At 50.7% G+C, this 143,422-nt stretch overlaps 3 protein-coding genes across 5 annotated transcripts; 1 reads left to right on the top strand and 2 right to left on the bottom strand.

Annotated features, from left to right (window-relative positions):
• Window positions 1–11,747: 11,747 nt before the first annotated feature.
• Window positions 11,748–21,495, bottom strand: LOC140404045 (ATP-sensitive inward rectifier potassium channel 11-like). The gene is made up of 2 exons (XM_072492399.1): window positions 20,890–21,495; window positions 11,748–13,878 (listed from the first exon to the last, which is right to left on the bottom strand). Exon 2 carries the CDS (start codon window positions 13,851–13,853, stop codon window positions 12,609–12,611), a length of 1,245 nt encoding a protein of 414 aa, XP_072348500.1. The 5' UTR covers window positions 13,854–13,878; window positions 20,890–21,495; the 3' UTR covers window positions 11,748–12,608.
• Window positions 21,496–27,471: 5,976 nt separating this feature from the next.
• Window positions 27,472–67,738, top strand: scaf1 (SR-related CTD-associated factor 1). 3 transcript variants are annotated; one of them, XM_072492397.1, is made up of 12 exons: window positions 27,472–27,628; window positions 37,644–37,758; window positions 44,898–45,022; window positions 46,490–46,565; window positions 48,118–48,245; window positions 48,659–48,795; window positions 50,714–50,847; window positions 52,226–56,320; window positions 58,263–58,336; window positions 61,019–61,282; window positions 62,285–62,413; window positions 64,785–67,738. In XM_072492397.1, the coding sequence occupies exons 2-12, from the start codon at window positions 37,665–37,667 to the stop codon at window positions 64,965–64,967; spliced, it is 5,439 nt and encodes a 1,812-aa protein (XP_072348498.1). In that variant the 5' UTR covers window positions 27,472–27,628; window positions 37,644–37,664; the 3' UTR covers window positions 64,968–67,738. The 3 variants fall into 3 exon arrangements, with proteins under 3 accessions (XP_072348498.1, XP_072348497.1, XP_072348499.1); XM_072492396.1 differs by having other exon boundaries at window positions 50,711–50,847; XM_072492398.1 differs by lacking the exon at window positions 44,898–45,022 and having other exon boundaries at window positions 50,711–50,847.
• A 4,301-nt stretch (window positions 67,739–72,039) lies between these two features.
• Window positions 72,040–99,440, bottom strand: LOC140404042 (interferon regulatory factor 3-like). Its single transcript, XM_072492395.1, has 9 exons — window positions 99,278–99,440; window positions 89,675–89,840; window positions 84,245–84,416; window positions 81,755–81,849; window positions 80,574–80,625; window positions 76,194–76,430; window positions 74,869–75,237; window positions 73,277–73,398; window positions 72,040–72,443 (listed from the first exon to the last, which is right to left on the bottom strand). The coding sequence occupies exons 2-9, from the start codon at window positions 89,837–89,839 to the stop codon at window positions 72,291–72,293; spliced, it is 1,365 nt and encodes a 454-aa protein (XP_072348496.1). The 5' UTR covers window position 89,840; window positions 99,278–99,440; the 3' UTR covers window positions 72,040–72,290.
• Between the last annotated feature and the right edge of the window lie 43,982 nt (window positions 99,441–143,422).

Genomic DNA, 143,422 nt, shown 5'->3' with positions numbered 1-143,422 from the left:
GGTTCCCCATGGTCCAGGGCGCGATCGATGGGATGCACGTCGCCGTGCGGCCACCTGCAGATAACAGGACCGTGTTCACTAATAGGAAGGGGACCTATTCGATGAACGTACAGGTGGTCTGCGACCACCGCATGATGATCCTGCACGTCTGCGCCCGTCACCCAGGCAGTGTACACGACTCATTCGTGTTGTCGCGGTCATCCATCCCCGGCATGTACGAGGGACGCCATCCCCGGCTGAGGGGCTGGTTGCTGGGCGACAGGGGCTACCCATTGCGATCGTGGCTGATGACGCCTATACGGAGGCCACGCAATGAGGCGGAGAACCGCTACAATGATGCCCATGTAGCGACAAGGGGAGTGATCGAGAGGTGCTTTGGCGTGCTGAAGATGCGTTTCAGGTGCCTGGACCTCTCTGGGGGCGCCCTCCAGTATCGGTCAGATAGGGTCGGCCGCATCATTGTGGTGTGCTGCGTCCTGCACAACATAGCCCAGCAGAGGGGCGATGTGCCGCAGGCAGAGGAGGGCGGAGTGGAGGAGCAGCAGGAAGAGGCCCAGTCCTCCCCAGATGAGGGGGATGGGGGCAATGGTCAGGGCAGACGGGGTAGACACAGGCGGGTGGCTGTCCACCGTTACCGGCTGGCCCAGCGGGCACGGGACAGACTGATAGACGCCCGCTTCACTGACTAGATGGGCGTGGGAATCGGGTAGTATGGCCACAGACCGCACACCATGGCAACAGCCGACCACCCACACCCCCCACCCATCCACCCCCCCAGCACCCTCCCCCCCCCCCAACCCCATCCATCCCACCCGCATGCACACCACCCCCCCCCCTTCCCCATTGCCGATCCACCTGCGGCACAACGGGCCGGGCTCACACAGTTGCGGGTGGACGCGTGTCTATTGCAGGCCATGGAGGATGATGACAACCCGCCCTGCGATGAGCTCCTGGCTCTACATCGTTGGACTATGTCTGACCCATGGCCACAGTACCACCATCCACCCGGACCATCCCTGCATGCGGCTGTGACACTGCAGCGCACGGTCCCGTCCTCTGCCCGGGGGATGTTGATGGCGGCCCAGGGGGAAGGGGGCAGACTCACCTGGGGCTGAGGTAAGACCACCCCTCACACACACACTTGCGCTCAACGTACATGACACGCCCGCACACTTTGGACAGAGCACAAAGGCAGCTTCGGTAGGTGTAACATTGACTTTAATAACCAAAGGAGTTCATGCACGTGCCCTAGCCCCTAAAACTCATCTGTGCCCTGCACCCGTGCCAACTTACTCAGTGTCTAATTGTTTGGCCTTACGGGCCCTTTGACTACGTCTACGTGGTTCCCCAGACGGTACAGCAGAACTGGAGGTGGACTCCTGTGATTCCTGCCCTCTGACACTGGATCTCTTTGGCGGCCGTTTCCTGGGGAGTCCTGGCCTAGATGGGCCAGGCTGCGGCCCGGGCGACTGGGATGGCGAGCTGCCAGCCTGTCCTGCCCGTTGCCCACCCGATGCACCTGGGACGGAAGGGGGGGGAGTCCGAGGTGTCGCGGTGTACCGGGACCTCCCCTACAGAGGGAGCCGGGATGGACCACACCACCTGCTCCTCCCTCGGGGTGCCCGATGGCCCCCAGGCCTCTACATGGGTGGGGATGCGAACGGACTGGCCATCCGACGCCCCCCCCCCGACATCTGGCGCTGCCAGTCCTGGAGGCCCGTGCTGGTATCGACAGGGGTCTGCAGGTTTGCAGCCATGGAGCCCAGGGGGTTGGCAAACCCTGTCTGTGACAGTGCGACGCCGGCTCGCACATGGCCACTGGCGCCAATGCCCTCAGCGATGGCCTGCAGACACTGGGCCATGGCCTGCAGAGACTGGGCTATGGCCTGCAGAGACTGGGCTATGGCGTTGAGCGCCTCTGCCATCTGGCGCTGGCACTGGCTCATGGCCTCCTGTGAGAGGGCAGCCATTTCCTGTGCCACAGACGCCGCCTGCACGGAAGGCCCCAGGCCTCGCAAACCGTTCCCCATGTCTGACACCGTCGCACCCATTGCCTCCACCGCGGACGCCACCCGTGCGGTGTCAGCCTGGGTGGCACGCATGACCGGCACCACTCCCAGCTCCTGGACGCGGGTGGACTCCTCCACCTGCGACCGCAGCCGCCGCAAGCCGCCCGTCACCCTCTTCGCTCCTCTCCGGGTCGGTGGTTGCATCGGATCTATGTGTGGGTGTGGTAACTGCAGGAACCCGGGATCCATCTGGGCGGCAGATGTTCGCTTGGCCTGGGCTGCCCTCCGACCGCCCGGTCCCTCAGCTGCTCCTACCTCCACCTGCTGTACCGGGACGGCTGTGTTGTGCGCACCAGTGAGTGTACCAGACGCCTCATCACTAAAGTGCCCAACCGTGGTGAGTGTTTCTGCGATGGTGGAGGGTGTTGGTGACAGCAGTGGCGTTGTGTCGTGCTCTTCGTCCCACTCTGAGTCCATGGCACTTTGGGGTGGGGGTTCGTCTCCACCCATCCACTCTGAGTCACTGTCCGGTATTTCGTCTTCCTGGGTAGTGCTGTCCCGGGTAGGGGTGTCCTGGGTAGTGCTGTCCTGGGTAGGGGTGTCCCGGGTAGTGGTGTCCTGGGTAGTGGTGTCCTGGGTAGTGGTGTCCTGGGTAGTGGTGTCCTGGGTAGTGGTGTCCTGGCTCGGATGTGACGGGGGCCTGTGGCTGCCCCCCTCGTCGCTGGGTGGTCGCTCCCGCACGTGACGGGGGTGGCGTCTCCCTGTTGCTCCAGGTCTCTCCGTCTCCCGTGGTGTGCGAGGGGCATCCTGCGGGCGTCGCATGCTGGAGGGTCCGGGTCTCTCCGTCTCCCGTGGTGTGCGAGGGGCATCCTGCGGGCATCGCATGCTGGAGGGTCCGGGTCTCTCAGTCTCCTGTGGTCTCCGAGGGGCATCCTGCGGGCGTCGCATGCTGGAGGGTCCGGGTCTCTCCGTCTCCCATGGTCTCCGAGGGGCATCCTGCGGGCGGTCTGCATCTGCGGGGATGGGTGCCTGGACGTTTGGTCCTGCGATACACAATGAAGCATGCATGGGGGATATGGGGATGGGGGAGGGGGGATATGGGGGAGGGGGGATATGGGAGAGGGGGGATATGGGGGAGGGGGGATATGGGGTATATGGGGGTGGGGGGATATGGGGGAGGGGGGATATGGGGGAGGGGGGATATGGGGGAGGGGGGATATGGGGGAGGGGGGATATGGGGGAGGGGGGGATATGGGGGTGGGGGGATATGGGGAGGGGGGATATGGGGGAGGGGGGGATATGGGGGAGGGGGGGATAGGGGGGAGGGGGGATATGGGGGAGGGGGGATATGGGGGAGGGGGGATATGGGGGAGGGGGGGATATGGGGGAGGGGGGATATGGGGAGGGGGGGATATGGGGGAGGGGGGGATATGGGGGAGGGGGGATATGGGGGAGGGGGGATATGGGGAGGGGGAGATATGGGGAGGCTCACCCTGCCTGCTCTGACGAGGTCGTTCACCTTCTTGTGGCACTGGGTGCCTGTCCGTGGTGTCAGGGCCACAGCGGTGACGGCCTCTGCCACTTCCCTCCACAGACGCCGGCTGTGGCGTGGGGCAACTCTGCGGCCGTGCCCGGGATACAGGGCGTCCCTCCTCTGCTCCACCGCGTCCAGGAGCGCCTCAATGTCGCGTGACTCGAACCTCGGGGCTGAGCGACGGCCAGCCATCCAGTCGGGTGTTGCGGTCGGGTGTTGCGGTCGGGTGGGGGGGGAGCAGCGCGGCCTTATGAGCTGTCACGCCGTGCAGCGCGTATGACGCTGCACGGCGTGAACCACTGCGCAAGCGCGGATCCTGTTACGTCGCTGCTAGCCCATTTCGGGCCGGAGACTATCGACCCATTTTTCCGACGTGACGCAAGTCAGATTTGCGCCGTTTTTTGCGCCGATCGGCGGACTTTCCGCCGATAACGGAGAATTTCACCCCTGATGTTAGGTGAATTGGACATTCTGAATTCTCCCTCCGTGTACCCGAACAGGCGCCGGAATGTGGTGACGAGGGAATTTTCACAGTAACTTCATTGCAGTGTTAATGTAAGCCTACTTATGACAATAAAGATTATTAAACTAGTTTAGGTTTCATTCACCAATCCTACTCTACATTGAATGAATTGGGTACTCTAATTTTTAAAAAATGATTCGCGTGGTTTACGTGCTCTGGCGCACGGCCGATCCGGGGGGCCGGGGGTCTAATGCTTGTGTCTGGCTCCGCGGTCCGAGTCCGCTATGGAGCTCGGAGGCCGCCACCGTGCGCGTGCGCGGACCCCGAACCGGATGTGCGGGGGCCCGTATCCACAGCTAAAGCTGTGAGATTCACTCCAGGTCCCTGCCAGCTCCTTGCAGGGCGGTGAATTAGCTGATCTTTTTTCCAGGAATCTCTGGAGTAAAACTCCAGCATTTTTACAATGGCGGGGGGGGGACATAGTTCCATTTTGGGAAAACCCAGTCCTTTGTTTCGGAGACGAAGGCCGGGATTCTCCAGTATATGGCGGGGCGGCAAAGAGTGGAGTGAACCAGTCCGGCGTCGGGCCGCCCGGATGGTGCGGAATCCTCCGCCGGCCGGCGCGTGTTGGCGCATGTGCGGGAGGGCCGGCATGTTCTGGCGTGATCGCAGCGCACGCGCAGGAGGATTCTCCTCCGCGCCGGCCATGGCGGACCGTATTCACTCCGCCCCCTGCCGATTCGCCGGCCCAGCCGGAGGTCGGAGAATCCCGCCCTGAAGTGTTGATGCCAGTATTGAATCGGTGGGCTTCCACGACAGCAATATTGGTGCCGTTCCCGGAGCAATTCAGGATCCATTAATGGGCGAGGACGGCGTCGCGTTGGACACGGCCGTTTCCAATGAAAAACGGTGTCGGATTCCCTGGGATCGGGATTGGCACTCGAGAGGCTGACAAGCTGCAGCCACACATTAGCTCTCCACTCCCCCCACACACACTCCCCCCAGTCAACAAGACGCCACTGGTTGCGGAGGAGCGCGCCCATCCCATTGATGGGTCAGCTGGGGCCAGAGGGCACCTAGGGGTGAGTGGCCTGGGGGGGGGGGGGGGGACACCCATACGACCTGTGGCCGTATGGTCGCAGTGGGCAGTCAGCGGCATGCACAGCTGCATGGCTGCATTGCCGGCTGCGGCAATGGTGCTCCATGCCTGTCCACCACGACCCCACAGCCCACCTTCTGGCCACCCCCGCTACTCCCCCGTCCCTGGCAGGAGACCCCCCCCCCCGCCTTGGCCAGCAGCACAACTGTCAGCAAACGATGGCGATGTTGGTCACTTTCCATACCCCCTCCCTCCCCCTCAGCAGGTGCCTGTTTCCCGGATTCCTCCTGGCGGATGCGGAGCATGCGCCGCCAGTGGGAACAGAGAATCCCGGCGGCTGGAGAATCACCTTGAGAGTAATTGGTTACATTTGTCAGTGTTGTGTTCAACACGTAAAAGTGAGGAGAAAACGATTACACGCTATCGGAGAGTTGCTTTGTCTTACAGGCTTAAGCGTTGTGCCCCAGACAGCTTGTGCATGTCTTTTGTAACTTAAATGTAATTGACAGCCTTATTCGATTGTGAAAATTCGCCCTTTGCACTTGCTTCGCTCACTTTGATATAAAGAAGGCGTTGCCCCTTTAGCAGGTTTGCACTTCACCGTTGTTGGCTATTAATGGAACACGTTTTGAACATCTGAATTCACATATACCAATTACTTCCGACACCCAAGTAAATGTTTAACAGAACAGAACACAGTACAAACAACACAAGGCTTTATTGTCCTGAAACACGGAATCCACATTGGAGCAAGGTTCAGTTCAAAGCTTCTGTTTAATTTTATATCTGAATAAACCCAACTCATAGTTGTAGCCTGAGAATTACACCATGTCGGCGTAGCGTGTGTCCTTCAGTCAGGGAAGGTTGGAGTTGCTGCTTCCGACGAACATATCAATTGGTAGATGGGTTTATTATTTACCCAGGTTACTTTGTGCATCAGGTTATGTTTTGGTTCATAGCAATGGTCCACCTGTGCTGGTGGTCCTTTATAAAAGGCATGGTAAAATGTAATTGTAGCGCATTAAATTGTAACACTTAACACGGACAAAACATATTGCAGTGTGCCCGTTCCATCAATAGTGGTCAACAGGGTTTAACAGAGTATAAAACCGGAAAATGGAAGCTAAAGAAATTCGGCCTGTCTGCATCGACTCTCACAAACCTCTACAGATGTGCGATAGAGAGCATCCTATCCGGCTGCATCACAGCTCGGTATGGCAACTGCTCGGCCCTAGATCGCAAGAAACTGCAGAGTGTGGTGAACTCAGCCCAACCCATCACACAAGCTTGCCACCCCCACATTGATTCTGTCTACACCTCCCGCTGCCTCAGGAAGGCAGATAGCATTATCAGAGACCCCTCCCACCCAGGCATTGCCTTCTTCCAGACCCTTCCATCAGGCAGAAGGTACAGAAGTCTAAAGACCCGCACATCCAGACATAGGAACAGCTTCTTCCCCACAGCTACTAGACTCCTCGACGACTCCCCCTCGGACTGATCTGTTCCCTGTAAGAACACTATTCACGACGCCCTATGCTGCTCTTGCTCATGTATTTGCTTTGTTTGGCCCTTGTTCCGCACTGTAACCAATCACTGTTGTCGATGTACCATTTGTCAATGTCCTCTGTCGATTATTCTTTTATCTACTGTGTACGTAACTGTGTACGTTTCCTTGGCCGCAGAAAAATGCTTTTCACTGTACTTCGGTACATGTGACAATAAATCAGTCAATGAAGTCCTGTATGTGCTTCGTAGCCTATCACAGCTCTCAACCTTTCCACACACAGGGTGAATTACGCAGTGACAGTCACGTTGGTGAAAAGCAGTTACACTTTAACGGTTGAAGACACATCAAGAAAGGTGGAACTATTGTGCCGTTCTGGAATGTCAGCTTCAATCACACCTTCATGGCCCGGAATAAGACTTGAACCCAGAATTCCTCGGCTCAGAGAGATGTGATTGGTGCCCACCGAGAGTACCCATAAGACCACAAGACATAGGAGCAGAATTAGGCCACTCGGCCCATCGGGTCTGCTCCGCCATTCAATCATGGCTGATATTTTTCTCACCCCCATTCTCCTGCCTTCTCCCCATAACCCCTGATTCCCTTATTAATCAAGAACCTATCTATCTCTGTCTTAAAGACACTCAGTGATTTGGCCTCCACAGCCTTCTGCGGCAAAGAGTTCCACAGATTCACCACCTTCTGGCTGAAGACATTCTTCCTCATCTCTGTTTTAAAGGATCATCCCTTTCGTCAGAGATTGTTTCTTTTTCCAATGGTGGAAAGGGTGGAAGATACCACAGCTACTATATTTTTCCCTCCCAATTAAGGGGCAATTTAACGTGGCCAATCAACCTACCCTGCGTGTCTTTGGCTTGTGGGGGTGAAACCCACGCAGACACGGGAAAAATGTGCAAACTGCCACCACAGAAATAAGGCAGAGAGGATTAAACATAAACCTGCATGGGCGTCGTGCTTTTCTCGACTACCAAACACTTGGAAGTGTAGTCACTGTTGCGACGTAGCCAATTTGTGCACAGCAAGCTCCCACAAACAGCAACATGATCATGGCCAGATTGTCTGTTTCAGCGCTGTTGAGTGAGGGAATGGTACTGGCCAGGCACCAGGATATGTCCCCTGCTCTTCTTCGAGACAGGGTCATGGGATCTTTTTACTTCCACTTGAGCAGGCAGCCTAACACCTCACCCGAAGGACTCCCACCTAATCGCAATGTAGTCTCAGCCCAGATTTTCTTTTGTGCCCAAGTCCAGGAACCACACGCTTCTGATTCAGGAGGCGAGCGTGCGACCAAATGAGTCACAGCTGACACAGAAATCAGGCCCTCATGAATGCTCTGGACCACTCCTCACGTTCTTCTCCCAAAGGGGAGGAGGTTAGTGGGCATGATGTGTGGAGACCACTGACCACAGGTTCGCCTTTGCTCTGAATACATTTTATGCTCAAGAGATCTTGGCCTAAAGCAAGGTAACGGTGAATGTGGCCCAAAACCTGTGTTTTAATCCCTATTTCTTTTTTTAAAATAAATTTAAGAGTACCCAATTTTTTCTTTTCCCCCAAATAAGTGGAAATTTAGCGCGGCCAATCCACCTAACCTACGCACCTTTGCGTTGTGGGGGTGAAACCCACGCTGACACGGGGGACACGTGCAAACTCCACATGGACAGTGACCCGGGGCCGGGATCGAACCGGGCATTCAGCGCGGTCGGCAGCAGTGCTAACCACTGTGCCACCGTGACACCCATTTTATTCCCTATTTCTGAAAGGATGTTGCCCTCATGTTCAATAACAAGGTTGTAGCACATGCTCCCCACTCAAATCCCCTGGATCCAGAAACAAATTGGAGGAAGCACCACGCACAATCCACATCTATTTTCCCAGCTTTTCTTTAAACCGTGGGATTATTTTCAGAAAACGTCAGTGTCCAGATGCAGCAAGACCTGGATAACATCCAGGCCTGGGCTGACAAGTGGCAAGTTACTTTTGCTTCACACAAGTGCCAGGCAGTGACCATCTCTGACAAGAGCGGGCCTAACCATCGCCCCCTCGACAGACACTGGCATTACCATTGTTCAATCCCCCACCATCAACATCCTGGGGGTTACCACTGACCTTAACCTGAACTGAAACAGCTGGATAAATACCCTGGCTCCAAGAACGGGTCCAAGCCTGGTCCTCGCTAAAAGATGACACATTGTTAACTGTAACTTAACAGATACGTTGGAATATCACAGGAGGTTCTGTAACCTGGAATCAAAGTTTTTTTTCCTAAATTTAGAGTTGCCGATTCATTTTTTCCAATTAAGGGGCAATTTAGCGTGGGGCCAATCCACCTAGCCTGCGCACCTTTGGGTTGTGGGGGAGAAACCCATGCAAACACGGGGAGAATGTGCAAACTCCACACGGACAGTGACCCAGAGCCGGGATCGAACCTGGGACCTCGGCGCCGTGAGGCTGCAGTGCTAACCACTGCGCCACCGTGCTGCCCGGAATCAAAGTTAACGGAACAATCATAAATTGTGAAGAGTTCAGTCTGGAGACATAGGAGAGGAAATTGCTTAAAGAATATTCCAGCACAACAAACAGGCCCCCTCCAGTCCACTCCGATCAAAATTGTATTGAAGTAACCCAGAGTGCAACATGATGTGAGGAGAAAATTTGAATATCATTGTACTTTCTGTGACGGCAATTTGTTTTAAAATAAATTTAGCGTACCCAATTCCTCTTTTTCCACTTAAGGGGCAATTTAGCGTGGCCAATCCATCTATGCCCACACCTTTGGGTTGTGGGGGTGAGGCCTATGCAGACACGGGGAGAATATGCAAACTCCACGCGGACATGCTGGCTAATGTTAAATGTTTCGCAATGCTCTTTCAGATGTTTTATGAATAAAGTATATTTTTGCAAAAGAAATCTAGCCTGTCCGTGGTGCCTTCCATATGGATCGTCTCATCCAAATCTACGTCATATTTTTTTCAAAGAACTATTTTCTCCCCTATTGAAAAAAAAATAATGGATTCACCTTCAACAAGAGCTTGCGTGAGAAAATATTTTTATCGGCCTTTGGATTCTTTTCCTTTTTAACATTTTTTTTTTTAAAAAAAAGAGTACCCAATTCATTTTTCCAATTAAGGGGCAATTTATCGTGGCCAATCCACCTACCCTGCACATCTTTGGGTTGTGGGGGCAAAATCCACACAAACACGGGAAGAATGTGCAAACTCCACACGGACAGTGACCCGGGGCCGGGATCGAACCTGGGACCTCGGCGCTGTGAGGCTGCAGTGCTAACCACTGCACCACCGTGCTGCCATCTTTGGATTCCTTTCCTGATCTTCTCCATTTAGGGTTCTTATAATCATCTTAAATTTGCGTCCACTTGTTAAGGTCTTGCTACACTGTGGAAGCAACATATTGGGGGGGGGGGGGGGGCAGGAACGGCGAGAGGGGCGGAGAGAATCCTGCGGGGGTCTCAAAAAGGCTTTTATGCCAGCTGGAGTTTACAGAATTATAGAATCATAGAATCCGTACAGTGCAGACGGAAGCCATTCAGCCCATCGGGTCTACGCCGACCCTCTGAATGAACACCCCACCCCCAGGCCCACTCCCCCGCCCTATCACCGTAACCCAATCTAACCTTTGGGCACTAAGGGGCAATTTTAGCGCAGCCAATCCGCCTAACCTGCACATCTTTGGACTTGTGGAGGAAACCGGAGCGCCCGGAGGAAACCCCACGCAGACACGGGGAGGACGTGCAGACTCCGCACAGACAGTGACCCGAGGCCGGAATTGAGGTAGTGCCAGGGAACCATACCTGGGAAGTGCTAGGGGGCAGTGCCCAGGCTGTTCCAGAGGACATTACCAAGGGGCAGTGCCATGGGACAGATCTTGGGAAGTCCAGGGGACCGCGCCATGGGGCCATTCCTTGTGGGGCAGTGTTGCCTAGGCGGGGGGGGGGGGGGGGGGGTTCTATTTTTATTCTCTTCCATTGGGTGGCGTGTCTTTTTAAAACGGAACTTGCTGGCAGGCTGGGCTCGATCAGAGTCTGCTGCGCCAACGTTACATCGGGGGGCCCACCCCTTTCCATTTTCATAGTTCATCAGATTAAAAAATACAGTGAGAAGATCCGCCCGCAAGCTACCCTCCGCTGTTCCAGCCCGACATGACACTTTGCCAGAAAAGCCGTGAATTACGTTGGTGCCCAAAAATCTATCTATATCTGTCTTGAATAGACTCAGTGACTGAGAGTCGCAGCTCCCTCCAGTGGTGATATGCATCATTGTAAATACACAAGGGGTTAATGTGCATACACTACAACTGAGTAAACACTAGAGGGAGCACCAGAGACATCATGGCATGCAGGCATACAGCTAATGAACACATAAGATAGGAAGCGACCAATGGGCAGTCAAGACACCCAGAGGCGACACTACCACAAGGGGGCTACCCATATAAAAGGACAGGGCCCACGTGCTCTTTCTCCTTTCCACAGGCAACACTTAGAGAGTAGGACAGGGGCAGATCAGAAGCATCACACCCACCACGTGGCTTAGAGCAGACTGGTTAGTTAGACTGAGTTACTATAGCAAGATTAGCAGGAGAGTCGAACTCAAGTAGGAGAATTGTTAACTGTTCAATAAACGTGTTAAAGCTATCTCCGAGTCTGAACCTTCCTTTGTCAGAGTATACATCAAGGAAGCAGCTTAAGTTTCATGAAGAAGCAGAACACAACACCTCCGGGGAGGGGGGGTGGCTGCAGTTTCCAAAGATCCACAACTTTCTAAGTGAAGAATTTCCCCCTCACCTCAGCCCTAAATGGTTGTCCTCTTACCCTGAGGTCATGACCCCTTGTTCTAGACTTCCAACCAGGGGGGAAAATAGTCTCTCAGCATCTATCCTGACAAGCCCTCCCTAAGCACCACATATGTCTCAATGGGATCATCTTTGAAGGAATCAAAGCTCCATGAGCTGTGACTCCCCATTCTCCTCCTCCTCCAGCTCGACCCGTCTTCCACCCTTTCCCCAGGTTTACTGCAAGGAGTTAGACCATCCTCTGTTGGGTCAAGGGTGATATTAATGGGTCTCGCCCCTGCCCCCCACATCCCACGCGCCTCCCCCAAACAAACACCGTGATTAGTTACACAGGCAAGAGTTGACCAAGGTCACATTGGGACATTCTGCTTGACATTTGTTGCCCATGTGCTTTGAAACCTGGCGCTGTGCTTCATTTTCAAAGTCAAAACGCTTTGGAATTTTGTTCCCGAACTGTCCTTTTGAACCACGTGCTTTGATTGAGGAAGGTGGGGAATGGAAGATCGCAACAACTCATACACATCTTGGCTCGGTGCAGAGAAACCTCCGACGTGCTTCAGCTCGGCCCACTTCTGCCATTTTCCACTCCCCACCCGGTTCCTTTTTTTATTTTTTGATCGTCCTATGTGAGATTTTTCATCCCCCGTGACCGATGAGAAGTGGACTGAGGCCGCCCGTCACCTCATTTCGCGGAGAGCTCTCGCCCGACAGGACGCGGGAGTCAGGCATTTTAACCAGTGCCCGCGTCCCCCATCATCTCCTTCCTCCGCCATTTTTAAAAACGCAAGGTGGAAGGTCAAGGCCTCTGGCGGACGTTGCCCAGAGTGGCAGCAAAGATATTGGGAAGTAATGGCTGCAATAGATAATATTTTTTGAAAAAAGGAAAGAGTGAGGGTAGTGAGCATTTTCACAATTTTAAAAGGCCTGGGGAAGGATCGGCACTGGGAGCAGAACTAGGCCATAAAGCCCTTGCGAACATCATCCACCATTCATCAAAGATCACGGTTGGATTTTTTAGCTGAACTCTGTTAGGCCCACATATCTTGATCCCTTTAATGTCCAAATGAGTTCGAGCCGACGAAGGGGCTGATGATTCATGGTTTAAACACAATAGGAAAGTAGAAGAGGAACAGCAGATTTTCAGCCAAGGCGATCCAGGGGAAGAAAGTTCAGAGAAGCAATGACCGTGACTCTATCATTTCTTGTGACTCCTGATCTGATAAACAATCTAAGGACTGAAAACGTACAGATGATTTTGTGTGCCCTCCAGGGGTATCGATGGTCTTGGAGACTTTCCTTTCACGTAGGGCGCTCACCTGCAGATTTGGGCCATTGTTGGTTTGGTTTTGGATTCTCTCCTGTGCCTCAAGTTCTCTGGCGCTGCAAAGCGGGGTTTTGGACCTTACCGTGTTGCCAAACTTGGAATAATCAACCGAGTACCTTCCCTCCTCCTCGGTCACAATGGGCACAAACCTGTGGCCCCAAAAGATCTCATCTGGCAAATAAGATGTCCTTGCCTGGGTGGTGATGCCGGTGGTCTCTACCACGCCTTCAAGGATGACCACCACCTCGAGGTCTTCCTGTTGCAGCCCAGCGGCTGACAGGTTGTAGAGCGGGCTCTTTTTACTGATGGTGTGGCTAATGATGAGGGGAGAAACCAGGAAGATCGCATTGACCCCGACTGGGTTCTCCACCTGGATGTCAATCTGCGAGATGGGGACTACCTCCCCTTCCTGGGTGGTGGTCTTCTTGACCAGTTGCATTTGGATGGTGGCGCTAATTATCATGCTTTTTCTCAGGTCCCCTACCCGGAACATGAAGCACAATTTCCCGTTCCTCTGAGCAATGACGGCATGCTTGCTGAAAATGATGGTCTCCGCCCTCCGGTTCGCCTGGGCGGTCTTCATGAAGATGCAGCCCAGCATGACCGCATTGACGATGAGGCCCGAGATGTTCTGGATGATCAGGACAGTGATGGCTAAGGGGCACTCCTCGGTCACCATTCTGCTCCCAAACCCGATCGTCACCTGGACCTCAATGGAGAAGAGGAAAGCAGATGTGAAAGAGGTGATGCTGGTGATGCAGGGAACGACACTGTCCTGCCGGGAGTCCAGGTCACCGTGAGCAAAGGCTATGAGCCACCAAAGTATCGCAAAGAGCATCCAGCTGCACAGGAATGACATGGTGAAGATCACAAGCATGTAAGGCCACTTGAGGTCCACCAAGGTGGTGAAGACATCTTGAAGGAAGCGTCCTTGCTCTCGAATGTTCTTGTGGGCCACGTTGCAGCCTCCATTTTTGGTTACAAAGCGAGCTTTCCTAGTCTTGGCGTGGTAGCGAGGATGTGAGAGGTCGTTCTCCACCAGCCTGGTCACCAAGTACTCCTCTGGAATGATCCCCTTCCTTGCCAACATTGTTCTTGCGCCTGGAGCCGACTGCCTGTGGGGCCAGAATGAAAATGGACAACATGAATGTGGTTAATCTCTTTGCTGCCCGACTGTGCATCAAGACCTGTTATTGGGCCGTCAGCTTGGGGTGTTGCTATGGGCAACGTCTCACCCAAATGAACCAAGACAATGGGCAGTGTCAAGCTGATCAGCTGTGTGCTCCATCACAACAAGTTCGATTCCGGCCAGCTGGTCATCAGGGAGAGCGACCCAGGTCACCTCGGACCCCTCAGGGTAAAGCAAAGCTGCACCACCGTCCAGGGTGGGGGGTCGACTCATTCAGAACACAGGGTGGGACCCGAGACACATCTCACCTGTACCACTCGGCAATACTCGGCTATGGGGACTCACTGACCCAAACATCAACGCAAACAATACAGCGTCTCTCTGATATGGGAGGTAACGTTTCAGCAGAGGAAGGGAGAGAAAGAAACTTTCATTTATAGAGTGCCTATCACAACCTCGGGATGCTCCCAAAGTGCTTCAGTGCCAATTAATTTCATTTTCGGGACGTGGGCGTCGCAGGCTGGGCCAGCATTTATTGCCCATCGCTAATTGCCCTCGAGAAGGCGGGGGGGGAGTTACCTCCTTGAACCACTGCAGTTCCTGGGGTGTAGGTACACCCACAGTGCTGTTAGGGAGGGGGGTTTCCAGGATTTTAAGGGCGATGGGGCCGAGTTAGCCACTCTTGTTTCCGGTATCCTGTTTCTGTACGTAGAGGTTGGATATAACTGAGCGTCTCATTCGACCCATTTAATAACCTTTTATTGTCACACGTATGAATTACTGTGAAAAGTCCCTAGACGCCACATTCTGGCGCATGTTCGGGTAAGCTGGTACGGGAATTGAACCCGCGCTGCTGGCCTTGTTCTGCATCACAAACCAGCTGTGTAGCCCACTGAGCTAAACCATTTCAGAGTGGTTTAGCACGGGGCTAAATCGCTGGCTTTTAAAGCAGACCAAGGCAGTCCAGCAGCACAGTTCAATTCCCGTACCAGCCTCCCCGAACAGGCGCCGGAATGTGGCGACTAGGGGCTTTTCACAGTAACTTCATTTGAAGCCTACTTGTGACAATAAGCGATTTTCATTTCATTTTTCAGAGGGCATTTAAGAGTCGACCACATTGCTGTGGGTCTGGAGTCACATGTTGGCTAGACTGGGTAAGGACGGCAGACTTCCTTCCTGTTAGTGAGGCTGATGGTCTTCTCCGACAATCGACAATGGTTTCGCGGTCATCGTTAGACTTTCAATCCCGGCTGTTTTATTGAATTCATCATTCCGCCGTGTGGGATTTGAACCCCAGGTCGCCAGGACCTTATCCCGGCTCTCTGGATTACTAGTCCAGTGGTAATACCACTACCCCACCGCCTCCCACCCACCCCCACCACCCTGATGTAATGCATCAAACACGGAAGCCAATTAGTGCACAGGAAGATCCCACAAGCAGAGACGAGGTAAACGATCAGTTAATCGTGCTATTGGCTGATGACCTAGATGTCAGTGAGCTGGGCACAATTTCAGAATTCGCAGGTGACCCAAGACCTGGAAGGGTTGTGCACTGTGAGGCGGCTGGTGATTAAACCTCATGAGGACTTGGTCAGATGGTGGAATGGGCAGGCATGCGGCCGATTCAATCTATCGGCAAGAAGTGTATAGTGTCCCGCTTTACGGGCAGCACGGTAGCGCAGTGGCTAGCACTGCTGACTCAGGCCGCCGAGGACCCGGGTTTGATCCTGGCCCCGAGTCACTGTCTGTGCGGAGTCAGCACGTTCTCCCCGTGTCTGCGTGGGTTTCCTCCGGGTGCTCCGGTTTCCTCCCACAAGTCCCGAAAGTTGTGCTTGTTAGGTGAATTGGACATTCTGAATTCTCGCCCTCCATGTACCCGAACAGGCACCGGAATGTGGCGACGAGGGGATTTTCACAGTAACTTCCTTGCAGTGTTAATGTAAGCCTACTTGTGACACTATTAAAGATTAATATTATTAAATTGCCATTTCATTGGGGAAAAAAAAAAAAAAAAAATCGGGTACTTTAAATTTTTTTTTTTTTTTAAAAAGTGTCCCACTTTGGTTGGAAGAACAGGGAGAGGCAATATAAAATAAAGGGTAAAATTCGAAACTGGGTGCAGAAAAAAAATCATGAGACAGATTCCGGGGATGAGAAACCCCCAATACCTGGTTAGGTTGGAGAAGCTGGGACTGCTCACCGCGGAGAAGAGACGATTAATAGACGATTTGACTGCGTTCTTCAAAATGATCGGTGTCGAAGGACAGCACGGTGGCGCAGTGGTTAGCACTGCTGCCTCACAGCGATGAGGTCCCGGGTTCAATCCCGGCTCTGGGTCACTGTCCGTGTGGAGTTTGCACATTCTCCCCGTGTCTGCGTGGGTCTCGCCCCCACATCCCAAAGATGTGCAGGGGAGGTGGATTGGCCGCGCTAAATTGCCCCTTAATTGGGAAAAATGAACTGACTACTCTAAATATATATATTTTTTTTAAATCATCGGGGTCTGGGAGGGTGCTGGACAGAGCAGATAAAGAGACACTGTCCCCATTGGTGGACGGATCGGGAACTAGAGGACACAGGTTTGTGGCGATGGGGTGAAGGAGCGATGGCGACACGGGGAGTAGGGTTTTCAGGCAGCGAGTAGTTAGGATCCAGACTGCGCAGCCTGAGTGCGGAGGAGCGGGCGGGGGGGGGGGGGTATCCAGAGGGATAAGAGCTTCGACAAAGGGTCATCTGGACTCGAAACGTCAGCTCTTTTCTCTCCCTACAGATGCTGCCAGACCTGCTGTGATCTTCCAGCATTTTCTTTCTGGAGACCTCGAGGGGATTGTAGGAAATGCTTTTTCACCCAGAGGGGGGGGGGGGCGGGAGTCTGGAACTTGCTGCCTGAGAGGGTGGTCGAGGCAGGAACCCTCACAACATTTAAGAAAAATTTAGATGAGCACTTGAAACGCCGGTAGCGTACCAGGCTACGGACCGAGTGCTGGAGAATGGAATAGATGGGCAGGACAAACATGGGCTGAAGGGACTCTTTCTGTCCTGTGAAACACTCGAACTCCCCCCACCATGCACATCTCCCGAATTATGGTCATTGGACCTTTTACATCCACTTGTGAGGGCAGATGGTTTCAGGTCTCAAAAGATGGCGCCTCTGGCAATGCAGCACACCCTCAGTACTTGGGCTGAGTCAATATATTGGGTTCTAGTCTCTGAAGTGGGACCTGACGCCATAAGCTTCTGATTCAGAGGCAGGGGCGAGCTATTACCAGTGGTGCCATGAGAGTCAGGGGCACAAATACGCATGGTAACAGTTTGAGCTTTCAGCCAGGTTTTTGGACAAATACTATTCTAATGCTCTGCATTGCGCGTCTGAAAATAATGCTAATTGAGCAACCTGGAGCAGTGTCAAACATGCCAGGAGGGCGATTTGAGCAATCCCTTCATTCCGGTCAATCCTTCAATGTAGATTTTGACATGTGCCTGACACACTCCAGGTGTGAGAGCCACATCTGGAATTTGATATTTTGTCCAAAGAAAACTGAACGACAGTGAACGAACGGCAGTCGTCCAAACAACAGTAAAGGAAGTGAGTGAGAAGGAAAGTTAGGTTTAACGGCATGGAGTTTAGCACTGCTGCCTCACAGCTCCAGGGTCCCAGGTTCGATTCCACCTTCGGGTCACTGTCTGTGCGGAGTTTGCACTTTCTCCCCGCATCTGCGTGGGTTTCCTCCGGGTGCTCCGGTTTCCTCCCACAGTCCGAAGATGTGCAGGTTAGGTGGGATTATGGGGATAGGGTGGGGGAGTGGGCCTAGATAGGGTGCTCTTTCAGAGGGCCGGTGCAGACCGATGGGCTGAATGGCTTCCTTCTGCACTGTAGGGATTCTACGTCGAACCGCTGAAGTACGGTCGCCTGAGGCACACTTGACATAAGGAGGGACACAACATCCACTCATGGTCGCAAAGAGGCAACGCTAAATTATACATACCTCCATCTGGCAGGGGAACAATAATGCTTTGTGTGTCACATGCCATAATGTCTCTGTTCTTTGAAACAAAAGATGACTCCTTTGATCCCTTGTGACCAGAGCCACGGGACTTGTGATTAATGCATGAGAAAGAGAGAGAGAGATGAATTTATATTTTCACATTGCTGTTCATGATCTCATGCCCTCCAATGAAGTGCTTTATTTTTACATGTGGTTGTTTTTGGTAACAAAGGAAATACCAAGATTCCAAAGACCAATTAAATTGATTTTTTTAAAAAAGAAGCTTACCTAATGGTGTTTATTTTTATTCGTCATGAGACATGGGTGTTGCTGAAAAGGCCGGCATTTATTGCTCATCCCTAATGGCCCCTCCAGAATCATGGAATTTAGAATCATGGAATTTACAGGGCAGAAGGAGGCCATTCGGCCCATCGAGTCTGCACCGGTTTCTTGGAAAGAGCACCCTACCCAAGGTCAACACCTCCACCCTATCCCCATAACCCAGTAACCCCACCCAACACTAAGGGCAATTTTGGACACTAAGGGCAATTTATCACTGCCAATCCACCTAACCTGCACATCTTTGGACTGTGGGAGGAAACCGGAGCACCCGGAGGAAACCCACGCAGACACGGGGAGAACGTGCAGACTCCGCACAGACAGTCACCCGAGGCCGGAATCGGTGGTGGTGGTGAGCTGCCTTCTTGAGCCGCTGAGGTGTACGAGACATATTCAAGAGCTGGACGTGGCCCTTGCGGCGAAAGGGATCAAGGGGTATGGAGAGAAAGCGGGAGTGGGATACTAAATTTGCATGATCAGCCATGATCATATAGAATGGTGGTGCAGGCTCGAGGGGCCGAATGTCCTACTCCTGCACCTATTTTCTATGTTTCTATGTAGGTACACCCGCAGTGCTGTTAGGGAGGGAGTTCCAGGATTTTGACCCAGCGACAGTGAAGGAACGGCCGATATATTTCCAAGTCAGGGTGGTGAGTGACTGAGAGTGGAACCTCCAGGCGGTGGTGTCCTCCACGTGTCGGTTGCCCTTGTGGAGGTGGTAGAGGCCGTGGGTTTGGAAGGCGCTGTCTGAGGAGCCTTGGTGAGTTCCTGCAGTGCATGGTGTAGATGGTACACACGGCTGCCACTGTGCGTCGGTGGTGGAGGGAGTGAATGTTTAAGGTGGTGGATGGGGGCTACTTTGTTTTGGATGGAGTTGAGATTCCTGAACTTTTTGGATGGTCATAGAATTTGCAGTGCAGAAGGAGGCCATTTGGCCCATGGAGTCTGTGCCAGCCCTTGGAAAGAGCACCCTACTTAAGCCCACGCCTCCACCCTATCCCCATAAGCCCATTGGGTGAATGCTCAGTGTGATGCGGTACGGAGATCGAAGACTCCCCAGTGTGCAGTCAGCTTCTTGCTGTCGCTAGGGGCCGTGGTTTGAGGGCCCTGATATCCCAAGAGGGTAACGTCCCCTCGTAAAGCCACTGCTGATCATCTTCCAGCCACCCCTACCGAGGAAGCACACCTGGCCATCAGGTAATAACAGGATCAGGACACGCAGCGATGCCCTACAGAGTTGAATAGCCTGAACAAACACTGATTGGAGTTCATATCGAAAGATGGACATTTGGGAGAGAGAGACCAGAAAGGGTCAATACCCCATACCTGGACTCCAGGAAGGACTCATTGCTGCAAGGAGAGAAATAGAAGAAGGGAGTATAGATCTTTAAACCGCTGTCGCATTACAGTGCAAAATATTACACTCAGGGCACACACACGGCAATAGTTTGTCCCTCCAAATAGCGAGCTTTAAACCTCGGTATACCACAGCAAGATTAGAGACAAGAAACTTTCTGACGAAGCGACGGAGAGAGCAAATTTGGCATTTGCTGCCTTTGCCTAGAAACTGTGAGCAGGTGAAGGACAAAAGAATGGGCCGATGATTCCTTAGGGTTTAGAAACTATCCGGGATGAGATGATTGGGCAAGGGTGGAAACAGGGGAAAACACCCGAAGTGCTGTCAGCCTTGGCTCAGCTGCTAACAGCGCTCTCCCCTCGAACTCAGCAAGTTGTCAATTCAATACCCACTCCAGGGGCTCGAGCACGAAAACCTTGGCTTCCAGTCCTGCACGGCACTGAAGGAGCGCTGCAGCGTCGGAGGTGTCAGTCTCTCAGAGGAGGCCCCGCATGCCTGATGTAAATAAGAACCCGTGGCATCAATTTGAAGGATGTGGGGAGGAGTGAGTGAGTCCTCTCTGGTGTCCTGCTCAGTATTTATCGCACATTACGCAGCAGTCAATGCTCCTGCCTCACGGCACCGAGTATCCGGGTTCGATCCCGGCCCCGGGTCACTGTCCGTGCGGAGTTTGCACATTCTCCCCACGTCTGCCTGGGTTTCACTCCCCTCAACCCCGGGCCTGTTCCTGTGCTGTACTATTCTTTGTTCATCCAAAAAGATGTGCAGGTTAGTTGGACTGGCCACGCTAAATTAATGATCTTTATTAGTGCCACAAGTAGGCTGACATTAACACTGCAATGAAGTTACTGTGAAAATCCCCTTAATTGGAAAAAAGAATTGGATCCTCTAAAAAATGTTTTAAAGTATTTATTGTTCATTTAACATCAAAATGATTTGGTCTTCTAACATTGCTGTTTGTGTGAACTGGCTGCCATACTCCCTGCATTACAACAGTGTCTCCACCTCGAACGTACCTCATTGACCATGAAGCACTTTGGGATGTCGGGAGAGGCGCTATATAAATGCAAGCCTTTCTTTCTTGCACGGAATCAAAGTTGGGTGACGTTTGAAAGTTAAAGCATGCGTTTTAATGCAGGGTGACATCCAATTCTGCGTTGGTATGAGCCACATACTTTATTCAGTCAGCGCTCCATCCACTCAATCTCACCTCAGTAAACAGGGGACGCGCTGAGTCCAAAACCGGCAGGATTGCAATTCCTTGCCACCTATTTCTGTGAACGGAAAAGGTCCGGGGAGCAGAACATTTACTGACCTTGGGTGCCAGAGGAGTCGGATTAAACAACGGAATCCTCCCTGTATCTTTGTTGTCCGTCTGCTCTGTTTAATTTGCTCAGTCGGAGTCTGGGAGTGTCGGATTCAGCATCCCTCTCATTCAAAGCCTCCTCCGTTGGCCTCACCTGATGGAGGAGGTTATTGTTCTACCGGCTTACGAAAGGTACGAGGAGCATAGGGCTGGAGAGAAGTGTCACAAAATAAATCAGCTGATCCATCAATTCCCATGGAAACAAGTAATGGGATACGACCCTTAAAGCGATGGCTTAAGGACAGGCGGAGGGTTTTATTTTTGCCTAATGTCCACGGATTCTTCTTAAAGGGGAAGCACCTCACCAAAATTTTAGGTGAAGGGTTTCCTTATGGTTTGTCGTCGCACACGATTTGCTTTGGAATTAATAATTAGGGGCTGTGAGGAGCTTCAGAATCGCCTGGGGAGTCACTTCTTCACAGCATTGCAGGAATGCTGGGCATCACTGTGTAATATGTGTCCAGCGACTCATTCGAGGAGGAGGAGGTGATGGAGAGTGTCACAACTTGGGTTTCTGTCTCCTATGTTTTAAAAAATCAAAGGACAATGCAGACATGAGTCAACCAGGTGGGTTTTTACGACAACCAATTTCACGGTCATCGTCAGACTTTTAATTCCAGATTTTTGTGGAATTCAGATCCCACCTTCCGACGTGGTGGGATTCGAACCGGGGTTCCCAGAGCATTGCGTTGGGTCTTGTCATGATATGCAGGCACACACATAATGATATACAGACAGGCATAGACAAGCAGCTAATGGACACGGAGAACAGGACATGACCAATAAGCAGGCAGGACACTCAGGGGTGGGATCTGACTATAAAAGGCACGAGGCACTCACACTCCACCTCTTTCCACTGATGAACATCTGGAGAGTCAGTCAAGGGTGTTGTTACAATCTCATACCTCCACCACGTGGCTAAGAGCTAGTTTGGTTCAGTCAAACAGAGTAACCACACAAAGGTTAGCAGAGAGTCGAACTCACAGAGAACTGTGCTAACTGTGCTATTAGTTCAATAAACCTGATTGAACTAACTTCAAGGTCTGGAGTATCTTTTTGATCTAAGCTGCATCCAGTTGCAGCCAGTGTTATACCAGTGTGCCTAACACGACAGGTCTCTGAGTTACCAATCCAGGGACATTACCACAGCACCACCGTCTCCCCTACCTGCTACCACCCGCCTTTCAGACAGCGCATTCCAGGTTATAACAACTGGCTGTGTTAAAAAAAAATTCTCCTCACATCCCCTCTGATTTACTAGCCTTAAAGCCTGATGGCAAGTTCTGGATAAGCTCAGAAGGGCTGGAAGCCACTGTGGAGAGAGAAAAACAGGTTTCGCTTTTCAAGTGCGGGTTAGGTGGATTGGCCGTGCTAAATTGCCCCTTAGTGTCCAAAAGATTGGGTGGGTTGTGGGGATAGGGCGAGGGGGTGGGCCGAGGTGGGCTGATCTTTCGTGGGGCCGGTGCAGACCCGATGGGCCGAATGGCCTCCTTCTAGCGATTCTAGGATTGAGTCCGACAAGACTCTTGGAAGAGTCACGCGGAACCGAAACGTCAACTCCGTTTCTCCCTCCACACACGCTGCCGGGCCTGCTGGGAGTTTCCAGCACTTTCTGTTTTCATTTCAGATTTCCAGCATCTGCATTACTTTGCCTTTGTTTTACCTCGAAACCACCTTTCTCCCTCTACTCTCTGATGGTCACATGTTTGCTCTTGGTGGCGGAGGAGGGCCGTGACGGGACCATGAACAACTGTGGCTGATTGTGATCCAGGTTCGGTCCCGGCTCTGGGTCACTGTCCGTGTGGAGTTTGCACACTCTCCCCGTGTTTGTGTGGGCTTTGCCCCCACAACCCAAAGATGTGCAGGCTAGGTGGATTGGCCACGCTAAATTGAATTGGGTACTCTAAATTTAAAAAGAATAAGAACTGTATGTATAATTCAGGGTGTTGCCAATAAAATCACCAACATTAGGGAGATTCTACCAGACTAATAACATTCTTGTGCGATTAGCAAGAAAGGCTTAAGATTTATACAATCTGGGGGCAGCACGGTGGCGCAGTGCTTAGCCCTGCTGCCTCACGGCGCCGAAGTCCCAGTTCAATCCCGGCTCTGGGTCACTGTCCGTGTGGAGTTTGCACATTCTCCCCGTGTCCGCGTGGGTTTCACCTCCACAACCCAAAAGATGTGCAGGGTAGGTGGACTGGCCACGCTAAATTGCCCCTTAATTGGAAAGAAAATTGAATTGGGTACTCTAAATTTATTTTAAAAAGATTTATACGATCTGAAGAGAAACCAGAGTGTACTGTACGATTAGCAGGAAGACTGTGCAGTTCGGTCCTTGACGAACACTTGGGGAATGTGGAGACGTGATGGACAACCCAGCGGCGAGTGAGTGGACCAGGCGAGCGGTCCTCCTTCATCTCAGTGGGCCGCAAGATTGAAACCGGGGCTTGTTCATCAACCATGAATTTTGAATAAGATTAAATACATTTAATACACGCTGACCATTCCATAATGGGATATAGAAAATGCTTAAATCATTTATATATTAATAGAACTGTTATCGATTTCAAATGGCGAAGACATATTGACACTTTGGACGCACGGCTCTCACAGTCAATGTTGTGAGCAATCAGCAAGCTCCTCACTTAAAAAAAAAAATTTAGAGTACCCAATTATTTTTTTCCCAATTATGGGACAATTTAACATGGCCAATCCAGCTAACCTGCACATCTTTGGTGTGTGGGGGTGAGATCCGCGCAGACATAGGGAGAATGTGCAAACTCCACACAGACAGTGACCCAGGGCCAGGTATTCGAACCTGGGACCTCAGTGCCGCAGTCCCAGTGCTAACCACTGCGCCACATGCCGCCCTCCCCATTGCAAGTTATTTTTTAAGTTTGTGCTGGCGTGCACGCTCCTCACTTCACTCGCCCTCAGTTTACGGGCGAATCATTTTCAGCCATACCGGTAGGGAAAAAAACCCGACATGGACGGAAATCAGCGGAATGCGGCGACCCTGCGCGCGGTCAACGGAATGTCTCAATGTCCCCACTCAGGTGGGCCGCAATTGGGCCGTCGACGGCCGCCACTGGAGTCTCTTCCTTCACCCTGCTCCCTCTAACTTCCACAGCTGATTCATTCCAGACACAGCCTACGTTAACTCTTTAACAAGTTTAGCGATTGACTGTGAAGCAATTTCCACATCGCGCCAACGTTGAAGACTCCTGCCATGTAAGTCCTGGGTTCAGGTGCAGCCCAAGAACGGACGGTTTTAAAGTGACAATTCCTCCCCCCAGGCAGCTTCCCGGTCCCCGGTGCTGGGTACACAACAACAACTTACATTTATACAGCGCCGTTGTGCCCCAAGGTGATGGGGCATCGCAAGCTCAGGCGAAACCTGACACCGAGACACACCAAAGGGACGTGAGGACACCTGGTCAAAGGGGTAGGTTTTAACGAGCGCCCTAAAGCAGAGAGAGAGGCCGAGAGGTTTAGAGAGGGAGTTGCGACGCCTGGGGACTCGACAACCGAAGACTCGGCCCCCGACCGTGGGGGCGATCCACACTGACTCACACTGGTAGGATGGTTTGGGGGTTAAATCCACCCTCCCTATTGGCTTCTGTACCTGCAATACCATTTGAGACCCGGAGGGGGTGATAATGGGCTCCACTGCACCAGGCGCCACCTGCAAGAACAATGAGGTATTGCACCCCTGGACAGGCTGCACCCCAGGCAACATTTGCAACACCCCCAGACAAGAACAATTTGCAAATAAAAGTGTATTTTTAGGAGAATTTCCTACAGCAGTCAATGCGTAATAATATAGTTAAAAGGGAAATTTTCCCTTTCAATTTCTCCATTTATGGCATAATGGGAGATACATATGCTTACTTAAAACTTTCAGTCAAGAGAGACCCATAGGAGCAGGAGGTGTTACACCATTTAATTGATCTGCCTTCTAACTCCATATGTCCACCATTCCCTATATCCTTTGGTGAACAAAAATCTTTCAATCTCAGATCAAAAATTAATCCAGAATCAATCTGCAGAAGAGAATTCCAAATTTCTGCCACCATTTTTGTGTATATGCATTTCCTCATTTCACTCTGAAAAGATCGAGCCCAAACTTTTAGTTTCTCCCCCGGTCCAAGACCCTCCAACCAGCGGGAAGAATTTCCTTCCATCAGCCCCATCTGATCCCCCTGATCCCCTGAGAACTGCTGTGACAAGGGCAGCACGATAGCATTGCGGTTAGCACAATTGCTTCACAGCTCCAGGGTCCCAGGTTCGATTCCTGGCTTGGGTCACTGCCTGTGCGGAGTCTGCACGTTGTCTGCGTGGGTTTCCTGCGGGTGCTCTGGTTTCCTCCCACAGTCCAAAGATGTGCAGGTTAGGTGGACTGGCCATGATAAATTGCCCTTAGGGTCCAAAATTGCCCTTAGTGTCGGGTGGGGTTACTGGGTTATGGGGATAGGGTGGATGTGTGGGCTTGCATAGGGTGCTCTTTCCAAGAGCCGGTGCAGACTCAATGGGCCGAATAGCCTCCTTCTGCACTGTAAATTATATGATATGACACCACCTCTTTAAGCCCCAGGGAATACAACCTTAGCCGTGAGTCTTCATAATCTAACCCTTGGAGTCCAGGTATCATCCTGGTGAACCCATGCTGCACGCCCTCCAACACATCCTTCCTAAGGCGTGATGCCCTGAACCGCTTCCAGTAATTCAGGCATGATCAAGCAGGGGATCTGGACGGCTGAAACATGACTTTTGCCCCTTTGTAGTCCCAGACGACCAGAGGCTGCTCTCCCCTGAGAGAGAAAGAGAGAGGTTGAGAAGGTTGGGCCTTCATAGATAACTTTGGCCTGTCGGGGGATTAAACCCACGCTGTTGGCCTTGCTCTGCATCACGAATCACCTGTTTAGGCTAGCCCTCTGGATATAGAGTAAAGTATTCCCTCAAACTATTTGTTCATGTCTTTGAATTTTAAGTCATGAAAGTTGTAATGATTCATGTACCTGGAACCGCCCCCCCCCCCCCCCCCCCAAGTTTATTTGTTTTGTAAGGGCAATGAAGAGTACGTTGAAACAAAAACTTACTTTATTTTACAATTACCATTATGTACAGCTCCAGCAGTTCCCCACTGGGTCTCCTCCAGTCGGTGCCTTACTGCCCGCCTCTATTTATACGAAGCCAAGTATTGTTAAGGGCCCCCCCCCCCCCCTCCCCGCCCCCTCATTGCAAGATCCCCACAGGACAGTTAATCGTCCCTCCCCGTAAGACCCGTGCAGGTTATCTGAAATAAGAGCAGAAGATGTTGAAAGGCTCAGCTGGTCTAGTAGCGTCTGTGGAGAACGTTTTAGAACCGCACTGTTTCCACTTTCCTTTGTGCCATTGATGAAGACGGATTTTGGTGGCAATCTGAGCCCAGAACTAACCAGCCCGCTTCTGGCCACCAAAGTGGCAACAGGGGAAGAATAAATAAAAATAATAATAAATGATCTATTTTTTAAAAAAAAAGAATTTAGTGCACGGCAATTAATTTTTTTCCAATTAAGGGGCAATCTAGCATGGCCAATCCACCTACCCTGCACATCTTTGGGTTGTGGGGGCGAAACCCACGCAAACACGGGGAGAATGTGCAAACTCCACACAGACAGAGCCGGGATCGAACCTGGGACCTCAGCGCCGTGAGATTGCAGGGCTAAGTCACTGGGCCACCGTGCTGCATAAATAACCTTTCCTGTCACAAGTAGGCTTACATTAACACTGCAATGAAGTTACTATGAAAAGCCCCTAGTCGCCACATTCCGGCGCCTGTTTGGGTACACTGAGGGAGAATTCAGAATTCTCAACTGCTACGGGAATTGAACCCGCGCTGCTGGCCTTGTTCTCCATCACAAACCAGCTGTCTAGCCCACTGAACTAAACCAGCCCATATGGGCGCCTGTGCCAGGGGGCGGCACGGCGGCACAGGGGTTGGCACCGCCACCTCAGGCCGCCGAGGGGGTTCGATCCCGGCCCCGGGTCACTGTCCATGTGGAGTTTGCCCATTCTTCCCGTGTCTGCGTGGGTTTCACCCCCACAACCTAAAGATGTGCAGGGTAGGTTAATTGGCCACGTTAAATTGCCCCTTAATTCGAAAAAAAAAGAATTGGGTACTCTAAATTTATTTTAAAAATATTTTAAAGAACAAAATGTAAATTAAAAAATGCCTGTGCCTGCCCCTTTAAGAGGCAGGCGCCCGGGGGGCTTCGTGTGTTTCCGCCAGTGCTCGGCCGACCCCTCTCCTCTCCGTACTTCGGCCTTCCCCCCCCCCCCCCCGCCGCCGCCGCCGGCGATCGGCCATTTCCGGCGCTCGCCGCCCTCCGCTCGCCCTTCCCCACTTCCGCTCGTCCTCCCCTCTCACCCCCCCCCCCGCCGCGCCATGCACCCTGGCCCTTGTAGTCTCAGCGCTCGCCCGCCCGGCTGGGCGGCGGCGTCCGGCGGACTACAGCTCCCGGCGTGCCCGGGGGCAGGCGGCGGCCGCGCCTGCGCGCTGCGCGGAGTTGGGGGGGGGAGGGACGGGGACAGTGCATTGTGGTAAGATGGTGGCCGCTCCATTGTTCAGCTGTGTGTTTGCAAGAGGAAAAAATCCCCTGAAGGCGGCTGGCGCAGGAAACAAGGCCTGAAACCCCGGCCTGAGGTAACACTGGAGCCGCCTGTGCAAAAAATAATCAGGATGTCTTGGTTTTTTTTTAGGGGGTTTTGCCTTTTGACTGCAGTGGATTGGGGGATATATTAATCTCTCTGGGGGCACAGCACCAGGACATCTTTGGGGCATCTTCAGGCAGGAGGAGCAGGCTGCTGGAGCCCCCACCCACAGGAGCTGCTGATGCCAATCTCACCCCCCCCCCCCCCCCCAAGGCTTCCCCACCGGTTGATCCGCGATCCACAGTCGCTGAGACCCAACTTTAGAAAATTGTGCACCGTTCCCCATCCCTAGAGGGGCGGTGGGTGGGGGTGGGGGGGAGAAACCCGCAGTGCTCTCCTCCCCACCGTCACGCCGATCCGGGGTGAGCGGAGCGACCCGGGAGAGTGCCCCCCCCCCCTTCCACCCACCCCAGTGACCCCCTCCACCACCCGTACCCGCCGCCCCTCTCCGCAGAAATGTCGACTCAACCTTTTTATTTTCGAGCGGCGATCAGTGCCACGGCGTGAGCTTTTTTTATTGCTGGGGGGGGGGGGGAGGAAATCATTGTCGCGTTTTCCTTTGGGGAAAATTGCGAATAGTCAGATGTCCTGAGTCGCCACGGTATCGAAAATGTTGAAGGGGGTGGGCATACGGGGGTGGGGGGCTTGAACTTTGTGCCTCGATTTGTAAAGTGCACTTGGAAGTGTGGGATGCCGGCGACGGGTCTGAGCTGCCATTTTGGGCTTTTTCCATTCGCGGTTGCTTTTTGTGCATTTTTCACCGGATGTCAGAGGCTGGGGAAACGGGGCGTTTTTGTCTTTCAGGTACCCAGGCGCAAGCATCAAGCATGCCCCGCGTAGTTGGGTACAGAGTAAATAATCCCTCAGCCAAAGCACAACAAGAGTATTCTTCACTGTGCAGCATTCCTTAACGCAGCTATATTGCGGCCTTATTGAGTGACAGGACCATTCGGCAGGTAGCATCATTGTGCTCTGGTACCATGTTCATTAGGGAGTGGTTTAAACTCTCCAAAACTCATTTAAAGTATTTTGGCAGCCATCACCTTGTCATGGTGCTGGTCTGGGCTTGATTGGAACTCTGGATCCACAGACGCAGGCCAGTGAACTGGACTTCCAGAAGTGGTGTCTTTTAAAAAAAAAAAGTGATTTAAAGAAATGTAGATGGCAATTTACTGCAGGTTCTCTACCACACTAGGTGTTTGACTATTGCAGGTGTTGTTTGGGTGATTTTCGACTCCCTCCTGTTGCACTTTGCAATCGGATTATATCCACACTCCCCTCCCTCCTTGCTGTGCTGTTTCATGTCCACAGGTTAAGCTGTGGTGGTATTCACAGAGGGAGCAGTGGGAATGTTCTTTCTCCATCTTGCAGATCAACTCCCCCCATCCCCTTCACTGCTTGCTTGCTACAGGTATTCTTCAAGCGTGAAGTTGCACCATAAATATCAGAAGGCTAGCCCGGCCCTGTCAGTTTCACGAGATAGTGATTGGAAAGTGTGCGTGCGTCTTAACATTACTGTAACAGTTATGACACCAGACTAGCCACCTCAAAGTTCTTGAGTCCTGACCCCATCCTGGCAAATTGTGAAATCGAAATCAATAAATCTTTGTGGGCTGGTAGAGAGAGAATAATGAGATTGAAAGTTGGTGGATTGTCTTAAAGCTGTTACATTCTCTAATATTCAAAGTAGTAAGAAGAATTGATGAGATAAATAGGGAGAATCTATTTCTGATGGTTGATACATTGTGTAGCACTAATGCTTTTACGATTTCAGGCGTGAAGTTGGGAGACACTTCCACATACAGGATGATGGCAATGTGCAACGTTCTTTCCACGAAAGGCAATTGATGCTAGATCAGTGGTAAATTATTAGTGTGAGATTGATAGATTTTTGTTATTCAAAGACATATGGAGCAGCGACCAGTATATGGGGTTAGGGCACAGATCTGCCTTGATCTTATTGAATGGCAGAACAGGCTTGAGGGGCTGAATGGCCTCCTCCTGTTCCCCTGTTCAGGGATGGAAACCTGTCACGCCCAACCTCATCGCCCAGCTTGTGGGAGGGGAGAAACTTAGGTGATCTGCAGCTCTGAGTCACTCTGACCAATAGCCCGTTTGAAAATGACCCAAACTCTCAGAACAGTGGCTGATGTTACCCAGCCAGAGAAGCCGAGGCGGTATCTCTCTCATTAACCAGGAATGACCAGTTTTGCCAGCACACAGAACCCGAACGACATGATGCAGAACTTGAATAAAAGTGCCTTAGGCTTTAACCAGGAGATTCAGCAATTTGATCCCCCCCAATGCCGAGTTAATCAACATCAGCTGGAGTTAAATGTTGATGTGAGCTGACATTACAAACGTGACTACACTCCGGTACTTCATTGACTGTGAAGCGCTTTGGGACACCCTGAGGTCGCCAGAGGCGCGATAGAAATGCAAGTCTCCCATTGTTTTTTCTGCAGAAGTTTGTCCCTTTCTTCCCTGTAATCTTCAGTGATACTAACTGTACTTGATGTTTTGATTTAGGATTTGCCCACTGGTTGAATAGCCCTTTCCAAACACCCAGTCTCATCAAATGTACAGAGCAGCGAGTCAGAAATCTAAGCGCAAATAGGACTAGGTTGCTTCAGCGTTGAGGGCCGGATTGGAGACGGAACCCCATGTGGGAGTGCAATCCAGAGAGCCCCTGTGTCTTGGCCCATTTGTAAATAAAAGACCACTTGCGCTAGATGACCAGTGGATGCGTGACGGCTATTAAACTATACCCTGCAACTACTTTAAGGAGAGGAGGGAAGAAGGTTGACCTGGTGCTGAGCTGTTGTGGTCAAGAAGCTGATCAAGTCTGCTGGTCTGCTGAATCAGGAATGTTTAAAGAGCAGCTTGTGTGTAAAAGAAAGAAGCTTTCTTCCTTGGAGTTTAATTTGGATAAATGTATTTTGGTAGATCAAATCAGGGCAAGACATACTCAGTTAATGTTGGCGAAAGTTACAGAACAAAGAGACCTAGGGGTACAGGTTCATAGATCCTTGAAGGTGGAGTCGCAGGTGGACAGGGTGGTGAAGAAGGCATTCAGCATGCTAGGTTTTATTGGTCAGAATATTGAATACAGGAGTTGGGACGTCTTGTTGAAGTTGTACAAGACATTGGTACGGCCACACTTGGAATACTGTGTTCAGTTCTGGTCACTCTATTATTGGAAGAATATTGTTAAACTAGAAAGAGTGCAGAAGAGATTTACCAGGACTTGATGGTCTGAGCTACAAGGAGAGGCTGGATAGGCTGGGACTTTTTTCCATGGAGCGTAGGAGGCTTAGGGGTGATCTTATAGAGGTCTATAAAATAATGAGGAGCATAGATCAGGTAGATAGTCAACATCTTTTCCCAAAGGTAGAGGAGTCTAGAACTAGAGGACATAGGTTTAAGGTGAGAGGGGGGAGATACAAAAGAGACCAGAGGGGAAATTTCTTCACACAGAGGGTGGTGAGCATCTGGAACGGGCTGCCAGAGGCAGTGGTAGAGGCTGGCACGATTTTGTCTATTAAAAAGCAGTTAGACAGTTACATGGGCAGGGTGGGTATAGAGGGATGTGGGCCAAATGCGGGCAAGTGGAACTAGCTTAGAGATAGAAACTGAGCGGCGTGGACCAGCTGGGCCGATGGCCTGTTTCCATGCTGTAAACATCTATGACTCTATGGGCATCGCAAAGATTGGAATTTGAAATGGACATGAATCTGACTCACTCATTCCTCCAGAACCCTGGAGTCCTTTTTTTAAACTAAGCAGAGGTTGGGGTGGATGCTGAATTCGTTGCCAGGCAACTGAATTGAATATCTCTATCCTACCCGAGTGATATTTGACACCTCACCATCCAGATTGTTATAGTTTCTTAAAGTGTGCAGAGGTCTGGAGCCCCTTCAAATTGATATGGCGTTGCAAGTTCCTGGGTCTTGGCCTGTAATCAGAGGTGGCCCTTCAGCATCTCATCCAAATGGCCATTCTAGTCTGTGTGAACCTAGATAATGAGTTTTGACAGGTCACCCCACTGCCAACAGCATCAGAAGGTGTGCCCCAATCTTGTTCTTGCCCAACCTCATGTGTGAATGCTTTTTTCAGACAGGCAGTCTAAGAGTGGGTTCTCTGACCTTCAATGTCACACCGTTGCTCATCCCTCTCTGATGCATAGGATCTACAACTTTTTCCCATTTCAAATTGATCAGAATCTTTCCTCTGGTTTTTTTTAAGGTGCCTGGGTTTGCATAAAATCCTTCCCCACGAACATCTTATCCTTTTCAGTGCATTTATCTTGCCATCGTATTGACCGTTGCTGCACTTCTCTCCCTGAGATCAACGAGATATGATGTCAGGTTGTAGTTGAAAAAAGTTGGGGTGGATGGAATCTATCAGTTCGTAACCGGGAGTTGCTGAGGATAACTAACACACTTTGGAAATCACGCAAGCACTGTGACAGGGATCTGTGTCACCGGGGTATTTGTACTGCAGATGAGAGAGTTGTTTCTGCCCCCTTCATTTCCTCCCTCCTCTCTGGAAACTGTCATTGCTGGAAGCACTTGAATATCTTTCTCCAGTGTCTATTGAGATCCCAGACCCAAGAGCATCTGCTGACCATAGAACCGAAGGCTGTGGAGGCCAAATCGGCAGCACGGTAGCACATTGGTTAGCACAATTGCTTCACAGCTCCAGGTCCCAGGTTCAAATCCCGGCTTGGGTCACTGTGTGTGCGGAGTCTGCATGTCCTCCCCGTGTGTGTGTGGGTTTCCTCCGGGTGCTCCGGTTTCCTCCCACAGTCCAAAGATGTGCAGGTTAGGTGGATTGGCCATGATAAATTGCCCTTAGTGTCCAAAATTGCCCTTAGTGTTGGGTGGGGTTACTGGGTTATGGGGATAGGGTGGGGGTGTGGGCTTGGGTAGGGTGCTCTTTCCAAGAGCCGGTGCAGACTCGATGGGCCGAGTGGCCTCCTGCACTGTAAATTCTATGATATGAAATCACTCAGTGTCTTTAAGACAGAGATCGATAGGTTTTGATTAATAAGGGGATCAGGAGTTATGGGGAGAAGGCAGGAGAATCGGGATGAGAAAAGTCTCAGCCAGTCAGCCATGATTGAATGTGGAGCAGACCCATGGGCCGAGTGGCCTAATTCTGCTCCTATGTCTTATGGTCGTAACCGTCACATTGGAGAATAATGGGTTCCCACTCAGCCTACATCCAGTAGCCCTTCCAGCCAGTGTTGTTAGAAAGCAGGTAGAAGTCTGCCTGATTCTCCCCTGTACCCTCCCCTGATTTGGCTGACTAGTCCGCCCAAGTAAGGTTAGCTAACTTGTGTCTCTCCTGATCTGCGTTGATCAGTAAAACAGCAGGAGGGTGGAAGCTGGTGACGAGCTCTCATAGCTGCACTGATTGGCGGTGAAGTTGCTGTTTACTTTGAGTTGCATTCACCATTGATGGTTTTTTTTACCCCAACAGAGCCTGGCCTATTCTGAGTTAGCCAGAGCATCGCTGCGCCGTGCCAAAGAGTGGTACCACCATTGCCCCTCACTCTCGGTTCCCAATGTGAACTGCATCGGACACTTGCTGACCTCAGGGCGAACTTGGAGGCAAATGTGGCTGCAGGTACCTCCCTGTGCCAGGTGGAGTTTTTCACATGCCTTGGAGTGGGTTCCCCACAGGCCATATCCTCCCTTTTCTCCCCACTCCCTGGAGTAATGTATGAATTCTGTGAAGTGCGTATAGGAGCAATTGCAATCAGCACACCAGGGTTTGTACTCAACAGGAGAAGTCTGAGCCGTTCCGACATAGTCCAGTTTCAGAATCTTGGTGAGAGGCTGCCCTGTTAAGGTGGGCATATTGACAAAGCAATGGACATGTGAGTAAAGACTGTGGTACAAGGATAGTAACTAAGTAGCGAGATTTGATTGTGGATGTCTCTGGCTCCACTTGCAAGGGCAACCTGAACCAGGTGGCAATAAATGTACGGTAGTCACGGATAAATTCAGTTAGGTATTCAGGAGCAACGTCTTTACCAAGAGAGTGGTGAGAATGTGGAACTCAACAAATGCTGGCCCAGTAAGTGACGCCCACATCCCAAGAATAAAACAAAAATTTAAGGGGGATCCAAATTTATGCCGACCCCCCCCCCCCCCCCCCCGATAATCTTTTACCTCCTTGTTAATCAAGAATCTATCCAGCTCTGCCTTAAATAGTAAAAACTTTGTTTCCACCGCCTTTTGAGGAAGAGGGCGGCAGAGACACCTCTGAGAGAAAAGATATCTCCTCATCTCTGTCTTAACTGAGTGCCCCCTTCTTATTGATCAGCCACCCCTAGTTTTAGATTCTCTCACAAGAGGAAACATCCTCTCCACATCCACCCTGTCAATACCCCTCAGGATCTTATGTTGTTTCAATCAAGACGCCGATTTCTGTGCTCTTAAGTACGTGTAATTCTCTGTTCCATTATTTGTAATTGTTTATGAGGTTTCTTTGAAATTCTTTTTTTCCAATTAAGGGGCAATTTAGCGTGGCCAATCCCACCTAACCTGCACATCTTTGGGTTGTGGGGGTGAAACAAATGTGAAATAAATAATTGTCGAGGATATTAGGGGGCTGATGAAATCTGGCTGTGTAGTCAAATGTCACCGACGAGGAAGGCTTGACCATGTGTAACAGTCCCGGTGGTGGTGTCATGTGGACCTTCTGGTGGCTGGTTGTGTATCATGTGGTGTGTGGGGGTGGGGGGGGTGCAGATCTGATGTGAATTTTTCTTTAAAAAATCCAGTGGTGCCGTTGTAATTTAAATTCCACAAAAGCTACAAAGAAGATTAAAAAAAAGACTTGCATTTCTGTAACATCTTTCACATCCTCAGGACGTGCCAAAGCACTTTCCGATGTGTTGTGACACCGTGATACCAATATAGTGCAAAATAACCACATTTGAAAATTTGCAGGAAATTCTTGGGACACCTTAGCTGTACCAGCTTTGTTCAGGCCACACGTCAAGTACTGTGATCAAGTTCTGGTCACTAAGGGCAGCACAGTGGTTAGCACTGCTGCCCACGGCGCTGAGGACCCAGGTTCGATCCCAGCCCCGGGTCACTGTCCGTGTGGCGTTTACATATTCACCCCGTGTCTGCGTGGGTTTCACCCCCACAACCCAAAGATGTGCAGGTTAGGTGGGTTGGCCACGCTAAATTGCCCCTTAATTGGGGAAAAAAAACATTGGGTACTCTAAGTTTATTTTTAAAAAGTTCTGGGAACTGAGACGCTCAAGAAAGTATTCAGAGGCTAGCGGTGATGGTGGTGGGGAGAGATTTATAGATCTAAGTGCTTTGATTTGGGATTAATTTACCAACCATTCAATCCCTTTCAAAACCTACAACACTTTTTAACAGAAATGCAAGTGCAGAAGTCAGATGCTTAAACTCCTGGGAACGGGCAGCATGGTGGCACAGTGGTTAGCACTGCTGCCCCACGGTGCCGAGGTCCCAGGTTCGATCTGGGTCACTGTCCATGTGGAGTTTGCACATTCTCCCCGTGTTTGCGTGGGTTTCACCCCCACAACATAAAGATGTGCAGGCTAGGTGGATTGGCCACGCTTAATTGCCCCTTAATTGGAAAAAAAAGAATTGGGCACTCTAAATTTATAAAAAGATAAATTCTGGGGAATGGCTAGAGAAATATGGTTACGGAGGTATAAGATCTGCAAATTATTAAGTCTGCACGTCCTCCCCGTGTCTGCGTGGGTTTCCTCCGGGAGCTCTGGTTTCCTCCCACAAGTCCCGAAAGATGTGCTGTCAGTTGAATTGGACATTCTGAATTCTCCCTCAGTGTACCCGAACAGGCGCCGAAATGTGGCGACTAGGGGATTTTCACAGTAACTTCACTGCAGTGTTAATATAAGCCTACTTGTGACAATGAAATGAAATGAAATGAAAATTGCTTATTGTCACAAGTAGGCTTCAATGAAGTTACTGTGAAAAGCCCCTAGTCGCCACATTCCGGCACCTGTTCGGGGAGGCTGTTACAGGAATTGAACCGTGCTGCTGGCCTGCCTTGGTCTGCTTTCAAAGCCAGCGATTTAGCCCAGTGCTAAATAAAGATTATTATTATAAAGAATGGTAAATTGAGGACTGGAATCAGGGAGTTCTTCACATTAATTATGATTGGGTTTCCCATGGTATGGAAGCAGAGTCATGAAAGTTACAATAAAGGGGCAGTGAGCTTTTTCTACATGGCCATATGGCTTTCCGTACTGGCCTCGTAGGTTAATGACACTGAACACAGGTTACTGGTGTGGCTCTTATTAAGTAAATGCTGTCCATTGGTCTCCAGACTGATAGAAGGATGAGCATTTGTCTTTTTTTTATTTCGCTCTCACTAAGCTAAATTAACCAGTTGGTGCAGGACTTACCAAATGGCTACCCTCTTTAAGTCCAGGCAACTCAGAACAGAAAAGTCTGCACCTCTGTAGCAACCCTTTCTTTGACATTTGTCAAAGTACTTTGCAACTAGGGGCAGCATGGCGGCACAGTGGTTAGCACTGCTGCCTCATGGCACCGAAGTCCCAGGTTCGACCCTGGCTCTGGGTCACTGTCCGTGCGGAGTTTGCACATTCTCTCTGTGTTGGCATGGGTCTCGCCCCCACAACCCTAAAGATGTGCAGGATAGGTCACGCTAAATTGTCCCTTAATTGGAAAAAATGAATTGGGTACTCTAAATTTATTTTAAAAAGAAGGACTTTGCTACTAATAAAATGCAATTTGAAGCAGAGTCACAGTTACGGTGTACGGAAACACCAATTTGCACATAAAGATGAGATACGTCACAATTTGCGGAAGATAAATATTGTCCAGAACATTGGAGAGAGAGCTATCCTGCTATCCTTGGAATAGCGCCAAGGGGTCGTTTGCATCCACTTGAGAGAGCGCAAGGGACATCAGTTTAATATCTCATCTAAAAGCCACGCCTCTGGCAATGCAGCACGCCCTCAGTACCACCCTGGAGTACTGAATCCCAATTGTCCTTCTATTTCAGTGACGGCACGTCAAAGGTATGTAATTAATCGGCTGTTTAGCACATTGAGACACCTGGTAGTTGTGAAAAGTGCTCTGTAAATACAAGTCTTTTTAAAAATAATGTTTAGGTTTGTCCCTGTCTGAATTTTGTCGCTCTGGAGGTTTGGAAAGGGCTCAGTAGAAGATAAATCCTAAATCAGAGCACCAAGACCTGTTGGCGTTGGCAGCTTGGATCAATACATATCACTGTGAATGTGGACTTGAACTTTATATGTGGCCTGCGCAAACAAAAAACAGGAGCCCCCCCCGGAAGGGGTTTTAATGTACACTGTTTTCTGGGAATCGCCAGTGGCTGGAGTCTCAACGCAGTGAAGTTATGCAATCGTACATGCCGTTTATCTATGCTTCAACAATGTCTGCAAGATTTCAATGAAGAGCAATGACTGCTGTGTGAAAATTTTACTTTGAGAGGACCAGCAGTACAGCTTTTGATTTTGTTCAACTAAAATTCAGCAGTTTGTGAAGAGAACAATTCGAATAGGTTTACTAACCAGCTTGAAGTACAGGTGGTGGTAATGTAGCGCAGGGTGGTAGCAGTTTTGGGGCAAGCAATTCTTGAGTAACCCACAAGAAGCAAATTAGTGCATCATTAACAGTTTATTAGATTAACTTTTTCTTCCCTGTAAATTACAAGATATTGATGATGTATCGGAATCCTTTAAAAGTGTGGGGATACCTGTTGTAGTTTGTCACACTTCAGATATCATGTTTGGTGTATCCTCTGACTTGGAGATCAATGCCAATGAGATCTGATAACTCAAACTGAGCCTGTGTTTACACAACAACAACTTTGCTGCCTTAAAGTCCTTGAGCAGCCCATTAATACCGTTACGTTTCATTCAACACTCTTATTCTCATCGACCAGCATAACGTCCTTGCAACACCTTGCTTATCAATTGTGTCTCATTTCTGTCGCAGTTCCTCTCCTGATCCGGAATTATGGAAGATGATGAAAACCAGGATCCACAGCAGAACGAGACTTCAGGGGATGAATCGGGATTGGATCAGTGCACTGAATCACACAGGGAGAGAGGTATCATAAACAATCTCTGCATTTATTCCTGCTAATTCCACCAACGCCAGTATCACTCTGGTAACTTATCCAGATGGGAATACTGCATTTCTCAGTTAAGATGGTTGTTGCTGAATGAACTTGTGTTCCATGGATATAAAAATAACAATTGCTTATTGTCACATGTAGGCCCTAGTCGCCATGTTCCGGCGCCTGTTCGGGGAGGCCGGTACTGGCCAGCCGGGTGGAGAGATGGTGGCGTGACGTGGAGGCTGGCGTTAGGAACGGGTGTAGTCTATTGAACCCTCAAGTATGTTCAGCTATGGGCGGCATGGTGGCGCAGTGGTTAGCCCTGCTGCCTCACGGCGCCGAGGTCCCAGGTTCAATCCCACCCCTGGGTCACTGTCCGTGTGGAGTTTGCACATTCTCCCCGTGTTTGCGTGGGTTTCGCCCCCACAACACAAAGATGTTCAGGGTAGGTGGATTGGCCACACTAAATTGCCCCTTAATTGGAAAAAACAAATTGGGTACTCTATTTTTTAAAAAAGCTATTCAATTCGATCATGGCTGATCTTTATCTTATCTCCAAATTGCAAATGCACTAGTGATAATTTACCAAAATTCACTAGACTCTGGGGTGGTCCCGGCGGATTGGAAATTAGCAAACATGACATCACTGTTTAAAAAAGGAGGTAGGCAGAAAGCGGGTAATTATAGGCCAGTGAACTTACCTTCGGTAGTAGGGAAGATGCTGGAATCTATCATCAAGGAAGACATAGCGAGGCATCTGGATGGAAATTGTCCCATTGGGCAGACGCAGCATGGGTTCATAAAGGGCAGGTCGTGCCTAACTAATTTAGTGGAATTCTTTGAGGACATTACCAGTGCAGTAGATAATGGGGTGCCAATGGATGTGGTATATCTGGATTTCCAGAAAGCCTTTGACAAGGTGCCACACAAAAGGTTGCTGCATAAGATAAAGATGCATGGCATTAAGGGGAAAGTAGTAGCATGGATAGAGGATTGGTTAATTAATAGAACGCAAAGAGTGGGGATTAATGGGTGTTTCTCTGGTTGGCAATCAGTAGCGAGTGGTGTCCCTCCGGGATCAGTGTTGGGCCCACAATTGTTCACAATTTACATAGATGATTTGGAGTTGGGGACCAAGGGCAATGTGTCCAAGTTTGCAGACAACACTAAAGTGAGTGGTAAAGCAAAAAGTGCAGAGGATACTGGAAGTCTGCCGAGGGATTTGGATAGGCTAAGTGAATGGGCTAGGGTCTGGCAGATGGAATACAATGTTGACAAATGTGAGGTTATCCATTTTGGTACGAATAACAGCAAAAGGGATTATTATTTAAATTATAAAATATTAAAACATGCTGCTGTGCAGAGAGACCTGGGTGTGCTAGTGCATGAGTCGCAAAAAGTTGGTTTACAGGTGCAACAGGTGATTAAGAAGGCAAATGGAATTTTGTCTTTCATTGCTAGAGGGATGGAGTTTAAGACTAGGGAGGTTATGCTGCAATTGTATAAGGTGTTAGTGAGGCCACACCTGGAGTATTGTGTTCAGTTTTGGTCTCCTTACTTGAGAAAGGACGTACTGGCACTGGAGGGTGTGCAGAGGAGATTCACTAGGTTAATCCCAGAGCTGAAGGGGTTGGATTACGAGGAGAGGTTGAGTAGACTGGGACAGTACTCGTTGGAATTTAGAAGGATGAGGGGCGATCTTATAGAAACATATAAGATTATGAAGGGAATAGACAGGATAGATGCGGGCAGGTTGTTTCCACTGGCGGGTGAAAGCAGAACTAGGGGGCATAGCCTCAGAATAAGGGGAAGTAGATTTAGGACTGAGTTTAGGAGGAACTTCTTCACCCAAAGGGTTGTGAATCTATGGAATTCCTTGCCCAGTGGAGCAGTAGAGGCTCCTTCATTAAATGTTTTTAAGATAAAGATAGATAGTTTTTTGAAGAATAAAGGGATTAAGGGTTACGGTGTTCGGGCCGGAAAGTGGAGCTGAGTCCACAAAAGATTAGCCATGATCTCACTGAATGGTGGAGCAGGCTTGAGGGGCCAGGTGGCCTACTCCTGCTCCTAGTTCTTATGTTCTTATGAACCCACCTTTGTTTCGCAACCCTATAATACCCTTACTGAACAACAATCACAGTTGTTACACTTTCAACTGCAGCCCCACCCCTCCTGGCCCTTAAAGCCGTACAACTCTTTGGGTAAGAGAGCATCAGATTTCCACAACCCTTTGTGCGAAGAACTGCTTCTTAACTTAAATAATGTAAGCTGGCTTCCCTGCTCCCAGTTTAAAAAGAAAATATTTTTTTCTATTTCACTTTGGACAGGCTCCAGTGGGGATATTGGGGATATTCTCTGAGGGAGGGTGTGCAGTAGTGATTCAGAACCACAAGGTGTCAGTGTTTGGTCACAGGGCCATCCGTGTGAGCCTTAGTGGATTTTCCGCGCTGTTGCAGGGTTCTATAGTAAGTTAGATGCTTGTTGGACCTGGTTTCAAATTTAGCCGAGAGCCATGGGATGGAATGAGTTACCTCCGTACCTTGGCTGCAAAGTCAGGTGCTCGAGACCCCGTTTCAGGAAGCATTTTGCCCAGAGCGCCCAACTCAGCTGGCTCACACCTGCCCCTCACCAGCCTAGCCACCTGTTTCCTCCGGTTCCAGTATTGGCCCACCTTGACCTCCCTAACCAGACTGGAAGATTCACCCCCTCTTCGGTTTTGCTTTCTTGAAGATCGCGATTTATATATTTTAAAAATTACTCTTTTTTTTAAACCCTCAAAAATCAGCAGAGTCCAAATCCATCCTGGACATGATTTTTAAATGATTTTTTATTCATTTACGGGATGTGGGCGTTGCTGGTTAGGCCCAGCGTTTATTGCCCACCCCCGGTTGCCCTTCAGAAGGTGGTGGTGAGCTGCCTTCTTGAATCGCTGTAGTCCTTGAGGTGTAGGTGCACCCTCGGTGCTGTTAGGGAGGGAGTTCCAGGATGTTGCCCCAGCGACAGTGAAGGAGCGGCCGATATATTTCCAAGTCAGGATGGTGAGTGACTTGGAGGGGAACCTCCAGGTGGTGTTGTTCCCAGGTATCTGCTGCCCTTGTCCTTCTAGGTGGTAGAGGTCGTGGGTTTGGTTGGTGCTGTCTGAGGAACCTTGGTGAGTTACTGCAGTGCATCTTGTAGATGGTACACACGGCTGCCACTGTTGGGCGGTGGTGGAGGGTTTGAATGTTTGTGGAAGGAGGAGCAATCAAGCGGGGCTGCTTTGTCCTGGATGGTGTTGGGCTTCTGGAGTGTTGGAGCTGCGCTCATCCAGGCAAGTGGAGAGTATTTCATTACACTCCTGACTTGTGCCTTGAATATGGTGGACAGGCTTTTTTGGGGGGGGGGGTCAGGAGAGATGAGTTACTCGCTGTAGGATTCCTAGCCTTTGACCTGCCCTGGTAGCCACAATATTAATACGGCTAATCCAGTTCAGTTTCTGATCAATGGCCCCCCCAAGATGTTTATTGTGGGGGATTCGGCGATGGTAAGTCCATTGAATATTATGGGGCAATGGTTAGATCCTCTCTTATTGGGGATGGTCGTTGCCTGACACTTGTGTGGACCTTGAGAGGATTGTTATCACCAAGGAGGTAGTGATGGGCAAGCTAATGGGGCTAAAGGTAGACAAGTCTCCTGGCCCTGATGGAATGCATCCTAACGTGCTAAAAGAGATGGCTAGGGAAATTGCAAATGCACTAGTAATAATTTGCCAAAATTCACTAGACTCTGGGGTGGTCCCGGCGGATTGGAAATTAGCAAACGTGACACCACTGTTTAAAAAAGGAGGTAGGCAGAAAGCGGGTGATAAAAGGCCAGTGAGCTTAACTTCGGTACTAGGGAAGATGCTGGAATCTATCATCAAGGAAGAAATAACGATGCATCTGGATGGAAATTGCCCCATTGGACAGACGCAGCATGGGTTCATAAAGGGCAGGTCGTGCCTAACTAATTTAGTGGAATTTTTTGAGGACATTAACAGTGCGGTAGATAATGAGGAGCCAATGGATGTATATCGGGATTTCCAAGGTGCCACACAAAAGGTTGTTGCATAAGATAAAGATGCATGGCATTAAGGGGAAAGTAGTAGCATGGATAGAGGATTGGTTAATTAATAGAAAGCAAAGAGTGGGGATTAATGGGTGTTTCTCTGGTTGGCAACCAGTAGCTAGTGGTGTCCCTCAGGGATCAGTGTTGGGCCCACAATTGTTCACAATTTACATAGATGATTTGGAGTTGGGGACCAAGGGCAATGTGTCCAAGTTTGCAGACGACACTAAGATAAGTGGTAAAGCAAAAAGTGCAGAGGATACTGGAAGTCTGCCGAGGGATTTGGATAGGCTAAGTGAATGGGCTAGGGTCTGGCAGATGGAATACAATGTTGACAAATGTGAGGTTATCCATTTTGGTAGGAATAACAGCAAAAGGGATTATTATTTAAATGATAAAATATTAAAACATGCTGCTGTGCAGAGAGACCTGGGTGTGCTAGTGCATGAGTCGCAAAAAGTTGGTTTTGAGGTGCAACAGGTGATTAAGAAGGCAAATGGAATTTTGTCCTTCATTGCTAGAGGGATGGAGTTTAAGACTAGGGAGGTTCTGCTGCAATTGTATAAGGTGTTAGTGAGGCCACACCTGGAGTATTGTGTTCAGTTTTGGTCTCCTTATTTGAGAAAGGACGTGCTGGCACTGGACGGCGTGCAGAGGAGATTCACTAGGTTAATCCCAGAGCTGAAGGGGTTGGATTACGAGGAGAGGTTGAGTAGACTGGGACTGTACTCGTTGGAATTTAGAAGGATGAGGGGGGATCTTATAGAAACATATAAGATTATGAAGGGAATAGATAGGATAGATGCGGGCAGGTTGTTTCCACTGGCGGGTGAAAGCAGAACTAGGGGGCATAGCCTCAAAATAAGGGGAAGTAGATTTAGGACTGAGTTTAGGAGGAACTTCTTCACCCAAAGGGTTGTGAATCTATGGAATTCCTTGCCCAGTGAAGCAGTAGAGGCTCCTTCATTAAATGTTTTAAAGATAAAGATAGATAGTTTTTTGAAGAATAAAGGGATTAAGGGTTATGGTGTTCGGGCCGGAAAGTGGAGCTGAGTCCACAAAAGATCAGCCATGATCTCATTGAATGGCGGAGCAGGCTCGAGGGGCCAGATGGCCGACTCCTGCTCCTAGTCCTTATGTTCTTATGAATGTAACTTGCCACTAGTCAGCACAAGCTTGGATATTGCATTTGGACATGGACTGCTGGACTGTAGAAGTCTGATGAAAGGGTATTGACCTGAAACATTAACTCTTTATTTCTGTCTCTCTGCCTGATAGGCTGAGTGCTTCCAGCATTGTCTGTTCCTCTTTCAGATTTTTAACATTCCCAACGTCTTTCTTTTGTTTTATTAAATGCCCGAGAGGCTCTTTTAGCATCTTTTGGATTGTCTGGGGGTACCTAATCATAGAATCACTCCAGTGCAAAAGGAGGCCATTCGGCCCATCGAATCTGCACCGTCCCTCTGAAAGAACACCCCACCTCGGCCCAGCTCCCTGACGGGTGATTCCTGTTTCAACTCTACCTGCTCCTCGATTCCTTGTTCTCTTTTACCCCGTCTCATCTTTCTACTTTGTTAATAGTGGGTTGGTCACTCTGCGTTTGAACTTTCCGCTCCAGGTTCGAGTTGTCTCACTCCAAATGCGCTTCCTCCTGTATCCTCTGCATTGAAATGAAGACTTACACAGTCCTCGATGTTCTTCTTTCCCAGAACAAAGTGGAGCTCCGCTTCTATTGGTCTCCCAATCATTCCGCAGTTTTCTTAAATCTTTAGTGCTTTTTACATTAGATCTGACCAGTTTCCCGGTTTGCCTCATCTCTTCTGCCCATTTGCAACATTGATGCTGCCCTGTCCTATCAAACGTGGTCCTTCAGCTCAGCTTTTCAATTGAAAGGGACAAAATGAGCAGCCTGTCTCGGAGGAACCACGTTTATTTAGCGGCGTTAACGAATGGAAACACTCCCAGGCTGCCTCACAGCAAGACTAGTGAGAGAAAAGGTGTACAGTATTGGACATTCCTCAGGTTCGGGCAGGGTTAGTGGGAGTTTTCCCAGCGCATCGAGCCATGCTATCACTGACCTGGGTAATGCCGAAAGTGTTTACTTGGCTAACACTAACGTATCTTGTCTTGCTCAGAACACTAAACGACTTTTTAAAAAACTTTGACTATGGCAAGAACGCTCTTGCTGTGTAATTTCATGTGAACTGTAATTACTTTCTTTCCGTTTTCCCATGAAACGTATTGCGAGATTGAGAGGACAGAGGAGGGACCCTGCTCAGAGGCATCTATTAATGCTGTTTGTGAGAGAGAGTGCCTGTGTGAACTAGCGCACAGTCACAGTTCTATCGTCTTGCTCCCTGCTGAAGCACATAGACCATACACAGTTCATGTGGAGCCATATATTAGCAGACCATGGGATGCTGCACCACTGGGCACTGCCTACTTGTGACACTATTATTATAATAATCTTTATTGTCACAAGTATTACATTAACGCTGCAATGACGTTACTGTGAAAATCCCCTAGTCGCCGCATTCCACCGCCTGTTCGGGTACACAGAGGGAGAATTCAGAATGTCCAATTCACCGAACAAGCACGTCTTTCGGCACTTGTGGGAGGAAACCGGAGCACCCGGAGGAAACTCACGCAGACACGGGGAGAACGTGCAGACTCCGCACAGACAGTGACCCAAGCAGCGAATCGAGCCACCGTGCCGCCCTGATAAAATAAATAAAGATTATTATTGTTAATAATCTTTTAAATTTGAAGTTTGAACAACGGGGTTCAGCTATCGTTCTAGTAAACCCAGGCTGTATTCCCCCCAGAGTAATATGTCCTTCCTAAGGTGTGGTACCAGAACTGCCCACAGTACCTTTTGCTTCCCTATTTTCCTCTATGTACCAGAAATGTGTTCTTCGACCTGTTTTGAACAGAATCGAGAAAGCTGGACCATCTCTTTAGTAGTTGTTGCAAGGTAATCATTGCCGCGCTTCCGTTCTGCTGAATGTTATTTACAAATGCGGCCTTGTTCCCGTGTGCTGCAGGTGCTGAGCCGGTACGGCTGATCCTACAGCCACTGCGGCGGAGCCCGCGCAATAAATGGGCCGAGTGCAACACTTCAACGCAGGCTAACTGCAGCAGCACCTCGCCGTGTGCACAGCAAGTCAAGGTAACGTTTATCTCTGCCAGTGTTGTGCAGCAGGCCGAGGACAGAGACCCTCCTGCTATCTCGGTTGGCCAGTTTAGGTCTGATCGGTTGAACCGTTCTCCGCTCAGGAGGTTAAATTGGGTCCCCTGTGGCACGACTTCAAAGAAATGTTGGAGATGTGCGTCCCAGGGTTCCAGCCAATGCTTTAACCTCAACTAACATCAGGGAAACAACTTATCTCAATGCTGTTTGTGGGATCTGCTTTGTCTTTCACAACCTCAATGTGCCAAGCACTTTGCAGCCAGTGCAGTGACTTAGCGGTGCAGGAAACACATTAGCCAATTTGCACATGGCAAACTCCTTCAAATAGCAGTGTGACAGTGACCAGGTGATCTGTTTTGGGGGTTAATTGAAGGATGAATATCAAAATACCATGGGGTCTTTTAAATCCACTTGATAGGGCAGATGGAGGTCTCGTTTTCAAATCTCCTCTGAAAGACAGTACCTCTGACAGTGCAGCACTCCCTCAGTACTGAGCCACTGACAGTGCAGCACTCCCTCAGCACTGACCCTCTGACAGTGCGGCACTCCCTCAGTACTGACCCTCTGACAGTGCAGCACTCCCTCAGTACTGACCCTCTGACAGTGCAGCACTCACTCAGTACTGACCCTCTGACAGTGCGGCACTCCCTCAGTACTGACCCTCTGACAGTGCGGCACTCCCTCAGTACTGACCCTCTGACAGTGCGGCACTCCCTCAGTACTGACCCTCTGACAGTGCGGCACTCCCTCAGTACTGACCCTCTGACAGTGCGGCACTCCCTCAGTACTGACCCTCTGACAGTGCGGCACTCCCTCAGTACTGACCCTCTGACAGTGCGGCACTCCCTCAGTACTGACGCTCTGACAGTGCGGCACTCCCTCAGTACTGACCTGTCCGCCCACTAGACTTTGAGCACCGCAACTTTGTGGCTCAGGTGAGAGTGGGACTCTGAGCTACTGACGCCTGACATTGTAACCCAGTAACTAACATAACATCTTGTGTTGCCAGCAATGGTAACATAGCTGTATTTAAAGTAGCTATTATATTGTGAAGTGGTGTTGGGATGGAGGTGAGAGGGACGGCAGAGCACTGTCACAGAGTGTGGAATGTCACCTACTGAGTTCTCGTCAACCTCAAAACAGCTGATTGTTTTTAAAATAAATTTAGAGTACCCAATTATTATTTTTTTTCCAATTAAGGGGAAATTTAGCGTGGCCAATCCACCTACCCTGCACATCTTTGGGTTGTGGGGGGTGAGACCCACGCAGACACGGGGAGAATGTGCAAACTGCACACGGACAGTGATCCGGGGCCGGGATCGAACCCGGGTCCTCGGCGTTGTGTGGCAGCAGTGCTAACCGCTGTGCCACCGTGTGCCATAAAGCAGCTTATTCTATAACACCCTCCTGCATTGAACAAAAACTCTTGATTTGTTTGTTTCACAGAACACCCTGCAGCACTTAAAAGGTTTGAATGCGTCCACCCGAAAACCGAACGACTGTGTGAAGACTTGTCAGCGAGGTACGTTTCATTTTTCATGAGCGCGCGCGAGTGCGTGCGAAGGCAATTAACATCCACACCTGTGACCAGATCTAGCGGGTTACCAGTATTTTAGTTATTTGAGCTAAGCCCTTCGGAGTGAAAACAGTCAGAGGGTGGCCGAAAGCTGGTACTCTGCCGCACAGAAAACTCTGGATGATGGATCAATCGACATTTTCAAATACTGGGATTTTTGTTACATGGGAACACAAAAGGAAACGGAATTGACGTAGGGATCAGCCATGATCTGTTAAAATGGTGGGACGGGCTTGAGAGGCTGAACGGCCACTTCTTGCTCCTCTGTGAAGTTAGATTCCTGCAGTGTGTGTGTGAGTGAGGCGGCAGAATAAGTCGGGGATCTGCAATTTACAAAGTTTTGTCTGGTGGGAGACACAGCTGACAGGTAAGTGAAGCAGCAATAACAAAACTAATGTAATTCATTATCGATTGAGGTGGATGTCGGCACCTGTGTGACGTCGGGGAAACCTGTACGTTTTAATTTATCGTCCACATTATGTGTAAATACTTACTCGTCATCTCAGTTTGCACCTGCTGCTTTTCTCTTATTTGATAGATAGCGAGACGTGACTGTCGCTAGCACGGCCAGCATTTATTATCTATCCCTAATTGCTCTGCCCTTACCAATGTCTGGTTTGTGCTCACTCCCACCATGTTGGTATGAGAGGGCAATGTCTGCATTTGTACTGCTGGGTGCTGGCAAGTCAACATTGTGTGAATATGTCCCACTCCGACCATTATTCTCCAATGAAGTCCAGGTAACAGCAAAGCAGTGGTGTTGGTTCCCTAAAGGTTGACAGTGTCCACACTTGCATAGAAGCGCGGGATATATGCACACGCGGTCAAGCTCCACCACGCAGGCCCACAGTATACAGCAAAACTTGTGTCCTGCAGCTGGAATAAAACCAGACGTCCAATTGATGTTACAGACCGAAATGTGAATCTTTATTGAGCAGTGCGGAGGTCATTTGAGAGATTGCCCTTGTGTATTTCATTGGTGGGGTATGATGACCTGAAAGGGTGGCGGAAGCGGATTTATTAATAACTTTCAAAAGAAGATTTCTGCCTGCAGAGGAACAATGTGTTGGGCTACGGCAAAAGAGCAGCTCTTGCCAGCACAGACTAAATGGGCCGAATGCCCTCCTACCTTGATTTTATGTGTGGCTCTTATTTGGGGCAGCATGGTGGTTAGCACAGTTGCTTCACAGCTCCAGGGTCCCAGGTTTGATTCCCGGCTTGGGTCACTGTCTGTGCGGAATCTGCGCGTTCTCCCCGTGTCTGCGTGGGTTTCCTCCGGGTGCTCCGGTTTGCTCCCACAGTCCAAAGATGTGCAGGTTAGATGGATTGGCCATGCTAAATTGCCTTTAGTGTCCAAAAAGGTAAAGTGGGGTTATGGGGATGGGGTGGAGGTGTGGGCTTGGGTAGGGTGCTCTTTCCAAGGGCCGGTGCAGATTCGATGGGCTGAATGGCCTCCTTCAGCACTGTAAATTCTATGATTCTATTCCTCTTTCCCTAGACTCTAGAAAGCAGAAACAGATCAGGAGGAGGAAGGCGTGCGCGCCAGCGGGATCAAATGCCATCACCAGGAACTCACCAGACATAGCAGTGGCCAGTCTTCACGGTACAGCTGGAAGTGGGAATCCGGTAAGGTTTCTGAACAGACCGCTCGGTGATGAATCTCGCGTCACGTCCTAGAAACATAGGAATTGCTCAACCGAGTTCCGTCCCTTTCGCCTTCGCTCAATCTGATAGTCACTTGTTACGGTGATAATGGAGTTATTGATTAATCACAGTGATTATCAATGAGTCTAACAACAGACCCAGACATGAGGTGGGGAGCTTTGCTAACCACAGATCCAAAGTCACCTGTTCCTCCTGAGCTCCACTCCCTGTGCATTATTCACGCAGTTATTCACAAGCAGGATCCCCCAAAAATGTAGTTTCTAGGGATTGTTATTTAATGCGTTTGAATGAATCATCGTCTCTGTTCCGCCATCGCCTGAGCCTGTTCCATAGATTGACCTCCTGTGCTCTTTATTGTTCTTGTTCCTTTGAAGGAGAAGGAAGTGGTGTCTGTTTTACTATCCCATCTCACCAGCGTGCTGCAGCATATCGGATCCACGTATGGAGCCACTTTCCGAACACGATTAAATCCAGAGCCTGAGCCGGTTGCGCATCTTGGGGCCTCTTACTTGTAAGGATAACTTTTCTTCTCTCTTTATTGCTGAGTTACATGCTGCTGCCCTCCCCGCCCCCTTCACTTGCACATAAATATATTTTAGGCTTAAATAAAAGCAAAGTACCACTGATACTGGAAACCTGAAATAAAAACAGAAAATGCTGGATAAACTCAGCGGGCCTGGCAGCGTCTGTGGAGAGTGAAACAGAGTTAACGCTTCGAGTTCGTATGGCTGAAGAGTCATACTGACTCACAACATTAACTCTGTTCTTCTCGCCACAGAAGCTGCCAGACCTGCTTGACTTTTTCCAGCGTTTTCTGTGTCTTGGGTTTGTTCAACTAAGGAAGGAAGAACTTGCGTTTGCCGAGTGCCTTTCAGAACTTCCAAGATGTTCCAAAGTATTTCACGGTCACAAAAGCACTTGTCGAGTGTGGTCATTGTAATGAAGGGGGGGGGGGGGGGGGGTTAAAGGTAGACAGTTCATACAGTGCAAGGTCCCACAAACAGCGGTGAGGTAACGACCCGGCCATTCCTTCTGAATTTTCAGTTGGGAGGAATAATTGGCAGCTGTACCTTTAGGTGGCCGGTGGGCCTGGGGTCATTTTGTCCACCTGGGAGAACAATTTAATGTCCCTTGTGAAAACGGCAGTGCAGTACTCACTCGGGAATGGGCTGGGAGAGTTGGCGTTGGTTTTGTGCTGAGGTCTCTCTCTCGAGCGAGGTCTTGAACCCACAATCTTGCGACTCGGACGCGAGCAAGCTACCCAGTGCGCTGCAGCTGCCTGCATTTGCATACAGCACCTTCAACATAGTAAAATGTCCCACTACGGCAGATGGAAGAGGTAGGTTTAAGATGCACCTTGGAGGAGGAGGAAGGGTAAGCAAAATGCTGTAAAAAGGCAGCTGAAGGTACGGCTGCCAAATTGAGGGCGCGTCAGAGGCCAGAATTAGAGGAGCACGGTTACCTCAAGGGTTGTTGTGCTGGAAAAAGATAATAAAGATCGTGAGGGGGAACAATCCATGGAGGAATTGAACACAAAACATGCCCCTACTTCATGACAGGGACCCGTACTTTGGATTAGCTAGTGAGAGAAATGAAAATCTGTCACTTCAGTGTGTGCGACGGTTAGACCGTCGAGAGGTTTAGATAGAGAGAAATTATTTCCTCTGGTGGGAGAACCCAGAACTAACTTTTAGAACTTTCAAATCAGTGCCATGCCGTTTCGGAAGGCTATCAGGAAGCACCTCTTCATGCAAAAGGGCGGGGTAGGGGGGGAGGAATCTGCCCCTCAAAGAGCTGTCGATGCCGTCAGTTGAAAATGTCAAAACTGGAATCGATCAATTTTTAGGCCAGTGTGTTGAGCTTTTTGGAACCTCGCTTGGTAGGTAGCATTAAAGTACAGATCAGTGGGCAGCAGGGTGGCGCAGCGGTTAGCATTACAGCGTCACGGCGCTGAGGTCCCAGGTTCGATCCCGGCTCTGGGTCACTGTCCGTGTGGAGGTTGCACATTCTCCCCGTGTTAGCGTGGGTTTCGCCCCCACAGCCCAAAGATGTGCAGGGTAGGTGGATTGGCCACGCTAAATTGCCCCTTAATTGGAAAAAAATGAATTGGGTACTCTAAATTTAGAAAAAAGTACAGATCAGCGACGACCTGGTGTGGCAGAGTATAGCTGCGGGACGGAATGGCATTCTCCCATCTCTATTCAAGTGCCCGGAACCTCTGTCCTATTCTGCACTGGATATTGCCTAATCCACTCCACCGTTAAGGAAATTACATCCATTGTTTTTCAGCAGACAACATGATGCTAGATTGGAGCTCGTCCACTGCGGATGTATTTGTCAGATAAGTTGATGGTATTTGTTACTGTTTGGCTGCGGTAGTTCAGCGAGTTCCGTTTCTTTAACCTCTGCGTCGGTGTCTTTCCAAGTAGCAGGTTGGAGCCAGAAAACTCCGAGGCCGCAAGCGACTTGCAAGAAGACGGCATCTCCAGTCTTGGCATCCGTGTTGTACGTCACCAGGGGTTTACTTTGAAGAAAGATCGAGCCTGGCGATACAAAAAGTCAGGTGGGGAAATACTTTGTTCCCTTCCTCACCCCTGAAGGCGCCAACTCTGGAGGAGTGACGCCTGCCGTTTTTTTGGGTCACTCTTGAGTTGCCGCACTGTGTTACCTTTCCGGTAGATCTGCCAGGCGTGCTGCGCCAGTCATGCGTTACTGTCAAGTTATGAATGTGGCTGTTAAGCATTTGGTGAATGAATTGCTGCACTGTAATACCGGCATGGGAGGTGTTCAGAATTACAATACGTGGAACTAACAGCACACACCGTACGGCCCAACTGGTCCAGGCTGGTGGTAATGTTCCTCGCAGACCTCTTCCCCCAGTCTATTTCATCTCAGACTAGCATGTCTTCTAATCCTTTCTCCCTTATGTATTTGTCTAGCTTCCCCTTGAGGGCATCTGTGCTATTCGCCTCAGCCATGCCATGGTTCTCTACGTCATTCCTCGCCTCTCACCACACACAGTATCGTCTTGTCAATTTTGAGTTTATATGCTGAAGACTACCCTCAGTAAATAAAAGGCTCCACAGAACCATTATTGTCAGTGTATGTAAAGGCTAGTTTCTGTGCAGGAGCATTCGAGTGAAGCATATGGTTGTTGTGGGAATGTACATAAAAAGCAATATATTCAATATTATTCCCCTTTTTAATAATATACCAGAAGTAGTAATAATCTTTATTAGCGTCAAAAGTAGGCTTACACTAACACTGCAATTAAGGTACTGTGACAATTCCCTAGTCGCCACACTCCGGTGCCTGTTCCAGGGAGAATCCAGAATGTCCAATTCACCTAACAAGCACGTCTTTCGGAACTTGTGGGAGGAAACCGGAGCACCCGGAGGAAACCCCGCAGACACTGGGAGAATAACAGACTCTGCACTGACAGTGACCCAAGCCGATAATCAAGCCTGGGTCCCTGGCGCTGTAAAGCAACAGTGCTAACCACTATGCTACCACGCCGCCCATAAGTCGGATCACCTCTGATGTTAAGCTGTACTCCTCCGGAAAGACCTCGTTCAATTCCCGGTCTCCACAGAGTTGGCTGTTTTTAAGCTAAGGTGCGCAATCAGTGTTTCAATTGGCTTCAGAGTCCCTGTGTTAGATAGGTTACTCCCTCGTGAATCCAGGAGTATCTCGTGAGGATAGAATTACGCACGGCTCGAGTGTTCTCCATGGTCCAAAAGCTTTGTTCACTGCGACGGTTCATGTATGAAGTCTAGCCACTTGGTTAAGGGACTGGACAGTAAATATGCAGTTGTAAACAAGTAGAAATCAGACTCTTCAGAAGAGAATTAGAGGGGGGCGGGATTGCGCGTAAGTAATGATCTGACTTAAAGTGAGCCATTTGTGATTTGGTATTACATTTTCTCTGTTTCCCCTTGCAGTGTCTGCTGGTCTTCCACCTTCACCACCGAGGGTACCATTTGGCAGCATCTTGGGAGAAGCTTTACCTTACAGAGATCGCTTATGCAGTGGTGGACTGTCCAGCATAAGAGATAATGGAAACCAATCTGCAGCGTCCCATGGCGTTAAAAAGACAAACCGTGGATTGGGTTTATTGGATCCATACCTGTTGTCACCAGTAACCTTGGACTGTTTGAGACGAGGCTTGCTGAGGAACATGGGCAATCTGGAGGGCACTGAAACACTGGGGGCCTCTAGAACGAGAAACACAGAGCTAAGGACAGAGATGGGTGGTAAGCCAGTGACTAAAGACTTCGGAGCACCAGTTTTCTCCCCAGACAGAGACTTGGCATTGAAGAGAAAACTGGATCCATTGGACGTGGAGCTCAGGCGTCTCTCTCAGAGAGGCAACGGGCTTGGTGTAATTGTGAATCCACACACCGATCAGAGAGAGTCAGCAGATTCGCCCTTAAAAAGGCTAGTGGGCGATACACGGGGCTTGCATCCCACTGAAGGAGCCAATTGGGGCGTGGTCCTGGGGAACGGTAGCGGTATCTCAAATGGTCAACAAAGACCATTGAACGGGGGTGGGTGCTCCAACTCAGGGAACCAGCCAAGTTCATCAAGCGTGTCTCAGACGTGCCCAGAAAAGGCTGAATCCAGCTCTGTCTCCTGCCAGCAGAATGTTACAAATCGGATTACTTGTTCTGGCGGTCGATTGGGACCTGATACCTATGACCCATTCAGTCCCACCGACGAGGAGAACATCAATGGAGAGTTCATGGGTGGTGACCTTTCTCCAAAAGACAGGACTGAATTGGATGACGGTGAGGAGGAACCCGAGGAGGAGGACGAGGAGGAGAAATATGATCCTTTTGATCCCACTGGTTCTATTGCCAGCTCTAACAATTTGAGTTTATTGGGAGATGATTCAGAAGGGGAGCTGAAGATTGTTAGTGACGCGGGACTGACTGAGGAAGAGGATTGTATGAGCCCTGAGTACGAGGAAGATCAGTCACCGGAACCAACAGCCTGTGTGTTGTCAGACATGGAATTGCAGATTGACTGTGCCAACATGGTCAAATCCAGCCTAGAACCCGACCTCTACAGCTCTCCAGAATACAGAGATTTGGAACCTGAATCTCAGACAGGCTTTGCACAAGGGTTGAGCTCCGCAATCGAAAATGAATTTGAAAGTGACTCTAAACTGCAGATCGATGTTCAGCTTGACTCAATCTCTCAACAGGAGACTGAATCCGTTGACTCGGAAACTGATAATCAATCCCAAAATGAACTGGCTAGAGAGGGAACTGCCGATGCAATACTCGAAGAGGAGGAGGAACCGGTATTATCACCAGCTGGGATCGATTATGGCTTAATGCCCAGCCCTGATCGTAAGGTCCATATAGAGAGGGAGGCATTGAAACTGTCATTGAAGTCTACTCAGAAAGAAGTCTTGGTCTGCTCCTTGCAGGAGGGAGACCGTTGGAAAAGTGAACAAGCAAAAGATCCTGGTCTGGGTGCAAAGGTCATCTCCGGGCCCGCGGAAACAAGTAAACCAGAGACGGGTGCAAATTTGAAAAGTGTAGCCCGGCATCAGAAGAACTCTGAAAGAACCATCTCTGAGCCCGTGGAAGCTCTGGAATCCCAAAGTCGGCTAAAGGCAAAGGCTAGTTCAAGTAGCCGCATCATATCGAAGTCGACATCAAGGCAGCGGTCGAGAGCTGAAGTGGTTCGGAAAGACAAATCCGAAGCCAAAGTTCACTCCAAGGCAGAGCACAAAAGCAAGCCAGCTTCAGCCTCCAGGTACCATCACAAATCGCACCGTACCGTGGAGAGAAAAGACAACCTCGTTTTCACGGTGAATGTTTCCAAGTGGCCCGAGGACGGGCGTAAATACGAAGATTCTGAAATTGAGGAAGGCGAGATCGTGCAGCAAGACGAAGAGAACTTCAGCCCCGCTCGGACCTTTCGCAGTCGGGGCAGAATTTTCGAGCGTCTGAGAGGAATCGAGGGGGACGATTTTATCTCCCTCCACGCTGATTCCGACGAAGGAACGCTGCAGATCGACTTGGGCGAGAACCCGACGGACGGGGGGCGGAAGAAAGTGGATCTCAGAAGAAAGGTGCCAAACCAGCAGAGGGATAAGTATGTGAAGCACTCCAGGTCACCCGCAGAGTCCAAGACCCAGTCTGGGTCACATTCAGAGTCCAGTTCCCGCAGCCGGAAAAAACGCAAGAGGGAGCACAAAAAGGCCCGGTCGAAAGAGCGAAAACGATCCAGGTCCCAGTCACGGGAGCATAAAAGATCCACGTCCAGAAGCCGATTGCGAATCCATCGCAAAAAGTCCAGATCCAGGAGCAGATCCTGGGAGCGAAGGAGGTCGAGTTCCAGATCGCGCCATAAGGTATCTCGGTCCCGTACTCACTCCAGAGAGCACCGAAGATCTAGGTCGTGGTCGCCATCCAACAGCACCAGCATATCTGCCATGGGGTCCATGAGAGCCTCTGCTGAGATGTGGAAAAACCGGGCTCCCCAGGCAAAAGAGAGCGGGTCATTCCGGCGTTCCCGGTCGAGCAGCAAGTCGAGGAAGGAAAGGCGCAAGAAGGAAAAACATCGGGAACTGGAAGCAGCGAAACGGCGAAGGCACTCGAGGTCGAGATCTAAAGAGCGGTCACAGAGGGAGAAGCGGCCACTCAGCCCGTCTCCTAGAAGGTCAAAGGAAGGTAATGAGAAAGAGAAGGACAAGAGTAGAGAGAGGAACCCTGTGAGCGAAAAGAAACATGAGAAGACTGTAAAAGGGAGACGGGACAGCAGGATAGTGGTCCCCCCTTCGATTCAAGACCTGAATGATGACGATATCTTAATTAAAGCTCGCTCAATTACAAGAACCATTACTGTGAATCCAGGTGAGTCCTTAGAAGACCACGAAGATTCCATGGAGGTGGCCGCCCTGTCTCCAAACCAGGAAGCCTTATACGACTCCGACGAGTTGGGTTTTGAGAACAGTTTCTCTGACGTAGAGCCTGGGGACCACATGCAGGAGGGCAGGGTTCCTGGGAAGGGCCAAGTGAGCAAGAACGAGAGGCGAAGCGGCCACGAGAAAAGCCACCGAGCAGGAGACCCTGGCTCGAAGCTGGTCAAAGTCAAGGACCGAAAGAGAGCTCACCCAGATGAGAAGTCCGGCAAGGAGAAACGAAGGAAAAAGCTGGCCGAGGGACCGAAGGGGGCGACGGGAGTGGATAGCTTGAAGGCAGAGAAGAAGGGAAAAGAGCATTTGATCAGTGGCCAATCTGATAAAAAGGTAAAGTCGGTGCCCAAGGAGAGCAAGCAACAGGTGCCGAGGAAAGTCAAACTTCAGTCCAAGGTAGCAGTTCTAATCCGTGACGGGGTGAGCTGTGCTGCCTCCATGAAGGACGATCGCGGGAAAGGGGGAGGTCTGATTGGCGTGAAATTCAGTCGCGATAGAGAGAGCAGGTCCCCATTCATGAAAACAGAGGACAAGATCCACGACTTAAAACCCAGCCGGCATCGAGCCGACAGCTCGGACACCAAAGCCATCCCACCGCGGGCACCGAAGGGGAAGACCCTGCCGAAACCCCGCTCGGCAGCCAAGAAAGCTAAAGTGGTCGGCGGCAAGGCGAAGGCCTCCGGGAAGAAGAAGAAGGAAGCCAAGCCTAAACTGGCTCTAAAGAAAGTGGAGACCGACAGTGACAGCAGTAGCAGCAGCAGCAGCAGCAGCAGCAGCAAAGATTCCAGTCCGTTCAGGATCAAGGAAGAGCTTTCATGGTCTTCGTCGGAGAAGTCCGACGACAAGGGCAACCTCCCGAGCCCAGTAAAGGACGCGGTGGAGCTGGGGCTGTCCCCGCTCTCCCAGATCTCCGAGAGCGCCCCTCAGGCTCTGGAGGCTGCCTTCGTGCCAAAGGAGCCCCCACAACACCAGCCCCCGCCCCCTCCGCAGCAACAGAAGGACTATCACGAGCACAGCGACACTTCGAAGGTCAACGGAGACAAACCAAGAGCGGCGAGCAAACCATTGGCATGGGACCTCCAAACCGGGGGAGGAATGTTAGCACGTAAGTCGCGTCCTGGCACCGTCTTGGTGGGGAGGCCCAATTAAGTTCTGTCTTTTGCCATGTATCACACAATACTGAGCTAAACAGTGGTTGGGAAATATCCCGCTGATTAGATCGGTTATGCAACTCTTCCTGGCTACATTCTACATTTCATTGTCCAAGTCAGTCCAGTGTTAGGAATGGAAGTGTGTTTATGGTCAGAGTTTCTCCCCCCCCCCCCCCCCCCCCCCCCCAAGATATTATTTCAGGGTTGGATGAGATTTGACTGCTAAAGGCAGCAGCAAATGCCTCCACCCGAGTGGCATTCCTTACGTAAAGTTTCATTGCGCTACTCGAGCTGAATCCCGATCATTGCCTGCAGGGAATAAGGAGTGATTTCCTTATTCCCTGTAATAAAGAGCAGGGAGGTCAGTCCGCCCACTCCTGTCTGTCCCTCCTACCAAGATTTAGTTGAGTGGGTACGGTGAAGTCTCCACAGTCCCAGATGACCATGGGCTGCTTTCCCCTTTGAGAGGGGGAGAGCCGACTGGTGGTGATTTAACCCGAGGGTCACCGCACCTCAGGCGAGGAACCTGGTTGAGAGGGCGGGGACAGAATCCCTGTCCCCCTTGTTCTACATCACTAACGAGCTGTCTAGCCAAGTGAGCTAAACTGCTCCGCTGGTTGAATATCAGAGCTGTGATTACTCACAGCCATTGCAGGGACTTTGAACAACATATAACATGTTAGTTACTCCTGGCAGTGAGGAGGGAAACGCCATCATTTGCACCTTGCCAACTATTGCACACATGTTGTCATCTGAATGTCTGATTTCAATGGCAGTGCAAAACATTGAAAGCCGTACGTGAAAGGGCTCAAACAGTATACGTGGCCAAGAGGCCATCGAGGTGGGCCCTGTGGCCTTGGCCAATACCTGTTGAGTGTTCTTGCCTATGCTGAATGACTCCCACCTCTCCCTGGTCAGGTAGAGCTCTGGGCAGGAGCAGTCTTCCCTTAATTGAAAGCCTGTTGACCTCAAGAGTTTGAAGTGGGCTCTTGTCAATGGGGTGCCTCACAACTGGGTAATTTCACTCCCCAAAACCAGCTCATTCTGCCAATAGCTCATGACACATCACTTCTGGGTCATTGATGCCTATCTTTGTGTTTGCAGGTCACCTGACGTTACCCATGACGAGGGCGAAACAATTCCATTGAATGTTCAAATTTTTTTTTTTTTTTTTAAAAGATTGCCCTTCCTATTTCAAGATCCTATAGCTGGGGAGAGGGCCAAATGAGGATAGGTCTTTCAACAAGACGACAGACACGATGGACCGAATGGTCCATCATTCAATGTCACAAATTCAAGATTGAGTCTAGAGGAGAAAGCCCCCCTTTTGTTGGGGGGGGGGGGGGGGGTGTGAAGTGTGCGGCAATAAACCTCCTGATTTTGAAAAGTCAAGGTGCGTTGGGCAAATCTGGAACGCCCGCGGACGCGTGTCCAGTTTGCGAGGCCCCATCCAACGCCCGCCGCTGCAGCATCTCGTCCTTCCAGCTGCCCGTCTCCCTAAACACCGGAAAAGTGTGGGCAACCTCTTCCTTATTTTTCAGAATAATAGAACGATACAGCTCTGGAGGCCATTCCACCCATCGTGTTTGTGCTGGCTGTTGGGTAGAATCATCCACTTGGTCCCGCTTCCCCTGCACTTTCCTCTAATTCATTTTTCAAAGTATTTATCCGAACACCCTTTGAGCCAAGGATATCCTACCTGCTCTTTGCTCAGTGCCACCCCAATGGGAACTCGAGGATAGGGGGGGGGAGGGGAAAGGAAAAGGTGCGCTACAGTTGCATATTGGCTCTTGCCTCTGTACATATCAGGGCACCTGCTGGTTACGGAGCCCTGAGACTTGTGTTTGTGCTTTGCGAATATAATTTTGAACATGTCCTTTATGTTTCGATTTGAAGTTACTGCACTGCTGTTCAAGATGGAGGAAGCCAACCGAGCAAAGGCCCAAGATTCTATTCAAGCGATCACTCAGGTATTGTCGCCAACGTCGACTCATGGCTAAAATGATATTTGGCTCCGAATTCTTATTGTCCGCCACCCAGTATAGTAGCGGCCAGTTCTTTTTAAAAAATAAATTTAGAGTATCCAATTCGTTTTTTCCAATTAAGGGACAATTTTAGTGTGGCCAACCTACCTACACAGCACACCTTTGGGTTGTGGGGGCGAAACCCACGCAAACACGGGGAGAATGTGCAAACTCCACACGGACAGTGACCCAGAGCCGGGATTGAACCTGGGACCCCGGCGCAGTGAGACAGCAGTGCTAACCCACTGCGCCACCGTGCTGCCCTGTAGCAGTTAGTTCTGTTTGCCCTTCCAGGTAGTCAGACGCCATACAATTGTACAGTGCAGAAAAGCCCCTTCGACCCATCGAGTCTGCACTGACAATAACTACCCCATATCTAACGCCAATCCCACTTTTCCATATCCGTGAATGTGTTGGTGTTTCAAGAGTTCATCCAAGTGCTTTTTAAAGGTTGTGAGGTCTCCAGCCTCCACTACCTTCCCCGGCCGCGCATTCCAGATTCTCAACACCCTCTGAGTGAAAAGATTTTTTTCTCAAATCCCCTCAGAAACTCCCATCCCTCACCCTAAAACTATGCCCCCTTGTGATTGACTCCTCAACCAAGGGAAACAGCTGCTTTCTATTTACCCTGCTCTAGGCCCTCATAATCTTATACACCTCAATCATATCCCCCCATCAGCCTTCTCTGCTCTAAGGAAAACAATCCAAGCCTATCCAGTCTCTCCTTGTAGCTCAGATGTTCCACCCCAGGCAACATCCTGGTGAATCTCCTCTGCCCCCCCCTCCAGTGCAATCACTTCCTCTCGTGAGGTGACCAGAACTGCGCACAGTCCTCCAGCTGTGGCCTAACCAACGTTCTGTGCAGTTCCAACATAACCTCCCTGCTCTTATATTCTATGCCTTCTTAACTACCCTATTCACCGTCCTCCGGGATCTGTGAACAAGTACCCCAAGATCCATCTGTTCCTTGAGCTTCCTAATGTCCAGCCATTCATTACATCCTCCCTTGTCCTGTTTCTTCTTCTAGTTCTTGCACTTGTTGGGGTTAAACAACATCTGCCACTGCTCTGCCCATCTGACCAACCCATCTCTATCTTCCTGTAACCTACCACCGTCTTCTTCAATATATATATTATATATGTATATAAAATATATATCTGCGTTATGCCACTGGGCACTGGCATCCAGTTACACAAACAGCCTTCTACAACCACCCTTCGTGTCCTATTACTGAGCCAGTTTGGGATCCTTCTCGGCACGTTTCCTTGACTTCCACGTGCTTCAGCCTTTTCAGTCTCCCATGTTGGACCTTGTCAAAGACTTTGTTAAAATCCATATAAACTGCACTTCCTTCATCCACCCACTCGGCCACTTTATGAAAAAAGTCTATCAGACTGGTTAGGCATGACCTCCCTCTGACAAAGCCATATGCTGACTGTCCCTGATCAACCCATGCCTTTCCAAGTGGAAGTGAATTCTCTCCTTCAAAATCTTCTCCAATAGTTTCCCTACCACTGACGTGAGACTCACCTGCCTGTAATTCCCTGGTTTATCTCTACCACCATTCTCGACAAGTGGAACAATATTAGCTGTTCACCAGTCCTCTGGTACTTCCCCCGTCCTCTGGTACTTCCCCCGTGACCAGAGAGGAATTAAGAACTTGCGTCAGAGCCCCTGCAATCTGCCTTGCTCCAATCCCAAAAAACGCCATTTGCAGGTCATCTTTTCCCTTGTCCATCTCAAACGTCAACTGTACCGTGCTGCGGGTATTCTGGGTGTTGGTGTCTGACTTTCTGTATGTGTCCCTGCATTTCAGTGCATCTAATGCTGCAGAGCGACACCAGAGGGGGCAGCACAGTTGCGTCACAGCTCCAGGGTCCCAGGTTCGATTCCCGGCTTGGGTGACTGTCTGTGCGGAGTCTGCACGTTCTCCCCGTGTCGGCGTGGGTTTCCTCCGGGTGCGCCGGTTTCCTTCTGCAGTCCAAAGATGTGCAGGTTTGGTAGATTGGATATGCTAAATTGCCCTTAGTATCCAAAAAATGTTAGGGGGGTTGCTGGGATTAGGGTGGAGGTGTGGGCTTAGGTGGGGTGCTCTTTCCAAGGGCCGGTGCAGATTCAATGGGCCGATTGGCCTCTTCTGCCCTGTAAATTCTATGATGTATTAAGAGCGTCACGCAAGCGGTATAGTTACACGACTTTGAAACACATTGATGTGAAATTTTAGTTTCTGTATTGATGTTAAATTTATGGGGAAAGAGCACGGCTGGATGGAACTAATTAGATAGAACATACAGTGCAGAAGGAGGCCATTCAGCCCATCAAGTCTGCACTGAAGTAAGCCCTCACTTCAACCTTATCCCCTTAACCCAATAATCCCTCTTAAACTTTTTTTTTGGACACTAAGGGCAATTTAGCATGGCCAATCCACCTAACCGGCACGTCTTTGGATACTACGTTGAAAGCCAGCACAAACTGGGTTCAATGGCCTCCTGTGCTGTGTGATTCTATAACCTGTCTTGTGAAGGCACCGAATGTTGTGATATTGCAATCTGATTTCTCACGTTGAAGAAACGTTAATAAAATACAAAGCACACGCCAATGCTTGATAACTGATCTGTTACTCTACAGATTCTCAGCCAGACTAAGCCCCCAGCACCGTCCATGACGGCCCGTCTCTCTGCCCACCTCCCTGCCAGCCAGCCCACACCCAAGTTTCTACGCCAGGGCTCCTTGTCGATGTTGGGCTGCTCAGCAGGACCGCCCGCACTGTCAGGATCCACCGTCCAGCCCCCAGCCACCAGCTCCGGGAAGCTGTACAGCATGTTGGAGAACACGGAGACTGCCAAGATGGAAGGGGCCACCAGCACCGATGGCAATATGGACAGCGACAGGGTAAGCCTCTCGAATGACCTCCCAGCTAAATGCCCCAGGTTCATCGCTCACTGGGAGAATCCTATCTAATCCCTTCTTTTGATCCACACGTACAAAAAGAAGGGAGAGGGGAGATGGTCGATGCTCATCCCATCTTCTAGACAACCCCGTACATTCAACTCCAGGTACTTCTCACGCCCAAAGAGATTTGGGAGTACAACAAAAATGATTTGTGCACAATTTCACGAGAAGCCGCGTGACCTTCACCAGACGCACTGAATTACCCCCTACATATGTGCGCAATTACCAGCACCGCATGAGCCAACGGTTCATAAGAGCATATGAAATAGCAAGAGGGGTAGGTTGTGTCCCTCGAGCTACTCCACTATTAAATATAATTGGCTGATTATCAACTTCAACTCTTTTATCACACCCCATCCCGATATCTCTTGATTTCCAGTCTTGAGTATTTTCGAGTACTGAGCATCCTCACCGTCCTTGGGGTAGAGAACTCCAACCATTCATAACCTCCCAAGTGAAGAGATTTCTTTTGGCTAGGTCCTCAATGGCTGCCACCTTACCCTGGGACTGTGACCCTGAGATTTAGGCCCTCCAGCCAGGGGAAACAGCCCCACGTCGTCCATCCTGGCAAACCCCCGTAAGAACTTCATACATTTCAATGTGATCACCTCTCGTTCTCCTAACCTCCACAGAATACAAGCCCAATTTGCTTTTTTTTCCCCCTCGTTCTCTCTCCCCCACCTCGCTCTTGCTTTCTTTATTCCCTATTCTCTCCCACTCTCTATCCCGCCCCCCTTTTTCCCTCCCAACAATGACTCTTTAAACCGATCTGGGGCTGAAGAGTGTAGAAATATATATATTATAGTCGTCAAATGCTTAACCAGCCTGTGCTCAAGCCCAAAGGGTTTCCCAATTTGGGCCGAGCTCTTTGGGGGGACCAGGCAGGGTGTTCCATTGCGAGAGGGTGTACACTGATCCTGTTGGTTGGCCCTTTGCTCGCAGTACTTGAAGAAGCTGCACACACAGGAGCGGGCAGTGGAGGAGGTGAAACTGGCCATCAAACCCTTCTATCAGAGAAAGGAGATCAACAAGGACGATTACAAAGATATTCTCCGCAAAGCTGTGCATAAGGTAATCGCCTCCCACCTTTCACAAGTTAACCGTTTTGCGGAGCAATGCAAAGTTGTGTGAGATATGACATCCTTCCCCGGCTGAATCCAAAATGTGTCATTTGCGTTCATTCTCATCCTCGCGGTTGAAGTGATGGAATTGAAGTTGTCATTTGGCCGTGCAAAACTTGGGTGTTGCTGAAAGAAGAAACATGCGTTTTGTCTTGCAGCCATTAAGACATATCGCGAGAATGCACACTCTTCTCATACAGTATGAATTGTTCTCCCTTTATACTGGTATTGTTGCAAAGTGTCCTGATGGGTGCAAGACAAAAGCTTTTCTTGAAATTAAAGTAGTTGGTTTGTCGGACTCTAGTTTTATTTTTAAGGGGCAATTTATCGTGGCCAATCCACCTACCCTGCACATTGATTGATTGATATTTATTGTCACATGTACTGAAGCACAGTGAAAAGTATTTTTCTGCGGCCAAGGAAACGTACACAGTCCGAACATAGAACATACTGTGCAGAAGGAGGCCATTCGGCCCATCGGGTCTGCACCGACCCACTTAAACCCTCACTTCCACCCTATCCCCGTAACCCAATAACCCCTCCTAACCTTTTTTGGTCACTAAGGGCAATTTATCATGGCCAATCCACCTAACCTGCACATCTTTGGACTGTGGGAGGAAACCGGAGCACCTGGCGGAAACCCACACAGACACGGGGAGAACGTGCAGACTCCGCACAGACAGTGACCCAAGCCGGGAATCGAACCTGGGACCCTGGCGCTGTGAAGCCACAGTGCTATCCACTTGTGCTACATAGTAGACAAAAGAATAATTGACAGAGTACATCGACAAATAGTGATTGGTTACAGTGCGGAACAAGGCCAAACAAACAATACAGGAGCAAGAGCAGTGTCGGGCGTCGTGAATAGTGTTCTTACAGGGAACAGATCAGTCCGAGGGAGAGTCGTTGAGGAGTCTAGTAGCTGTGGGGAAGAAGCTGTTCCTATGTCTGGATATGTGGGTCTTCAGACTTCTGTATCTTCTGCCTGATGGAAGGGTCTGGAAGAGGGCAATGCCTGGGAGGAACAGGTCTCTGATAATGCTGTCTGCCTTCCTGAGGCAGCGGGAGATGTAGTCAGAATCAATGGGAGGATGGCAAGCTTGTGTGATGCATTAGGCTGAGTTCACCACACTCCGCATCTTTGGTTTGTGGGAGTGAGACCCTCGCAGACACTGGGAGAATGCAAACTGGGAGAATGGGATCGAAACCCGGGTCCTCGACGCCGTGAGACAGCAGTGCTACCCGCTGCCCCACCGTGCCACAGTCGGACTCTAGTTTCTAATGGGCCACTTGTCTTGCTGTCTGTTTACTCGGGTCAAGAAAGGGGCTGCCTGTTGCTGGGGTTCAGTTCCCCGGACTCCAGGATCTCTTCAATACACAAAATCCACCTTTGGCTGCAAGTGGCCGTTGAGTGAGGGTCACAAGGCCTCTTCCACTCCTTCAAGCATCACAGAGTCACATGTATGGTAGTACAGTGGGTAACACTGCATCTTCACAACTCCAGGGTCCCAGGTTAGATTCCTGGCTTGGGCCACTGTCTGTGGGGAGTTTGCACCCTCTCCCCGTGTCTGCGTGGGTTTCCTCCGGGTGCTCCGGTTTCCTCCCACTGTCCAAAGACGTGCAGGTTAGGTAGATTAGCCATTCTCAATTGCCCTTGGTGTCCAAAAAGGTTAGGTGGGGTTACGGGGATAGGGTGGAGGTGTGGGCTTAAGCAGGGTGCTCTTTCCAAGAGGGCCGGTGCAGACTCGATGGGCCGAATGGCCTCCTTCTGCACTGTAAAAATTCTATGATTCACATCCAGTGCTTGTCAAATGTGCAGTTTCTCAAAAGATCCAGTAGGAGTCCAAGCTGACTTTTCTCTCCTTTGCTTAACCCCAGGGACCAAAACCACTTGCGATCACTTACAACTGTCCCAGCTAACATAACACTGGCTGCAAATCAAGCCGAGAGATTCTTGCTCTTTGTGACTCAGTTGTGCAACTGGGAGCACTTGGCGTGATGGATTGAGAAGAATACACAAGTGCCTTGATACAAATTTGAAACCTTTTACCCCGAGTGTAATTTTCCACTTAATCTCCACAGTGCTTTGATCCTAATGTACTGGTGATACCATTTTATGTGGAACAGTGTAGCTGATTTATTTACCATCACTGAATCCCTCTCTATCAGACGTCCTGGGGGGGTTACCACTGACCAGATACTGAGCTGGACACTGGCGGGTGGCCTGAATGTTACTTGCCACCTATCAGCCCAAGTCTTGAGTGTTGGCCAGGTCTGGCTGCATACCTGATCCAAACTCTTGTCACCTCTCTCCTCCACAGATCTGCCACAGCAAAAGTGGCGAAATCAACCCTGTCAAAGTTGCCAACCTGGTGAAAGCTTACGTGGAGAAATACAAGTACGCGCGGCGGCACGGCAAGAAACCGGAGGAAGGCGGCCGCCAGAGCAACGGGAAGGAGGCCGGGAAGTTAGAAAAACACGGAAAAGCGTCGGCACAGACGTAAACGGGAAATGAGAGACAGTTTTTATCATTTACCAGAGTTCAATAATTTTGCGCACCTCTCCTTTTATTTTCATTTTAATAAGTGTGAAGACTTTTTTTTTTAAGAAAAGAAAACTTGAGACAGTCATTCTGACGTTCCTGGGGTTTATCTCACTGTGGCAGGGCCTGATGATCCTGAATTGGATGCAAGAAATCTGGGACACTTTTAATGAAATGCTGAGAGGGGGGGGGAGTTGGGGGAACAGAATATTCTTGGAAAGTAATGGGGGGGGGGGGGGGGGGGGGGAAGAACCTTTTAAACTCTGTTTACTGTATCTCCTGATCGCTGTATATAAGATAGGAGCCACTGGCAAAGCTTTCTCATTTCCTCTTGTGTCCTGTTGATTTTTTTGTTTTTTTTTTCTCTTTCTCCTTCCCTCCCTCCCTCCCATTTTCTTCATGCATGGAGTTTTTATTTTGTAGGTCCGTGAATTCCGTACAGCCGCACTGTCTTTTAAATGGTAATAAACGATATTACACGGTCGCCTGTTCTGAGAGAAGGCAATGTGTCAGAGAGAGGAATGATTTTTCCTGTCAATGTCTATGCTGTTCTTTACTCTTTTTAAAAAAAAAAATATATATATATATATATGTGTGTATAGTTTAACATTGGGGGGAAAAAACGGCAGAGGAGAGTCGATTTAAAGTATTTTAATTTGCGCATTTTAATTAGGGACGGGATAGGGATTGTACTGATGGCCTGTGTCCCAAGATTTCCGCCACTGGGCACGTTCTCCTTTTTATATCAATGTTTCACCATCCACCTGATGGCTCTCGATGCCAAACACCCATCCACTGCAAATCAATGTTGTAAAGTTAGTGCTGGTTCCTCAGAGAAGGGAAGGACTGTTTTATTCTATATTGCGGGCTGGGACCTCCTAATCACACGTGTCTACTTTGTTATAGCACCCCACCCCACCCTTTTCCCCTCCACGCCACCCATCTCTCTGCAACCCCTGCCTCACGCTCGTTTTTCGTCTCCCCCCCCCCCCACTCTCGCAGAACCATTTATGAGCGTTAAGTGCACAAGGCCTCGGAAGGGACTGCTGAGACTTGCTTAGAGACTCTGTCGAGTTCTGTGCCCCAAAGCAACCACAATGGTATTGGGGATCACTATTGAAAATCGTCCTGAAAGAATGCCTTCGATTTTCTCTGTTCCTGGAACCTGTTTTTCCAACAAAACTTTATTTTTCAAGTTTGCCCCCCCTCCCCCCCCCCCAAAGATGTTTTATTGTAAGTTCAGGCAGTCGGTTGCGGGTAAACGCCTCCTCTCTTATTTTTTTTTGGGGGGTGGTAGGGAGGAATCAGACAATGTTTTCTGCTGTTTTAATTTTGTGCTTTTTAGTCAGTAACCACGTACCATCGGCTGCCCAGTCCCACCTCCCAGTCCCCTCAATCCGCTGCCAATCATGTTATAGAATGCTTGACTAACTCGGGCAACTTGCCTGTTGTGCCCCCCAATCAGTTGCGCTCCCCCCCCATAGCCGAATTGCCACACGTGACTCCCGTTTGTTGCTGTAATTTGCTTCTGTTTGTACACAGGAAGAGTCTCTAGCTCAATGGTACAAAGAAGTCCAGTTGGCTTGTATGTGTGACCTGCTTTATGCCAATACTGGCGTCGTGATAGGGGGATGGGTTTAAGATTTAAGTTGGGGGGGGGGGGGGGGATGTGTCTTGTATGTACTGTCAATTCAAGGAGGGGAGGGGGGGATGGATTTGGGGAGGGCGGTATGAGAGTCTCGGTGTGATGAGAGCACTGTGTTCCCAGCCTCGTGACAATTGTTTGATGTTGTCTATATTTCCGGATGGATTTGCCAGTGTGTATGCATTGAAAGGTGTTTGTTTGATGGATGCGAGTGTGTGTGGAGCCAAGGTAGGTTTCACTGACCCAAGAAGTATATATATATTGATATTTGGGGTTTTGCTGGCCTTTTTAAAAACTAGATAATAAAGAATGCACATTTTAAAGGAGGCGATAGGGTCCCTCTTGTCAAATTACAGTATCTCATTAAAAACAATTTTTAAGTTTGAAAAAAAAAGAAAATGAGCTCACTGCCTCAAGAAAATTGGACAACTGTTTTGTAAAACAACTAATTTATCTGGGCTGTTTATATTCGCAGTTGAGGTCCCCGCCCTAGTGTTTCTGCACCTCCCACCCTGAATAAAAAGCAAACTGTTAACAGTATTAGCACAGCTGAGATGAGGAACACACCCGCTGTTAGGATTTGCTGAGCGAGAGGAGATAGATTTGTATGCTGAGTTTTAAACTGTTGCTCTTCCTGTGTGTCCCGCTGCCTCCTCCCGCCAACGTGACCGACAACCTCAGAAAATCGCAACATCCTTGCCGAAGTTCACTCACCGGGGGACGGGGCTGGGGGAAAGCAGCGATGGTGCTGAGTTGGGTCGACCGGGTACCGAAACAGTGGTCAGGTGCCAAGGAAAGGAAACCAAAGTTTTGAAAAGAGCGACGCCCTTCGAGGGGCATGGCTCTGTCTGAAATCAAAATGAAATCATTGTGGTAGTTTGCATCCCTGTCCGAAAGCAAAGTGAATCCCAATTGTACAGCCCTGCCCACCCAGAACGGAAATGCTAACGGGCCTGTTATCACTGGGTTGTGGGGGGGGGGGGTCAGTTTATGTGACTAGCCCCTGTGCTCCATCAGCCGTGCTAATATTGTATTTATCTGCCTGTTATTGAGAATATTGTACAAATAAAAATCCGATTGTTACAGAGCGCAAGTTCTCGTCTCTTTCGAAGAAAAACGGGACAGGAGGCAGGTGACGGCATCCATCTTGTTTTTGGTTCCCTGTGAGGGCGAGGGGGCTGGCGGGGGATGTGAACACGGGGGTTTCCTACTTTCATCCAGTGGCCACCTGCTGAAAGGTGTGTGTGCGATGCAGGAAGGGCTGCCCCCCCCCCCCACCATTCATGTAGCCTCACCCTGCGACTACCTGGTGCCACGTGAAGAGGTGCCGCTGTCTGGGGAGTCAGCTGAAGGAGACGGGCTCATGGGCTTTCAGGTGAGTCACTCCAGCGCACGAGAAGGACATTAGGCTCATCAGGTGCATGCTAGCTCTCTGAGGGGGCAGGCCAGTAAGTCCCATGTTCTCCCCCCCCCCCCCCCCCCCCCCCACCCCCCCCACCCCCCCCCCCCCCCCCCCCCCCCCCCCCCCCTGTTCTATCCCCGAAACCCTGCAGCGTTACCTCATCCAATCTCCGTTCCAAATCATCGACCCTCGCTTCTTCCACCGCCCTCGTGAGCAACGTGTTCCGGGTCATTCCACTTTGGTGTGTAAAAGCTGGTTTTCTTCTTGTCTCTCTTTTCCCCAAAACCTTAAATATGTGTCCCTGAGTCCATGCACCAGCCTTTAATGTGGCACATTGACAAAGAGGGCGGGAGAGAGAGCTTCATACCTCGTCATTGTGTGTGTAGCACTTGGTCTGTGGCGGAAAGGATTCCTCCGCGTCATCTAGGAACTTTAAAACTTGGATTTCCCCCATATCTTCTTTAGTGCCACCCGTCTACCTCGAGCATTCCTATAGCTGTGCGTGCACACAATCTGGGGGGATGTCAGTGTCGCTGGCTAGGCCAGCATTTATTGCCCATCCCTAATTGCCCCTTGCGACGGTGGTGGTGGTGAGCTGACTCCTTGACCCGCTGCAGTCCATGTGGTGTAGGTGCATCCACAGGGTGAAGAGAGTTCTGCTGTAGGGAATGGCTTCTATCAGCTGACTGACTACCTGGTAATTCGCCTTTGAAAAGAACCAGATGGGGAAAAAAACACCTGGTTTGCAAACAAAGAAACCAAAGCAGCCTCCGAGCACGAGGTGGGGACAGCTGCCCAGGTCACTTCTCACAGAGGAGTAACTACAGCCACATCCACATGAACAGCCAGGACCTCAGGAGCCTTAGCAACGAGAATGAAACTGGGTTTTATTTCATAAATTGAGAGCAATGGCTTTGACCTCTTGCCCAGCACGAGTTAATGCTCCGTCCACATACTGTTACCGGGGGCAGCGGGATAGGGTTAGCACTGCTGCCAAGGGCAACACAGTGGTTAGCACTGCTGCCTATGGCGCTGAGGGCACGGGTTCGATCCTGGCCCTGGGTCACTGTCCGTGTGGCGTTTGCACATTCTCCCCCTGTCTACGTGGGTCTCACCCCCACAACCCAAAGATTTGCAGGGCAGGTGGATTGGCCACGCCAAACTGTCCCTTAATTGGAAAAAACTTAAAACGCAGTGCTGCCTCAGTGCCAGGAACCGGGGTTCAATCCTGGCCTTGGGTGATTGCGGAGCCTGCACGTTCTCCCCTGTGGCGTGGGTTTCCTCCGGGTGCTCCGGTTTCCTCCCACAGTCCAAAAATGTGCAGGTTAGGTGGATTGTCCATGATAAATTGCTCCTTAGTGTTCAACAGTTGAGCGTGATAGGGCTGGGGAGTAGGCCTAGGTAGGGTACTCTTTCGGAGGGTCTTTGCAGACTCGATGGGCCGAATGACCACCTTCTGCACTGTCGGGATTCTATTGGGTCGATGGATCCTGGTGGGCGATTGAGTTGACGGCCTGTGGAACAAATCCACCCTTGTGGGTGGAAGTGGCAATGTCGGAGGTGAGAAAAGCAAGGCTGATTGCTCACTATGGTGTGAAAGATTCGAAGAAAGGCCCAGAGACAGACAGGTAGGCACAGCCTTAGATGACCTTCGATACGGCTGCTATGTGACCTGTCGGTGTTCGAGTGACACAGATTTGTATTGTCTTGCCTCACCACTTGCCACCCCCACCCAAACCTCTTGAGAGAAATGTACTCTACAAAGCTACAGTTCCAATCTGTTTACAAAGCTACAGTTCCAATCTGTTTCGTAGAATCCTGGAAACCTACAGCACTGAAGGAGGCCAATCAGCCCATTATACTTGGTGTTGGCTCTTTGGAAGAGCTGCTCAGCTTCGTCCCACACTCCAGCTTTTAGTCTGTAACCCTTGTTAACTCCTCATCCTCCGCCTGCTGTCTTCACTCCCTTTGAAAATTAGAGCATCACCTTTTCAGGTGGAAGATTCCAGATCTCCTCATTTCTCGATCTTTTAAAAAAATCTACGTTTATTTATTGACTCACTGGCCGGACGGCAGCGATCAAACCCCCCCCCCCCCCACCCCCATCATCAACCACTCTGGTCCAAGGAGAACATTTCTAACATTTCCAACCTCTCCTAGTTTCAAACGACTTTGCAATTTAAAATAAAATTTAAAGAAAAGGCGATCGGGCATTTCTAGCGGAATGAAATTGCACTTGAAGCACCGTCACATTCAAAGGTATGGGACAAGTGCTGGTAATTGGATTGGTTCGATGGTTTTGCTTGGCAAAGTACTGCAGTGGTTCGCCGTTACCTGGCTGGCCAGGAAACTCTTCCACTCTTGCCAAATCAGAAGGATATACAGGTTGATATTCAACCTGTTGGCCACGTTATGAATTCCATGATCATCGAGTCCTGAAGTGGGATTCGAACCCAGAGCTTCTGGCCCAGTGGTAGGGATGCTACCGACCTTGCCACAAGACCCCTCTCGTAGTCCAAAGTTAGTAAACCTGAAAGTCACTCATAAATCGGGGAGGCGGCGGCATAGTGGTATTGTGACTGGACTAGTAAACCAGAGACCCAGAGTAATGTTCTGGGGGCCCAGGTTCGAATCCCACCACTGCCAATGGTGAAAATTGAATTCAATAAAACAAATGTGGAATTAAAAGTCTAATGATCACCACTGTCGTAGAAACCCATCTGGCTCACTTAGGGAAGGAAATCTGCCGCCCTTACCTGGTCTGGCCTACACGTGACTCCAGATCCAGATCCACAGCAATGTGGTTGACTCTTATCTGCCCTCACAAGGGCATTTAGGGCTGGGCAATAAAACGGTGGCACACAACAAATTTTTTTTAAAAATCAATTTGGAACTCAAGTCGCTTGTTTACCGAGAGAGTGGCGAGGATATGGAACTCTACTGCAGGGAGTGGTTGGAAGTAAATAGTGAAACAAGTGGGGGAGGAAGGAACGGAAGAATCTGCTGAAACGGGAAGGTGACTCGGAACAAACCAAGTTATCAGTCGGAGGACCTGTCTGCAGACCACAGTGAAATTTAGCCGTGTTTAAACCAACATCCAGTGCGATCCAATGGCTCACCATGGGGTCGGGGGGTGATCAAATTGTTGGAAGCGATGCAGAGAGATCAATTGGGCAGCACGGGAGCATAGTGGTTGGCACAGTTGCTTCACAGCTCCAGGGTCCCAGGTTCGATTCCCGGCTTGGGTCACTGCCTGTGCGGAGTCTGCACGTTCTCCCCGTGTGTGCGTGGGTTTCCTCCGGGTGCTCCGGTTTCCTCCCACAGTCTAAAGATGTGCAGGTTAGGTGGATTGGCCACGCTAAATTGCCCTTAGTGTCCAAAAAAGGCTAGGTGGGGTGACTGGGTTACGAGGATAGGGTGGAGGCCTGGGCTTGAGTGGGGTGTTCTTTTGGAGGGTTGGTGCAGACTCGATGGGCCGAATGGCCTCCTGCAGCACTGTAGATTCTATGACCGTATAACCTGTGGGGGTGTCCCCAGTGCAGGGCGGCCCTTCATCATGACACCAACAGTGGGAGCAGGCTAGCTTCAAAACTTTCATCGTGGATTATGTTTGCACGGCAATGCAACATGTGAAAAAACTTTTCGTGCGGTTAATTTTCCAAGTTGAAACAACACCCGCAGAACAAAAGATAAAAGCAAATTGCTGCAGATGCTGGAATCTGAGACAAAAACAGAAAATGCCGGACGATATCAGCAGGTCTGACAGCGCCAGTGGAGAGAGAGACGGCGCTAAGGTTTCGAGCCTGTGAACCACTTAACAGTTCAACGGTGTATCATGGAATTACCCTAAATGCAGCATCCCACCGCAGTCAGAATCAAAAGCTACCTGGCCCGGCAGGTTCGCACCTTGATGCGTGTCTCCAGGCAACGAGCCAAACCCGATTCCGAGCAGGGTCCCCCCCCCACCCCCGTCCAAAAAGGCAGGCATAATAATAATAATCTTTATTATTGTCACAAGTAGGCTTACGTTAACAGCTCTCTGGATTACATTGATTGCCCAAAGTCAATGGGTTTTTCCACTGTCGGTGTCACGCCTGGAGCGGTTTTACTGCGGGAGAGGGGAGAATCCAGCCCATTGTCCACTCCCGTCAGCGGTCAGTATCGGTCACCAATCGGTATCTGTCACCGGTCAGTATCGGTCACCGTTAGCAGGCTGCTGGAGAGTGGTGGTGCTTTGCCTAATCAACATCCATGTACTGCTCCAAAATGGAGAGGAAGCTGGAGGAGGAGAGAGTGTCGGAGACCTGGAGATCGACATTCTCACTCTGCAGCGAGGACGCTCCCACCCCAAGCGCCAGTTCGTGTAACAATTTGAAGATCACGGGTGTCACCTAAACAAGGGGGGGGGGGAGAAAACCCATCAGTACAGAAGCTGGAAACGGGGGGAATTATACGTACAAGAACTTAAAGACAGCAGGTCTCAGTAATCACTGCATTTACAAAGCACCTTGTCGCACCTTTCAAACATTCCACATCACTTCAAATACCCTTCTCAAACAAAACTAGATAGCGAGCGATATTTATAAATCTAATTTTAGAGAATCCAATTCTTTATTTCCAATGAAGGGGCAATTTAGCGTCGCCTAACCTGCACATCTTTGGGTTGTGTGGGTGAAACCCACGCAGACACGGGGAGAATGTACAAACTCCACACGGCCAGTGACCCGGGACCGAACACGGGTCCTCGCCGCCATGACTGCAGCAGTGCTAACCACCATGACCACCCTCCAGCGAGGGATATGGAGGCAAGGTAGGAAAGTGGATTTGAGGAACAGATCAGCCATGATCTAATTGACAGAACAGGCTAGAGGGGCTGAATGGCCTCCTGTTGCTAATCCCATACAAATAATCTCAATTATGTAGCCAGACCGAGAAAGGAAATGAATATTCTGTGGAGGTTTTCAGTGGTGATAATAATAACAATAATCTTTATTAGTGTCACAAGTAGGCTTACATGAACTCTGCAATGAAGTTACTGTGAAAAGCCCCTCGTCGACACATTCCGGCGCCTGTTGGGGTGTGTACCATGGAAGACTCTGAGATTGGAGTTAAGAAGAGGAGAGAGTGCACCAGGGCGGGTGCATTTGTGGGGACGGTGGGGCGAGGATGAAGTCAAAAGGTGAGTTATTTGCCTCACTGTGATATTACCACAAGTTGGCCTTACCTGGACCATGATCATCTTTTTGCTCCAGGGTTTATGGTCAGGGTCGGGCCAGAGTTCCCCGAAGCAAAGCCAAATGGAGTGGTTCGGAGAGCAAGCCGAGGTTTCCAGAAATGCCTGTATTTCTGTGGAGGAAGGTTTAGAATATTTACTGTACTCTTGTCAGCTCAGCCATCTCAGTGGGAATGTGGGCGATCTGCAACATCCGTTAAACAGCCTCTAACAATCAGCACTTAAGCAAACAGGAGTTATACCAGCGGCCGGCTCCAGGACTCGATGTGGTTCCTCAGGACTTCCCCTTGCACATTGTATGTGCGCTCTGGTCTCCCCATGGCCCTGGGAACTGGGGGTGGGATTCTCGCAGCCCGGGGCCGGGCCGGAGAATCCCCGCGACCGGCGCGAATCGTGCCATGCTGCCCCGACGCCTGCGGAGAATCGGCGCCGCCGTGGTTGGCGCGGGGTCGGTCGGGGGCCGCTCTGCGCAGCGCCCCCCCCCCCCCCACCCGCCAATTCTTGGCCCGGGATGGGCCGAGCGGCCGTCGTAAAAAACCTGAGTCCCGCCGGCGCTGTTCACACCTGCCCTCAGCCGGCGGGACCTCGGGGTGGAAGGATCCGAGGGGCGACCCGTGGAGGGGGAGGGGGGGGGCCTCCGTTGTGGCCTGGCCCGGGGTCGGGGCCAACCGAGAGGCGGGCCGGCCTCTCTTGCTGGGGGCCTCCTTTCTTCCGCGCCGGCCCCTGTAGCCCTGCGCCATGTTGCGTCGGGCCCGGCACGGAGAAGGCGGCCACTGTGCATGCGCGGATCCGGCGGCGCCCAGTTCACGCCGGGATCAGCAGCTGGAGCGGCGTGGATCGCTCCAGTGCCGTGCTGGCCCCCTGCAGGGGCCAGAATACTGGTCCTGAGGCCGTGTTGCCGCCGTCGAGAAACGCGACGGCGTTTCCGACGTCAACACTTAGCCTCAGGATCACAGAATCCCGTCCTGGATTCTTTCAAACTAAGGCAACTTTGAAAGGATTATTTCATGAGAAGTGGGCGTCGCCGGCTGGGACAACATTTGTTGCCCATCCCTAATTGCTCTTGAACTGAGTGTCTCGCTCGGCCATTTCAGAGGGGGGCAGTTACGGGTCACCCACATGTCTGTGGGTGCAGAGTAATGTGTCGGCCAGACCGGGTAAGGAGGGCAGATTTCCCTCCCTGAAGGGACATTAGTGACCCAGGTGGGTCTTTCCGATAATTGATGATTACTGAGACTAGCTTTTATATTCTTGAGTTTAAAAAAATTTGATAAAACTGATCCCAATTGTGTCCGTTCCTGACTTGACAAACGCGACTCTTTGAATCACAGGGGTGGGATTCTCCGTTTTCTGGTGCGACGCTCCCCCGCCGGCAGAGGGATTCTCCGTCCCGGCGGGGGATTCCCATTGTGGGCACCCCCCCCCCCCCCCACGCCGTCGGGAAATCCGCGGGGTGAGCGCACTTCCGGCAAAGCGGAGGATCCCGCCCCAGGATGTCGAAAGTGTGACTTGGACGATGACCTGTCATCCAGCAGATGTCTCAACGTAACTACGAGCTGCGTTTTATCATCCCCAGCACTCACCTTTAACAAATGTCTGCAGATCGTACAGGACTGTGAAGTCCCTGTTGGAAATCTGCTGAGGTTCAATACTGTCGGGATATTCCGTCATTGACCAGAAGCCTCTGCAGCCCCCAAGCCTCCGCGCGCAGATCTGAGTGTTCTGCACCTCCACTATCAGCCCTTGGTCCATGCGATCCAGCAGTCTGTCCGTGTATTTGATTTGTTGCTGGTCGCTAACCGGGATGGCGGCGGGCGCCGGGAACTGGACATCCTGCAGGTGGGGGAAGGTAGGCGGCGAGCTATAGAAAAGGCGGAAGCCGTTGGTGTTTTTCACAACTTGCTCCTGGACCTTCTTCCCGCGATAGAAGACTTTCACCTCAAATTCGGTAACTGTGGGGACACAAGTTTGCGTGAATACTTAGTTCAAGATAGTTTCAAGAACAGTCAGGGTCGATAGAGAGACACGACGTTGGGAAATCTGGAACTAGGGAGAAGAGTCTAAAGATTAGACCTTACAGGAGTGAAATTAGGAAACATTTTTACACATAGAAGGTTGAAATTCAGTTCGTCAAATGGACATTTGATCAAATGTTAATTTGAAATCTGAGATTTCTAGATGTTTGTTAACTAAAGGCAAAAAGGGCAATGGGGTGAAAGGTGCTCGATGGAGTTAGGTCGAAGGCCAGCCCTGTTCTCACTGAATGGTGAAAGGGGCAGAATGGCCTCCTGTTGTATTGCTAAGCTGTGTTTGTGTTAGAACATAGAACATACAGTGCAGAAGGAGGCCATTTGGCCCATCGAGTTTGCACCGACCCACTTAAGCCCTCACTTCCACCCTATCCCGGTAACCCAACAACACCTCCTAAACTTTTTGGACACGAAGAGGCAATTTAGCGCGGCCAATCCACCTAACCTGGACGTCTTTGGACCGTGGGTGGAAACCGGGGCACCCGGAGGAAACCCACGCACACACGGGGAGAACGTGCAGACTCCGCACAGACAGTGACCCAAGCCGGGTTATCGAACCTGGGACCCTGGCGCTGTGAAGCCACAGTGCTAGCCACTTGTGCTGCCGGGATGTTACTCTTTCCCCCTGTAGAGCAAAATTTTTTAAATGTTTAGCTAGCGCCTATTCAGTTTACAGGCTGTAGCGAAGTTCATTACACAGTCAGCCAGTTACTTCTGAAATGTTCCCATTGCCTTAGAGCTGCCAGTGAGCACGCAGTGAGATCGGCGAACAGCAGCGAGATGGCACGGGCTGTTTTTGACGACATTGGCCAGGGATTTAACAGACCCCCCCCCCCCCCCCTCCCCACCACCAAAAGATCAGACAAGTTAAAACTAACCAAGTGCGCCATTTGAAATGAATCCCTTCATCTGTGTTTCGAAGGCGCCAACATTTGGGATCATGGTGTTGGGATATCCGACTGGAGACGGCATCGCACATGCGGCACCTTCACCTGCACCAGGGTAGGGGAGATCTGTTTGACTCATATTGCTTGGCGGCGCAGTGTAGTCCGGAGAATAGTGGAGGGGACTGAAAGACATGTCTACCTCCATCACGGAACCTTGTCCATCATACTCTAAAATGAGAGACAGATGACGTTAGATAGAACATTACCGCGCAGTACAGGCCCTTCGGCCCTCAATGTTGCGCCGACCTGTGAAACCACTCTAAAGCCCATCTACACTATTCCCTTATCGTCCATATGTCGATCCAATGACCATTTGAATGCCCTTAGTGTTGGCGAGTCCACTACTGTTGCAGGCAGGGCATTCCACACCCTTACTGCTCTCTGAGTAAACATAAGAACATAAGAACTAGGAGCAGGAGTAGGCCATCTGGCCCCTCGAGCCTGCTCCGCCATTCAATGAGATCATGGCTGATCTTTTGTGGACTCAGCTCCACTTTCCGGCCCGAACACCATAACCCTTAATCCCTTTATTCTTCAAAAAAACTATCTATCTTTATCTTTAAAACATTTAATGAAGGAGCCTCTACTGCTTCACTGGGCAAGGAATTCCATAGATTCACAACCCTTTGGGTGAAGAAGTTTCTCCTAAACTCAGTCCTAAATCTACTTCCCCTTATTTTGAGGCTATGCCCCCTAGTTCTGCTTTCACCCGCCAGTAGAAACAACCTGCCCACATCTATCCTGTCTATTCCCTTCATAATCTTATATGTTTCTATAAGATCCCCCTCATCCTTCTAAATTCCAACGAGTACAGTCCCAGTCTACTCAACCTCTCCTCGTAATCCAACCCCTTCAGCTCTGGGATTAACCTAGTGAATCTCCTCTGCACACCGTCCAGTGCCAGTACGTCCTTTCTCAAGTAAGGAGACCAAAACTGAACACAATTCTCCAGGTGTGGCCTCACTAACACCTTATACAATTGCAGCAGAACCTCCCTAGTCTTAAACTCCATCCCTCTAGCAATGAAGGACAAAATTCCATTTGCCTTCTTAATCACCTGCTGCACCTGTAAACCAACTTTTTGCGACTCATGCACTAGCACACCCAGGTCTCTCTGCACAGCAGCATGTTTTAATATTTTATCATTTAAATAATAATCCCTTTTGCTGTTATTCCTACCAAAATGGATAACCTCACATTTGTCAACATTGTATTCCATCTGCCAGACCCTAGCCCATTCACTTAGCCTATCCAAATCCCTCTGCAGACTTCCAGTATCCTCTGCACTTTTTGCTTTACCACTTATCTTAGTGTCGTCTGCAAACTTGGACACATTGCCCTTGGTCCCCAACTCCAAATCATCTATGTAAATTGTGAACAGTTGTGGGCCCAACACTGATCCCTGAGGGACACCACCAGCTACTGATTGCCAACCAGAGAAACACCCATTAATCCCCACTCTTTGCTTTCTATTAATTAACCAATCCTCTATCCATGCTACTACTTTCCCCTTAATGCCATGCATCTTTATCTTATGCAGCAACCTTTTGTGTGGCACCTTGTCAAAGGCTTTCTGGAAATCCAGATATACCACATCCATTGGCTCCCCGTTATCTACCGCACTGTTAATGTCCTCAAAAAATTCCACTAAATTAGTTAGGCATGACCTGCCCTTTATGAACCCATGCTGCGTCTGCCCAATGGGACAATTTCCATCCAGATGCCTCGCTATTTCTTCCTTGATGATAGATTCCAGCATCTTCCCTACTACCGAAGTTAAGCTCACTGGCCTATAATTACCCGCTTTCTGCCTACCTCCTTTTTTAAACAGTGGTGTCACGTTTGCTAATTTCCAATCCGCCGGGACCACCCCAGAGTCTAGTGAATTTTGGTAAATTATTACTAGTGCATTTGCAATTTCCCTAGCCATCTCTTTTAGCACTCTGGGATGCATTCCATCTGGTCCAGGAGACTTGTCTGCCTTTAGCCCCATTAGCTTGCCCATCACTACCTCCTTGGTGATAACAATCCTCTCAAGGTCCTCACCTGTCATAGCCTCATTTCCATCAGTCACTGGCATGTTATTTGTGTCTTCCACTGTGAAGACCGACCCAAAAAACCTGTTCAGTTCCTCAGCCATTTCCTCATCTCCCATTATTAAATCTCCCCTCTCATCCTCTAAAGGACCAATATTTACCTTAGCCACTCTTTTTTGTTTTATATATTTGTAGAAACTTTTACTATCTGTTTTTATATTCTGAGCAAGTTTACTCTCATAATCTATCTTACTCTTCTTTATAGCTTTTTTAGTAGCTTTCTGTTGCCCCCTAAAGATTTCCCAGTCCTCTAGTCTCCCACTGATCTTTGCTACTTTGTATGTTTTTTCCTTCAATTTGATACTCTCCCTTATTTCCTTAGATATCCACGGTCAATTTTCCCTCTTTCTACCGTCCTTCCTTTTTGTTGGTATAAACCTTTGCTGAGCACTGTGAAAAATCACTTGGAAGGTGCTCCACTGTTCCTCAACTGTTTCACCATAAAGTCTTTGCTCCCAGTCTACCTTAGCTAGTTCTTCTCTCATCCCATTGTAATCTCCTTTGTTTAAGCACAAAACACTAGTGCTTGATTTTACCTTCTCACCCTCCATCTGTATTTTAAATTCCACCATATTGTGATCGCTCCTTCCGAGAAAGAACCTACCTCTGACATCTGTCTTATATCTATCTCCCCTCAATTTAAAGCTATGTCCCCTCATGCTAGACATCACCATCCGAGGAAAAAGTCTCTCACTGTCCACCCTATCCAATCCTCTGATCATCTTCTATGCCTCAATTAAGTCACCTCTTAACCTTCTTCTCTCTAACGAAAACAGCCTCAAGTCCCTCAGCCTTTCCTCATAAGATCTTCCCTCCATACCAGGCAACATTCTGGTAAATCTCCTCTGCACCCTTTCCAATGCTTCCACATCCTTCCTATAATGCGGCGACCAGAATTGCACGCAATACTCCAAATGCGGCCGCACCAGAGTTTTGTACAGCTGCAACATGACCTCATGGCTCCGAAACTCAATCCCTCTACCAATAAAAGCTAACACACCGTACGCCTTCTTAACAACCCTCTCAATCTGGGTGGCAACCTTCAGGGATCTATGTACATGGACACCGAGATCTCTCTGCTCATCCACACTGCCAAGAATCTTACCATTAGCCCAGTACTCTGTCTTCCTGTTATTCCTTCCAAAATTAATCACCTCACACTTTTCTGCATTAAACTCCATTTGCCACCTCTCAGCCCAGCGCTGCAGCTTATCTATGTCAATTTACAGGATTTACCCCTGCTTGTCACTCCCTCACCCGGTGTGAGGCTATTGGGGGAAGAGTTCAACAGCTGTGCCAAAATCCAGAGGACCCCCCTCTCTGTGGTAGAACTACAATGCGCCAATTGGGCACCATGATAGGTCCATTTCCAAATTCACTGGCTCCTGAGAAACTCAGTCAGACTGGAGCGGGGGTCAGACTAACTCAGTCACCCTAATCTGTTGGAGGCAGAACGTGCAGTGCTGCAGTTTTCAAACGGAAGAGTGCATCTCCGCAGATGCTCTTCATCCCACCCTCACCTAAACCCTGGGCGGGATGTCCCGTTTCTCTGGCCGGTCAATGGGGTTTCCCAGTGTGGGGCAGCCCCACGCCGTCGGGAAACCCCCGGGCAGCCGGCAAAACGGGGAATCCCGACGGCAGAGAATCCAGACCCCTGTATTTCACCTCCGCCCTCCTCAGGCACTGCATTGGGTGGAAGGCAACAGTTTAAAATCCCACGCACGCACCCTCCTCACTCACGATCCTCCGGATTGACCAATCGTACTGTCCCTGGATCGTGCTCAAGCAACTGGAGTAGGAACTGACCCCCGACCTTCTGAGTCCGAGTCAGGAGGGTTACCCACTGAGTGAGAACGGGCAAAGGGACATCCGTAACCAATAGGGGAAAGGCAGACCAATTGTTCCTGATGGGTGGGGCCAATCTGCTCAACTCCCTTGTGGCCTATCGTGACTTGCCAAGTGCACTGTCTGGTAGGCCTCGAGTAAGATTCTGGCATTTCTGGCCTGGGACTTAGCTCTTGAGGTGTGGGGAAATGATGGGGAGGGGTGTTCTAATTGACCGCAGTCCCCTTAAAGTGCGACAGTAATAATCCATGGGTGAGCCACCCTTTTATCGGGGGTGCGTTTTGCGAAGAGAGGCCTGAGCCAGGCTTCGGTGCCCTCACGGAATAAAAGCCTGAAATAGGAAGGGAGCAAAGAAAACACCATCATGTACCTGATGGTTGGTCAAATATCGTCATGTCGTTCAAGCTACTTTCCAGGACCCCCTGTTGGAAGATGCAAGAAGATTATTCCACAGGCATGCAAGATAGAACACAACTCTGATTTCAACAGTGATCTTATTGACCGCAATCCTTCACTCTCAAATCTACCCACTGGCAAATGGGAAGGGCACGTCTAGGGCCGTTTGGTTACCACGTCATTTTACGATCTACACTATTGGAAGGAGTGCCACACTACCAGAAGGATGTGGAGGCTTTAGAGAGGGCGCAGAAGAGATTTACCAGGATGTTGCCTGGTATGGAGGGCATTAGCTATGAGGAGAGGTTGAATAAACTCGGTTTGTTCTCCCTGGAACGAGAGGTTGAGGGGCGACCTGATAGAGGTCTACAAAATTATGAGGGGCATAGACAGAGTTGATAGAGACTTTTTCCCAAGGTAGAGGGGTCAATTACTAGGGGGCATAGGTTTAAGGTGCGAGGGGCAAGGTTTAGAGATGTACGAGGTAAGTTTTTTACACAGAGGGTAGTGGGTGCCTGGAACTCGCTGCCGGAGGAGGTGGTGGAAGCAGGGACGATAGTGACGTTGTAGGAGCATCTTGACAAATCCACGAATAGGATGGGAATAGAGGGATACGGACCCCGGAATGTGTAGAAGATTTTAGTTTAGACGGGCAGCATGGTCGGCACAGGCTTGGAGGGCCGAAGGGCCTGTTCCTGTGCTGTACTTTTCTTTGTTCTTTGTTTGAATCGGCAGCCTGGGGCTCCATCATCCAGAACATTGAGGCATCTGAGTGACCTCTCTAAATTTCTGAAGGGGTTCGAAGGGCACGGAGAAAATGTTTCCGCCTGTGGGCAAGGCTGGAAGGTCATCGATATAAAATTGTCACTAGCAAATCCAACCGGAGCTTCAGGAGAAAGCTCTTTACCAGAGAGTGGGGAGAATGTGGAATTCACTACTCCCAGAATTGTATCGATGGGTTTAAGCGGAAGGCGGATATGAACTCATGAGGGGGAAAAGAATGGGAGGGCGTGTTGATGGGGTTTTGATAAAGAGTGTAGGTGGCGGGGGTGGAGCAGGACGGTCTGGGTGTGTGTTGTGAAGTTCGGTGTGAGATAAGGAACGTTCCAGGTCACGGTGCTACATCAGTTAAATTGTAACATGGACTTGCGGTACCAGGTTTAGAGGTGTACTGGCAGGGAGTCCAGGGCTGATGTTGCCAATCGCAGGGCTGATTTCCTCACTCTCCTCCTCAGCACTGGCCCCCTGGCCTATAGAGAAAGAAAATTCAATGAAACAGAATTAACTTTATAAAAGTAGGGACAATACGTAGGTTTCCTGTTTGTTCCATGTCAGCAGTAGTGGAGCGTTCAGGTTTAGACCGTAAGCCGTAGCAGCAGAAGTAGGCCATTCAGCCCATCGAATCTGCTCTGCCATTCAATGAGATCCTGACTGAACTGATGTGATAATCCTCAACTCCACTTTCCCACCTTATCCCCACAACCCTTGATTCTCTTACTAAGTAAAAACCTGTCTGTCTCAGCCTTGAACATACTTAACGCCCCAGCCTCTACAGCTCTCTGCGGTAAAGAATTCCACAGATTTACTACCCTCTTAGAGAAGAAATTCCTCCTCATCTCTGCCTCAAATGGACAACCCCTTACTCTGAGATTGTGCCCTTTGGTCCTAGACTCTCCCACAAGGGGAAACATCCTCTCCGCATCTCCCCTGTCAAACCCCCTGAGAATCCGATATGTCTCAATGAGGTCGCCTCTCATTCTTCTAAACTCCAGTGAGCACAGACCCAACCTACTCAACCCCGCCTCATAAGAATGTTCCTGCACACCCGGATCCACCAAGTAAATCTTTATTTGTCCTTTGTTATATCTAGGATACAGATTCAGGTCAATAACGAATCCTGACAGATCCCATGAGGGGTTATCGAGCTGAAAAAAGAACAAAACAGCACAGGAACAGGCCCTTCGACCCTCCAAGTCTGTACCGGTCATGATACCAACCTTGGTTAAAACCCTCAGCACTTCCTTGTGCCGTATCCCTCTATACCCATCCTATCCATGTAATTGTCAAGATGCCTTTTGAACGTCGTTAATATATCTGCTTCCATAACCTCCCCTGGCAACGCGTTCCAGGCACTCACCACCCTCAGTGTAAAAAACCTGCCTCGCACATCTCCTCTAAACTTTGCCCCATGGACCTTCAACCTCTGCCCCCTGGTGACTGACCCCTCACCCCAGGAAAGAGTGCCTGCACATCCACTCTATCCATGACCTTCATGATCTCGTAGACCGCTATCAGGTCGGCCCTCAACATCTGTCATTCTAACTAAAATAGTCCGTGTCTATTCAGCTTCTCCGCACAGCTAACACCCCCCAGACCAGGCGACATCCCGGTAAACCTCCTCTGCACCCTCTCCAAAGACTCCACATCCTGTGTGGCGACCAGAATTGTGCGCAATATTCCAAGTGCGGCCTTACCAAGGTTCTGTACAACTGGATACTAACTTGATAGAGTTTTTCGAGGAGGTCACTAAGATGATTGATGCAGGTAGGGCAGTAGATGTTGTCTATATGGACTTCAGTAAGGCCTTTGACAAGGTCCCTCATGGTAGACTAGTACAAAAGGTGAAGTCACACGGGATCAGGGGTGAACTGGCAAGGTGGATACAGAACTGGCTAGGCCATAGAAGGCAGAGGGTAGCAATGGAGGGATGCTTTTCTAATTGGAGGGCTGTGACCAGTGGTGTTCCACAGGGATCAGTGCTGGGACCTTTGCTCTTTGTAGTATATATAAATGATTTGGAGGAAAATGTAACTGGTCTGATTAGTAAGTTTGCAGACGACACAAAGGTTGGTGGAATTGCGGATAGCGATGAGGACTGTCTGAGGATACAGCAGGATTTAGATTGTCTGGAGACTTGGGCGGAGAGATGGCAGATGGAGTTTAACCTGGACAAATGTGAGGTAATGCATTTTGGAAGGGCTAATGCAGGTAGGGAATATACAGTGAATGGTAGAACCCTCAAGAGTATTGAAAGTCAAAGAGATCTAGGAGTACAGGTCCACAGATCACTGAAAGGGGCTACACAGGTGGAGAAGGTAGTCAAGAAGGCATACGGCATGCTTGCCTTCATTGGCCGGGGCATTGAGTATAAGAATTGGCAAGTCATGTTGCAGCTGTATAGAACCTTAGTTAGGCCACACTTGGAGTATAGTGTTCAATTCTGGTCGCCACACTACCAGAAGGATGTGGAGGCTTTAGAGAGGGTGCAGAAGAGATTTACCAGAATGTTGCCTGGTATGGAGGGCATAAGCTATGAGGAGCGATTGAATAATCACATGTTAGTGATTATCTGTCTGGACCTATAAAGACTTAATTATCTGCAAAGACTCGCATTCAAAGTACGGTCTTGCATCTTTGACTTTGTCTGTATATATGTTTCTGGAACTCACCTCTTCATTCACCTGAGGAAGGAGCAGTGCTCTGAAAGCTAGTGATTTGAAACAAACCTGTTGGACTTTAACCTGGTGTTGTAAGACTTCTTACTGTGCTCACCCCAGTCCAACGCCGGCATCTCCGCACCACTCTGCACAGTCAGTGTAGCCGCAAGGGGGCACTAATGCTGGATCGGGGATTCTAGCTACTCACCAACACTCTGGATTTCATAAATCAGATGAGGGTTCTCTGCGTCATTCCTATGGTCCACCAATCTTTGTAATTGCTTCTTCCGATTTAAAGCACTTCGAAAGTTTCTTTTCCATATGGAGGGGTCAGCAGAATTGATCCCTGGTTGGTACCGTCCACTCGCTATTGCCCAAGCCTGCAGAACATACAAAACGTATTCATCCTGACCCTGCTGAATAAACAGTGACTCTGTACAGTTACACAGTGAGTGACCCTCACCCTGCTGAATAAACAGTGACTCTGTACAGTTACACAGTGAGTGATCCTCACCCTGAATAAACAGTGACTCTGTACAGTTACACAGTGAGTGATCCCCACCCTGCTGAATAAACAGTGACTCTGTACAGTTACACAGTGAGTGATCCTCACCCTGCTGAATAAACAGTGAGTCTGTACAGTTACACAGTGAGTGATCCTCACCCTGCTGAATAAACAGTAACTCTGTACAGTTACACAGTGAGTGATCCTCACCCTGAATAAACACTGACTCTGTACAGTTACACAGTGAGTGATCCTCACCCTGCTGAATAAACAGTGACTCTGTACAGTTACACATTGAGCGATCCTCACCCTGATGAATAAACAGTGGCTCTGTACAGTTACACAGTGAGTGATTCTCACCCTGCTGAATAAACAGTGACTCTGTACAGTTACACAGTGAGTGATCCTCACCCTGCTGAATAAACAGTGACTCTGTACAGTTACACAGTGAGTGATCCTCATCCTGCTGAATAAACACTGACTCTGTACAGTTACACAGTGAGTGATCCTCACCCTGCTGAATAAACAGTGACTCTGTACAGTTACACACTGAGTGATCCTCACCCTGCTGAATAAACACTGACTCTGTACAGTTACACAGTGAGTGATCCTCACCCTGAATAAACACTGACTCTGTACAGTTACACAGTGAGTGATCCTCACCCTGATGAATAAACACTGACTCTGTACAGTTACACAGTGAGTGATCCTCACCCTGCTGAATAAACAGTGACTCTGTACAGTTACACAGTGAGTGACCCTCAACCTGCTGAATAAACAATGACTCTGTACAGTTACACAGTGAGTGATCCTCACCCTGCTGAATAAACAGTGACTCTGTACAGTTACACAGTGAGTGATCCTCACCCTGCTGAATAAACACTGACTCTGTACAGTTACACAGTGAGTGATCCTCACCCTGAATAAACAGTGACTCTGTACAGTTACAGTGAGTGATCCTCACCCTGCTGAATAAACAGTGACTCTGTACAGTTACACAGTGAGTGATCCTCACCCTGAATAAACAGTGACTCTGTACAGTTACACAGTGGGTGATCCTCGCCCTGAGTAAACAGTGACTCTGGACAGTTACACAGTGAGTGATCCTCACCCTGCTGAATAAACAGTGACTCTGTACAGTTACACAGTGAGTGATCCTCACCCTGAATAAACACTGACTCTGTACAGTTACACAGTGAGTGATCCTCACCCTGATGAATAAACACTGACTCTGTACAGTTACACAGTGAGTGATCCTCACCCTGCTGAATAAACAGTGACTCTGTACAGTTACACAGTGAGTGACCCTCAACCTGCTGAATAAACACTGACTCTGTGCAGTTACACAGTGAGTGATCCTCACCATGAATAAACAGTGACCCTGTACAGTTACAGTGAGTGATCCTCACCCTGCTGAATAAACACTGACTCTGTACAGTTACACAGTGAGTGATCCTCACCCTGAATAAACAGTGACTCTGTACAGTTACAGTGAGTGATCCTCACCCTGCTGAATAAACAGTGACTCTGTACAGTTACACAGTGAGTGTTCCTCACCCTGAATAAACAGTGACTCTGTACAGTTACAGTGAGTGATCCTCACCCTGCTGAATAAACAGTGACTCTGTACAGTTACACAGTGAGTGATCCTCACCCTGCTGAATAAACAGTGACTCTGTACAGTTACACAGTGAGTGATCCTCACCCTGCTGAATAAACTGTAACTCTGTACAGTTACACAGTGAGTGATCCTCACCCTGCTGAATAAACAGTGACTCTGTACAATTACACAGTGAGTGACCCTCACCCTGAATAAACAGTGACTCTGCACAGTTACACAGTGAGTGATCCTCACCCTGCTAAATAAACAGTGACTCTACAGTTACACAGGGAGTGATCCTCACCCTGCTGAATAAACAGTGACTCTGTACAGTTACACACTGAGTGATCCTCACCCTGCTGAATAAACAGTGACTCTGTACAGTTACACAGTGAGTGATCCTCAATCTGCTGAATAAACAGTGACCCTGTACAGTTACACAGTGAGTGATCCTCACCCTGCTGAATAAACAGTGACTCTACAGTTACACAGTGAGTGATCCTCACCCTGAATAAACAGTGACTCTGTACAGTTACACAGTGAGTGATCCTCACCCTGCTGAATAAACAGTGACTCTGAACAGTTACACAGAGAGTGACCCTTACCCTGCTGAATAAACAGTGACTCTGTACAGTTACACAGTGAGTGACCCTCACCCTGCTGAATAAACAGTGACTCTGTACAGTTAAACATTGGGTGACCCTCACCCTGCTGAATAAACAGTGACTCTGTACAGTTACACAGTGAGTGACCCTCACCCTGCTGAATAAACAGTGACTCTGTACAGTTACACAGTGAGTGACCCTGACCCTGAATAAACAGTGACTCTGTACAGTTACACAGTGAGTGATCCTCAACCTGCTTAATAAACAGTGACTCTCTACAGTTACACAGTGAGTGATCCTCACCCTGAATAAACAGTGACTCTGTACAGTTACACAGTGAGTGACCCTCACCCTGCTGAATAAACAGTGACTCTGTACAGTTACACAGTGAGCGATCCTCACCCTGCTGAATAAACAGTGACTCTGTACAGTTACACAGTGAGTGATCCTCACCCTGCTGAATAAACAGTGACTCTGTACAGTTACAGTGAGTGATCCTCACCCTGCTGAATAAACAGTGACTCTGTACAGTTACACATTGGGTGACCCTCACCCTGCTGAATAAACAGTGACTCTGTACAGTTACACAGTGAGTGATCCTCACCCTGCTGAATAAACAGTGACTCTGTACAGTTACACAGTGAGTGATCCTCGATCTGCTGAATAAACAGTGACCCTGTACAGTTACACAGTGAGTGATCCTCACCCTGCTGAATAAACAGTGACTCTACAGTTACACAGTGAGTGATCCTCACCCTGAATAAACAGTGACTCTGTACAGTTACACAGTGAGTGATCCTCACCCTGCTGAATAAACAGTGACTCTGAACAGTTACACAGAGAGTGACCCTTACCCTGCTGAATAAACAGTGACTCTGTACAGTTACACAGTGAGTGACCCTCACCCTGCTGAATAAACAGTGACTCTGTACAGTTAAACATTGGGTGACCCTCACCCTGCTGAATAAACAGTGACTCTGTACAGTTACACAGTGAGTGACCCTCACCCTGCTGCATAAACAGTGACTCTGTACAGTTACACAGTGAGTGACCCTGACCCTGAATAAACAGTGACTCTGTACAGTTACACAGTGAGTGATCCTCAACCTGCTTAATAAACAGTGACTCTCTACAGTTACACAGTGAGTGATCCTCACCCTGAATAAACAGTGACTCTGTACAGTTACACAGTGAGTGACCCTCACCCTGCTGAATAAACAGTGACTCTGTACAGTTACACAGTGAGCGATCCTCACCCTGCTGAATAAACAGTGACTCTGTACAGTTACACAGTGAGTGATCCTCACCCTGCTGAATAAACAGTGACTCTGTACAGTTACAGTGAGTGATCCTCACCCTGCTGAATAAACAGTGACTCTGTACAGTTACACATTGGGTGACCCTCACCCTGCTGAATAAACAGTGACTCTGTACAGTTACACAGTGAGTGATCCTCACCCTGCTGAATAAACAGTGACTCTGTCCAGTTACACAGTGAGTGATCCTCACCCTGCTGAATAAACAGTGGTTCTGTACAGTTACACAGTGAGTGATTCTCACCCTGCTGAATAAACACTGACTCTGTACAGTTACACATTGGGTGACCCTCACCCTGCTGAATAAACACTGACTCTGTACAGTTACACATTGGGTGACCCTTACCCTGCTGAATAAACAGTGACTCTGTACAGTTACACATTGAGCGATCCTCACCCTGCTGAATAAACTGTAACTCTGTACAGTTACACAGTGAGTGACCCTTACCCTGCTGAATAAACAGTGAGTCTGTACAGTTACACAGTGAGTGATCCTCACCCTGCTGAATAAACAGTGACTCTGTACAGTTACACAGTGAGCGATCCTCACCCTGCTGAATAAACAGTGACTCTGTACAGTTACACAGTGAGTGATCCTCACCCTACTGAATAAACAGTGACTCTGTACAGTTACACAGTGAGTGACCCTCACCCTGCTGAATAAACGGTGAGTCTGTACAGTTACACATTGAGTGATCCTCACCCTGCTGAATAAACTGTAACTCTGTACAGTTACACAGTGAGTAACCCTCACCCTGCTGAATAAACAGTGACTGCACAGTTACACACTGAGTGATCCTCACCCTGCTGAATAAACAGTGACTCTGTACAGTTACACAGTGAGTGATCCTCACCCTGCTGAATAAACAGTGACTCTGTACAGTTACACAGTGAATGATCCTCATGCTGCTGAATAAACAGTGACTCTGTACAGTTACACAGTGAGTGACCCTCACCCTGAATAAACAGTGACTCTGTACAGTTACACAGTGAGTGATCCTCACCCTGCTGAATAAACAGTGACTCTGTACAGTTACACAGTGAGTGACCCTCGCCCTGCTGAATAAACAGTGACTATGCACAGTTACACACTGAGTGATCCTCACTCTGCTGAATCAATGGATATAAGTTTTCTTCCCAGAAAAATGAATCATTTTTAGAATAACTTTAGAGTACCCAATTCATTTTTTTCCAATTAAGAGGCAATTTAGTAAGAAGTCTTCCAACACCAGGTTAAAGTCCAACAGGATTGTTTCAAACACCTGAGGAAGGAGCAGCGCTCCGAAAGCTAGTGACATCGAAGCAAACCTGTTGGACTTTAACCTGATGTTGTCAGATTTCTTACTGTGCTCACCCCAGTCCAACGCCAGCATCTCCACATCGGGGCAATTTAGCGTGGCCAATCCACCTCCCCTGCACATCTTATGGTTGTTGGGGTGAAACTCACGCAAACACAGGGAGGATGTGCAAACTCCACACGGACAGTGACCCGGGGGCTGGGATCGAATCCGGGTCCTCGGCTCCGTGAGGCTGCAGTGCTAACCACTGTGCCGCCGTGCCGCCCAGAAAATTAAATCGTATACATTTTGGAGAAATAGCAAATTGACGTTACCTCAAATATCTTGGTATCTTCTGCAGAAATGTCCTGCCGTGATCCGTGTTTCCAAGGAATCCTGAACCGTGTTTTCTCTGCGTTTACCCAGTGGAGACCAGGGTACAGCCCGCTGTTTATTTGCTGGATAAGCCAATCGCATATCAACGGCTTCTGGGAACCCATTCTGTTGGGAACAAGGCAAAACGTAGGAGTTGTTCCCGGGATGGGGATTGGAAGCAAAAAGCAACAAGGAGCAGTCAGGGGAAAAGAGGCCACATCCCTCAACCAACCATCTGTAAAAGCCGATTATCCGGTCGTTGTGGGATCTTGCTGTGCGCAATTCAGCTGCCGCCTTTCCTGAATCGCAATATCGACTACACGACATTGGCTGTAAGCTCTTTGAGATCCCTGGTGGCCGTGAAGGGGGCCACACAAATGCAGTCTTCCTTTCTTGCTCAGGGAGGTGCTCACGAGTCCAGAACACAGATTGCAGCTTTGACTTAACTTGAGAGATCGGGACTTCCGATGGCGTTATGCCAGGGGCAGAAGTGCTCGTGGTGCCTCCCGCTGGGGTACTGCTCTTTTCGTCCTTGCCGCCTAATTTCAGGGGGTATTTCCTTTTAAAAACTCAATTGTTCAATGGGGTAAGGAACCTACTCAGGTGAAATGCCCAGAAAACCCCGGGGGGAAAACAGGCCGAAAGTAGAGGTTCGTCGACAAGAGTCGGAGGCCTCTTGGGGACCATCAGCAGACAAAATGGCGGAGGTGCCTCTGTGACTCCAGCCGCCCCACTAACAGCGAAGATGCGTACTCGCACCTTGGTGGCAGAAGTGCGCATGGATAGGGAAGCGAGGGCAGAGTGGCAGAGGCTGGTGGACTCCACCTTGAGGTGGACCATGGGCACTCGCTTGCCCCTACCCCAGAGTTGTTGGCAAGAAGGAAATAGCTGCAAACGCAATTTGAATTATTATCAATAGATAAGACAGAGGCCCGGCTGCAATGTTCGAGGGGAGTATTTTATGAACACGTGGAGAATCACCAGCTGAGACGGCAGGTGGCTTCCCGGGAGATTGTGCAGATACGGGACACGAGTGTCCGCCTGGTATCCACCTGGCCACAGGTCAATGCGGCTTTTGAAACATCTTATCGGGATGTCTATAGATCCGAGCCCCTGGCGGAGAGTTCGGCCTTGACGGAGTTTTTGGATGGGTTATCCATCCTAGTGGTGGGGAGAGAGGAGCAGGAAGAGTTGGAATCCCCGTTGGGCCCAGAGGAAATTCGGAAATGCGTTGGGTTGATGCAGACGGGTGTCTCTCCAGGCCCTGATAGCTCCCCCATTGAGTTTGTGGAGCAATTGGTCCCTCTAATGTTTAACGACTTCATGGCACGGGGGTCGTTGCCCTTTCCACTTGCACAGGCCGCTCTCCTATCTGGGGATGTTACCTTATCGCCTTGCCAGATCTAGCTTTCGTTTCTGGGTGGCCCTTGATCAGGCCTCGCTCCATCAAATTACATTATACTAGTCTGGTTAATGGGGTCGAATCTGACTTACAGAAGTGGGATAATCTCCCCCTATCCTTGGCGGGCAGGGTTCAGATGAGTGAGCACCCGAGGTTTTTATTTATTTTTCAATGTCTCCACACTTTTCTCCCCAAGTCTTTCTTTGTCAAAATTAATAAATTAGTGTTGGCATTTATTTGGGCGGGTAAGACCCCAAGGATCCGTAAGGCGTTCCTCCAGAGAGACAGGCAATCAGATGGCTTGGCTTTGACCAATTTAATATTTTACTGTTGGGCAGCCAATATCATGGAGGTAATAACAATAATAATCTTTGTTAGTGTCACAAGTAGGCTCACATTGACACTGCAATGAAGTTACTGAGAAAAGGCCCTAGTCGCCACATTCCCGTGCCTGTTCGTGTACTTAGGGAGAAGGTGAGGGTGGTTCAGTTTATAGAAGCAGGAGGAGGCCATTCGGCCCCTTGAGCCTGCTCCGCCATTCATTATGATCATGGCTGATCATCAAGTTCAATACCCTGATCCCGCCTTCCCCCCGTATCCCTTGATCCCTTTAGCCCCAAGAGCTATATCTAACATCTTGAAATTACACACCGTTTTGACCTCAACTACTTTCTGTGGTAGTGAATGAAGTGTTGGGTACTCTGAGACACGGACGAACCAACACGGTTGCGATTGGTACAACGCAGTTTTATTTCTTTTAACTATTTATATGACAAACTTGGTACTCAGCACGTGGTGACTGTGTGAGTGTCTGGCTTGGAGGACCTTGCCCTGAGCCGTCTCCTGTTGGACTGCCCAGGAAGTGTTGTGTTCCTTGTTTGGTACTGTGTATGCTCTTGTCTGTGATTGGCTGTCGTGTTGTGTGTGCTAATTGGTCCGTTGATCTGTCCATCACTATGTATGTGTGTATGTGCTGTGTTGTTCACTTGAATATCATGACATCCCCCCTTTTTTTACAATATTATGGGCCTACGTGGTTATAAATAGAGATGTGTACTGAGTGCAGCTAAACGTGTGTGTGTGTAATATTTACAGCATGTACATGGGGCTTAACTATATACAAGGGGCGATGTCGGGTGTGACATAATAACGAGGTTGTACCATAGCAAAGAACGTGGAAATGTGGAACGATAAAACGAGCTCCTGTAACGATAAGAACATAAACATATTAACAAAGTGGTTGCATGAGTTCAACGTGTAAACAGTCTCATAAGTCCAGTCCAGTAGGTGGGCGACGAATTCGGGTTGACCGCCTCAAGGGTGGGTCTGGAACCACCGGCTGAGGTGCGGGCCTGGCCACGGGCGGCGACGGAAGGGGCATGGTATACGGCAGCTCCACGAAGTCGCTGTCAGGAACCACAGGAGGACACGGTGTCAGTGTAAGGTCTCGTTGCGAGCGTGGAAGTAGGCGAAGAGCCCGGCGATTGCGCCTACGCACGGATCCATCAGGCATGCGAACCAGGAACGAGCGGGGAGCCACGGGTCGGAGAACTTCGGCAGGTGCTGACCAGCCGCCTTCTGGTAGGTGGATGTGGACATCGTCTCCAGGGGCCAGGGCGGGAAGATCAGTTGCCCATGTGTCATATGACCTCTTCTGGCGACCGCGCTGCAGTTGCATCCTATGCAGTACCGGAGCACGGTCGATCGTGGGCGCCAGGATGGAAGGCACAGTGGTCCTGAGGGCGCGACCCATCAACAACTGTGCTGGCGAGAGACCCGTGGCTAGTGGGGCCGAGCGATAGGCCAGCAGGGCGAGGTAGAAGTCCGATCCGGCAGCAGCAGCCTTGCAGAGGAGCCGCTTGGCAATGTGAACGCCCTTCTCCGCCTTTCCGTTGGACTGGGGATGCAGAGGGCTGGACGTCACGTGTGTGAAGCCATACGAAGCAGCAAAGGACGACCATTCCTGGCTGGCAAAACAGGGCCCATTGTCCGACATGACAGTCATCGGAATGCCGTGGCGAGCAAAGGTGTCTTTGCAGGCCCTGATGACAGCGGATGATGTCAAATCGTGCAGGCGTATGACTTCTGGGTAGTTTGAGAAGTAGTCCACTATGATAACAAAGTCCATGCCAAGCGCGTGAAATAGGTCGACACCCACCTTCGCCCAGGGGGTTGTCACCAGCTCATGGGGCAGAAGCGTTTCAGGAGGTTGCGCCGGCTGAAACCTTTGGCAGGTGGGACAGTTGAGCACCATGATGGCAATATCGTCACTGATGCCCGGCCAGTATACCGCCTCCCGGGCCCTCTGTCTGCACTTCTCAACCCCCAGGTGGCCTTCGTGTAGCTGGTCGAGAACCAGCTTGTGCATGCTGTGCAGAATCACAATCCGGTCCAGCTTCAGAAGGACACCATCAATGACGGCCAGAATGTCTCGGACATTGTAGAACTGCGGGCACTGCCCCTTGAGCCACCCTCCCGTCATGTGGCGCATCACACGCTGCAGAAGGGGGTCGGCCGCAGTCTCTCGGCGAATACGGGCCAGACTGGAGTCGTCAGCCGGCAGATTTGCCGATGTGAAGGCCACCTGCTCCTCGACCTGACATACGAACCCCTCCGCATCTGGCGGCGTGCTCACTGCTCTGGATAGGGCATCCGCCACGATGAGGTCCTTCCCTGGGGTGTAGACCAGTTGGAAGTCGTACCTCCTGAGTTTAAGTAGGATGCGCTGGAGGCGAGGGGTGATCTCGTTCAGGTCCTTGTTTATGATGCTGACCAGGGGGCGGTGGTCAGTTTCGACAGTGAACCGGGGAAGACCATATACATAATCATGGAACTTGTCCAAACCGGTTAGCAAGCCCAGACACTCCTTTTCGATCTGCGCGTAGCGCTGCTCTGTGGGGGTCATGGCCCGCGATGCATAGGCAACTGGGGCCCATGATGCCGTGTCATCCCTCTGCAGGAGCACTGCCCCAATGCCGGACTGGCTGGCATCAGTCGAGATTTTGGTGGCGCGAGACGTGTCAAAGAACACCAATACCGGGGCAGTGGTGAGCTTGAGTTTGAGCTCCTCCCATTCCAGCTGGTGTGTGTGTTGCCACTGGAACTCTGTGGATTTTCTGACGAGGTGGCGCAGAGTCGTCGTGTGGGAGGCAAGGTTGGGAATGAACTTCCCCAGGAAGTTGACCATGCCAAGGAAGCGTAGGACAGCCTTCTTGTCGGCCGGCTGCGGCGTGGCTGTGATGGCGCTCACCTTCTCTGCATCCGGACGGACCCCTGACCGGGAGATCTGGGGCGAAATTCTCCTACCCGCCCCGCCACATTTCTGCCCCGACCGGCCGGCGGGAGTCTCCGTAACACCGGCCGGTCAATGGGGTTTCCCATTGTGGGGCAGCCCCACGCCGTCGGGAAACCCCCGGGCGCCGGCAAAATGGAGACTCCCGCCGGCGGAGAATGACGCCCCTGGTCCCCGAGGAACTTCAGCTCGGTTTGGCCAAAGGAACACTTGGCTCGGTTGAGGCGCAGGCCGCTTTCCCGTATGCGGGCAAAAACGCGTTGGAGACGATATATGTGCTCCTGTGGTGTGGTGGACCGAATGATGACGTCGTCCACGTATACGCGCACCCCTTCGATGCCTTCCATCATCTGCTCCATGATCCTATGAAAGACCTCGGATGCCGAGATGATGCCAAATGGCATCCAGTTGTAGCAGAACCTGCCGAAAGGGGTGTTGAAGGTACATAGCTTTCGGCTGGACGGGTCAAGTTGGATCTGCCAAAATCCTTTAGAAGCATCCAGTTTCGTAAATATTTTCACCTGGGCCATTTCACTGGTGATCTCCTCCCGTTTGGGTATGGGATAATGTTCCCTCATGATATTGTTATTGAGGTCTTTTGGGTCAATACATATGCGGAGCTCGCCGGAGGGCTTCTTGACACACACCATGGAGCTGACCCACGGCGTGGGCTCCGTGAGCCTGGATAGGACCCCTTGGTCCTGGAGATCCTGCAGCTGCTGCTTGAGGCGGTCTTTGAGTGGCGCAGGGACTCTGCGAGGTGCGTGAATGACCGGGATGGCGTCCGGTTTGAGGCGAATTCGGTAGGTGTATGGCAGTGTTCCCATGCCCTCGAATGCCTCCTGGTTGTGGGCGAGGAGCGATTGGAGCTGTGCGTTGAACTCTGCATCCGGGAAGTCAGGTGTGCCACCTGGAGAGAGAGAGTGGATTCATTGCATGAGGTGGAGAGCCTTGCATGCCTGTGCACCCAGCAGGGAGTCCTTCGATGAGCCGACTATCTCGAACGAGAGTGTGGCCATGTGTGTTTTGTGTGTCACCTGGAGCTGGCAGGATCCCATGGCTGGGATAACGTTCCCGTTGTAGTCGACCATCCTGCACCGGGATGGCCGGATTGGTGGTCTGACCTTCATGGCGTAGAAGGCTGACCATGCTATGAGGTTGGCGGAGGCGCCAGTGTCCAGGCGGAAAGTGATCGGCGATCGGTTGACCGTCAGGGTGGCACACCATTCATCACCCGGATTAATTGTGTTGACTCGGTTCCCATCAATGACCGCAACCCGGAAGGCGTCTCGGTCATCTGTGTCATCGGTCTGGATGTCGCAATGTGGAGGCTGAATGGTCCGCACGTCCCTGCGAGGTTGTCGGAGTTGTGGAAGATTGACAGGTTGAGCTGCTCGACAGTAAGCAGTGTAGTGACCCACCTTGCCACAGCATAGGCATTGTCGGGTTCTTGCGGGACATTGCGCTTTAAATGTGCAGCTCCACAGTTGCCGCACGTCGTGACGTCATGACGTTCGTTGCGCCACTGCGCATGCGCAGTTCGGTCTTGCGTCGAGCGTGCCTGCGCATCACGTCCCTCAGTGTTGCTGTAGGTTTTGGCGCGCACAAACGAGGGAGGCCTTGAAGAGCGCGCGAAACGGCCGCCCTCGTCCGGGCCGGGAGAAACTCGATCGCCTGGACCCGTTCGGCCTCGTGGGGCACCTGGCTCACCGATCCGGTCACGTGGGACCCCCTCCGCGCCGATTCGGTCGCCTGAAATTGGGCATAGCGGCTAGTCGCGTTCTCGTGCAGGACACAGGCTTCAACTGCAGATGCTAAGGTCAGGCCTTTAATTTTTAAAAGCTGCTGGCGTAGGCGGCCGGAGGCAACCCCAAAATCGATCTGGTCCCGGATCATGGACTCTGAGGTGGTGTCGTAACCGCAGGACTGCACGAGTATGTGGAGATGCGTCAGGAATGACTGAAAGAGCTCATCCTTACCTTACAGGCGCTGCTGGAAGACATACCTCTCAAAGCTCTCGTTGACCTCAACTTTGAAGTCTTGGTCGAGCTTGAGGAGGACCGTGTCGTATTTAGATTTGTCCTCGCCTTCCGCGAACACCAGGGAGCTGTAGACATGGATGGCGTGCTGACCTGCGGTGGTGAGGAGGATGGCGATCTTTCTTTTGTCCGAGGCGCCCTGTTTTTCGTTGGCTTCCAAAAAGAGTTTGAAACGCTGTTTGAGCAGCGTCCAATTTACGGCAAGGTTCCCAGCGACTTGCAACGGCTGCGGTGTGTTGAAACGGTGTCCATGGCGCAGGATGGCAGATGTGTGAGTAGGTTTTGATTCACTCCTGGTACCATGAAGTGTTGGGTACTCTGAGACACGGACGAACCAACACAGTTGCGATTGGTACAACACAGTTTTATTTCTTTTAACTATTTATATAACAAACTTGGTACTCAGCACGTGGTGACTGTGTGAGTGTCTGGCTTGGAGGTCCTTGCCCTGAGCCGTCTCCTGTTGGACTGCCCAGGAAGTGTCGTGTTCCTTGGTTTGTACTGTGTATGCTCTTGTCTGTGATTGGCTGTCGTGTTGTGTGTGCTAATTGGTCCGTTGATCTGTCCATCACTATGTATGTGTGTATGTGCTGTGATGTTCACTTGAATATCATGACAGTGAATTCCACAGATTCACCGCTCTCTGGGTGAAGAAATGTCTCTTCACCTCAGTCCTAAAAGGTTTATCCCTTATCCTCAAACTATGACCCCTAGTTCTGGACTCCCCCCCCATTGGGAATATTCTTTCAGAATAAGACCATAAGACATAGGAGCGGAATTAGGCCACTCGGCCCATCGAGTCTGCTCCGCCATTCAATCATGGCTGATATTTTTCTCATCCCCATTCTCCTGCCTTCTCCCCATAACCCCTGACCCCCTTATTAATCAAGAACCTATCTATCTCTGTCTTAAAGACACTCAGTGATTTGGCCTCCACAGCCTTCTGCGGCAAAGAGTTCCACAGATTCACCACCTTCTGGCTGAAGAAATTCCTCATCTCTGTTTTAAAGGATCATCCCTTTCGTCTGAGATGGTGGCCTCTGGTTCTAGTTTTTCCGACTAATGGAAACATCCTCTCCACGTCCACTCTATTCGGGCCTCGCAGTATCCTGTACGTTTCAATAAGATCCCCCCTCATCCTTGTAAACTCCAACGAGTACAGACCCAGAGTCCTCAACCGTTCCGAATCTACCTTGTCTAATCCTGTTAGAATTTTATGTTTTTATGAGATTCCCCCGTCACTCTTCTAAATTCCAATGAATATAATCCAAACCCGACTTAGTCTCTCCACAAGAGTCTCGCCATCCCGGGAATCAGCCGGCAAACCTTCGCTGCACTCCCTCCCTTAACGGTGTTAGGTTCACCATCAGAGGGTCGGTCGAGGGGGTTCTACCTAAGATAGCAGCCACTCATTTCCTTTTTGAAAGGAGTTGATCGCTGTCAGTTGTTGGGAGGTTCAGTTTGGTTTAGGGGGGGGTTAAGTTAATTTGTGCTTCTGAATGTTTGTGGCGTTCTTTGTCATTGTAACTTGAATGAATTGTTTTATATAATTTTGTTTATAATGATCATTTTCAATAAACATATATTTTTTTAAAGTTGAGAGATAGGGACCTCAGAGGGCTGGGTTTTTTTGGCCTCAGGCGCTTGGCGACTGTCTCCAACCGTGCCGCGGGCTCCGAGGTCAAGGCCACCGTCAGTTTGACAATTGGCCAGTGGAGCGATTCTTGTTAAGGCTGATCGTTGTACTGAAAGATACTGATTGTTTGATGCCCAACTTGATCTTTGTACTTGTACCTGGCTGCGTGCGAGTTTCTAAAACATGCAACAAATACCTTTTGTTTTTAAAAAAAAATTAAGAGTACACAATTATTTTTATTCCAATTTAGCGTGGCCAATCCACCTACCCTGCACATAGAATCATAGAATCATAGAAGTTTACAGCATGGAAACAGGCCCTTTGGCCCAACCAGTCCATGCCGCCCAGTTTTTACCATTAAGCTAGTCCCAGTTGCCCGCACTTGGCCCATAACCCTCTATACCCATCTTACCCATGTAACTATCTAAATGCTTTTTAAAAGACACAATTGTACCCGCCTCTACTACTACCTCTGGCAGCACATTCCAGACACTCACTACCCTCTGAGTGAAGAAATTGCCCCTCTGGGCCCTTCTGAATCTCTCCCCTCTCACCTTAAACCTATGCCCTCTAGTTTTAGACTCCCCTACCTTTGGGAAAAGATGTTGACTATCTACCTTATCTATGCCCCTCATTATTTTATAGACCTCTATAAGATCACCCCTAAGCCTCCTACGCTCCAGGGAAAAAAGTCCCAGTCTATCCAGCCTCTCCTTATAACTCAAACCATCAAGTCCCGGCAACATCCTAGTAAATCTTTTCTGCGCTCTTTCTAGTTTAATAATATCCTTTCTATAATAGGGTGACCAGAACTGCACACAGTATTCCAACATCTTTGGGTTGTGGGGGTGAGACCCACCCAGACACAGGGAGAATGTGCAAACTCCATACGGACAGTGACCCGGGGCTGGGATCAAACCCGGGTCCTCGGCACCGTGAGGCAGCAGTGCTAACCCACTGCGCCACCGTGCCGCCCAACAAACACCTTTTGTGACAAAAGGTCTTTTGTTATTAAAATGGCCAATGACATTGCTTTTCCAGTTACGGAACGTAAGATCATAATTGCTATGTTTATGCCATAATCCTAAACCTAACCCACCCTGCCAACCTCTGTAAGAAGCATTCATTCTTAGAACCAGGAAGTCTCTTTTTAAGAGGGTGCGATTGGGGGGAGTGAATGAAAACGTCTTTTACCTTGTGTTGTGTTCTCAATCTGTCCCTTTTTGGTGCTAAAATGTCTGCTCCTAATTTACAGCAGCCCCTCAAATGGCTGTGAGAAGGAACATCAGATTTTTCCCCTCTGCCCGAGGCCACTTAGTTTCAGTTCAGAGGTTCCTCCCTGAGAACCAATTGCATCGAAAAGCCAAGTCACGTCCCTCCTTCTGCATGACATCAGTTCCACTTTGTCTCTGTGGGAATATTTAAAGAGAAATTCTCCCGGCATTGAAAATAAAAAAAGTTGCGATTGTTTTTCCACCGGGTGTCGCTGCAGAGATGTTGCCAGCAGAATTCCCTTGTCGCTGAAAACAAATGAGCTGCTCCTTAATTTTAGTTAACCGCGTGTGTGTGGGGCGGCACGGTGGCGCAGTGGGTTAGCACTGCTGCCTCGTGGCGCCGAGGTCCCACGTTCGATCCCGGCTCTGGGTCACTGGCCGTGTGGAGTTTGCACATTCTCCCCGTGTTTGCGTGGGTCTCACCCCCGCAACCCAAAGATGTGCAGGGTAGGTGGATTGGCCGCGCTAAATTGCCCCTTAATTAGAAAAAGTGAATTCTGTACTCTAAATTCATTTTTTAAAAGTAAATAACTTTGCACCATTCGAAATGACCATTTTGAAATGTCTGTCATGTTCCTCTGACTATATTGAAGCGCCTCAGAGTTGCAACACGATGAATATAGAGAACCAGAATATTATTGCATTTTGTGTGACGGCCATTCAGATAGTTTGCGAATAAAGTATACTTTTGCAAAAAAAAAGTCACCTCCATATTCATCACCAAGTCACTCACTCACACGCACAACACATGCAGAAACACACAAACACAGACAAAAACACACACGCACTCGCAAACACACTCTCACACTTTCAAACACGGACACATATACATTAGGGGTTCCACCTCCGCAACCCAAACCGCCCCCCCCACTCCAAGCTGATTGCTTGCTCTCCCAGATTTTCCCCATGCTCACCTTTCTGGAGCAAAGGTGTGGACTCCTCACACGAGTAAACTGCCTTCCAGCCATTTACCCTGGACTAATACGTGAGCAGCTATTCAACTCTGGGGTGCTTCCCTCCTGGTGAGGTACAGCTCCAGAATATCAGAGTTGTTTACAGCTCAGTTGGACAACTTTTTGCCGAAAGGGCAAATTACACTCCAGAGACTTGGGCACAGAATCGAAATGGATATGCCAGCGCGGCACCGAGGGAACGCTGCACTATTAGACGATCTGTTTCTCAGTCAAGATATTAAACTGGGGCGTGCGCAGGTGAACTCCAAAGATTACACCTCATTCTCTTTTTTTTAATAAATTAATTTTTATTCAAGTTTTCACAAAATATCAACAACAAAATGTAAAAGGAACCCAATCGAATTAAATACAAAACAGAACAAAACAACCCTGTGCCCCTCTCCCCCCTATACATAAATAATAAATTAACACCCCGAATTAACACATAGCAAACATAGCAAATATATACACCCCCTCAGATCCCCCAGTATTGACAAACAAAAATAAAATAGAACCCACCCCCCTCCTCCCCAGGCTGCTGCTACTGACCATTGTCTACCGTTCTGCCAGGAAGTCCAAGAACGGTTGCCACCGCCTGAAAAACCCTTGTACCGATCCCCTTCAGGCAAATTTCACCCTCTCCAATTTAATAAACCCTGCCATATCGCTGATCCAGGCTTCCACGCTTGGGGGCCTCGCATCCTTCCACTGAAGAAGAATCCTTCGTCGGGCTACCAGGGACGCAAATGCCAGAATACCGAATACCGGCCTCTTTCGCCTCCTGCACTCCCGGCTCCTCTGCAACCCCAAATATTGCGAGCCCCCAGCCCGGTTTGACCCTGGATCCTACCACCCTCGACACCGTCCTCGCTATGCCCTTCCAAAATTCCTCCAGCGCTGGGCATGCCCAGAACGTATGGGTGTGGTTTGCTGGGCTCCCTGAGCATCTAACACACCTGTCCTCACCCCCAGAAAACTGGCTCATCCTTGTCCCGGTCATGTGTGCCCTGTGCAGCACCTTAAACTGTATGAGGCTGAGCCTCGCGCACGAAGAGGAAGGGTTCACCCTCCCAAGGGCATCTGCCCACATCCCCTCCTCGATCTCCTCCCCCAACTCCTCCTCGCACTTCCCTTTCAGCTGCTCCACTGAGGCCTCCTCCTGCATCACCTGGTAAGTTGCCGAGACCCCCCCCCCCCCCCCCCCCCCCCCCCCCGGGCACCCTGTTCTCTACCGTGCGTGGGAGCAGCAGCGGGAATTCTTCCACTTGCCGCCTGGCAAACGCCCTTACCTGTAAGTACCTGAAGGTGTTCCCCGGGGGGAGCCTGTACTTCTCCTCCAGCTCACCCAGGCTCGCGAACTTCCCGTCCACAAACAGGCCCCCCAACCTTCTTATCCCTGCCCTGTGCCACCCCGCAAACCCTCCATCTGTTCTCCCTGGGATGAACCGGTGGTTCCCCCGTATTCGGGTCCACACCGAGGCCCCCACTTCCCCCCTGTGCTGCCTCCATTGCCCCCAGATTTTGAGGGTAGCCGCCACTACCGGGCTCGTGGTACACCTCATTGGAGGGAGCGGCAGCGGCACCGTTGCCAGCACCTCCAGACTCGTACCCTCACAAGACGCCGTCTCCAGCCTCCATGCAGCCCCCTCCCCCTCCATCACCCACTTGCGCACCATCGCCGCATTGGCGGCCCAGTAGTACCCACAGAGGTTGGGCAGCGCCAGCCCCCCCCCCCCACCCCCCCCATCCCTACTCCGCTCCAGGAACACCCTTCTCACCCTCGGAGTCCCTCGCGCCCACACAAACCCCGTTATGCTCCTGTTGACCCGCCTAAAGAAGGCCTTCGGGATAAGAATGGGGAGACACTGGAACAGGAACAAAAACCTTGGGAACACTGTCATTTTGACTGACTGCACCCTACCCGCCAGGGACAGCGGCAACGTGTCCCACCTCTTGAACTCCTCCTCCATTTGCTCCACCAGCCTTGTGAAATTCAGTCTATGCAGGGCCCCCCAGCTCTTGGCCACCTGGTCCCCCAAATACCTGAAGCTCCTCTCCGCCCTTTTTAGTGGGAGCTCGCCAATACCGCTCTCCTGGTCCCCTGGGTGAACCACGAACAGCTCGCTCTTTCCCATGTTGAGCTTGTACCCTGAGAAATCCCCGAACTCCCTGAGGATCCTCATTACCTCCGGCATTCCCCCCACCGGGTCCGCCACATATAGCAGCAAGTCGTCCGCATAGAGCGACACCCGATGCTCCTCCCCACCCCGCACCAACCCCCTCCAATTCCTCGACTCCCTCAGTGCCATAGCCAGGGGTTCAATCGCCAGTGCGAAGAGCGGGGGGGACAGGGGACACCCCTGTCTCGTCCCTCGATGCAACCGAAGGTACTCAGACCTCCTCTTGTTCATGGCCACACTCGCCATCGGGACCTCGTACAACAGCCTGACCCACCTGACGAACCCCTCCCCAAACCCGAACCTCTTCAGCACCTCCCACAAGTGCCCCCACTCTACCCTATCGAAGGCTTTCTCAGCGTCCATCACCACCACTATCTCCGCCTCCCCCTCCCTCGCCGGCATCATAATAACGTTCAGGAGCCTCCGCACATTCGCGTTCAACTGCCTCCCCTTCACGAACCCCGTCTGGTCTTCGTGGATAACCTGCGGCACCCAATCCTCAATTCTCGTGGCTAAGACCTTCACCAGCACCTTGGCATCTACATTTAACAACAAAATCGGCCTATAAGACCCACACTGCAGGGGATCCTTGTCCCGCTTCAGGATCAAGGAGATCATTGCCCGGGACACCGTCGGGGGCAACGCCCCCCCCCCCCTCCCTTGCCTCATTGAAGGTCCTAACCAGTAACGGGCCCAACAGGTCCACATATGTTTTGTAGAATTCGACTGGGAAACCGTCCGGCCCCGGTGCCTTCCCCGCCCGCATGCTTCCTATCCCTTTGGCCAGCTCCTCCAGCCCAATCGGGGCCCCTAAGCCCACCACCAGTCCCTCCTCCACCTTCGGAACCTTAATTGGTCCAGAAAGCGGCCCATCCCTCCCTCCTCCAGTGGGGGCTCAGACCGATACAGTTCCTCATAAAAGTCCCTGAAGACCCCATTGATGCCAACCCCACTCCGTACCACACTACGTCCCCTATCCTTAACTCCCCCGATCTCCCTATCTGTGTCCCGCTTCCAACGCTGATGCGCCAGCATCCGGCTTGCCTTTTCCCCATATTCATAAACCGCCCCCTGGGCCTTCCTCCACTGCGCCTCCGCCTTCCTGGTGGTCAACAGGTCGAATTCGGCCTGGAGGCTACGCCTCTCCCTCAACAGTTCCTCCTCCGGCACCTCCACATACCTCCTGTCTACCCTCACCATCTCCCCCACCAGCCTCTCCCTCTCCCTCTGCTCTCTCCTCTCCTTGTGGGCCCTAATGGAGATCAGCTCTCCCCTAACCACCACCTTCAGTGCCTCCCAGACCATCCCCACTCGGACATCCCCGTTATCGTTGGCCTCCAGGTATCTCTCTGTGCTTCCTTGGACCTGCTCGCTCACCTCCTCGTCCGCCAACAGCCCCACCTCCAAGCGCCACAACGGGCGCTGGTCCCTCTCCTCCCCCAGCTCTAGGTCTACCCAATGCGGGGCGTGATCCGAAATGGCTATCGCCGAGTACTCGGTATCCTCTACTCTCGCTACCAGCGCCCTGCTCATAACAAAAAAGACGACCCGGGAATAGGCCACATGAACGTGCGAGAAGAATGAAAATTCCCTAGACCCCGGCCTTGCAAATCTCCAAGGGTCCACCCCTCCCATCTGGTCCATAAACCCCCTCAGCACTTTAGCCACCGCCGGCCTCCTACCCGTCCTAGAACTGGAGCGGTCCAGTGCCGGATCCAACACCATGTTAAAGTCCCCCCCCCCATTATCAGGCCCCCCATTTCCAAGTCCGGGATCCGACCCAACATACGCCGCATAAAACCTGCATCGTCCCAGTTCGGGGCGTACACGTTGACCAGCACCACCCTCTCCCCTTGCAGCTTACCACTTACCATTACGTACCTGCCGCCATTGTCTGTCACAATGCTCGACGCCTCGAAAGCCACCCTCTTTCCCACCAAGATCGCCACCCCCCGATTTTTGGCATCCAGCCCCGAATGAAACACCTGACCTACCCACTCCTTCCTCAATCTTACCTGGTCTGCCACCTTCAGGTGTGTCCCTTGGAGCATGACCACATCCGCCTTCGGCCCCTTCAGGTGCGCGAACACCCGGGCCCGCTTAACCGGCCCGTTCAGTCCCCTTACGTTCCAGGTTATCAGCCGGATCAGGGGGCTACCTGCCCCCCTCCCCCGCCGACTAGCCATAACCCCTCCTCGGCCAGCCACGTGCCCGCACCCCATGCCCGGCCCATTCCCCACAACGGCAGACCCCCGTCCCAACCCCCTGTACTCGCTCCAGCTCCCCCTTGACCATACCAGCAAGCAACCCGGTTCAACCCCGCCTCCTCCCCCACCCCCCACCCCGCCTCCAGCTAGGACCCCTCCTAGCTGCTTTGCTCCCCCTTTGCACTCCCGCAAGACAGCTGACTCCTGCTGACCCCGGCCACTCCCGCCTCTCCTTCGACTCCTCCCATTGTGGGACATCCCCTCCCCCTCCATTACTCACCAGCAGGCTCTCCGCCTCCCCCTTCCATCCCAAACGCGGGGAAAAACTCGCGCTTCCCCGCCCCGGCCCCGCCCCCTCCAGCCTTCAGCGCGGGAAAAAGCCCGCGCTTTCCACCTGCCCGGCCCCGCCTCCTCTGGCACAGCCCCTTTTACAGGCCCAGTCCCCTCACCCCCGACTCGGGCCCCCCCCTCCCCCGCGGGGCCCCATCCTCCCTACCGGCCATCCACCCCCTACTCCGTTTACTTGCCCCCCTCCAAGAGCCCACCTGACAGACCCAACCAAAACAGTGCCCAACCCACCCTAACCACCCACACGGAACCAAAAAGAAACAAGAACAAAGAACCCCCCCTCAAAATGTAACACAGCAACCACAATCCCCGACCATCCCCACGCCCGACCCCCCCCATCCCGACCCTCAGTTTGTGTCCAGCTTCTCGGCCTGAACAAAGGCCCACGCTTCCTCCGGTCCTTGTAGGTGACCCACAGTCGCGCCGGCTGCAGCTTGTCAAACTTCACCCCCTTCCTGTGCAGCACCGCCTTCGCTCGATTGTACACGGCCCTCTTCTTCGCCACCTCCGCACTCCAGTCCTGATATATTCGAACCTCCGCGTTCTCCCACCTGCTGCTCCTCTCCTTCTTGGCCCACCTACGCACTCCCGATCAGCGAACCGATGAAACCGCACCAGCACCGCCCGCGGAGGCTCGTTAGCCTTGGGCCTCCTCGCCAACACTCTTTGGGCCCCTTCCAGCTCCAGGGGCCCCTGGAAGGACCCCGCTCCCATCAGCGAGTTTAACATGGTGGCCACATAGGCCCACACGTCCGACTCCTCCAGCCCCTCCGGGAGGCCCAGGATCCGCAGATTCTTCCGCCTCGACCGATTCTCCATCTCCTCGAACCGTTCCTGCCATTTCTTGTGGAGCGCCTCGTGCGCCTCCACCTTTACCGCTAGGCCCAAGATCTCGTCCTCGTTATCGGAGATCTTTTGTCGGACCTCGTGGATCGCCACCCCCTGGGCCGTCTGGGTCTCCAGCAGCTTATCAATAGAAGCCTTCATCGGCTCCAGCAGGTCCGCGTTGAGCTCCCTGAAGCAGCGCTGGATAACCTCCTGCTGCTCCTGCGCCCACTGCATCCACGCTGCCTGGTCCCCGCCCGCCGCCATCTTGCACTTCTTCCCTCGCACTTTCTTTGGGTTCACCGCCACTTTTTTAGTCGCCCCGCTCCTAGTCCAAGCCATACACTGTCGGGGGAATGTTGCAGTCTTCTTCCCACACCGGGAAATGTCGAAAAAATTCCGTTGGGGGCCCTGAAAAGAGCCCACGAGTCCGTTCCCAGCGGGAGCTGCCGAACGTGCGACTTAGTTCCGCATAGCCACAACCGGAAGTCATTACATCTCATTCTCAAAGAGGAGTGGGAGAGTTCTCCCTGGGGCCAATATTTAGAACTCAAGCAACAACTAAAACACATTAGTCTGTGAGTATCACATGGCTGTCTGTGGGATCTTACTGTGCACAAACCGGCTACCATGTGTCCAACATTGCCACACTTCTGAAGTACTTGATTAGCTGTAAAGCACTGTGTGACCCTGGGGCGCTATACAAATGCAAGGGTTTTCTTTTTATGCTACAGGATCAAGACAGTGAACTAATCCATTGTTTTCTTTTATCCAATTTAGCGTGGCCAATCCATCTACCCGGCACATCTTTGGGTTGTGGGGGTGAGACCCACGCAGACACGGGGAGAATGTGTAAACTCCACACGGACAGTGACCCGGGGCCGGGATTTGAACCCGGGTCCTCAGCACCGTAGGCAGCAGTGCTAACGACTATGTCACCGTGCCGGCCCTTAATCTGTCCATTGCTGACAATATTCAGTGATTGCGAATTCCGAGAACTCTCCCTCCAGACATTTCTGAACAGCTCCAACCCGTATCTCTCAAACACCACACTTATCAGTGAAATGTCTGCCTGAATTCCTTCCACTCAGTGTGTGTGTTGGATGGATCACCTCGCATTCCTGCACATTGTTCGTTTTTAATCTCTTGTGGTTTGTTTGTCTCCTCCAGTTCCCTCTCGTCGGCCCCCTTCCCTCAGAGGTCACTGACCCCTGCGGCTGCATAATGCCACACGGCCAGACATTTAACAGAGGCCGTTCTTCATCGCTGGAGCTGACAACTACCAGCATTGCATTTATATAGCATCCTGAACATGTAGGCCGGAGTTCCCCGGCCGTGGTATTCTCTGGTGCCCCCGGCAGCCCGCCCTGCGGGTTTCCTGGCAGGGTAAGGCGGCTTCAATGGGAATTTCCAATGACGGCAATGGGAGTAGAGAACCCTGCCGCCATCGATTGGCACTCCACCTCCCGCCACTGGGAAATATGCGGCTGGGAGGCCAGAGCGTCGCGCCCAAGGTTAAACCTCCCATGGCACAGCACAGGAATGATTATTAAAATGATTCACCCCGCGCCCCAGGAGAAGATATTCGGACAGGTGGCCAAAAGCTTGGCCAAGGCGGCTGCTTTTTATCTTAAAGCAGGAGAGAGAGAGGTGGAGAATTGGAGATCGGCGGCACGGCGGCACAGTGGTTAGCACTGCTGCCTCACAGTGCCGGGGACCCGGGTTCAATTCCCGGCTTGGGTCACTGTCTGTGCAGAGTCTGCACGTTCTCCCCGGGTCTGCGTGGGTTTCCTCCGGGTGCTCCGGATTCCTCCCACAAGTCCCGAACAACTTGCTTGTTAGATGAATTGGACATTCTGAATTCTCCCTCTGTGTACCCGAACAGGCGCCGGAGTGTGGCAACAAGGGGATTTTCACAGTAACTTCATTGCAATGTTAATGTAAGCCTACTTGTGACAATAAAGATTATTATTATTAAAAGGATTTTTAAAAAATATATAAATGTTTCTTATTGGATTTTTGAACAAGGATACGATATATAGAAGAGGAGGGCACACACACACAAATCACAAAGGGAAAGGAGAAAAGAAAAAAACAGTAACAACACGAGAGAGATACAAAATCAAATAATGTGACTGGTGGGGTATAATGACCCGCCCAGCCGCAGCAACTCAATTATTTACACACATAAGTAGGCATCTGTGAGGCACGATCAATTTGGCTGGAGACAAAGTTGAAGTCAAACTGAGGCTTTATTAGTATCTGAAGTGTGGCCTCCCACAGCAGCTGACGAAATGGCTGGGAGCTGGAGGACACGCATATTTACAACCCGGCTCCTGGGCGGAGCTAGCATGCAGGGGCCCAGGTGAACCTGTAGTGCAGGTTCTACCGTACAACCCTTAATATAGGAACACAGTGGTTTACCACATTCACCCCCTGTTAAAATTGAGTCCGGCGGGGGTGGTGGATAACTATTTACAATTCGCAATCTTTAATATTTACAGAACAGTGAAAAAAAAGTGTCTGGTCATCCGGTGGGCCGGTCAGAGGTTCAGCCGGTCCGGCGCCTTGATCGTCCTCTGGGATCGACGAAGTGGAGCCGGCGATGTTGGTGCTGTCGTGGTCGAAGTTGACTCCGGGAGCGTGCCAAAATCCTCTTCATCAACGGGGGTGGGCAGGGGGAGGACGGACAGTCTTAGGGGGGGTGATGGGGGCGGCGGGGGAGGGGAGGGTGGCGCTGGGGGCGATGGGGGTGGTGTGGGGGTGGAACCTGCTGTGCCAGGTCCCTGAGGGAGACGGTATCCTGGCGGCCGTCGGGGAACGCCACGTAGGCGTACTGTGGGTTTGCGTGGAGCAGGTGCACCCTTTCCACCAACGGATCCGCCTTGTGGAGCCGCACATGTTTACGGAGAAACACGGTTCCCGGAGCTGTGAGCCAAGTTGGGAGCGACACCCCGGATGTGGACTTCCTGGGGAAAGCAAAAAGATGTTTGTGCGGTGTACTGTGAGTAGCAGTGCAAAGTAATGAGTGAATGGAATGTCGTGCATCAGGGAGGACCTCTTGCCAGCGGGAGGCCGGGAGATTTCTGGAATGTAGGGCCAGCTGGACGGCCCACCGTACTATCCCATTCTCCCTTTCTACCTATCCGTTTCCCCGGGGGTTGTAGCTCGTCGTTCTGCTGGAGGCGATACCCCTGCTGAGCAGAAACTGACGTAGCTCATCACTCATGAATGAGGATCCCCTGTCACTGGATGTAGGCGGGGAAGCCGAACAGAGTGAAGATAGAATGAAGGGCTTTAATGACGGTGGCAGACGTCATGTCGGGGCAAGGGATGGCGAAGGGAAAACGGGAGTATTCATCGATCACACTGAGGAAATACGTGTGTCGGTTGGAGGAGGGGAGTGGGTCTTTGAAATCCACGCTGAGGCGTTCAAAGGGGCGGGAGGCCTTCACCAGGTGCGCGCGGTGCGGCCGGAAGAAGTGCGGTTTGCACTCCGCCCAGACCTGGCAGTCGTTGGTGATCATCCTTACTTCCTCGACGGGGTAGGGCATATTTTGTGCCTTAATGAAGTGGTACAACCGAGTGACCCCTGGGTGACAAAGGCTGTCGTGCAGGGTCCGGAGTCGGTCTACCTGTGCGCTGGCACATGTACCTCGGGATAGGGCGTCTGGGGGCTCGTTGAGTTTGCCAGGGCGATACTTAATCTCGTAGTTATAGGTGGAGAGCTCGAATCTCCACCTCAAGATTTTGTCATTTTTGATCTTGCCCCGCTGCGTGTTGTTGAACATGAAGGCTACCGACTGTTGGTCAGTGAGGAGAGTGAATCTCCTGCCGGCCAGGCAATGCCTCCAATGTCGCACAGCCTCAACGACAGCCTGGGCCTCCTTTTCGACGGTTGAGTGCCGGATTTCGGAGGCATGGAGGGTGCGGGAAAAGAATGCCACGGGCCTGCCTGCCTGGTTGAGAGTGGCGGCAAGGGCGACGTCCGATGCGTCGCTTTCTACTTGGAAAGGAAGTGTTTCGTCTACAGCGTGCATTCCAGCTTTGGCAATATCAGCTCTGATCCGGGCGAAGGCCTGTTGGGCCTCTGCCGTCAGGGGGAAATGAGTGGACTGTATGAGTGGGCGGGCCTTGTCCGCATAGTTTGGGACCCACTGAGCGTAATACGAGAAGAACCCCAGGCAGCGTTTGAGGGCCTTGGGGCAGTCGGGGAGGGGAAGCTCCATGAGGGGGCGCATGCGGTCGGGATCGGGCCCCAGAACTCCGTTCTGGAACATGTAGCCGAGGATGGCTAGGTGGTTTGTACGGAACACACACTTCTCCTCGTTATCCGTGAGGTTGTGGAGAGTGGCGGTGTGGAGAAATTTAGCGAGGTTGGCGCCGTGGTCCTGCTGATCATGGCCGCAGATGGTCACATTGTCGAGGTACGGAAACGTGGCCCGCAAGCTGTGCCGGTCGACCATTCCGTCCATCTCCCTTTGGAAGACCGAAACCCCATTGGTGACGCTGAAGGGGACCCTAAGGAAGTGATATAGATGGCCGTCTGCCTCGAAGGCGGTGTATGGCCGGTCCGATTTACGGATAGGGAGCTGGTGGTAAGCGGATTTCAGGTCCACCGTTGAGAAGACCCGGTATTGTGCAATCTGATTAACCATGTCAGATATGCGTGGGAGGGGGTACGCATCGAGCTGGGTGTACCTGTTGATGGCCTGGCTGTAGTCCACGACCATTCGATTTTTCTCCCCAGACTTAACCACTACCACTTGAGTTCTCCAGGGGCTGTTGCTGGCCTCGATGACTCCCTCCTGAAACAACCGCTGGACCTCGGACCTGGTGAAGGCCTTATCCTGGGTGCTGTCCCGTCTGCTCCTGGTGGCTACGGGTTTGCAATCTGGATTTAGATTGGCAAAGAGGGAAGGAGGATCGACCTTTAGGGTCGCGAGGCCGCACACAGTGAGGGGTGGTAAGGGTCCGCCGAATTTAAGGGTCAGGCTCTGGAAGTTGCACTGAAAATCCAGGCCAAGGATAAGTGCAGCGCAGAGGTTAGGGAGGACGTAAAGGCGAAAACCGGGGAACTCTACGCCTTGGAGTGTGAGCGTGACAGTGCAGTACCCCCGGATCTCTACGCGATGGGATCCGGAGGCCAGGGAGATACTTTGATTGGTAGCGTGTACCTTAAGGGAGCAGCGCCTTACCGTATTTGGATGTACAACGCTCTCGGTGCTCCCGGAGTCCAGTAGGCAGGAGGTCACGTGGCCGTTGACTTTCACGCTGGTGGATGCGTTGGTCAGAGTGTGTGGTCAGGACTGGTCGATTGCCATGGATGCGAGTCGTGGTTGATCGTCGGGTAGTGAGGTGGCCGCTGCGTCGGGGTCCTGAAATGCCGTTGGTCTCCATGTGCTGCGGGGTGGACAAGATGGTGGGGCCCGGAGGTCCTGTGGGTCACAAAATGACGGCGCCCATGGAACGGACGTGTTGTGCGGGGGAAAAGATGGCGGCGCCCATTGCTCGCACATGGCCTGGGGAGGAGGCGAGGATAGCGGCGCCCATTGTCCGTGACCGGGGTGGATGGGGGCGACCGCTGCCGCTGAGCGGGCCTGGTGCGGGGGAGAAGATGGCGGTGCCCATTGCTCGCACATGGCCTGGGGAGGAGGGGAGGATAGCGGTGCCCATTGTCCGTGACCGGGGTGGATGGGGGCGACCGCTGCCGCTGAGCGGGCCTGGCACACCGCTGCGTGGTGGCCCTTCTTCCCGCAGGCCTTACAAAGGGCAGTGCGGGCCGGGCAGCGTTGGCGGGGGTGTCTTTGTTGGCCGCAAAAATAGCATCGGGGCCCCCCTGAGATCACCGGCTGGCGCGTAGCGCAGGCGTACTGGGTGGGTCGCGCCCCTGCTGGGGCAGCTGCCTGTGGGGCCCATGAAGCGTAGGAGGAGTGGGCCGCGCGATTGGGGGCGTAGGACTGTACATTGCGCAGGGCGACCGTCATGGAAAACGCTAGTGTTTTAGTCTCTGCGAGGTCGCCCCTTCTAGGAGCCGTTGCCTGATAACATCGGACCCAATCCTAGTTACAAAAGCGTCCCTCATAAGGAGATCTGAGTGCTCCTTAACTGTAAAATCCTGGCAGTCACAGTCCCGAACTAGTGGGATCAGGGCTCTCCAGAAGTCCTCGATTGACTCACCAGGTAGTTGAGTACGCGTTGCGAGCGCGTGTCTGGCGAAGAGCGTGTTCGTCTTCTGCTCATAATTCTCTTTGAGTAGAGTCATAGCGTCAGCGTAATTGGGCGCATCCTGGATCAGCGGGAAGATTTTAGAGTTGAGTCTGGAGTACAAGATTTGAATCTTCTGAGCCTCTGGAACAGGGGTCGGCACCGCGTTGATATACGCTTCGAAGCAAGCTAGCCAGTGCTGGAAGTCCTTTCTGGCGTCGCTTGCGTGTGGATCCAGCTGCAGGCGATCTGGTTTAATCCGGAGGTCCATCTTCTGAATCAGATACTAATAAATTGAGGCACGATCAATTTGGCTGGAGGCGAAGTTGAATTCAAACTGAGGCTGTTGCTAACTTTTGCCTTGGTTTAATTGCTCTGTTTTATCACCTTTGCTCTTGAGTGGCCAGGTATCTTTCTGATACCGCCACGTGGTTCAGGTCCGAGTAATGATCAATAATCCAATACACCAATTAGTAAGATTTAAATCAAAGCACATTTATTATACACAGTAATCGCTACTCATGTATAAATTCTACGTCTAAGCTACTTCTACGACTAACAGGCCAATACTTAACTTGGAACTGGCCCACCAGGTCAGGGAAACAAATGGCCTTTCGTTCGGCTTCTGAGCCTGCGGGATTCGAAGTTGGTACGGATTGGTAGCTAGGAGCGCCTATCTCGTAGCGAGCGTTGAAGTAAGACTTACTGGATTTCAGCGATGGCTGGACCGGTCACTGTCAAGGGTTGGTTCGCGTTGCTGAGTGACCCGGTCAAGAAGAGAAGCAGAGGGTGCGGAAGGGTGGCAGAAGGGGTAGCAGAAGGGTCGATTTGAACTTGGACTCTATTCTTATAGTCCCCATGGGCTTCCCATCTTTCGGGGCGGACCCTGTACCTGGTTCCAAGTGATTGGACTTTGTCCCAATCACTTGGTTCGATATTCTCCAATGCCTGATCGATGGGCGGTCCTGAGGTGGCCATTCACCTCCCTTTGTGTAGGCTTTTGCTGGCGCCGCCGAGTCTGGGTAGGCTTTGTGTGTCTGAATACCAATATTCTGGGGGGGAAATTTGCTAATGCTCTTCGGGAGGGTTTAAACTAGTTCAGCAGGGGCTTGGGAACCTGAATTGTAGCTCCAGTATACAGGAGGTTGAGAGTAGTGAGGTCATGAGTAGGGTTTCAAAGTTGCAGGAGTGTACCGGCAGGCAGGAAGGTGGTTTAAAGTGTGTCTTCTTCAATGCCAGGAGCATCCGGAATAAGGTGGGTGAACTTGCGGCATGGGTTGGTACCTGGGACTTCGATGTTGTGGCCATTTCGGAGACGTGGATAGAGCAGGGACAGGAATGGTTGTTGCAGATGCCAGGATTTAGATATTTCAGTAAGCTCAGGGAAGGTGGTAAAAGAGGGGGAGGGGTGGCATTGTTAGTCAAGGACAGTATTACGGTGGCAGAAAGGACGTTTGATGAAGACCCGTCTACTGAGGTAGTATGGGCTGAAGTTAGAAACAGGAAAGGAGAGATCACCCTGTTAGGGGTTTTCTATAGGCCTCCGAAAAGTTCCAGAGATGTAGAGGAGAGGATTGCAAAGATGATTCTGGATGGGAGCAAAAGCAACAGGGTAGTTGTTATGGGGGACTTTAACTTTCCAAATATTGACTGGAAACGCTATAGTTCAAGTACATTAGATGGGTCCGTTTTTGTCCAATGTGTGCAGGAGGGTTTCCTGACACAGTATGTAGATAGGCCAACGAGAGGCGAGGCCATATTAGATTTGGTACTGGGTAATGAACCAGGACAGGTGTTAGATTTGGAGGTAGGTGAGCACTTTGGTGATAGTGACCACAATTCGATTACGTTTACTTTAGTGATGGAAAGGGATAGGTATATACCGCAGGGCAAGAGTTATATCTGGGGGAAAGGCAATTATGATGCGATGAGGCAAGACTTAGGATACATCGGATGGAGGGGAAAACTGCAGGGGATGGGCACAATGGAAATGTGGAGCTTGTTCAAGGAACAGCTACTGCGTGTCCTTGATAAGTATGTACCTGTCAGGCAGGGAGGAAGTGGTCGAGTGAGGGAACCGTGGTTTACTAAAGCAGTCAAAACACTTGTCAAGAGGAAGAAGGAGGCTTATGTAAAGATGAGACATGAAGGTTCAGTTAGGGCGCTCGAGAGTTACAAGTTAGCTAGGAAGGATCTAAAGAGATAGCTAAGATGAGCCAGGAGGGGACATGAGAAGTCTTTGGCAGGTAGGATCAAGGATAACCCTAAAGCTTTCTATAGATATGTCAGGAATAAAAGAATGACTAGGGTAAGAGTAGGGCCAGTCAAGGACAGTAGTGGGAAGTTGTGCTTGGGGTCCGAGGAGATAGGAGAGGTGCTAAATGAATATTTTTCGTCAGTATTCACACAGGAAAAAGACAATGTTGTTGAGGAGAATACTGAGATTCAGGCTACTAGACTAGAAGGGCTTGAGGTTCATAAGGAGGAGGTGTTAGCAATTCTGGAAAGTGTGAAAATAGATAAGTCACCTGGGCCGGATGGGATTTATCCTAGGATTCTCTGGGAAGCTAGGGAGGAGATTGCTGAGCCTTTGGCCTTGATCTTTAAGTCATCTTTGTCTACAGGAATAGTGCCAGAAGACTGGACAAATGTTGTCCCCTTGTTCAAGAAGGGGAGTAGAGATAACCCCGGTAACTACAGACCAGTGAGCCTTACTTCTGTTGTGGGAAAAATCTTGGAAAGGTTTATAAGAGATAGGATGTATAATCATCTGGAAAGGAATAATTTGATTAGAGATAGTCAACACGGTTTTGTGAAGGGTAGGTCGTGCCTCACAAACCTTACAGAGTTCTTTGAGAAGGTAACCAAACAGGTGGATGAGGGTAAAGCAGTTGATGTAGTGTATATGGATTTCAGTAAAGTGTTTGATAAGGTTCCCCATGGTAGGCTACTGCAGAAAATACGGAGGCATGGGATTCAGGGAGATTTAGCAGCTTGGATCAGAAATTGGCTAACTGGAAGAAGACAAAGGGTAGTGGTTGATGGGAAATGTTCAGACTGGAGTCCAGTTACTAGTGGTGTACCACAAGGATCTGTTTTGGGGCCACTGCTGTTTGTCATTTTTATAAATGACCTGGAGGAGGGCGTAGAAGGATGGGTGAGTAAATTTGCAGATGACACTAAAGTTGGTGGAGTTGTGGACAGTGCGGAAGGATGTTACAAGTTACAGAGGGACATAGATAAGCTGCAGCGCTGGGCTGAGAGGTGGCAAATGGAGTTTAATGCAGAAAAGTGTGAGGTGATTCATTTTGGAAGGAATAACAGGAAGGCTGAGTACTGGGCTAATGGTAAGATTCTTGGCAGTGTGGATGAGCAGAGAGATCTCGGTGTCCATGTACATAGATCCCTGAAAGTTGCCACCCAGGTTGAGAGGGTTGTTAAGAAGGAGTACGGTGTGTTAGTTTTTATTGGTAGAGGGATTGTTAACCCTAGCCAAAAACGACATTGACACAGAGGGCCGTGATGCGTAGGCGCGCTCGACGCAAGACCGAACTGCGCATGCGCGGTGGCGCAACGAACGCCATGACATTACGACGTGCGGCAACTGCGGAGCCGCACATTTAAAGCGGCAATGTCCCGCAAGAAACCGACAATGCCTCCGCTGTGGCAAGATGGGCCACTACGCTGCCTGCTGTCGAGCAGCTGAACCTGCCAATGTTCCCCAATTCCGACAACCTCTTGGACCTTCAAGCAGCTATTGGATAGGTACATGGATTACGGTAGAATGATATAGTGCAGATTAATTTGTTCTTAAGGGCAGCACGGTAGCATTGTGGATAGCACAATTGCTTCACAGCTCCAGGGACCCAGGTTCGATTCCGGCTTGGGTCACTGTCTGTGCGGAGTCTGCACGTTCTCCCCGTGTCTGCGTGGGTTTCCTCCGGGTGCTCCGGTTTCCTCCCACAGTCCAAAGATGTGCAGGTTAGGTGGATTGGCCATGATAAATTGCCCTTAGTGTCCAAAATTGCCCTTAGTGTTGGGTAGAGGTGTTGACCTTGGGTAGGGTGCTCTTTCCAAGAGCCGGTGCAGACTCAATGGGCTGAATGGCCTCCTTCTGCACTGCAAATTCAATGATAATCTATGATTAATCTAGGACAAAGGTTTGGCACAACATCGCGGGCCGAAGGGCCTGTTCTGTGCTGTATTTTTCTATGTTCTAACCTCGCAGGGACGTGCGGACCATTCAGCCTCCTTACTACGAGTCGTGCCCAGATGATATCCAGACCAGTGACACAGACAACCGGGACGCCTTCCGTGTTGCGGTCATTGATGGGAACCGGATGTCTCCAGCCAGGACCCACCAGCCGTTGCAAGTGAACACTGTCAATCCGGGTGATGAATGGTGTGCCACCCTAACGGTCAACCCAAATTCGTCGCCCACCTACTAGACTGGACTTATGAGCCTGTTTGTACATTGAACTCATAATACCACTGTGTTAATATGTTTCTGTTCTTCCTTGTCGTTACAGGAGTTTGTTTTTGTCGTTCAACATTTCCCCGTTCTTTGTTTATGGTACAACCTCGTTGTTATGTCGCACCCGACATCGCCCCTTGTATATAGTTTAGCCCCATGTACATGCTGTCGATATTGCACACACACACATTCAGCTGCACTCAGTGCACATCTCTATTTATAACCACATAGGCACATGTTCTTGTACAAAAGGGGGGATGTCATGATATTCAGGTAAACATCATAGCACATACAAACTGATGGACAGATCAACAGATCAATCAACACACACACAACACCACAGCCAATCACAGGCAAGAGCATACACAGTACAAAACAGGGAACACAACACTTCCTGAGCATTCCAGCAGGAGACAGCTCAGGGCACAGATCTAATAGCAAGCCACTCGGACATCCACCATGTGCTGAGTGCCACTACAAGATAGTATTAGGAATAGGTCCACAGATTCTAGGGTTATGATCGAACCTCAGTAACCAGTTTACCACTGTAAATAAATGTTAGCAATAAAACAGTTGTACCATTCGCAACCGTGTTGGTTCATCTGTGTAGCAGAGTACCCAACACATCACTCCCCAATGCAAGAAATGGGATTGCCTGCTGCCTTGACTGTTGAATCACTTAGTTCGGCCTACCACTTTCCACTTAGGCTCTTTGACACACAAGTAGTCCTGTGTTGTAGCTTCACCAGGTTAACACCTCATTTTTCGGTCTGCCTGATGTTGCTCCCGGCATGCACTCCTGCACTCTTCATTGAACCAGGGTCGATCCCTGGCTTGGTGGTAACGGAGATGACGCTTGCTATGTGTTTATAAGCGTCGAAACATTCAACAACCATTTCCTCACAGAGATTCTGATGTGCACCACACTTAAAACAAGAATTCCTAGACTCCTGCTCCATTGTTTTCTGAAGCTGTTCGTGACACACCGTGGTTCATTCAGCTTAATTCCCCCCTCCTGCTCAAGGGGCTGTTTAGCACAGGGCTAAATCGCTGGCTCTGAAGGCAGACCAGCAGCACGGTTCAATTCCTATAACAGCCTCCCCGAACAGGCGCCGGAATGTGGCGACTAGGGGCTTTTCACAGTAACTTAATTGAAGCCTGCTTGTGACAATAAGCGATTTTCATTTTTTCATTTTCAGATGCTGTGACACCTCATGTTACCATGGATACTGAAAATAACCTTCACTGAGTCAGCATCCAGTTGTCCAAGGAGTGAGCCTCAGTCTGCCCAGAAAGCAGGGAGAGGAGGGACTTTCTGAGAGGGAAAGGCATGGGGACCAGAGGTTGTGGGGACAGGGGCAATGTGTCACTTTATTAACCCCTCTGCTGGAGGAAGAGGGATCTGTAAGCACATTGACTTGTCCCTCCTTATCTGTGCAACCACCAGCCCCGACAGCAGTCCCTATCTCTGTAACCTCCTCCAGCACCTACAACCCTCCCTATCTCTGTCACCTCCTCCAGCACCTACAACACTCCCTATCTCTGTCACCTCCTCCATCCCCAAAACACTCCCTATTTCTGTAATCTCCTCCATCCCCTACAACCCTCCCTATCTCTGTAACACCCTCCAGCCCCTACAGCCCTCCCTATCTCTGTAATATCCTCCAGCCCCTACAACCCTCCTTATGTCTGTAATCTCTTCCAGCCCCTAAAACCCTCCCTCTCGCTGTAACCCCCTCCATCCCCGACAATCCTCCCTATGTCTGTAACATCCTCCAGTCCCTACAACCCTCCCTTTCTCTGTAACCTCCTCCAGCCCCAACAATGTTCCCCATCTCTGTAACCTCCTCCAGCACCTACAACCATCCCTATCTCTGTAATCTACTCCATCCTCAACACGCTCCCTATCTCTGTAACCTCCTCCAGCCCCAACATGCTCCCTATATCTATAACCTCCTCCATCTCCAACACGCTCCCTATCTCCGGAACCTCCTCCAGGCCCAACGTGCTCCCTATCTCTATAACCTCCTCCATCTCCAACACGCTCCCTATCTCGAAAACCTCCTCCACCTCCAACACGCTCCCTATCTCTGTAACCTCTTCCAGGCCTAATGTGCTCCCTATCTCTATAACCTCCTCCATCTCCAACACGCTCCCTATCTCTGTAACCTCCTCCACCTCCAACACGCTCCCTATCTCTGTAACCTCCTCCAGCCCCTACAGCGATCCCTATCTCTGTAATATCCTCCAGCCCCTACACCCCCTCCCTATCTCTGTAATTTCCTCCAGCACCTACAACTCTCCCTATCTCTGTAACCTCCTCCATCCCCAACACACTCCCTATCTCTGTAACCTCCTGCATCCCCTACAACCCTCCCTATCTCTGAAAAATCCTCCAGCCCCTACAACCCTCCATTTCTCTGTAACATCCTCCAGCCCCTACAACCCTCCCTAAGTCTGTAACCTCCTCCAGCCCCTACAAACCTCTCTATCTCTGTAACCTCCTCCAGCCCCTACAACCCTCCCTATCTCTGTAACCTCCCCCAGCACCAACAACGCTCGCTATCTCTGTAACCTCCTCCAGCACCTACAACCCTCCCTATCTCTGTAATCTACTCCATCCCCAACACACTCCCTATCTCTGTAACCGCCTACAGACCCAACAGGCTCCCTATCTCAATAATCTCATCCAGCCTCGACAACCCTCCCAATCTCTGTAACCTCTTCTAGCCCCAACACGCTCAATTTCTCTGTAACCTCCTCCATCCTCAACACAGACCCTATCTCTGTAACCTCCTCCAGCCCCTACAACGCTCCCTATCTCTGTAACCTCCTCCTCCCCTACAATGCTCCCTATCTCTGTAACCTCCTCCAGCCCCAACAACGCGCCCTATCTCTATAATCTGTCCAGCCTCTACAACCCTCCCTATCTCTATAACTTCCTCCATCCCTAGAAGCATCTTTATATCTGTAACATCCTCCAGCCCCTACAGCCCTCCCTATCTCTATAATCTCCTCCAGCCCCTACAACCCTCCCTATCTCTGTAATCTCCTCCACCCCCTACAACCCTCCATAACTCTGTAACATCCTCCAGCACCTACAACCCTCCCTATCTCTGTAATCTCCTCCAGCCTCTAAAACGCTCCCTATCTCTGTAACCCCATCCATCCCCTGCAACCCTCCCTATCTCTGTAAAATCCTCCAGCTCCTACAACCCTCCCTATCTCTGTAACCTCCTCCAGCCCCTACAGCGGTCCCTATCTCTGCAACATCCTCCAGCCCCTACAACCCTCCCTATCTCTGTAATCTCCTCCAGCCCCTAAAATCCTCCCTATCTCTGTAACCCCATCCACCCCTACAACCCTCCCTGTCTCTCTAACCTCCTCCAGCCCCTACAAACCTCTCTATCTCTGTAACCTCCTCCAGCCCCTACAACCCTCCCTATCTCTGTAACCTCCTCCAGCCCCAACAACGCTCCCTACCTCTGTAACCTCCTCCAGCACCTACAACCCTCCCTATCTCTGTAATCTACTACATCCACAACACGCTCCCTATCTATGTAATCTCCTCCAGCCCCAAAACGCTCCCTATCTCTGTAACCTCCTCCAGCCCCAACAACGCTCCATATCGCTTTAATAGCCTCGTGCCCCTACAACCTTCCCTATCTCTGTAATCTCCTCCAGCCCCTAAAACCCTCCCTATCTCTGTAACCCCATCCATCCCCTGCAACCCTCCATATCTCTGTAACATCCTCCAGCCCCTACAACCCTTCCTATCTCTATAACCTCCTCCAGCCTCTACAACCCTCTCTATCTCTGTAACCTCCTCCTGCCCTTACACCCCTCTCTATCTCTGTAACCTCCTCCAGCCCCTGCAGCGGTCCCTGTCTCTGTAACCTCCTCCAGCACCTACAACCCTCCCTATCTCTGTAATCTACTCCATCCACAACACGCTCCCTATCTCTGTAATCTCCTCCAGCCCAAAACGCTCCCTATCTCTGTAACCTCCTCCAGCCCCAACAACGCTCCATATCTCTTTAATAGCCTCGAGCCCCTACAGCCTTCCCTATCTCTGTAATCTCCTCCAGCCCCTAAAACCCTCCCTATCTCAGTAAACCCATCCATCCCCTGCAACCCTCCATATCTCTGTAACATCCTCCAGCCCCTACAACCATTCCTATCTCTATAACCTCCTCCAGCCTCTACAATCCTCTCTATCTCTGTAACCTCCTCCAGCCCCTGCAACCCTCCCTATCTCTGTAACTTCCTCCAGCCCTGCAGCGGTCCCTGTCTCTGTAACCTCCACCAGCACCTACAATCCTCCCTATCTCTGTAAACCCCTCTATCCCCTACAACCCTCCCTATCTCTGTAACATCCTCCAGCCCCTACAACCCTCCCTATCTCTATAACCTCCTCCAGCACCTACAACCCTCCCTATCTCTGTAACCTCCTCCTGCCCCAACATGCTCCCTATCTCTATAACCTCCTCCATTTCCAACACGCTCCCTATCTCTATAACCTCCTCCGGCCCCAACACGCTCCCTATCTCTGTAACCTCCTCCAGCCCTAACACGCTCCCCATCTCTGTAACCTCCTGCAGCCCCAACAACGCTCCCTATCTCTATAATCTCCTCCAGCCCCTACAACCCTCCCTATCTCTGTAATTTCCTCCAGCCTCTACAACCCTCCCTATCTCTGCAAACTCCTCCATCCCCTACAATCCTGCCTATCACTGCAACCTCCCCCAGCCCCGACAATGCTCCCTATCTCTGTAACCTCCTCCAGCCCCCTACAACCCTCCGTATCTCTGTAACCTCCTCCATCCCCTACAACCCTCCCTATCTCTGTAATCTCCTCCAGCCTCTACAAGCCTCCCTATCTCTGTAACCTCCTGCAGCCTCTACACCCCCTCCCTATCTCTGCAACATCCTCCAGCACGTACAACCCTCCCTACCTCTGTAACCTCCTCCAGCCCCTACAACGCTCCCTATCTCAGTAACCTCCCCCAGCCCCGACAACCCTTCCTATCTCTGTAACCTCCTGCAGCCCCTACACCCCCTCCCTATCTCTGCAACATCCTCCAGCACCTACAACCCTCCCTATCTCTGTAACCTCCTCCAGCCCCAACAACGCTCACTATCACTGTAACCTCCTCCATCCCCTACAACCCCTCCTATCTCTGTAACCTCCTCCAGCCCCTACAACCATTCCTATCTCTGTAACCTCCTCCAGCCCCTGCAGCGGTCCCTGTCTCTGTAACCTCCTCCAGCCCCAAAACGCTCCCTATCTCTGTAACCTCCTCCAGCCCCAACAACGCTCCATATCGCTTTAATAGCCTCGAGCCCCTACAACCTTCCCTATCTCTGTAATCTCCTCCAGCACCTAAAACCCTCCCTATCTCTGTAACCCCATCCATCCCCTGCAACCCTCCATATCTCTGTAACATCCTCCAGCCCCTACAACCCTTCCTATCTCTATAACCTCCTCCAGCCTCTACAACCCTCCCTATCTCTGTAACCTCCTCAAGCCCCTGCTGAGGTCCCTGTCTCTGTAACCTCCACCAGCACCTACAATCCTCCCTGTCTCTGTAAACCCCTCTATCCCCTACAACCCTTCCTATCTCTGTAACATCCTCCAGCCCCTACAACCCTCCCTATCTCTATAACCTCCTCCAGCACCTACAACCCTCCCTATCTCTGTAACCTCCTCCTGCCCCTACAATCCTCCCTGTCTCTGTAAACCCCTCTATCCCCTACAACCCTTCCTATCTCTGTAACATCCTCCAGCCCCTACAACCCTCCCTATCTCTATAACCTCCTCCAGCACCTACAACCCTCCCTATCTCTGTAACCTCCTCCTGCCCCTACAACCCTCCCTATCTCTGTAACCTCCTCCAGCCCCTACATGCTCCCTATCTCTATAACCTCCTTCATCTCCAACACGCTCCCTATCTCTGTAACGTCCTCTGGCCCCAACATGCTCCCTATCTCTGTAACCTCCTCCAGCCCCAACACGCTCCCTATCTCTGTAACCTCCTCCATCTCCAACACGCTCCCTATCTCTGTAACCTCCTCCAGCCCCAACAAGGCTCCCTATCTCTATAATCTCCTCCAGCCCCTACATGCTCCCTATCTCTATAACCTCCTTCATCTCCAACACGCTCCCTATCTCTGTAACCTCCTCTGGCCCCAACATGCTCCCTATCTCTGTAACCTCCTCCAGCCCCAACACGCTCCCTATCTCTGTAACCTCCTCCATCTCCAACACGCTCCCTATCTCTGTAACCTCCTCCAGCCCCAACAACGCTCCCTATCTCTATAATCTCCTTCAGCCCCTACAACCCTCCCTATCTCTGTAACCTCCTCCGGCCCCAACACGCTCCCTATCTCTGTAACCTCCTCCGGTCCCAACACGCTCCCTATCTCTGTAACCTCCCCCAGCCCCAACACGCCCCCTATCTCTGTAACCACCTCCATCTCCAACACGCTCCCTATCTCTGTAACCTCCTCCGGCCCCAACACGCTCCCTATCTCTGTAACCTCCTCCAGCCCCAACACGCTCCCTATCTCTGTAACCTCCTCCACCCCCAACAACGCTCCCTATCTCTGTAATCTCCTCCAGCCTCTACAACCCTCCTATCTCTATAACCTCCTCCATCCCCCACAATCCTCCCTATCTCTGTAACCTCCGCCATCTCCAACACGCTCCCTATCTCTGTAACCTCCTCCAGCCCCAACAACGATCCCTATCTCTGTAATCTCCTCCAGCCCCTAAAACCTTCCCTATCTCTGTAACCCCCTCCATCCCCTACAACCCTCCCTATCTCTGTAACATCCTCCAGCCCCTACAACCCTCCCTATCTCTGTAACCTCCTCCAGCCCCTGCAACTCTCTCTATCTCTGTAACCTCCTCCAGCACCTACAACCCTCCCTATCTCTGTAATCTACTCCATCCTCAAAACGCTCCCTATCTCTGTAACCTCCTCCAGCCCCAACATGCTCCCTATCTCTATAACCTCCTCCATTTCCAACACGCTCCCTATCTCTGTAACCTCCTCCAGCCCCAACACGCTCCCCATCTCTGTAATCTCCTGCAGCCCCAACAACGCTCCCTATCTCTATAATTTCCTCCAGCCCCTACATCCCTCCCTATCTCTGTAACCTCCTCCATCCCCTACAATCCTGCCTATCTCTGCAACCTCCCCCAGCCCTGACAATACTCCCTATCTCTGTAACCTCCTCCAGCACCCTACAATCCTCCATATCTCTGTAACCTCCTCCATCCCCTACAACCTTCCCTATCTCTGTAATCTCCTCCAGCCTCTACAAGCCTCCCTATCTCTGTAACCTCCTGCAGCCCCTACACCCCCTCCCTATCTCTGCAACATCTTCCAGCACCTACAACCCTCCCTATCTCTGTAATCTACTCCATCCTCAAAACGCTCCCTATCTCTGTAACCTCCTCCAGCCCCAACATGCTCCCTATCTCTATAACCTCCTCCATTTCCAACACGCTCCCTATCTCTGTAACCTCCTCCAGCCCCAACACGCTCCCCATCTCTGTAATCTCCTGCAGCCCCAACAACGCTCCCTATCTCTATAATTTCCTCCAGCCCCTACATCCCTCCCTATCTCTGTAACCTCCTCCATCCCCTACAATCCTGCCTATCTCTGCAACCTCCCCCAGCCCTGACAATACTCCCTATCTCTGTAACCTCCTCCAGCACCCTACAACCCTCCATATCTCTGTAACCTCCTCCATCCCCTACAACCCTCCCTATCTCTGTAATCTCCTCCAGCCTCTACAAGCCTCCCTATCTCTGTAACCTCCTGCAGCCCCTACACCCCCTCCCTATCTCTGCAACATCTTCCAGCACCTACAACCGTCCCTATCTCTGTAACCTCCTCCATCCCCAACATGCTCCCTATCTCTGTAACCTCCTCCAGCCCCAACAACGCTCCCTATCTCTGTAATCTCCTCCAGCCTCTACAACCCTCCTATCTCTATAACCTCCTCCATCCCCACAATCCTCCCTATCTCTGTAACCTCCTCCAGCCCCAACAACGCTCCCTATCACTGTAACCTCCTCCATCCCCTACAACCCCTCCTATCTCTGTAACCTCCTCCAGCCCCTACAATGCTCCCTATCTCTGTAACCTCTTCCAGCCCCTACAACGTTCCCTATCTCTGTAACCTCCCCCAGACCCGACAACCCTTCCTATCTCTGTAACCTCCTGCAGCCCCTACACCCCCTCCCTATCTCTGCAACATCCTCCAGCATCTACAACCCTCCCTATCTCTGTAACCTCCTCCATCCCCAACATGCTCCCTATCTCTGTAACCTCCTCCAGCCCCAACAACGCTCCCTATCTCTGTAACCTCCCCCAGCCCCGACAACCCTTCCTATCTCTGTAACCTCCTTCAGCCCCCGACAACGCTTTGAGACCTTGGAGTTCTCTGGTACATTCCTGATTTCCATGTCTCCACCCTTGGTGACCATGTCGTCAGTTGGCTGGGCCCCAAGCTCTGAAATTGCCAGAATAGCGCGCATAGGCAGACGCAGCATCAACACCTCCAGACAGAAGCAATGTACAGGACTTATCAGTGACGATATAAACATTTACACCCAAGTATTTATTGGGATAATGTTCTCCTGTTTGCCCACCAACCGGGAGATAAGGCCTGTGCATTTGTGCATTTTTCAAATAGTTTTTAGTGATAATATTTTATTTTCATGTTTTTCACCTGTTTTGTTGACATTCTCGATCCAGCTTCCATCACCCCCTCCTCCCTCCTCTCCAAGTACCGCACCCTGGAGACCGTATTAGGCAGCCTCGTTCACACTGTTCTCAATCCAATTTTGGATCTTGCTGCTTGCATTTGCCATCCAGCCACCACCCCCCCCCCCATCCCCCCCCCCCCCCCCCCCCCCCCCCCCCCTCTCGTGCCTGTCCCCCCCTCCCTCCCCCCGGGTGGAGAGTTCCTCTCCCTGCTCACTTGTGCAGGCTGGGAACCCCCAGACAAATGGGTCTGGATGGGGATTTGGGTTGTGTGGGTCTTGAGGTTGCATTCGACATTCAAGGCGAAGCCTTCTACTCACACCTCAGTTAGCATTCAAAGCAAATTAGCGCAGTGGATTAGCACTGCTGCCTCACGGCGCCGAGGTCCCAGGTTCGATCCCGGCTCCGGGTCACTGTCCGTGTGGAGGTTCGATCCCGGCTCTGTCTGTGTGGAGTTTGCTCATTCTCCCCGTGTCTGCGTGGGTTTCGCCCCCACAACCCAAAGATGTGCGGGTTAGGTGGATTGAACATGCTAAAATTGCCCCTTAATTGGATAAAATGAATTGGGTACTCTAAATTTAAAAAAAAAAAAATTGGGTACACTAAATTTATTTTAAAAACCATTCAAAGCAAATGTCTACCCTATATCCACCCCGTCGAGTAACTATCGTCCCTTCTGAACGGTGACCAAACACCATACTCAACCCACATTTTATCTCTTTTGTCCAGAGTAACATCCTTGGCTTCGTTTGTGGCCCTTAACGACTGGAACAGTGAAATTCAGAGTTGATTGGTGGAGAAAACCGATATACTAGGGCCTCGATGCTACCTTTGAATGTATATCTAAACAATGATACAGGAACTGCCGTCTATACCTAATCCTTTAAGTAGTTCCGAGAATATCAGTGCTAATCATGACCCTCTGGACAGGAGCCAAGCCAATCTTAGAAAGTCAGCTCTTTCCGTGCCTTTATCGTATTACACAATCCAGCACGGATAGTTTAGCTTCATTCCATTCTGTCAGGTGCTTAGTGACATCACAAGCACCTGACGGTGACCTTGGGAACGACAACCCTGTTCGTTTCTGATCAAGAGCGGCGAGGCTACGCTTTTGTTTTGCTAGTTTGCTCACCTGCGTGAGTGGGTCGCCTCTCAGGTGTGAGGACCAATGATTGCCGACCCTGGGTTGTTATCACAGCTCCTGATCCCTGTCCTCACTCAATGCACACTTTCTTCACGATTGACTGCGCAGCGATCAGCAACAGGAGCCCAGTCCGAATCTGTCCCTACCCCTATTCTCTTCCTCCAGGATTGTTGAAGCTTATTCCCAGGATATGGGAAACTGGCAAAGAATGCCATCGTTTGCTGCCCATCCCTCATTGCCCTGTGTTTAAGTCTATGATTAGCGAGGCCTCATCGGAGGGCAATTAAGAGTCAACCACTTTGGTGACGGACTGGAGTCACATGGAGGCCCAGACTGGGTAAGGACTGCGGGGCCGGGATTCTCTCAGCCCAGACCGGGCCGGAGAATCGCAGGGCCGGGCGTGACTCACGCGACGCCGCCCCGATGCTGGTCCGCCGATTCTCCGGAGAGCAGGGGCTCCCCCCCCCCCCCCCCCCCGCTGTGGCCTGGCCCGCAATCGGGGCCTCCTGATCGGCGGGCCGGCCTCTCGGGCTGAGGGCCTCTTTTGCTCCACGCCGACCCCTGTAGCCCTACACCATGTTGCGTCAGGGCCGGCGCGGAGAAGGGAGCCACTGTGCATGCGCGCATTGGCACCGGTCGCACTGCGCATGCGCAGATCCGCGGCGCCCATCTGACGCTGTTATCAGCAGCTGGAGCAGCGTGGGTCGCTCCAGTGCCGTGCTGGCCCCCTGTAGGGGTCAGAATCGCTGCTCCTGAGGGCATGGTGACGCCGTCGTGAAACGCGAAGGCAGTTACGACAACGTCAACACTTAGCCTCAGGATCAGAGAATCCCGCCCCGGGTTTCCTGAGTGAAGATCCCTCTACACTGTCCCCATCAAACACTCCCAGGACAGGTACAGCACGGGGTTAGATACAGAGTAAAGCTCTCTCTACACTGTCCTCATCAAACACTCCCAGGACAGGTACAGCACGGGGTTAGTTACAGAGTAAAGCTCCCTCTACACTGTCCCCATCAAACACTCCCAGGACAGGTACAGAACAGGGTTAGATACAGAGTAAAGCTCCCTCTACACTGTCCCCATCAAACACTCCCAGGACAGGTACAGCACGGGGTTAGTTACAGAGTAAAGCTCCCTCTACACTGTCCTCATCAAACACGCCCAGGACAGGTACAGCACGGGGTTAGATACAGAGTAAAGCTCCCTCTACACTGTCCCCATCAAACACTCCCAGGACAGGTACAGCACGGAGTTAGATACAGAGTAAAGCTCCCTCTACACTGTCCCCATCAAACACTCCCAGGACAGGTACAGAACAGGGTTAGATACAGAGTAAAGCTCCCTCTACACTGTCCCCATCAAACACTCCCAGGACAGGTACAGCACGGGGTTAGATACAGAGTAAAGCTCCCTCTACACTGTCCCCATCAAACACTCCCAGGACAGGTACAGCACGGAGTTAGATACAGAGTAAAGCTCCCTCTACACTGTCCCCATCAAACACTCCCTGGACAGGAACAGCACGGGGTTAGATATAGAGTAAAGCTCCCTCTACACTGTCCCCAACAAACACTCCCAGGACAGGTACAGCACGGGGTTAGATACAGAGTAAAGCTCCCTCTACACTGTCCCCATCAAACACTCCCAGGACAGGTACAGCACGGGGTTAGATACAGAGTAAAGCTTCCTCTACACTGTCCCCAACAAACACTCCCAGGACAGGTACAGCACGGGGTTAGATACAGAGTAAAGCTCCCTCGACACTGTCCCCATCAAACACTCCCAGCACAGGTACAGCACGGGGTTAGATACAGAGTAAAGCTCCCTCTACACTGTCCCCAACAAACACTCCCAGGACAGGTACAGCACGGGGTTAGATACAGAGTAAAGCTCCCTCGACACTGTCCCCATCAAACACTCCCAGCACAGGTACAGCACGGGGTTAGATACAGAGTAAAGCTCCCTCTACACTGTCCCCAACAAACACTCCCAGGACAGATACAGCACGGGGTTAGATACAGAGTAAAGCTCCCTCTACACTGTCCCCATCAAACACTCCCAGCACAGGTACAGCACGGGGTTAGATACAGAGTAAAGCTCCCTCTACACTGTCCCCAACAAACACTCCCAGGACAGGTACAGCACGGGGTTAGATACAGAGTAAAGCTCCCTCTACACTGTCCCCATCAAACACTCCCAGGACAGGTACAGCACAGGGTTAGATACAGAGTTAAGCTCCCTCTACACTAACTCATCAAGATACCTTTAACACAATCTCAGGACATCAATGGTGCTGTGTTGCTATTTCCTGTAGGTTTCTGGTCTCAGTCTAAGGTTATTTGGGTCAAATGTTAAGTGGAATGGAAAGACTTAAGGAAGTAGAGTTGTTATCAAGTTTGTTTCGAGAGACCCCAGATTCATTTATCTCTTCTCTCGTGAGAGAGACGAATTTCTACCCCGTCAGGTGAGCTGGCAGCAAAATGTTATGTAGCAATGTTTCCCAGTGCCGAGAATAGTGTGCAGTGTGTAGCATGTCACCCGAGAGTCACTGCTGCATGATGCTGTCAGTAGAGTTCAACAGTCAGTGTCAAATGTACGGGAACGTTCCGATTTGCTCGAGCTGTACATTCTAATTGTCAATCTATTCCTCGTTTAGTCAGAGCTGATTTTATCCTTGAGTTGCCGGTTTGTCCCGTACGTTGATTTTGCTGATTTGTGATTGAAGATGGGAGATAGCGGAGACGCCCCCGTTTGACTCAGGTTGTGACTGAATGCTGAAGGGCAAAGTCATCGCCTCGAGCAAGCATCGCCTCCCACACACACACAAACTTTTAACTGCTCAATTTACAATTATGATTTAGTTATCGAGCGGAATATGAGTATGAGGCCGTTTCGCCCATCTAGTCAATGCTGTCTCTGCAGAGCAATCCATTGGACCCACTGCAATTTCCTTTTGAAATCCCCGATAGTCGCCACTGCTACCACCCACTTCGGCAGCGAGTTCTTGCAACTCACAAGGAGCGAGATCTTCCGGGCTGTTCTCGCCTGCGGGATGTTCCAGTCCCGCCGGTGGTGCATCTGGGAGAAGGCCTTGCGATATTCAGCTTGGTCATGTATCTCAGGATTGTCTCATTGCTCCCAAAACCCAACACTCTTGCAACACGGTAGCACGGTGGTTAGCACTGTTGCGCCAGGGTCCCAGGTTCGATTCCCGGCTTGGGTCACTGTCTGTGGGAAGTCTGCACGTTCTCCCCGTGTCTGCGTGGGTTTCCTCCGGGCGCTCCGGTTTCCTCCCACAAGTCGCAAAAGACGTGCTTGTTAGGTGAATTGGACATTTTGAATTCTCCCTCTGTGTACATAGAACATAGAATGCAGAAGGAGGCCATTCGGCCCATCGAGTCTGCACCGACCCACTTAAGCCCTCATTTCCACACTATCCCCATAACCCAGTAACCACTCCGAACCTTTTTTTGAACACTAAGGGCAATTTATCATGGCCAATCCACCTAACCTGCACGTCTTTGGACTGTGTACCCGAACAGGCGCCGGAATGTGGCGACTCGGGGATTTTCACAGTAACTTCATTGAAATGAAAATGAAAATCACTTATTGTCACAAGTAGGCTTCAATGAAGTTACTGTGAAAAGCCCCTAGTCGCCACATTCCAGCGCCTGCTCGGGGAGGCTGATGCGGGAATTGAACCGTGCTGCTGGCCTGCCTTGGTCTGCTTTCAAAGCTAGCGATTTAGCCCAGTGTGCTAAACCAGCCCCAGTGTTAATGTAAGCCTACATGTGACACTAATAAAGATTATTAGTGTCACAGCAAGCACGGGGAGAATGTGCAAACTCCACACGGACAGTGACCCAGAGCCGGGATCGAACCTGGGACCTCGGCGCCGTGAGGCAGCAGTGCTAACCACTGCGCCACCGTGCTGCCCTCCTTCAGCCCATCATGTCTGTGATGGCCATCAAGCACCTATCTATTCGAAACGCATTTTCTAACACTTGGTCCGTAGCCTTGTACGCTCTGATGTTTCAATCGCTCATCTAAATACTTTAATGTTGCGAGGGTTCCCGCCTCCACCACACTTTCAGGCAGCGAGTTCCAGATTCCCATCGCTCTCTGGGTGAAAATCTTTTCCTCACATCTCCTCAAAACCTCCTGCCCCTGACCTTAAATGTATGCCCCCTGGTCATTGACCCCTTCCTATCTGCCCTATCCATGTCCCTCATAATTTTGTACACCTCGATCAGACCCTCCTTCAACCATCTCTGCTCTAAAACTAACAACCGCATCCTATCCCAGCCTCTCTTAATAGCTGAAACACTCCAGCCCAGTGAATCTCCTCTGCACCCTCACATCCTTCCTATAGTGTGGTGACCAGAACTGCACACAATACTCTCGCTGTGTCCTAGCCAGCGTTTTATACAGCTCCAGCATAACCTCCATGCTCTTGTATTCTATGCCTCGGCTGATAAATACATGCTCCAAAAGTGGTTTACAAAAGGCTGTCCGGCTTCTTTTTAATTGAATGCATCGTGGATCAGGAAGATAGGCCCGAGAATTATAGGTAATTTCCAACCCTCATCTTCCTTGGCCTGCCTTGGTGAATAAGCATGATGATATTTGTGGGTTATCTATTCTTGACCTTCCAGTAGCAAGATAAGAAACATTCTGATTGTCAATAATGGTAACTAATCAAGGACACAACCATGACAAGGGTTGACTGAGCAAGTGGGCGTATCTGGTGAACTCAATGTTGAGAGTGTGTATAAAGAGGGATGGTTTTTGGGAACTCAACATTCAGAGATCTGGGCTGGACTGTAAAGTTCACAAGACAAGGACGATAACTGCTTCTTAAAGACTCCTGCATACCGTAAGTAATCACTTTCCATATGTTAATCTTCTCCTTCCAATTTTGATAGCGTGGGGGAGAGGTGACAGTGCAGAATCTCTCTAGTACGTAGTCAGAAACAGAGGGATCTCTACCCGTCCACTGCCTTTTCCCCAAAACCTTCAAAACCTGAGGCAGTGCCGGCAACAAACATTCCCCAGGTCGGCCCCGTGCTGGCGGCACAGTGGTTAGCACTGTTGCTTCAGAGCGCCAGGGTCCCGGGTTCGATTCCCGGCTTGGGTCACTGTCTGTGGGGAGTTTGCACGTTCTCCCCGTGTCTGCGTGGGTTTCCTCCGGGTGCTCCGGTTTCCTCCCACAAGTCCCGAAAGGCGTGCTTGTTAGGTGAATTGGACATTCTGAATTCTCCCTCTGTGACCCGAACAGGCGCCGGAATGTGGTGACTAGGGGGCTTTTCACAGTAACTGCATTGCAGTGTTAATGTAAGCCTACTTGTGACAATAAAGATTATTACTGTACATGGTGCAGCATTTCATAACTCCTGGAATTCTCTAGTGGGCTCATGTCTGAGGTGTTCTTGTGCCACTTTGTAATATATATTCCTGTTACTTTATGCGGTATTGTCCTAAAGTCCTGGTGTGACTGGGACATCAGGGAAGGAACCTGAATCTGAATTGGTTTTGGCCCTATAGATGACTCCAGTTTTGTGCCAATGTGGTTGACTCTTGACTCTGGCGAGACACTTAATTGTGTCTGATGCACTATCAGTGGATCATTAACGTCACCACCACCTTGTCAGGGTGATTACAAATTGGTTAATAAATGGCGGCCAGGGTTAGCACCTGGACTGCGGCGCTGAGGAACGGGTTCGAATCCCGGCCCTGGGTCACTGTCCGTGCGGAGTTCGCACATTCTCCCCGTGTCTGCGTGGGCTTCACCCCCACAATCCCAAAATGCTAGGTGGATTGGCCACGCTAAATTGTCCCTTAATTGGAAAAAAAAAATAATTGGGTACTCTAAATTTATAAAACATAAATAAATCAATAAATGCCGGCCATGGGGCTGGTTTAGCACAGGGCTAAATCGCTGGCTTTTAAAGCAGACCAAGGCAGGCCAGCAGCACGGTTCAATTCCCGTACCAGCCTCGCTGAACAGATGCCGGAATGTGGCGACTAGGGGCTTTTCACAGTAACTTCATTTGAAGCCTACTTGTGACGGTAAGCGACTTTCATTTCATGTTGCCCATGCAAAGAGTGAACGAACGGTGCACAAGGTTTCTTCTTCAGTGAAGTACTCTCGGAAAACAGGACCAGGTTGTGGAGGGATGATGGGATTGGGCAAGAAGTCAGAAGAACTTTGACTTAAGTCATCTATCGTCTTGAGATAATGAGGCTAACATCCAATTGTCTTGTTACAGAGGGATGGCGAGCAGCAACGTGCAGGTTCTCCTCATTCTGACCCTGCTTCTGCAAGTGGCAAGGTCTTTACCTCCAAACAGGTGAGGAGAGAAGCTCCAGATTCAGATTTCTCACCCGCCGTTCTGTCCTCCTGTCCTGTGCGCCTCAAGGCAAAATATGTTCGGAGTGGGGAGGTCAGGATTCAGGCTTCTGTGGGTTGCCCAGACATTTCTGAGGAGAGTTCAGCACGGAAGGAGGCCATTTGGCCCATTGTGCGAATGCTGGCTTTCTGTCGGTTGCTGTAGTCCCCATTGACCCATGAGTTTACTTTTCAAGTATTTACCCAATTCCCTTTTTGAAAGTTAGTGTTGAATCTGCTTCCATGGCCCTCTCGGGTAGCCCATTCCCGATCACTGCATTTGAAAAATAGTCGCTGTTTGCTCTTTGCTTTGTTCGCCAGTGGAAATAAATTATTTTTCTATTTGCACTCTCAAAGTCCTTCTTGATTTTTAACACCTCGAATGAATCTAACTTGTTGCTGAAGAAAGAGGCTTGCTGTCCAAGCTTTCCATTTTGGGACAGACAGAAAATGTGTTATTCTTACACCTGATGAGTACAAGTCAGCAAACTTTGACAGCAATGGTTTTTTTTCAGTAGTGGTAGAGGTCTATACAATCAAGCAACTATGAATCTCATGTGATTGAAAAGGGATCTGCCGGACCCATGTCTACATTTGCCTGTGCTCAGTCGAGTCTGTTTTGTGTTAGTCTGCACTGTGAGCCCTTCACTTTACTCCTGTCCCCAGCCCTGGATTGGAATATGCCCTGTCCCTGGCCGCCCAGTCGCTGTGAGACATGATCCTCTTAAGGTTAACGTGCAGGTTCAGACTGCAGTTAGGAAGGCAAATGCAATGTTGGCATTCGTGTCAAGAGGGCGGGAATACAAGAGCACGGATGTGATTCCGAGGCTGTATGAGGCTCTGGTCAGACCCCATTTGGAGTATTGTGAGCAGTTTTGGGCCTGTATCTTTTTTTTAATATACATTTAGAGTGTCCAATTCATTTTTTCCAATTAAGGGGCAATTTAGCGTGGTCAATCCACCTACCCTGCACATCTTTGGGTTGTGGGGGCGAAACCCACGCAAACACGGGGAGAATGTGCAAACTCCACACGGACAGTGATCCAGAGCCAGGATCGAACCTGGGACCTCGGCGCCTTGAGGCAGCAGTGCTAACCCACTGCGCCACCGTGCTACCCTTGGGCCCGTATCTAAGGAAGGATGTGCCGGCCTTGGAAAGGGTCCAGAGGGGGTTCACAAGAATGAACCCTGGAATGAAGAACTTGTATGAGGAACGGTTGAGGACTCTGGGTCTGTACACGTTGGAGTTTAGAAGGATGAGGAGGAATCTCATTGAAACTTACAGGACTGGATAGAGTTGATGTGGAGAGGATGTTTCCACTTGTAGGAAAAACTAGAACCCGAGGGCACAGCCTCGAACAGATGGGACGATATTTTTTTTTTAAACTGAGATGAGGAGGAATTTCTTCATCCAGAGGGTGGTGAATCTGTGGCACTCTTTGCCGCGGAAGGCTGTGGAGGCCAATCACTGAGTGTCTTTAAGACAGAGATAGATCGGTTCTTGATTAATAAGGGATTCAGAGGTTATGGGGAGAAGGCAGGAGAATGGGGCCGCGAAAAATATCAGCCAAGGTTGAATGGCGGAGCAGACTCGATGGGCCGAGTGGCCTAATTCCGCTCCTATGTCTTGTGGTCTTATGAAACGGATGACCAGCCACTTTGAATTTTTTAAACGCCGCTCTCTTCCTTTGTAGCAGACACAAGAGACACTCAGACAGCCTGTTCACTAGCGAGTTAAGTAAACTGAGACGAACAGTCGTGGCTCGAAACGTCATCAACTCAATTCTAGAAGCACAAACGAGGTAAGAACCCAGAACGTGGGTGTGGGGGAGGGTGGGGGAGGGGGTGCTGGGTCGGCGGGGCGAGGGTAATTTGATAACGCACTTAGCATCAGCCCAGGAGCGGCGGCCTGACTCAGGCAGGAGGGTATGGGGGGTGGGGGTCAGGATGGGGCTATGGGTTCATAATCCGACTCAGAGAAATGGGCAGAGACAGCATCTGCGGGACTTCAGGGGAGACATTAAACCGAGGCAGGTAAGTGGAAGGAACCTCACCCCACTGTGGTGAAGGGAGGTTTCTGGCTGTGGGATCTTGACCTGTGAAAATTGCCTGACCAGTTTGGCCACAGAACAGCTTCTCGTGACTGGGCTTCCCAGGGAGCAGTGAGCTGCTTTATATAAATGGAATGTTTTTAATTCTTCCGTCCATTTGAAACCCTCAGAGATGACATGACAAATTTAAGAGTCCTTGCACGTGAAGCTGATGGACCCAACACTCAGAAAGGAAGAACTACCATTTGTATAGCACCATTCCCAACCTCAGAAAGTCCCAAAGTGCTTTACAACCGATGAGGGCGGAGGAGCCAGTGGATTCGTCTTTATTTGAACTTTCCACCTCTTCTTTCCATTCTGGTTTCAGCTCCAGTACTGGAAAGGTGAAGAGGCATCTCGGAGACGTCGGGAACGCAACCCGTCCAGGTTCCCCGGCCACGTTGCGGAATGTTCTGGAGTTACACCCGGCTCTCCAGGTCCCTGAAGGAAGGTGAGAGGAAAATATCATTATTAAAGCCTTCTCCCAGACTGCGGTCTTCAGTAACCCTGGATAATAGGTGGTAGTGTCAGCTGACCTGGAGCGCTAAAAATGGTTTCACTGTGCACACTTCCTATCTGCAAATCCATTCATCACAAATCTATCCCAATATGAATTCCCATGTCCATTGAATACACATTTCCTATGTAAACGTGTCACGGTGTAACTAGAACCTCCTGCCAGCGGTGGCACTGTCAGACCTCATTCTTTCTTTCCCCAGATCCCAAAGAGTACTGCAGAGAAATTCCAACCAACTCCCCCTCTCTGTAGTATGATTTGCTATTTAATTGGAATTAATAGGAAGTCAAACTTACGTACTAAAATAAGGGCAGTATAAAATGGAGACTGAATTCCATCTATAGGACCTATTCCAATCATCCATAGAACATACAGTGCAGAAGGAGGCCATTCGGCCCATTGAGTCTGCACCGACCTACTTAAGCGTCACTTCCACCCTATCCCCATAACCCAATAACCCCTCATAACCTTTTTTGGACACTAAGGACAATTTATCATGGCCAGTCCACCTAACCTGCATGTCTTTGGACTGTGGGAGGAAACCAGAGCACCCGGAGGAAACCCATACAGACACGGGGAGAACGTGCAGACTCCGCACAGTCAGTGATCCAGCGGGGAATTGAACCTGGGACCCTGGCGCTGTGAAGCCATAGTGCTATCCACTTGTGCTATTGTGCTGCCCTGGACTTTCCCTCTGACTCCATCTGAAGACTACTTTGGTCACTCAAGACCAAACAACGGGCTGGGGATTGGCCCAGCCTTTGGCAATGAACTTAAGTTCACTCAAGTCTAGGGGGCAACGGGTGGCACAATGGTTAGCACTGGGACTACGCTGCTGAGGACCCGGATTCGAATCCCGGCCCTGGGTCACTGTCTGTGTTGAGTTGCACAATCTCCCCGTGTCTGCGTTGGTTTCGCCCCCCACAAGCCAAATACGTGCAGGGTAGGTGCATTGGCCACGCTAAATTGTCCCTTAATTGGAAAAAAAATAATTGGGTACACTAAATTTATTTTTTTTAAAGTTCACTCAAGTCTTGACTCCCCAAGTGTAACACATCCATGAAATTCCACCGTCTCAGTTTGTCAATCCATTTCCAATAAATTTCTGCAAATAATTTATTAAAGAGTCTAATGCCAAGGCAATCGGAGTTTAACATTCTACGTGCCAACACTCGCATGATATACTTTTAAGGTTTCTATAGTGTTTGTTCTTCAAGATTGGGTGACGATATGTCTTTGCGCCATCAACACTCAATCCATGGAGAGTTAATAATGGGGAATAGTGATATAATTATTTATTGCTGCAAAAAGACACATGCTGTCGAAGCTTTCCACCTTGCACTCATCAGGACAGAATTACAAGAATACCAAATCATCCTAGAGGGACGACAGTTTAGGCTACACGGGAAAGGGCGTTGATTGGGGCAAAAACCTCTCCACGCCATCTGCTAGCACGCCCACCTCTGGGTCAGAAGGATGTGAGAAGGATGAGGCTGACAACTCCCAGTGTAGCACTGAAGGAGTTAAACCTGAGCCCCCTTCCCCGCCCTCTCAGGTAGACATAAAAGATCCTGGTGAACAATCCTCACCTCCCCAGAGTCCATGGCCAAGTTTTTTAATCCCTCAATTAACATCACGGAAACGGGTCAGTATTACGGCGTCCCCCGTGGGATCTTGCTGTGCACAAAGTGACTGCCACGTCACCGCAGTGATGACACTTTGAAAAGCAGAACGTAAAGATTTGTGAGTGTCCGAAGTTGGGGAAGGAGCCGCGCTAATGCAAACATTTCATTCTGTTCAGTGAGGTGTACGAACTCTCGCAGAGGAACCCTGATGTGTCGGCGGTGGTGGGTGAACTACTGAGGCTCCGCGGTTTAACACAGCGGCCCTGCCTGAGATGGTTCCGCAGCTACTACAGGGAGATGAGGTAAGGAAGCAGCAGGACGTGGCCACCGGGTTTGAGAGCAAGGTATTTTATTCGTATTCCCACCCGCCCCATCTGGCTTCTCAGGGGGACGGGAGAGTACCCCCCCCCCCCACCCCCCCTCCCCCACCCCCCACCCACCCACCACTATTTTGAAGAACACCAGGTTAAAGTCCAACAGGTTTGTTTCGAATCACTGGCTTTCAGAGCACGTCCTCAGATTCACCCAAGTCAATAACATTTTTAAAAAGTCGATGACCTGTCCCTTTAGCCTCAAATGCTGTTTTTTTTAATGGGATCTTGCTCTGCACAAACTGGCTAACGCATGGACCCAGCAGTCGTGCTTTGAACGTAACTTATCAGTTGCAAGATGCTGACAAAGGGGCGAATTCCTTTCGTTTATGTCCCCACTTCTCCCCCTGTCTCTGTGAGCCCCGATAGTCTTTCGCCCTCCTTGTAATAATAATAATAATCTTGATTATTGTCACAAGTAGGCTTACATTAACACTGCAATGAAGTTACTGTGAAAATCCCCCAGTCGCCACATTCCGGCGCCTGTTCGGGTCCACGGAGAGACAATTCAGGATGTCCGATTCATCTAACAAGCACGTCTTTCGGGACTTGTGGGAGGAAACCGGAGCACCCGGAGAAAACCCACGCAGACACGGGGAGAAGGTGCAGACTCCGCACACACAGTGACCCGAGTTGGGAATCGAACCTGGGACCCCGGTGCTGTGAGGCAGCGGTGCTAACCACTGTGCCGCCGTGCAGCCCATCTCGGTCTGCCTTAAAAATATTCGAGGACTCCCCTTCCGCTGCCTTTTGAGGAAGAGTGTTGCAGAGACTCGTCACCCTCTGAGAGGAAATATTTATTCTCATTCCCAATTTAAATGGGCAGCCCCTTATTTTTTAACAGTGGCGGCCTCCCACAGGAGGAGACATCCTTTCCCCATCCATCCTGTCAATACCCCTTCCATCTTATTTCAACAGTTCACCCAAAAAGCTGTTGAGACTGAGGGTCAATTGTGAACTTCACCACTTAGATTGATAGAGTTTAGTCCAGAAAGGGTAATAAAGGCTATGTAACCAGGGGCGTCATTCTCCGACCCCCCAGTGGGTCGGAGAGTGGCCGTTGGCCGCCGTGAATCCCGCCCCCGCCGGTTGCCGAAGTCTCCGGCACCGGATATTCGGCGGGGGCGGGAATCGGGCCGCGCCGATTGGCGGGGCCCCCCGCCGGATTCTCCGGCCCGGATGGGCCGAAGTCCCGCCGATAAATTGCCTGTCCCGCCGGCGTGGATTAAACCACCTTTTCAACGGTGGGACAAGGCGGCGTGGGCGGGCTCCGGGGTCCTGGGGGGGCACGAGGCGATCTGGCCCCGGGGGCGGTGGCCTGGCCCACGATCGGGGCCCACCGATCCGCGGGCGGGCCTGTGCCGTGGGGGCACTCTTTCCCTTCCGCCTCCGCCACGGTCTCCACCATGGCGGAGGCGGAAGAGACTCCCTCCACTGTGCATGCGCGGGAAACTGTCAGCGGCCGCTGACGCTCCCGCGCATGCGCCGCCTGGGGATGTCATTTCCGCGGCAGCTGGCGGGGCAACAAAGGCCGTTTCCGCCAGCTGGCGGGGCGGAAATTCCTCCGGCGTCGGCCTAGCCCCTCAATGTTGGGGCTCGGCCCCCAAAGATGCGGAGCATTCCGCACCTTTGGGGCGGCGCGATGCCCGTCTGATTGGCACCGTTTTGGGCGCCAGTCGGCGGACATCGCGCCGTTTCGGGAGAATTTCGCCCCAGGTGTATGGAAGGGGGCGTTATGGCGGCACAGTGGTTAGCACTGCTGCCTCACGGCGCCGAGGTCCCAGGTTCGATCCCGGCTCTGGGTCACTCTCCGTGTGGAGTTTGCACATTCTCCCCGCGTTTGCGTGGGTTTCACCCCCCACAACCCAAAAATGTGCAGGGTAGGTGGATTGGCCGCGCTAAATTGTCCCTTCATGGGGGGAGAGCTGACAGGAAAGTGGAGTTACGGCCACATCAGATCAGTCGCGACCTCATCGAAAGCTAGAACAGGCTGATGGGGTCTGTGGTGATATGCATCACTGTAAATACACAAGGGGTTAATGTAAATACACTACGACTAAGTAAACACTAGAGGGAGCACCAGAGACGTCATGATATGCAGCCATACAGCTAATGAACACATAGAATAGGACGTGACCAATGGGCAGTCAAGGCACCCAGAGGTGACACTACCACAAGGGGGCATTACACAACCCATATATAAGGACAGGGCACACATGCTCTATCTCTTTCCACAGGCGACACTTAGAGAGTAGGACAGGGGCAGATCACAAGCTTCACACCCACCACGTGGCTTAGAGCAGACTGGTTAGTTAGACTGAGTTACTATCGCAAGATTAGCAGGAGAGTCGAACTCATAGAGAACTGTGCTAATGGTTCAATAAATCACATTGAACTTACTTCAAAGTCTGGAGTATCTTTTGGTCAAAGCTGCATCGAGTTGCAGCCCGAGTTATCCCACAACAGGGTCGAATGGCCCAAGCGTGCTCCTATTTCTTGCTATTCACGGCTCTCATTGAAATAGGCTGGAGGAGCCGGATAGTTTCCTCCTCTCCCTATGTTCCTTATCCAGCCCAATCCAATCCACCAGGACTGATCCCTGTTCTTCGTTTAATTTCAGAATTTTGTCCGATGATTTCCATTGGCCAGCTGCAGTTTCGATAGATCACCAGACTTGTGTGACCCTCCGCCAGTTGGCAATTAGCCAACAATTACAAACCTTCCTGACCACAATGGACTTTCAATAATCAGGTACTTCCAGCTGGTCTAGAACCATTCTGATAAATATTTATTGTCCTTTAAAAGAGGGAAGGGGGCCTGTAGTCAGCTGAACACTGCTTCAACTGGGCTCCAAATTCAACCCAGATTAATGCTGTCTCCTCTCTGGGTCGCGTGTGAAACACGTCAGACAGTCTGGTTCCTTAATTGTTCAGGCTTTGGCGACAGTGTGGGCTGGGAGCTTGCCTCGGCGTCAGATGGGGGGCAGGGAGGGGCGAGGGATTTATGATCCAGACTGGCACTCTGAGTCAGTCCTGAGATGTACTGCATATTGAGATATTCTGTGTATTGAGGGGTGCTGTGTACTGAGGCGTACTGCATACTGAGGGGTGTTGCGTACTGAGGGGTGCTGTGTACTGAGGGTTACTGCATACTGAGGGGTGTTGCGTACTGAGGGGTGCTGTGTACTGAGGGATGCTGCGTACTGAGGGGTACTGCATGCTGAGGGGTTCTGTGTATTGAGGGGTGTTGCGTACTGAGGGGTACTGCATACTGAGGGGTGTTGCATGCTGAGGGGTGCTGTGTACTGAGGGGTACTGCATACTGAGGGGTTCTGTGCATTGAGGGGCGCTGTATACTGAGGGGTACTGCATACTGAGCGGTGCTCGTACTGAGGAGTGCTGTGTACTGAGGGGCACTGCATACTGAGGGGTGTTGCGTACTGAAGGGTACTGCGTACTGAGGGGTACTGCATACTGAGGGGTCCTGTGTATTGAGGGGTGCTGCGTACTAAGGGGTACTGCATACTGAGGGATGTTGCGTACTGAGGGGTACTGCATACTGAGGGGTTCTGTGTATTGAGGGGTGCTGCGTACTGAGGGGTACTGCATACTGAGGGGTGTTGCGTACTGAGGGGTGCTGCGTACTGAGGGGTGCTGCGTACTGAGGGGTGCTGTGTATTGAGGGGTGTTGCGTACTAAGGGGTACTGCATACTGAAGGGTGCTGCATACTGAGGGCTACGCGTACTGAAGGGGACTGCGTGCTCAGGGGTGCTGCATACTGATGGGTGCTGCAGATTGAGAGGGTGCTAAAGATCACCCATGATCTGATTGAATACCAGAACAGGCTTGAGGGGCTGAATGGCCCTTCCTCCTGTTCCTCCTGTTCCTGTACCCACAGGTTTTGATGATTTATTTTTGTGTTTTCTTTCACAGTCACAGGAGGATGATTGCGACCCCATGGGAGAGACTGACAGGACCTCAGTGAGGGTGATCGCTTACTCCAATACCTACCCCTCGCCCCCTCCCTTAATAACCGTTCCAACAGAACCATTGTAAAGCCCGGAACTGGATTCCCGAGTTGTGGGTAGGATTGGGATCACGGAACTGCACTCCCTGGTGTATATGAACCCTCGTTATTCTGTTAATTGTCCGTGCCTTTAGAGAGGAAAATACAAAGTGTAGGATCTTTAGATTAAACTCCTGGAACTTTCCGATCTCCTCCTTACTGCTCTGCCGAGGGACTCGATTCACTTTAAAACATTTCTGATCCTCAACCCGTCTTATTTTACAAGGTATAGGTGCCGATCAATTACATTCACCGACGTCAGCCCTGGCCCCACCCCGACACGGCCCTGAATCCCCCCCCCCCCCTCATCTCCCTGTAGTAGCTGCGGTTTTGGTGATCACGCCAGAATTAGCCTCAGCGCCACTGATTTGGGGGGTGGGGTTGTGGGGGAAGGGTGGGGGGAGGGGGGACAAGGAGGGTAGGTGATGGGGGAGACGGGGACGTGGGGGTGCAGACGACAGCCTGTCCTCATTCCGGGGCAAGCACTGCTATGAAGCACTCAGTGGTCGCCGAGAACAGGACTCAGCTCTGCTGCGATGCCTCGTGTAGTCGAATAGCCTGCTGCCGCTAAATGGGGATGGGGCGAAGGAGCATTCCATCTGGAAGTGGAAGGGATGTGGAGGCAACGGCATTAGTTCAATTCCTTCCTCAAATCCTGCATTGAAATGTGTGTGACAGGAATGGGTTTTGGCAGAGTAAATTAGGAGAAGAAGATAGGCAAAGAGGAAGGCGTTAACTGGACGGCTCTTTTAAAGGGCCAGCACAGGATCGAGGGACCGAATGGCCTCCCTTTGTGCTGCTCGCTTTGAAATATTCCAATTAAAACTGACTGCGTCGGAGACCCTCTCTTCCAGAGATGCTAGTGGTGACACTGTGACCATATAAGAACATAAGAACTAGGAGCAGGAGTAGGCCATCTGGCCCCTCGAGCCTGCTCCGCCATTCAATGAGATCATGGCTGATCTTTTGTGGTCTCCGCTCCACTTTCCGGCCCGAACACCATAACCCTTAATCCCTTTATTCTTCAAAAAACTATCTATCTTTATCTTTAAAACATTTAATGAAGGAGCCCCAACTGCTTCACCGGGCAAAGAATTCCATAGATTCACAACCCTTTGGGTGAAGAAGTTCCTCCTAAACTCAGTCCTAAATCTACTTCCCCTTATTTTGAGGCTATGCCCCCTAGTTCTGCTTTCACCCGCCAGTGGAAACAACCTGCCCGCATCTGTCCTATCTATTCCCTTCATAATCTTATATGTTTCTATAAGATCGCCCCTCATCCTTCTAAATTCCAACGAGTACAGTCCCAGTCTACTCAACCTCTCCTCATAATCCAACCCCTTCAGCTCTGGGATTAACCTAGTGAATCTCCTCTGCACACCCTCCAGTGCCAGTACGTCCTTTCTCAGGTAAGGAAACCAAAACTGAACACAATACTCCAGGTGTAGCCTCACTAACACCTTATACAATTGCAGCATAACATAGAACATTACAGCGCAGTACAGGCCCTTCGGCCCTCGATGTTGTGCCGACCTGTGAAACCACTCTAAAGCCCATCTACACTATTCCCTTATTGTCCATATGCCTATCCAATGACCATTTGAATGCCCTTAGTGTTGGCGAGTCCACTACTGTTGCAGGCAGGGCATTCCACGCCCTTACTACTCTCTGAGTAAAGAACCTACCTCTGACATCTGTCCTATATCTATCTCCCCTCAATTTAAAGCTATGTCCCCTCGTGCGAGACATCACCATCCAAGGAAAAAGGCTCTCACGGTCCACCCTATCCAATCCTCTGATCATCTTGTATGCCTCAATTAAGTCACCTCTTAACCTTCTTCTCTCTAACGAAAACAGCCTCAAGTCCCTCAGCCTTTCCTCATAAGATC

Source organism: Scyliorhinus torazame, chromosome 29 (assembly GCF_047496885.1).
Source record: "Scyliorhinus torazame isolate Kashiwa2021f chromosome 29, sScyTor2.1, whole genome shotgun sequence".
Taxonomy (NCBI): Eukaryota; Metazoa; Chordata; class Chondrichthyes; order Carcharhiniformes; family Scyliorhinidae; genus Scyliorhinus; species Scyliorhinus torazame.
Note: the sequence above shows the minus strand (reverse complement) of the source record. Positions and strands in the feature narration are given on the sequence as shown.

Bases quoted from the DNA above. Each gene is read 5' to 3' on its own strand.
- LOC140404042 (XM_072492395.1), bottom strand. From the start codon at position 89,839: ATGGGTTCCCAGAAGCCGTTGATATGCGATTGGCTTATCCAGCAAATA. The intron at 84,417-89,674 runs GTAACGTCAATT...TATGTTCTGCAG, and splicing joins AAGATACCAAGATATTTGAG to GCTTGGGCAATAGCGAGTGG. The intron at 75,238-76,193 runs GTTAGTTTTAAC...GTGTCCCCACAG, and splicing joins CATTTCAAATGGCGCACTTG to TTACCGAATTTGAGGTGAAA.
- LOC140404045 (XM_072492399.1), bottom strand. From the start codon at position 13,853: ATGTTGGCAAGGAAGGGGATCATTCCAGAGGAGTACTTGGTGACCAGG.
- scaf1 (XM_072492396.1), top strand. From the start codon at position 37,665: ATGGAAGATGATGAAAACCAGGATCCACAGCAGAACGAGACTTCAGGG. The intron at 48,246-48,658 runs GTAAGGTTTCTG...GTTCCTTTGAAG, and splicing joins CAGCTGGAAGTGGGAATCCG to GAGAAGGAAGTGGTGTCTGT. The intron at 58,337-61,018 runs GTATTGTCGCCA...GTTACTCTACAG, and splicing joins CTATTCAAGCGATCACTCAG to ATTCTCAGCCAGACTAAGCC.